This window comes from Muscardinus avellanarius, assembly GCF_963383645.1.
Source record: "Muscardinus avellanarius genome assembly, chromosome: 4".
In the NCBI taxonomy this organism is placed as follows: domain Eukaryota; kingdom Metazoa; phylum Chordata; class Mammalia; order Rodentia; family Gliridae; genus Muscardinus; species Muscardinus avellanarius.
The window spans coordinates 148,162,049-148,294,550 of NC_137789.1; the positions used below are offsets into that span (position 1 = coordinate 148,162,049).

General features: G+C 41.3%; 4 protein-coding genes across 4 annotated transcripts in view; all 4 read left to right on the plus strand.

Moving 5' to 3' along the window:
• Positions 1-13,405: 13,405 nt before the first annotated feature.
• LOC308262190 (pancreatic triacylglycerol lipase-like) lies at positions 13,406-31,307 on the plus strand (the record flags this gene model as incomplete). The annotated part of the gene is made up of 13 exons (XM_080694617.1): positions 13,406-13,429; positions 13,566-13,611; positions 14,742-14,896; positions 15,870-15,992; positions 19,188-19,322; positions 20,032-20,143; positions 21,380-21,499; positions 21,616-21,735; positions 25,035-25,153; positions 27,532-27,661; positions 28,731-28,839; positions 29,405-29,569; positions 31,244-31,307. Exons 2-13 carry the CDS (start codon positions 13,566-13,568, stop codon positions 31,305-31,307), a joined length of 1,398 nt encoding a protein of 465 aa, XP_080550743.1. The 5' UTR covers positions 13,406-13,429.
• Positions 31,308-53,246: 21,939 nt separating this feature from the next.
• On the plus strand, positions 53,247-78,807 carry LOC308262191 (pancreatic triacylglycerol lipase-like; the record flags this gene model as incomplete). The annotated part of the gene is made up of 13 exons (XM_080694618.1): positions 53,247-53,270; positions 53,410-53,455; positions 54,608-54,762; positions 58,177-58,296; positions 61,169-61,303; positions 67,467-67,578; positions 68,175-68,294; positions 68,415-68,534; positions 69,027-69,145; positions 74,644-74,773; positions 75,897-76,005; positions 76,576-76,740; positions 78,744-78,807. Exons 2-13 carry the CDS (start codon positions 53,410-53,412, stop codon positions 78,805-78,807), a joined length of 1,395 nt encoding a protein of 464 aa, XP_080550744.1. The 5' UTR covers positions 53,247-53,270.
• Positions 78,808-105,807: 27,000 nt separating this feature from the next.
• PNLIPRP1 (pancreatic lipase related protein 1) lies at positions 105,808-120,151 on the plus strand (the record flags this gene model as incomplete). The annotated part of the gene is made up of 12 exons (XM_080694872.1): positions 105,808-105,856; positions 106,378-106,532; positions 107,003-107,128; positions 108,720-108,854; positions 110,047-110,155; positions 111,501-111,620; positions 111,721-111,840; positions 112,692-112,810; positions 113,871-114,000; positions 115,925-116,033; positions 116,595-116,762; positions 120,070-120,151. The coding sequence occupies 12 exons, from the start codon at positions 105,808-105,810 to the stop codon at positions 120,149-120,151; spliced, it is 1,422 nt and encodes a 473-aa protein (XP_080550998.1).
• A 9,443-nt stretch (positions 120,152-129,594) lies between these two features.
• The window catches only part of LOC308262641 (pancreatic lipase-related protein 2-like), a gene marked incomplete at both ends in the record, with an annotated part of 16,492 nt that continues 13,584 nt past the window's right edge, over positions 129,595-132,502 (plus strand). The window contains 3 exons of the mRNA XM_080695217.1: positions 129,595-129,643; positions 130,546-130,700; positions 132,170-132,295. Coding sequence (XP_080551343.1) covers positions 129,595-129,643; positions 130,546-130,700; positions 132,170-132,295 — 330 coding nt within the window. The remainder of the gene's footprint in view (positions 129,644-130,545; positions 130,701-132,169; positions 132,296-132,502) is intronic.

Genomic DNA, 132,502 nt, shown 5'->3' on the forward strand with positions numbered 1-132,502 from the left:
AAAATTCCATTGTGTGCATATCCCACAGTTTTGTGATCCATTCACCTGTTGATGAACATCTTGGCTGGTTCCATAGTTTGGCTATGGTGAATTGTGTAGCTATGAACATAGATACACATGCATTAGTTTGGTAGTTTGGTTTCCTATCTTTTGGGTAGGTACCCAGAAGTAGTATTGCTGAATCAAATGGTAGATTTGTTCCCATTCTTCTGAGGATTCTCCATACTGTTTTCCAAAGTGGTTGCACTAATTTTCAATCCAACCAACAATATCTTACAGTTCCCACTTCTCCACATCCTCGCCAGCATCTGTTGTTGTTTGTGTTTTGAATGATTGCCATTCTAGTTGGAGTTAGGTGAAATCTCAGGGTAGTTTTGATTTGCATCTCTCTGATTGCCAGTGATGTTGAGCATTTTTTCATGCATTTATTGGCCATTTGAATTTCTTCTTTTGTGAAGTGTCTATTTAGTTTGTTTGCCCATTTTGTTATTGGATGCTTTGTTTTCTTAGTGTTTAATTTCTTGAGTTCTCTGTATATTCTAGATATCAGTCCTCTATCAGAGGGGTAGGTGGCAAAAATCTTCTCCCATTCTGTTGGCTCTCGATTGAGGTTCTTGATAGTTTCCTTTGCTGAACAGAAGCTCTTCAGTTTCATGCAACCCCATGTATTGATTCATCTTCTAATTTGTTGTGCCTTTGGGGTCTTCTTGAGAAAGTGTTTATCTGTGCCTGTGTGTTGCAGTGTTGGACCTATGCCCTCTTCAAGGAGCTTCAAGGTCTCTAGTTTGATTTCCAAGTCTTTGATCCATCTTGAATTGACTTTTGTACAGGGTGAGAAAGTGGGATTAATTTCCAATTTTCTGCATATGGTTAACCAGTTTTGCCAACACCATTTGTTGAACAGGCTATCTTTTCTCCAGTGTATGTTTTTGGTCCCTTTGTCAAAAATCAATTGGCTGAAAGTGTGTGGACTTGTTTCTGGGTCTTCTATTCTGCTCCATTGTTCTATATATCTGTTTTTTTTTTGCCAGTACCATGCTGTTTTTATTACAATGGCTTTGTAATATAGTTTTAAGTCAGGTGTTTTGATTCCTCCTGCATGTTTTTTGTTGCTTAGAACTACCTTGGCTATTCTGGGCTTTTTGTTATTCCAGATAAATTTAAGGACTGATTTTTCTATGTCTGTGAGGAATGATCTTGGTAGTTTAATGGGCATTGTGTTAAATCTGTAGATAACTTTAGGAAGGATGGACATTTTAATGATATTTATTCTGCCAATCTGGAAGATCCTTCCTTCTTCTAAGATCTTCTTAGATTTCTTTTTTCAGTGTTTTATAATTTTATTTGTAGAGATCTTTTACCTCCTTGGTCAAGTTTATTCCTAAGTATTTTATTTTTTTTTGGGGGGGGGATCCTGAGTGAAAGTGTTTTCTGAATTTCTTTTTCAGTGGATTTATGGTTGGTGTACAGGAAAGCTTCTGATTTTTTAAGATTGATTTTGTATCCAGATACTTTGCTGAATATGTTGATCAGTTCTATAAGCCTTTTGGAGCTGTACTCATTCTTGACCACATTTTAGATCTAGACTAACATACACTGGGATAACATAACCTTCTGAGTATTATCACAAATAAATTGAGACTAGTGGGAAGAATTTGTGTCTCTAGATTGAGCTCTGCTCAATCAGCTGTGTGTTCCCTGAAAGGTTGCTTAAATTCTCTGAGTTTCATTGTCTTTGTTAAACAAATAGCTAAATCTCACATAGGTTTAGGGGTAGATTAGATTTAAAAGTGTGAATTGCATAGAAACACATGAATTTTTTAGGTATAGTTGCTTTCCTTTTCCACCAATTAAATCACCATAACTGTGGGGTATGGGCTATCATTTATTTTCTGGGTTTGGGTGAGTTAGAAACCTTCACATTTGGTAGGCGGGTTGTCCTAGAAAGTGTGCAGCAGTAATTACACCCTGTGATACCAATATTTTTCTGGTCAGAGAAGTTTGTGATCTTCAGGCAAATATGTCCTCCTTCCCCAGAAGGCAGCAGCTGAGCTAGGTAGGAGGAAGACAGGACAGGTTTTCTGAAGGTTAAGTAAATGAGACCCAGTTTGTCTAAGGTGCCAGCTATCTGGCCACACAGGTGTTTCATATACTTTCTTTACCTCATCTGGAATTTGGTATCACAAATGTGATACCAAAGTATGGCCAAATGTGATACCACAGTGTGGCCAAAATCAAAGAATTACATGAGTAAATATTTGCTCTGCAAATATACACACGAGATAGGAACTTCCAAGTCTAGCCTTTAGTTTAAAGTATCCAAGGTTTCTGGGTCAAAGTTGAGCCTATGTTAAATAATGTACTCTCAGATCTAGAAGACATGGAGTCATTATCCAATGAAAGCTCCCCTTTAGCTTTTAATACTATGAAGTAGCTGAGGTGTCTGTTATCTCTTACAAGGCCAATCTTTGAATCTAGACTCACAATACAGAAGGAGTGAGCTCCAGAGGTGTCTGTTATCTCTTACAAGGCCAATCTTAGATCTAGATTCACAATACAGGGGGAGTGAGCTCCAGAAGTTGGTGGAAAGCAAGATTTGGGAGGTAGTTCCAGTCTCCTGCTGGCATTTAAAGGTCTCCTATGCATCCTGAACATTGAGCTGCTTCACCTTTGTGTCTATTTTGTATGTTTTATTAGTCCTTTATTAGCGGAATAGCTGACAAAGATATTCTCCCATTCTGTTGGTTCTCTTTAGACTCTTGATGTGTGTCCCCTGAACAGAAATTTCAGAAAGTTTTCCTTTGATGAACAAAAATATTTTAATTTAATGCCATCCTATTTATTAATTCTTTTTTATTTCCTGACCTTTAGGGATCTTATTCAGGAACTTTATACTTGTGTCTATATGTTGGAGTGTTGGACTTATGCTCTCCTCTAGTAATTCAGTCTCTGCTCTAATTTCCAGGTCTTTGATCCATCTTGAATTGACTTTTGTGCAAAGAAGTAGACATCTAATTCCATTTTTCCAACACCACTTGTTTAAAATGCTATCTTTTCTCTAACATATGTTTTTGACACCTTTGTCAAAATCAAGTAGTTAGAAGTGTGGACTTGTTTCTGTATCTTCTATTCTGTTTCATTAGATAGTCTGTTTTGTGCCATTGCCATGCTGCTTTTATTAATATGGCTCTGTAGTATAATTTGAAGTCAAGTGTTATGATGTTTCTTGTTTCTGAGAATTTCTTTGGCCATTCTGGTTCTTTTGTTTTTCCACATGAAATTTAGGAGTGATTTTTCTAAATCTGTGAAAATGACATTGGTATTTTGATAGGGATTGCTTTGACTCTATAGATCACTTTTGGTACAATGGCCATTTTGATAATATTTAACTATTCAAGAGCATGAAAGATCTTTTCACTTTCTAAGAACTGCTTAAATTTCTTTCTTTAGTTTTTATAATATTTATTGTACAGCTCTTTTATCTCCTTGGTTAGATTTATTCCAATGTATTTTATTAAACTTCTATTTTAAGCCAGTGAGATTCAAGGTTATAAAAATATTTCTTTAATAAATAGACATTTAAATTTTTTTTATCTTAAAACTCAAATCTTTTTCTGACTTCAATTAACTGTTCAGGTTCCAAATATCCAATCCCACCCTAATCTGTTTTACCATGAGATTTGGATGTTACTTATACATAACTGTAATATTTTAAAATACTTTTACTATCTCTTGACTTTTATTTATTTATTATTTTATTTTATTTTTTATTAATTTATTTTTTAAATTGGTGCATTGTAGTCATATATCAATCACATTGGAGTACAAGACTTGAGAGGATATACAAGCACACATCATCCAATTAGCCCTCCTCCAGCCCCCATCCCATTCCCTCCCCCTCCCTCCATCCCACGCTTCTTTGGTGATTTACTTTGATACATTTGTTTATGTACCTCCTGCGTTTTAAAGAGGCTCCGTCCTCCAGTATTACATACCCTCTGATTGGTCACATTAGTTGCTTCACTATAGGGCCCTTTCTATAGCTCAACCTCTTCCTGTTGCCCTTTTCCTCCTAGTTATTGCTGATTAAGAGAAGCGTCTGATTTATATTTTCTGCGATATTTCTCTGTGCATGCTGCGTTGCAAGTACCGATCCCACTCTTGATGGTCCCAGTAGTGGCCTGACTACTCAGTGGACTGATCCAGACCTCGCTGGCTCAAGCAGCGGCCTTGCCTCATGGGAGGCCCTAGTTCTAGTCTCGCTGGCCCCTGCACCGGTCTAACCCCTAAGCTGGCTTTGGTCCCAGCCTTGGAGGCCGCAGGAGTGAACTTGCCTCATGCCAGGCTCCGATGCTGGCCATTGGCCCCTGCACTGGCCTAACCCCTCGGCAGGATTCCAATCCTGGCCTCGGAGGCCCCAGCACCGGCCTAGCCTCACGGCAGGCTCCAATGCCGGCCTTGTTGGCCCCAGCACCGGCCTAACCCCTCAGCAGGTTCCGTTCCTGGGTTAGGAGGCCCCAGCACTGGCCATGTCTCACGGCAGGCTCCGATGCCGGCCTTGCTGTCCCCAGCACCGGTCTAGCCCTTCGGCAGGTTGTTATCCTGGCCTCAGAGGCCCCAGTACCGGCCTTGCCTCACAGCAGGCTCCGATGCCGGCCTCACTGGCCCCAGCACTGGCCTAACCCCTCGGCAGGCTCTTATCCTGACCTTGGAGGCCCCAGTACCACCCTTGCCTCAAGTCAGGCTCCAATCCCAGCCTTGGAGGCCTCAGCACCCGCCTTGCCTTATGGCAGGCTCCAATGCCAGCCTCACTGGCCCCAGCATCGGCCTAACCCTCGGCAGGCTCCAATCCCAGCCTTGGAGGCCCCAGTACCGGCCTTGCCTCATGGCAGGCTCCGGTGCCAGCCTTGCTGGCCCCAGCACCGGCCTAACCCCTTGGCCAGCTCCGATACTGGCCTCGGAGGTCCCAGCACCGGCCATGCCTCACGGCAGGCTGCAATGCCGGCCTCACTGGCTCCAACACCGGCCTAACCCCTCAGCAGGCTCTTATCCTGGCCTCAGAGGCCCCATTATCAGCCTTGCCTCACAGTAGGCTCCGATGCCGGCCTCACTGGCCCCAGCACCGGCCTAACCCCTCGGCAGGCTCCGATCCCGGCCTTGGAGGCCCCAGCACTGGTCATGCCTCAAGGCAGGCTCCGATGCCGGCCTCGCTGGCCCCAGCACTGGCCTAACCCCTCGGCAGGCTCTTATCCTGGCCTCGGAGGCCCTAGCACCAGCCTTGCCTCACGGCAGGCTCCAATGCCGGCCTCGCTGGCCCCAGCATCGGTCTAACCCCTCTGCAGGTTCCAATCCTGGCCATGGAGGCCTCAGTAGTGGCCTTGCCTCACAGCAAGCTCCGATGTCGGCCACTGGCCCTGGCGCCCGCCTAACCCCTCAGCAGGTTCCGATCACTGTCTCTGTGATTATTATTTAAAAGGTTCCAGGTGTAATGTATCAGATCTCTGCCTCCCCTGAGTAATGGCCACTGGCATTGCCACTGCCTCCACCATTTCAAATCCTTCCCAGGCTCTTTTTCCACTCTGAATGTTGTCCAGTGTTTCTAAGCATGCGTGATGGTAGCATTCGACATTTGGTGTAATTTCTCCAAAAAAATAAAGTTGGTAGCATCCGGTTTCTGCTTCTCCTGAATACAAGTCTCCACCACCATCGAGGAGAACTCTTTCAACACCGCATTTCTCCTTGGTCTCCGCTAAACTCTCTCCTTACAGGTGATGTCTGAGATTCTTAACAATATAGAGAAATAGCAGTCCTCTTTCACGGCGAATTTTTCCATAAGTTCCAGTGCATTTAGATAAGTTTTGTCTGCATCTCCAGTGTCCTGGCATCCATAACGGCTTTCTTACCTCCTCTTCGATATTTTTCTTTATCTTTTTCTGTTCTGGGCCTGGTTTCTCCAGGGGTCTGGCGTGCTACGCGCAGTTTGGCCTGGGGCCCAGAGTCTCATGACCCGGGCCCCAGCTGGCGTGCCCTGCGGGCGACCCCCGACCAGAACCCAGCATCTTACTGGGCCCAGTTTCTCCAGGGGTCTGGCGTGCTACGCGCAGTTCGGCCCGGGGCCCAGGGTCCCGGGACCCGGGCCCCGGTTAGTGTGCGCCGTGTGCGACCCCCGCCCAGAACCCAGCGTCTTACTGGGCCTGGTTTCTCCAGGGGTCTGGCGTGCTATGCGCAGTTCGGCCTGGGGCCCAGAGTCCCGCGACCCGGGCCCCATCTGGTGTGCCCCGCGCGTGACCCCCGCCCAGAACACAGCGTCTTACTGGGCCCGGTTTCTCCAGGGGTCTGGCGTGCTACGCGCAGTTCGGCCTGGGGCCCAGGGTCCCGTGACCTGGGCTCCGGCTGGTGTGCGCCGCACGCGACCCCGCCCAGAACCCAGCGTCTTACTGGGCCCGGTTTCTCCAGGGGTCTATCTCTTGACTTTTAAAATCCCCTTACCCGACACTTCCAAATTGTTAAGGCTCTATGTCTTCCTCAATTTTAGTAAAATTTCTATTTTAACTTCCTCGTTCATTACCCAATGGGCTCTATTCCTTCCTTCATGAGTTCTCTGAGGCACTATGATTCTCTAAGTGGTAGTGAACATTTATCCCAGTGTTCCTCAAACAAATACATGGAACCTTCTCCAAAATAAATTACTTCCTAGCCACAAAGTGGGCACTAGAGTATTCCAAAAATGTGACATACTCCCTGTGTCCTTTCAGACCACAATGGAATAAAATTATAAATTAACCATAAGAAGATCCAAAGTGACCACATAAACAGAAAGACTGAAGACTGAAAACTGTGAAGACTGAAAACCACATTGCTGAATGAGGAATGGGTCATAGAAGAACTAAGGAGTGAAATTAAGAAATTCCTAGAAACAAATGAAAATAGAGACATAACATAACAAAACCTCTGGGACACCTTGATAGCAGTATTAAGAGGAATTTTCATTACCCTGAGTGACCACATAAGAAGAACAGAAAAATCATCAAATAAATAACCTAATGATACACCTCAAAGCCTTTGAAAAGCAGAAACAGTCTAACTCCAAAGCCAGTAGAAGACAGGAAATCATTAAAATCAGAGCAGAAATCAATGAAGTAGAGAGTAAAACATAATACAGAAAATCAACAAAACCCAAATCCGGCTTCTTGAAAAAATAAAAAAGAGGCTACTGGAACAGCCCCGCTAACAACCAATCTCCATTACCACAAAGTCAGCGCCTTTCATAGCCAGAAAACACCATCACCAGAGAAAAAAAAATTACCAGGCTCCATAGAGGAGGGGGTCTCAGAACGGAGCTCAGAGCCACAGAGGAGATACACCGGCCTCATGGCCGAGGAAGCAGCAGCAGCGCCTTACTGCCAGTGGCAGCGGCGAATTCACCAGATGGCTACGGCTACAGACCAACGCACTCAACAGCCCACCAGGCTTCACAGAGAAGCGGCGGACAGCAAGCTGAGGGACTCAGAATGGAGCTCAAAACCAGAGAAGAAATACGCCAGCCTCATGGCCGAGGGTGTGGCAGCAGCGCCATATTGCCACCGGCGGCAGCAGCAGCGAATTCACCAAGTCCACTACAGCTCCATCTGCGTATTCAACAACAGTGAGTCAAATTGCGGGCCCCAGAGGAGAAATCCCAGTACTGCACTCCCAGGGACTTGACCCAGTGGGGGAGTGGCGGTGGCAGAGATATCACACCATAGGAAAACGCCCAACCTGGCACCCCCCCATAGTCTAAAGCAGCCTCTATCAACTCCCTGGGTCTGAGACTCTGTGATACAACCCAGTAAAGGAGTAGTGGGGTCTGAGATACCACAGACTCGAGATCCAGAGCACCTTAAGTGAAGTCATAGTGACCCAAGGGAAGAACCCAGAGAAGGCACAAACTTCCGAAATCATGGGAAAGAGGAATAACAATGGAGCAATGAATGCGCACAACCCCACAACATCAGAACCCAATAAAACAGAAATTCAGAGATTTCTAGAAGATCAAATCAGGAAAATAACTGTAGAAATAATAGAGGTGTTTCGCAAAGAATTCAGAGAGAGCCAAAAAGAGATAAAGAATGCAATTAATGAAGTAAAGGCCTCAATTCAAAGTACAAACAACCAATTAGACCACATGGAGAATAGAATCTCACTCTTAGAAGATGAACAATCCAAAAATGAACACATAGTCTCTAATCTAGAAAAAAATATCCGACAGCAAGAATCTGACATTGAAGAAATATGGGCCCATTTTAAGAGAGCTAACCTAAGAATAATTGGAATAGAGGAGAGAAAAGAAGGTGAAACCAAAGGGATTAACAATCTCTTCAAGGAAGTAATAGAGGAAAATTTTCCAAACATAGAGCAAGAGGTCGATACACAGATCCAGGAAACTTATAGAACTCCTTTAGACAGGATCAGAGAAGAGGTTCCCCATGCTACATAATTGTCAAAATGACCAATGTGGAAGCCAAGCAGAGAATCTTAAAGGCAACAAAAACAAAGGGCAAAGTGACATTTAGAGGCAAACCGATTAGAATCACTCCAGACTTCCCAAACCAAGTCATGAGAGCCAGAAGGGCTTGGAGTAACATATTCCAAACTCTGAAAGAAAACAAATTCTAGCCAAAAATTTCCTACCCAGCAAAACTTTCTATCAAATTAGATGGGTAAATAAGTAGCTTCCACGACAAACAGAATCTGAAGGAATTTATGCCTTCAAAACCAGCGCTAGAGAAAATACTCAAAGAGATGAACTACAAAGAAGAAATAGGCAACACACACCAGAACCAGAGAAACAAGATTTTCCATCCAACAGACAACTAAGATTGGTTATCTGTGGAGATTCATTATTTATGTTAGGCTTTTACCTATCTCTAAATTGTATTGTTTGCTTTTATTGTTGTTAGTTTTTAGGATGTCTAGTTGGAATATTAATATACCTTCAGATATAGCATTTGGAAATATTTTATCCCATTCTATTAGTAACTTTTAACTCTGTTTACATTGTCTTTCGATATACAATTTTTTTTTGTTTTTTAGGGAGTTTGTATACCCTTCTGTTGCCTGTGCCACTGAAATCATATCCAAGAAATCACTGCCAATTTAATTTCAATGTTGTGAGGTTTTATGACCCAGATTTTCTCCTAAAAGTTTATAGTCTTAAGATTTATATTTAGGTCTTTTATCTATTTTGAGTTAATATTTGTATATGGGATTAGGTAAGGGTCCAATTTTATTCTTTTTCATGTAATTATTATTTTTCAACAATATTTAGTTAAAAGATTATTATTTCCTCCACCAAATGTTCATGGAAACCTTATCAAAAATAACTTGACAATATATGGAAGAATTTATCTCTAGGCTTTTATTTAACTCCAATGGTTTATATATCTGCCTTTAGAACAGTACTACACTCTTTCAATTATTGTAGCTTTATATGGTTTGAAATCAGAAAATATATATCTTCTAGCTTTGTTCTTTTTCGAGATTGTTTTGGGTATCTGGAGTCCATATTCCATATTAGGATAGATTTTTTTCTGAAAAATAAATATATAAATATATGATAGTTTCACCTAAAAAAAAGAAAAGAAAAAAACATTCTCTGGTAAGAAAGAAAGCAAAAAGAAATATTGAAATGTTATCTTTAAGTCATCAAAAGCTTGGTATCAGACAAATGAAACTGTTATGTGAGATTATCATTTTTAATTTTTGATAAATTGCTATAATACTAGATGTCAACCACTAAGCCAAGCATGGGAAGGAGGGATGCAGAGGGAATGGAGTGGGGATCGGGTGGGGGCTGACTGGGCAATGCATGTATGTCTACAAAAGTTTTTTTTGTAGCCCACTATGATGTATGAATACAGTGCACCAATAAAAAATTAAAAAAAAGAAAAAAGAAAAAAGATAGATAAATGACTAGTCAACCTAACCAAAAGAGAATCAATCCAAATTATGTTTAAGAGATTAAAAAAAAGAAAAAAAAGAAAATATTTCCACCTACAGTGTGGAAATCCACAGGACTATCAGAAACTACTTTGAAAAACTATACCCCAACAAAATGGAAAATATGAAAGAAATTGACAAATTTCTAGATAAATACAATCTGCCTACACTGAGTCATGAAGATATAAAAACAAATCAATATCAAAGAGATTGAAGCAGCAATAAACAACCTACCATCAAACAAAAGCCAAGGACCAGATGATTTCCCACGTGAATTTATAAAACCTTTATCAAAGAGCTAATCCCAATACTCCACAATCTATTTCATGAAATAGAAAGAGATAGGACTCTTGAAAATACAATATACGAAGCCAACATCATATTAATACCAAAACCAAATAAAGACAGCTCAAGGAAAGAAAACTACGGGCTTATATTGTTGATGAACTTAGATACAAAACTGCTAAACAAAATACTAGCAATACACATTCAAAACCACATTAAGAAAACCATACATTGTGGCGCTTTGCATCCCTGGTTTAACATACAAAAAACAATATGTGATTCATCACATAAATGGAACCAAAGACAAAAATCTCATGATCATTTCAATAGATGCTGAAAAAAGTATTTGATAGATCCAACACTCATTTATGCTAAAAGCACTAAAGAGAATCAGAATAGAAGAAACATACCTCAACATCATAAACACAATATACAATAGGCACACAGCCAACATCATATTAAATGAGGAAAAACTGCAAGAATTACCCCTAAAAACAGGAACAAGACAAGAATGTCCATTATTACCACTTTTTAAAATGTAGTACTTAAAACTCTAGCCAGAGCAGTAAGACAGGAAAAGGAAATCAGAGAAATACAAATTGGAAAAAAACTAAAAATATCACTATTTGCAGATGACATACCATACTTAGAAGACCCAACAAACTCAATCAAAAAGCTTATAGAACTGATCAACAAATTCATCAAAGTGTCTGAATACAAAATCAATCTTAAAAAATTAGAAACTTTCCTGTATACCAACAATAAATCCACTGAATAAGAAATTCAGAAAACACTTCCATTTAGGATATCCCACACAAAAAGTAAAATACTTAGGAATAAATCTAACCAAGGAGGTGAAAGACATCTACAAAGAAAACTGTAAAACATTGAATAAAGAAATCAAAGAAGACCTTAAGAGATGGAAAGATCTTCCATGTTATTGAATAGGCAGAATAAATATCATCAAAATGACCATTATTCTAAAAGTGATCTACAGATTCAATGCAATACCCATTATATTACCAACATCATTCCTCAAAGACAGAAAAATCAGTTCTTAAGTTTATTTGGAAAAAAAAAAAACAGAATAGCCAAAGTAGTTCTTAGCAATAAGAACAATTCAACCTACCACACCAAGGGGTATCACAATATCAAACTATACTACAAAGCACAGTAATAAAAAAGCATGGTACTGGCATAAAAATAAACACATAGACCAATGGAGCAGAATAGAAGACTCAGAAAAAAACTAGCACACTTACAGACAATTTATTTTTGACAAAGGGGCCAAAAACATACACTGGAAAAAAAAGATAGCCTTTTCAACAAATGGTTTTGGAAAAACTTATTAACCATATGTAGAAAAATGGAAATAAACCCTCACCCTGCACAAAAGTCAATTCAAGATGTATCAAAGACTTGGAAATCAGGCCAGAGATCTTGGAGCTCTTTGAAGTGTGCATAGGCCCAACACTTCAACACATAAGCACAAGTAAAAACTTTCTCAACAAGACCCCCAAGGCACAAGAAATTAAAAGGAGGCTCAATAAGTGAAATTGCATTAAACTGAAAAGGTTCTGTGCAATCAAGGAAACTATATAGAATCTCAACAGAGGATGCATGTAGCAGAACTGGATTTAGGGGAAGTCATTTACACAGACCTGAGAAGACAGGCTTCTCATCGTGTCCCATTCCTTTATAGCATTTGTATATGTGGAAAGTCAAATCTTTTTGAAACATCCTGAAATTTGAACCTGCTTCAGTTTACAAAATGACTTTTTATAGTCTTTATTGTTTCTGTTTTTGGTTTTTACTAATTAAATAAAAGAGGATGGAAAGCCCTTCACTGCCAGATCATGTAGACATTTTAGGGTCCAGCAATTATGCAAAATAAATTGTTTTTTCTATTCCTTGTCTTTGTGTTAGTTCATTCATTCAACATGGAAGTTATAAGAGTCTGGTATGTGTGAAACACTGGCCTAGATGGGTGCTGAGTTAAGACAAGGAGACCCAGAGAATCCCAGCTCTTATGAGCATGGTGGCTTTCAAACAAGGTGGCCTTCCCAGAGCATCCAAGGGAAACAAGGGAATGAGGACTAGAGAGTAATCCCTAGGGGGGGCAAAGGCTGAGATGGAGAAAATTTGGTTGGAATTTCCAAAGCTCCTATTCATAGATTCTTTTCTTGAACTTCTGTACTTATTTTCATATTTCTCTTGCCAAATGTTCTTGAACTTTCTTGGTATGCAAAAAGTTTTACTGCTATTTTTTAAACATTAACCTATAAATTTTATTGGAAGATTAAATTATAATTTGACCAATTTTGTCCTACAAATGTGGTTATTTTTATGATTTAATCTACATCTGTAACACTCTCAGGTAAAAGGTTCTGGTGTCCCTGTGTAACTTTTTAACAGTGCAATTTAAACAATCTAGCAAACTAAAAACATCTTAGTTCTCTACCAAACACTTCTTTTTCAGAGAACTTTGCCAAGACCATTTGGAGCCACTGAGTTCTATTTTTTTCTTATTCATAGTTTCATCAGATGTTAGGGTCACTGATTGTACTGCTATGCTCTCAGCGGTACCCCAAATCCCTGTTATTGCTTTGTTTATTCTTTCCTATGTGATTTTGTTGAGAAACAAGCTACTACTGTGGACTACCAACAATAAACTCAGAACTGTTTTTCTAGAATAAAGGTCTCTCTGGAAGCATTGTTCCTAATTCGTTGTTTGAGGGGAAGACCAGATGACAGAGAAACTGCCCGGGCACGTGAGCCTTCAGAGGTGTTTCAGGATGACTATTATCAAATCTTTGAAACAGTTTTGCATCATGCTCATCCCTGGACTTGATCAAAGTGTGAACTAAAAGAGGAGGCCACCTAAAACTTTCGCCTGAATGCAATGATGGTGATTCTGAGCATTACATAAGCACACAGAAAGAACTCCTCTTATCTACCACTTTCTCATCTTCCCATGGGCTCCATGGAAAACTTTTTCAACTCTATTTATCTAGACTTATCTATGATTAAAATTAGAAATAGATCCTTGGAACCTGCTTTTTTCATGCCATTTTTCCCTGGCACTGCCCAAAAACGATAACACTCACTTATAAAAGGAGCTCTCAGCGGCAACTGGTTGTCCGTGGAACCTGACAGATCTGCCACGGTAAGTCAGGAGTAAATTTTCCAGGATAATTTATTGGAATTCTCCCATTTCCCCCAGAGATCTAAGACAACTTGGATTATAGCAGTATTTTCAAGCGTATTTAATCAGATTCAGTCATGTTTTCTCCTTTATGTAGATGCTGCCCTTCTGGACACTGGCACTGCTGCTGGGATCAGTAGCAGGTAACAAAAGATATGCATGTGTACTTTGGGGATTCTGACTCTGTGCAGTCATTTCCAGGGCTGTGAGGGCTGAATCTATGCCAAGATAAGGACAGGGAGTAGAGCCAGGAAGACACGGGATCTGGAGTACAAGGCATTGAAGTGTATTTGCTGGATAAAATCTTAAGCAATGCCCAATTTAATTAGAATTTGAGATAAAAAAGAAATAATTCAAATAGTGAACATATTACATATTTCTATAAAATATACTATTTATCTAAAGTTCAAATTTAACTTTTAATTTCATTTTCTGGGTCTAGCACCACTCCACTCAGAAATTCCTTCAGGGAGGGGGTTGAACCCAGGTTTAATCACCTACAACTCTATGACTGGCAGGATTCGGGGGCCCCCTGAGCTTTTGGATCTTTGTGAAATGGGGATAATGACCTCAGCCCCCTAATGGGATGACTGAGCGACTTAGGCATGATCAGTAAGTCATCTTGTCCAGCATCTGGCATGAGTAAGCTTTGGAGGAATACAGATCCCACAACAGCTGCAACTCTTACTCCTCTGTTGATCTGCACTTCTCCAGAGCCTTCCCTAGAGTTGTCCCTTTATACAGTAACATGCCAGCCCATAGTTGTGGCAAATCATGGATTTTTGTTGTTGTTGCTTGTTTGTGAAAACCTTCTTCATTGCAGGAATCCTTGATAATCCTCAAACATAGGTCAGATACCTACATGCTCAGACTGAGTGGAGAGACAGAATTTTGCATGAAACATATTTCTTCATCCAAAGTTCAGAGCCAGATGGTAGTTCCTGGGAGTTGAAAGTCTCTGCACCTGCTGCGCCCACCAAGGTCTGGGACACAGGCTGCCCCATTCTTGAGAACCTGTGGCCCAGAAACCATATATAGGTTGAGAGGCTGAAATGAGTCCCTGCCTAGGACTGAGCAGAGACAGAGGAGTGAGCCAGTCCCCGAGGCAGAAATGAGGAGCAGTATCAGGCGCTGTCTTTCAGAGCATGTAGGTAGGAGGGTGTTGAGAAATTAGAAGACTTGTCACTGAATGTGATTTTACTTGTCCTAGAGATCATAAAAAGGAGAATTCTGGTTAAACTAATGTGCTAAAAACACTTCTGGGTGATTTCAGGAAAAGAAGTCTGCTATGATAGACTCGGGTGCTTCAGCGATGATTCCCCTTGGGCAGGGATCGTGGAAAGACCTCTGAAAATATTGCCCTGGAGTCCAGAGGACATCAACACTCGCTTTCTCCTGTATACTAATGAGAACCAGGATAACTATCAAGTAAGAATACACATTGTTTTCATCACTTAGTTACACGTGTTTTGTGCAACTAGTATACTGAATATTCAAATCCTCACCTAACGAGAACAAATCAGAAATTTTTTGTAGCCTGTTATGGGCATGACCTTTAATATTATTTATGTAACTTATTTATAAAAGGTCAATTAACTTCATGTTAATTTTGTTCTATCTTCATGGTACTCTCAAAAGATCATAAATATAAGGTAATATGCATATAATACATTCCACAAAAATATAGAGTTCTCCAACATTTATGCAAGTAGTCCCCATGGAAGATGTCTCAACTTAATAGTTTTTTGTCCTTACAATGGTGGGAAAACAATATGCATCCAGTATCAATCATCCTTTGATTTTTGAATCTTAATCTTTTCTGGGCTAGTGATATTCTAAACAAAACTCTCTTACTAAGCAATAGCAGCACAGCTCAACTCATAGTGAGCCACTGGTCGTGAATGTAAACAATGATACGCTACCTACACTATAGTGTATTGCATTGATGTTATGGTGTTTGGTAGTTTCAGTGTTTTTTCAATGCATTTCAACTTACAGTACTTTTGACTTACTATGGGTCTATCAGGACACAAACCCATCATAACTGGAGGAATATCTATGTACAGATATAACTCACAATGTTGGATACGTAGGTAGATTAAGATATATATCAAATCACACATATACAAAGACTTCTACTGTGCAAAAATAGGATCTTAATGACAAATACGGCAGACATATCATCTTAAGATGAAAAACTGCAATATTTGTATGATGACTGGAAAGTAACAATTTGGGGATGATTATGAATAGCTTGGCTATTAAGGGAGAGTCCTTACCAGAGTCCCAAATACCAGTAATCTTCACCTATGACCTCCTTCCACATCTTCTAGAGAATAGTTCTAGAGAATATTGATATAATTAAGAAACTTAACCTGTAACACTTTTCTCCCCAAAACAGAGAGTCACTGCAGATTCATCAATTATCAGGAGCTCTAATTTCAGAACAGATAGAAAAACTCGCTTTATCATTCATGGATTCATCGACAAGGGAGACGAAAGCTGGCTGGCCAATATGTGCAAGGTGAGACCTGGTGAACTCTTAAGGGAAGATTGTCTCAGGAGTGATAATTAGGAGCCAGAACACATGGCCCCAAGCAGGAGGACACATTCTGGTCACCATGGTACTGCAGGATCCACTGGTCCTTGGCTTCCCAGGGGAGTTCCAGATGGTAGTGTGCAGAGGGGCCCTGGACTAAAGATGGCAGGTATTTGGTGGCTCCAGATATTTGGTGGCTCTGGTTTACTACCAGAGATGTTTCAAAATTTTAGCAACAGCAAGCTGCATGTGGTGGCACATACTTCTAATCCCAGCATTTGGGAGGCTGAGACAGTAGGATCACAGTTCACAGACATCCTCAGCTACTACTTAGGCCCTTTGCAACTCAGTGAGACCCTGTTTAAAAATAAAGAATCAGAGCCGGGCGTGGTGGCGCATGCTTGTAATCTCAGTGCTTGGGAGGCTGAGACAGTAAGATTACACAGTTTTGAAGCCAGCCTTAGCTAATGAGTGAGGCTCTCAGCAACTTAGTGAGACCCTGTTTCAAAATAAAGTATAAAATAGGTCTGGAGTATATCCAAGAGGTAGAAATTCCCTGGGTTCCACCCCCAGTGCCACAATAAAATAAAATAAAATAAAGAATAAAAACATAGGGCTGGGGGTGTAGCTTGAAGGTAGAATGTTCCTTGGTTCCATCCCCAGTACTGAAAAAAAAAATAGCAATAGCAGCTGGATACCAGCTAATATAGGCCCCTGTATGTTCATTAGTTCATTAGCTTTTAAATTCTTTTTTTTTTTTTTGTAGTAGTGTTAGGGATTAAACCCAGGAGCATTTTACCTCTAAGTTACAACCTCCAGCCCAGTTTTATTCCCTATTTTGAAACAAGGTTTTGCTAAGTTTCTGGGGCCCTCGCTTAATTTCTGAGGCTGGCCTAGAAGCCTCAGCTTCCCAAATACAGGGATGAGAGGTGTGTGTCACCACTTCCAAGTGGCTTTTAATTTCCATGCAAAGTGCTAACATCTTATTTGTCCAGACGATCACCTTCCCTTCCATTTTCCCAGGTTATCCTCCTCTATTCCAGTAGTGATGTCTAGGACATCATCATGGTTTTTTATTTCTGGTTTCTGTTTTCTCAGCAGAAGTGATCCTATTTTCTTTAATTGGCCTTTGGCTCTGTTCTCAGTGATAACACAGATTTAAAGGACAGAAAATTAAACGAAATATTTTTTCTAACAACTAATAATGCTTGAGGAACCATATTGTTGATTCATTTATTTGTGTTTATTCACATTTTCATCACATTTCTGTGGCTGTGGTGGCATAATGCTGTAGTCATTTCTTCAGTGGTGTCAAGAAAAAGACACAGAGCCCTTCCTAAAAGCATGGAATTTTTCACCTGTCTTGGACTCAAGCCATCCACAGAGCACAGGGTTGATACCGAAGACAGAGGAGCACACGAGAGTTCATTTGGTTCCTGTGTTCCGAGCAATTAGTAAAAGCACAGTTCACCTGCTACACACTACTTTCAATTTGGTTCTTTTTTTTTTTTTTTTTTTTTTGGTGGTACTGGGGTTCCTGGAAGCCCTTCTACCTCCGGGCTACACTCCCAGACCTACTTTTACATTTTTGTTTGGAAACAGGGTCTCCTAAGCCAGCGCACGCGGCTGGCTTCGAACCTGCGCGATCCTCCTGTCTCTGCCTCCCAAGCGCGGGGATTACAAGCGTGCGCCACCACGCCCGGCACAATTTGGTTCTTAATGTGGGAGGTTAATGATAGCTTTTTACTCAACAGTGAAGGAAAGAATTGTGCTTTTTAGCTCAAAGGAAATATACGTTTTATACAATTTATGCTTTTTTTTTTTTTTTTTGGTGGTTCTGGGGTTCCTGGAAGCCCTTCTACCTCCGGGCTACACTCCCAGACCTATATTTATAGTTTTTATTTGGAAACAGGATCTCTTAAGCCAGCGAGGCTGGCTCCGAACCTGCGCGATCCTCCTGTCTCCACCTCCTAAGCGCGGGGATTACAAGCGTGCGCCACCACGCCCAGCTCAATTTATGCATTTCTAAGATCCCCAAAGTATGATTTTACATGCATTTGATTTGCTTTGGCAACTCTTGTGTGATGATGGAAAGGAGCTAGGAAATCTCATTTGAACAAAGTAATACTTTTCCTTCCTTTTTCACTTGCCACTCTCATCCCTTCTGGTTGTGATGTCTAAGAAAACCATGACATTTTTCCATTCTGGTTGTTCACTGTTTCAGCAGAAGTGATTCTATTTTCTTTCCTTTGCCTTGGACTATGTTCCCAGTAAACGTGATTAAATCAGAAGACTGAAGAACTGGGATTCCAGCCCTGGCTCTGTTCTTAGCTAACACCCCATGCAGAGTTTTATGCTGCTATCTAAGAACAGCCAAACTGGATTCATGTTGTATTATTTAGAAAAACTGTTTTCATTCTTTGAATTTTTCCTCTGTGGGAGAATAGAAGTGGATATGTTTCCCAAGATTGCTTCATTATTCTTAATTTTTTTTAAAGTTGGGAATATGTGTAAACATCTACTTGAACACTTCCTACCAGAACCATTCTTCATAACACAATGTTTATACCCATCAACATAGTTTTCAGTAGATAACTGGTAGACTGTGCTGTTATGTGAGGTAATTTCAGTGATGTACAATAAGATATGTTCATCCAAAAACTCTGGTTATTCTTTTCATCATGAAAAGGCTTACTTCTTTACCTTCAATATATTTGATTTTAAGGGGTTCTAACAGTCTTCCATTCATTCAGTAAGTGTTTATTGAACACTTACTCTATGCCAGGACCAACATGTCCTGAGGCATACAGCACCAAGGATACAGTAGAGGAGACAGGCAATGTCCCCAGCTGTGTTCTAGTAGGGAATAGTGTAGCCCTATTGCATTTATGAAGCTCTAATAAAACAATCTGTTATATGACTTGTGATACAGTTCTCTCTGAATCAAATGTCTATGCATCCAATCCCAAGAAGGCAGTTCCAAAGATGGTCACACTCCATACTACACTACAGGAGGGATTTCATATCCATTAGAGACTAGCTGCTTTGGTCATAGCTTTGGGGTTGAAAGTGATTTGATGTAGTACTGGTCAAGAAGGAAATTTATCCTTGTCACAAAATGTATTAATTATCAGTTAAGATCCTGAATTACTTACCTACTTATTGCATCTCTCCCCTCAGACCATGTTCAAGGTGGAAAGCGTGAACTGCATCTGTGTCGACTGGAAAGGAGGCTCCCGAACTGGGTATACCCAGGCCTCACAGAACATCCGGGTTGTGGGGGCAGAAGTGGCCTATTTTGTTCAATTCCTTCAGGTAACTAACTCCAGGATACATAAAGTCCCATGCACATCTTTTTCTGGATTCTATTTCTAAAACAAAACCTGGTGGTATGTTAGTTGATAAAGACATTTCTCTCCTGAGATATGGCTTTCAGCTTGGTCAAAAAAATGTAGGAAAAAATCTGTTTGGGCATAATTAATAACCTATTTAATTCAATAACATAGTTTGTATTTAATTAAGTGAACTTATTCAAACAATGAAGTAGATGGTATCTACTGAATTCTAGCAGTTTTTGTTTTAATTTTATCAGTTATTACCAATTTGACATGGCAATATCAATCTCAAGGTTAATTTTTTTGTTTTTGTTTATGTTCTGGAAAAAAGCACAATGCTATAGTCTAACTTGAATGAGTGATTAAAACACACAAAATATTAAACTTGAATGTGCTTAAATAATTGTTCTCATTATGACCTTTAAATATTTGCTTCATCATCTCTGGGTAGCAATTCCATGAGCCCTTCCTTCAAGGGTTCTCTCTACATAGTAGAACAAAATAGAGGTCTATGTCCACTAGTTAAATGATTGGTATTTCTCATTATAATTATGACAAAAAACAGAAAAGCAAGTGCTTCAAAGAAGCTACATAAGAAATCTTAAAATCAAGGTTTTGGGGTCCCTCTGTGCTCATTTGGAATTTTGCAACGCTTGAAAACATTTTGAAGAGTTTCCCCTCCCCAACAGTCTGAATTCGAATACTCTCCTTCCAATGTCCATGTGATTGGTCACAGCCTGGGATCCCACGCTGCTGGGGAGGCCGGAAGAAGAACCAATGGGGCCATTGGAAGAATCACAGGTTGGTGGTCAAAACAGTGAAAGCTACAAAATGAGGCTACATGAAGCCTCTATGGAATCAAAAGGGAAGTACAAGAGGAAATTTTGGTGCCCCTGCTTTGCATAGTTAGAAATCAGAATGTTCTGTGGCCTGGCATACTTTATTATCATCAATCTTTGGTCTTCAGTATGCCATTTAACATATATATATATATATATATTACATATATATACAACATTTATATATATATTACATAAACTAGAATATCAACTAGGAACATCAAAAGACCTAATGTAGCTATTTCTCCTGGAAAAGATATTTGGAAAAGATAACTTTTATGAATAATTATTATAAACAATAAAATAAATAAAATGGATCCCACAGAGCTAAAGTGCATATAACTAATTGTATTCTGCCTCCATAATAATTGACTAATTATATTCTGCCTCAATAGCAATGGCTTCTGAACACCAACCTGTAATCCCAAAGGTGAACGGAAGAGGGGCAAATGGTTAGGCTCCCTTGGTATTACAGTTCTGGTACTGCTAATTCAATTAAAAATACTATCTCATAAACCTCAAACTGGTTGCTTTTGGCCAAGGATCACATTTTGGCTATCCAGATCTAAAAACAGCCCTGTAACCTTATGAAGAGGACATTGCTATCCTCGACCTGAAATGTGACTATTTCAATTAATGGCCACTTCCCTCTTCAATCTTCCAGCTTTCCATGTTGATCTGATGATCCACTGCTTAATTCTGTGTATAATTTGATGCATTTAAATTGATGAGAACATTGGGAATTTCTACATATTAATTGTCTGAAAAGAAATTTTTCTAGAACATTAACTCCCATAATTTGTCAATGTTTCCCACAGCCTACTCAGCCAGGAACCATGATCCTTTCCCTCCTGGGCAATTATAGTATAGCAGACTCTTTCAGCCTGGATAGTTTTTAGTCCAGTGTCTCTTTTCTGGTAAATGCTGCTAATGACTAGGGTTCTCCAATGGATGATATAGTCTTATGACATTTATGATACCATAAGCATTCCTAAGTAGAGGCAAATTCTATGTTTGGGAAATTTCACTTTCAAGCAAAGAACAAACTAAAAGATTTCTCTTTTAAAAAAGAGTAAGGTGAGGAAGAATTTGTTTATCTCTTCCTGTGTGGCTCATGATTGCAGTCAGGTGTATAACTAATGGAGAAAGGTGAACCACATGAACAATAACATTGTTAAGGACATCCTGTTTGCTTTAGGACTGGATCCAGCCGAACCTTGCTTTGAAGGTACACCTGAACTAGTGCGACTGGACCCCAGTGACGCTCAGTTTGTGGATGTAATTCACACAGATGGTGCCCCAATAGTCCCCAACCTGGGTGAGTTCCACAGCTCCTCTTTCTGTAGGATTTTGAGACTATGCATTCGAGTGTTTTAAAGTGTCCTGTATTTATAAAGTAACATAATCTTTCCCTAATTTTTAAAAATTCTTCAGGTTTTGGAATGAGCCAAACTGCAGGTCATCTAGATTTCTTTCCAAATGGAGGAATAGAAATGCCTGGATGTCAGAAGAATGTTCTCTCTCAAATTGTTGACATAGATGGAATCTGGGAAGGTAAATAATGATGTGTACAATAAGATTGATTTTCTTTTCTTTTTTTATATATAAATTAGAGTAATATTTTTTTATTGGTGCACTGTATTCATACATCATAGTGGGATACAAACTTTTGTAGACATACATGCACACATCGCCCTGTCACCCCCCACCCGATCCCCACCCCATTCTCTCCCCATCGCTCCCTCCAATGCTTGGCTTAGTGGTTGACATCTAGTATTATAGCAATTTATCCAGAATTAAAAATGATAATCTCACATAACAGTTTCATTTGTCTGATACCAAGCTTTTGATGACTTAAAGATAATATTACAATATTTCTTTTTACTTTCTTTCTTACCAGAGAATATTTTTTTCTATTTTTTTAGGTGAAACTATCATATATTTATATATTTATTTTTCAGAAAAAAATCTATCCTAATATGGAATATGGACTCTAGATACCCAAAACAATCTCGAAAAAGAACAAAGCTAGAAGATATATATTTTCTGATTTCAAACCATATAAAGCTACAATAATTGAAACAGTGTAGTACTATTCTAAAGGCAGATATATAAACCATTGGAGTTAAATAAAAGTCTAGAGCTAAATTCTTCCCTATATTGTCAAGTTATTTTTGATAAGGTTTCCACGAACATTTGGTGGTAGAAATAATAATCTTTTAACTAAATATTGTTAAAACATAATAATTACATGAAAAAGAATAAAGTTGGACCCTACCTAATCCCATATACAAATATTAACTCAAAATAGATAAAAGACCTAAATATAAATCTTAAGACTATAAACTTTTAGGAGAAAATCTGGGTCATAAAAACCTCACAACATTGAAATTGGCAGTGATTTCTTGGATATGATTTCAATGGCACAGGCAACAGAAGAGTATACAAACTCCCTAAAAAATAAAAAAAATATTGTATATCCAAAGACAATGTAAACAGAGTTAACAGTTACTAATAGAATGGGATAAAATATTTCCAAATGCTATATCTGAAGGTATATTAATATTCCAACTAGAAATCCTAAAAATTAACAACAATAAAGGCAAACAATACCAGTTAGAGATAGGTAAAAGACTAACATAAGTAATGAATCTCCACAGATAACCAATCTTAGTTGTCTGTTGGATGGAAACTCTTGTTTCTCTGGTTCTGGTGTGTGTTGCCTATTTCTTCTTTGTAGTTCATCTCTTTGAGTATTTTCTCTAGTGCTGGTTTTGAAGACATAAATTCCTTCAGTTTCTGTTTGTCATGGAAGCTTCTTCTTTCTCCATCTAATTTGATAGAAAGTTTTACTGGGTAGGAAATTTTTGGCTGGAAGTTGTTTTCTTTCAGAGTTTGGAATATGTTACTCCAAGCCCTTCTGGCTCTCATGACTTGGTTTGGGAAGTCTGGAGTGATTCTAATTGGTTTGCCTCTGAATGTCACTTGGCCCTTTGTTTTTGTTGCCTTTAAGATTCTCTGCTTGGCTTCCACATTGGTCATTTTGACAATTATGTGGCGTGGGGATCCTCTTCTCGGATCCTGTCTAAAGGGAGTTCTATAAGTTTCCTGGACCTGTGTATCGACCTCTTGCTCTATGTTTGGAAAATTTTCTGCTATTACTTCCTTGAAGAGATTGTTGATCCCTTTGGTTTCACTTTCTTTTCTCTCCTCTATTACAATTATTCTTAGGTTAGCTCTCTTAAAATGGGCCCATATTTCTTCAATATCAGATTCCTGCTGTCGGATATTTTTTTCTAGATTAGAAACTATGCGTTCATTTTTGGAATGATCATCTTCTAAGAGCGAGATTCTGTTCTCCATGTGGTCTAATCGGTTGTTTGTGCTTTGAATTGAGGCCTTTACTTCATTAATTGCATTCTTTATCTCTTTTTGGCTCTCTCTGAATTCTTTTTGAAGCACCTCTATTATTTCTACAGTTATTTTCCTGATTTGATATTCTAGAAATCTCTGATTTTCTGTTTTATTGGGTTCTGATGTTGTGGGGTTGTGGGCATTCATTGCTCCAGTATTATTCCTCTTTCCCATGATTTCGGAAGTTTGTGCCTTCTCTGGGTTCTTTCCTTGGGTCACTATGACTTCACTTAAGGTGTTCTGGATCTCGAGTCAGTAGTATCTCAGACCCCACTACTCCTTTACTGGGTTGTATCACAGAGTCTCTGACCCAGAGAGTCGATAGAGGCTGCTTTAGACTGTGGGGGGTGCCAGGTTGCACGTTCTCCTATTGTGTGATATCTCTGCCACCGCCACTCCCCCACTGAGTCAAGTCCCAGGGAGTACAGTACTGGGATTTCTCCTCTGTGGCCTGCAATTTGACTCACTGTTCTTGAGTACGCAGAGGTAGCTGTACTGGATTCGTTGAATTCTCTGCTGCTGCCGCCGGTGGCAATATGGCACCGCTGCTACGCCCTCGGCCGTGAGGCTGGTGTATTTCTTCTTGGTTTTGATTTCCACCCTAAATCCCTGCAGCGTGTGCTGAGCTCAGCCACTGGGAGCTTTAGATTTTACCTGCGGCGAGAAATCCCGCCTGGCAGTTCCGCAGCAGCTTACCTTGGCTTGCTGTAGCCATCTGGTGAATATGCCGCTGCCGCCGGCAGTATGGCGCTGCTGCCGCGTCCTCGGGCGTGAGGCCAGTGTATCTCCTCTGTGGCTCTGAGCTCTGTTCTCAGTCCGCTTTCTCTCTGGAGCCTGGTGATTTTTTTGTTTCTCTGGTGATGGTGTTTTCTGGCTATGAAAGGCGCTGATTTTGTGGTAATGGAGATTGGTGTTAGCGGGGCTCTTAAGCCCCGCTTTTCTCGGTCGCCATCTTCCCGGAAGTCCAAGATTGATTTTCATTGGGGTAAAGTTTGTGTTTTATTTTTCTTTATAATTTTATAGCCCTCATATTTTACAAGGTAAAAAGCTTTGACATTCATCCTTGAGACACAGGATTCCACTTGGGCATGTGGGCATGAGAAGCCTGTTAAAAAGAAACTGTATTTTCAATCAACTTTGTAAAAACCTAATTCAGGGAATATATTATTAAATTGCACTTACATCTATATGGATTCATCTGTTCCTTCTCAAGTTATTTCTCCATTTCATTTAACAATGACATTAATTATTATAATCTGTAAACATTACTTTATTTGATTGTATAACAAGTCATGAATACATTGCATACATATTTTTGTGATGTGATCTTTATGAGTTCATACTAATTAGAGAAATATAATCAGTAGCTATATCCTGGTAATGACATTAATTTAGAAAAATAATATCTCACTGATGTGTAATCATGTTTGATTTCACAGGAACTCGTGACTTTGCAGCCTGCAATCACTTAAGAAGCTACAAGTATTATACTGATAGTATTCTCAACCCTACTGGCTTTGCTGGATTCTCTTGTGACTCTTATAGTGTTTTTTCTGCAGTAAGTAGATTCCACCTCTCACTAAAATTTTACTTATTTTATTATATTATCTTTGTGTTATGTTGGGAATTCAATCTAGGGTTTTGCACATGCTAAACATGCTCTGTCCTACTGAGCTACATCCTCAACTCCTCCAGTTTAATTTTGTGACTGTCACTCCTCATGACTGGTGTGGTTTGCTAAACAGGACATCATTCAGTGAATGTTTATGTTTTTTATATTTAATATATTTAGCCATATTTTAATGTATTTTAGTAACAGTGAAGAATTAGAATGCTTTAGTGAAATGGGCTTTTAAACAAAATTATCCCACATCTAAATTGTTCTACATCACTTTTCTATATATCAACTAAGTGTTTAGACTCATTTTGTAAATATGTTAAACAAACAAATAAAACCTAGTTTATGTTTATAGGATATTCAATGAACATGGACACTTTCTCTTAAATGGTGACCTTTTAAGCTGTAGAATCATGGGCATAAGGAAATTTTGGTGTAATCATGATTTTTTTCTTGAGTTTTGATATTGTTTTGTATTTTCTTGATATCTACATTGAATTCTTATATGAAATTGAACTATATATATATATATATATATATATATATATATTGTATGTTATATTTTGTAAAATAGACTTCTTTTTTTTTTGCACTTGAACCCAGAGGTATTCTATATTTAAGTGAGGCCACCAGTCTGATTTTATTTCTTTCTTGGAAACAGGGTCTCACTAGGTTGCTATTAACTCACTAAGTTGCCAAGGCTGACTTTAAACCCACAATACTCCTGTCTCAGCATCCCAAGTACTGGGATTACAAATGTGTGTCACCATGTCTAGCCAAGACAGACTTTTTATTATAATTTTTTCAAATAAAAATTTTAATCTATGCTATTCCATAAAGAAGTTTTCAGGATAAAATCATAATTACCAAGGAGATATACCTTAGTTTCTAAAAGAGAAGACTTCAGTTGTGGTTTTAGGATTCTTTAAATAGCCAAATAACTTGGGCAAAATAGTTCACTTCTCTAAGACAGCTTCTTAATTTGCAAATGCAAATATTGATACTGGTGGCAGATTAAATGTACTTATTAAGAGAATTAATGTGATGCTATATGTTAATTGCTTAGACCAATGGGCTTTTCCCGCAAAAAAAAAAAAAACAAGTTAGTATGCCATGAGTTATAGCTATTATGGGGAAGGGGTTTGTATTTTAGTCATATTAATTGATTATATAGTCACAAAAATATGTTATTTATTTAGTATAACTTTAATTTTATATTCCTACAGCTAAATCTATTAACCTCAGATCTCATGCTGTTAAAACAGTCTGGTAAAAAAGTATAAACAGCCCTTGGGGTGATGCTCATCACTTTGTTAAGAAGATGTCTCTGTCTTGCAGGTTTCTCTGCCTTTGGCTCCCTTTCTAACTTCACAAAGCAGCTCTAGGGTCAGATGATCCTCGTGGTGGTCCATTCAGTGTGTTCTCCACAAGGAATGAAGTGGGGGTCCATTGGTTCAGGGTTTCTTGATTACTTTAGACTCTGGGTTATATTCATGACTGCCTTGTGGAAAGTCACACCTGTAACATTTAGAGATGAAGTCTGGGGTGTGTCTACTTTTCTGGTTTGGGTCATTTCCTTAGAAAGCTTTGGCTACTTCTTCCTGGCTGCCTCAGTTGCCCTTTAGCATAACAGATGTCATGGCCATCCCCTGGTTCATCAGTAAAGGAGCCCACCATCACCCTTTACAGTGAAGTGGCTCTCCTTTCCATGTAGGAATTTAGATTACTTGTCTTACCAACTCTCTTCTTCCCTCTCCATTTCTTTTATAACAGTCCATTTGATACAAAAGGGAAGGCATTATATTATGTAATTAACTGTCTTCTCTACATTCCAGCCTCATAGTTAAGGCTGAATGGTCAACTGAACTGTTTTTCTCCACATTGGGAGAATTCTAAGATCTGAATCCTTTAGTCTTGGCTCTGCAAAACGCAAACTAAGGAAATTGAGAAGCCTCAGTTTTGAGCCTATGGGCTTCCTAATGAATCCTGTTTTGCATATCAGAGGCTGTTCTTTATTATACAATATTTCCAAAATAAATTTCAATTGCCATGCAGGAAGGTGGCTGTCTTGGGGCAAAAGAGAAGAATACATATACTTAAATGTTTCCACTGTATGGTTTTTATAGTGTTTTGTTTCTAACAGTGAAATTGTAGGTTTATCTTTGTGAATCATAAAAATTGCTAACCTTTTCAGAGACACTATTAAAACCCCTTTTACTCAGAAAGGACCAGCTTTAGAATATTTGGATTATTGGGAAAGAAAATATGGAGCGCTATTAAATGAAAGAGCATCCTCAATCAACATTTGTTTTTACTAGGACAAGTGCTTCCCCTGTTCAAGCCAAGGATGCCCACAGATGGGTCACTATGCTGATAGATTTGTTGGGAGAACAAGTGGAGTGGGCCAGAAATTCTTTCTAAACACTGGTGATGCCAGTAATTTTGCTCGTAAGTTTCTATTTTATTTACATTGAATTCCTAAACCTTTCTGTTTTATCATGCCTACTAATAATGTGTGAAACTGCTTTTCCATTTGAAAGTTATAAACACCTCTCCCCAAAGTGGGAATATACTTAATGCTATGTGCAAGGTAACGATGGCTAACTGGGGCAGGAGAGTGTGGAGTCCAAATGATTAGTGGGAGAAGAATAAATTTCTTCACATGTGATTCTTGTGTTGAATGCAGAAGGCTTCCTCTTCGGGCTTCCTCGTTTTCAGTTGAAAGTTCAAGGAGCAGAATCCTAAGTTTTTATACAAGGAGAAAAAGTATTTTATTCAAAGTGATAGCAGGAATGGTTGGAATAAGAATTGGGGAGATATTTCAGATTTAATTCCATTTGGTATGGGAATTGTAGGGTGTGTGAAGGGGGAGGCATGAGAACAGGCTCCAGGTTTTTGTTGTTGCTGCTGCTGCTGTTGTTCTGGGTAATAGAAAAAGAAAACTACAGAGATGAGATACAGTGGGATTGAGAAAACTGTAAAATTTAAAGATAAATTTTATTTTATCCTCAATTTGGCCCAGGCTAGAGCTAAAGGGAACTAACTCTTAACTACCTAAATTGATACAGTTCCAAGAGCAATGGAAAGTTGAGAGTAGAATTTTAAAAGTAAATGTAAACTACTTTGACAAAAAGATGACAGTACTCTAAAATCCACTGATAAAGGAAACTAAAACAAACTGCTGAAAATGTCACGTCCTACTATTTTCCCACTACCTTCTCACATAAAATTCTTAGAACATTCAAGAACAAATTGAAAGGCTAAAAAATTTTAAGCCAAATATACTGCTGTGTCTTTTAACTTGAAAATACAGCCATTGACAATGGAAATTCATCATCCTCCAATACCTGTTTCTTGAACATTTAGAGAAAGTAATGACTGTGACCATGTTCTTTGAAAAATTACTAACATCATGTACAAGTTACACAAAATTCTGTAGTAGTGGGATAGGATACAATCAGTTTTCAGTGTTTCTTATCTCTAGACTAACACTTTGCAAATTTTACCTCCTCTGCAGGTTGGAGGTATAAGGTAACTGTCACACTGTCTGGACAGAAGGTTACAGGACACATCCTAGTTTCTTTGTTTGGAAATGGAGTAAACTCCAAGCAGTATGAAATTTTCAAGTGAGTAAAATATTGCTCTTAAACTGCTTAAATGTTAAATTCCGTGCATGCATAATATATATTACTGACAGAATAATTTGATTATTTTTAGCATATGAGAGTAGAGTACTGTTACATATAAAGAAAGAAAGATGGGCTTTTATACTTGCACTTCAATGTATTTCAGAATTTTAATATTTTCTCTGCTATTTTCTGGGAAACTCATAAATGTTTACTTTGATGCCTGATATCTGGTTTTATAATCAATAAATAGTTGTTCCCCACATATCAGTGGAGATTCATATGATTGGGCCATTAATTATACTGTGGGAACAAATTGTGACTAAAACATGTTGGAAGTTTTATTTTAAAGATGACTAAAGTGCTGTTAGTTATTGGTGCCAAAGCCTGTCAGTGAGTTAACTTATGTGTGTTAATTTATAAATACATAAGAATGAGAAATGTTCTGTTAATGTCAGCTAGAGAGGCATTATAAGACGTTTTCAAAAATATGTATATGTTGATATTTATAACTATTTTATGTGTATTTAATTCAAATATATTTGTTAATTTTTTAACTCCACAGGGGCACTCTCAAATCAGGCAATACGCATTCCAGTGAGATTGACTCGGATGTGGATGTTGGGGACTTGCAGAGGGTGAAGTTTATTTGGTATAACAATGTGATCAACCCAACCCTGCCCAGAGTGGGAGCAACCAGTATCCAAGTGGAAAGAAACGACGGAAGAGTGTAAGTAATGGAAATCAAGGGCATGGCGATGATTGAGTAGTGTTCACCATTCCCAAAAAAATTCTCCTTTACACTAAACTCCCCATAGGGATTCATCCATGCCCCAGCCACAACTTTTTCCTAATAATTTCTGTGTCCTTAGGAAGAAGCTTAGAATTTTAGTCTAGAAAAACAACTTTGATAGACCTGTAGGTAATTGTGATATTATCTGATATAAATTGTTAGAATGAGAATCTGGCTTCATGATCCCAAGGGAAAGAGAATGCCTTGTTGGGCAGATAAGCCTTTTGCTATTGGTGTAATTAATGTGTGGTTTATCCCTAAACTTTATGGATTAACCAAATTGTTTCTCAGATTGTCTGAAACTCATGTAACTTAAGAAGGGACAAAAATTGCTGTCCTATTCACTGGTCTTAGTGAAGAAGATGGTCCAAGCTGGATTAAGTGGCCCAATATTTGGGAGGCTGAGACAAGAGGATCCCATGTGTGAAGTCAGCTTCAACACCTTAGTGAAACCCTGTTTCAATTTTTGAAAAAAAGAGGGATAGGATATAGCTTGGAGATAGAGTATCCCTGGTTCAATCCCCAGTAACATAAAAGAAGAAGAATGACTAGGCAAAGAGAGCATAGAAAGATATAAAAATTAAGAACAAATAAGAGAGGGAGTAAATAGAAAACAAATAGACAATAACCTTATACCTAACCATGTTGATAACTGTATTAAATAAAAATGGTCTAAATACTACAATTAGAAGGCAAAGAATTTACACAGAATTTAAAAATAAATATCTAATTGTCTTATGTCTACATGAAATTTACTTTAAATATAAAAATACAATTTCAACAAAATTAAATGCCAGAAAAAGAAACACTGTCATTATGAAAATGCATACTAAAACCACAATGAGATATAACTATAAGCCTATTTATTTATTTATTTATTTATTTATTTTTGGTAGTACTGGGGTTCCCGGAAGCCCTTCTACCTCCGGGCTACACTCCCAGACCTATTTTTACATTTTTATTTGGAAACAGGGTCTCCTAAGCCAGCGCGCGCGGCTGGCTTCGAACCTGCGCGATCCTCCTGTCTCTGCCTCCCAAGCGCAGGGATTACAAGCGTGCGCCACCACGCCCGGCTAACTATAAGCCTATTTAAAGGGATAAAATTAAAAAGATTGACAATACTAAGCCCTGTTGAGGATAACAAGAGCCTTGAACTCTCATACACTGCCAGTGGGAATCGCAAACAATAAAACCACTTTGGTGGGTTTATGCCAGGTTAACAATTTATCTAAAAGGCAAAAATACACCTACCTATAATGCACCCATGCAAATCACAGTAGTTTCTCAATTGATAATTTTTCCTGTTGCTTGGTTTCAGTTACCCACAGTCAACCATGGGCTGTAAACAAGCAGAAACAGGGCCTCTCTAGTCTTTTATGTTGTTATTGTCAGCTGCCCTATATTTATACAACCGTTTTACAAGACTAGAAAGGAGAATCAGTCCTTTATAGTAGAACCCTCCTCCCTTCAGTCAATGTCATGTCTCTGGCTCAGATCGTGCCCCTCTCTCAGGCTGCAGTAGGGCAGGCAGCGAGAATCGCAGCTGTCTTCATGCTCAGCACTCCAACTAATGTCAGCAAGAGGTGACCTTTTGATGTTTTCTCTCCACAGATTCAACTTCTGCAGTGCAGAAACTGTGAGGGAGGAGGTCCTGCTCACCCTCACCCCATGTTAGGAAGTTGACATATAGTTGCTGAATCTTACTGCTAATAAAATCTAGCAGAGAAGCAATATATTCTGTCTTTTGTCATCTGTGTCCTTTTTGTCCAAGGAAACGTTTAGATATGGTGATTATCCAAAGCTGACAGTTGGTGAAAAGAACCACAGATAACTGTTGACTTTTGCTGTGTGTGGTGCAGCATTGCAACTTGGGAATATTACCTCACACTGGTCTTGTCCACTATTAACATGACTGATATCATTCTGATCACTTAAGGCAGATTTCCTGGCCCAAAGCACCAACCTTTGCCTCTGTTCCCTCAGCTTTAAGTTCTGTGTCTGCTCCACATCAGACATCACAGGAGTGATGGCACAAAAAAGATAAGGATGGGCCCCATCAAAAGCCTCCTAACTAGTGACCCTGCTCCCAGTGGGGGTCTCCCCTACCCCACACTTCTTACAGTCAGTTTGACCTTCCTAAGACACAATTACAGCCCATCAGTGATCTCTAGGACAGAATCTACATTCCTTAGTGAGTTAGTCAAGATCAGCCTTGGTCTGGCTTTTGCACAGTACTCCATTCTTGTCTCTCCACATGGTCCCTCAGAAGTGCACATTCTGGCCCTGTCCCCAAAGAGGGCTTTCAACTCAGATGCTATTGGACGCAGTACAAACTGTCTCTCTTCCTAGAATGTTCTTTCTTGTCCTTCCATCTCTTTTACTCACACTGGTTGTTCTTTCATTTCATTCAGGAAGCCGTTCTTCACCTCCATTACTCAAATCTCCTGGAATGAATTAAGATTTCCCTGTCTGTACTCCCACTGCACCCAGGACTCTCTCTTTGTGATACTTATGTTCTATACTGCAATTATAGATTTACTTCTCTGCATTCCCATTTGTCAACTCCTTTATAGGGTTACATTTGTTACATTTAAAAGCATTCCAATAATGGGATTTGACTACCTTCCCACTAATGAAAGAATAAATGAAACCACTAGGGTCATGTATTTAAATTTAGGCTAGGTCCAAAAATAATATCCTAAAAGAAGGGACATCTATGCTAAGTCTTATGAGATGGACAGGGGGGGTTGCAAAAATAATATGTTGGGAAGGCCACTCCAGAGAAAGGAAAAAATATAGGCACAGACATAAGGATACAAGAAATTGATAACCCTTTACATTCCATATTCCTCCAAAATACATTCAAACTGATCAAACATGAAGACTTGCTCTAAAGACAGTCAATCTGAATTTATTAGGATGCCTTCTCTTGCACAAAAGTCCCAACCCAAACTAGGAACTTCATTGGCTCATGTTACTGAAAAGTCCAGAGGTTGAGGAAGCTTCAATTTTGTTGATCCAACAGCTTGAAAACATAAAAGTAAACTTTTCAAATGCTAACAAGTAAAAAAAAAAAAAACAGATAACATATGACAGTCAATACATACTTGATGAATAGATGTATGTGTATAAATGAATGAAACACCAACTGTATACCTGAAAGACTGTAGTTACTGGCAAAATAGATTATACTGAATTCCTAAACAGCATTTATTATGACAAAATATGTATGGCAATCACAGATTCCAGGAATAAAAACCTACTGGTTTCTCTATCTGTAATTATTGCTTCCAGAAGTAATCAACTAAGCTTAAAGAAAATATCTTAAAAGTAAAGAAAGCTGGTTCTTTTCTTTTTCTTTCTTTTTTTCTTTCTGGTACTGGGGATGGAACCCAGGAGCATCCTACCTCTGATCTGCACCCCTAGCCTATTTTATTTTTATTTAGAAACAAGATCTCTCTATGTTGCTGAGGGCCTCCCTAAGTTGCTGAGGCTGACTTAGAACCCATGCTTCTCCTGTTTCAGCCTTCCAAGTACTGGGGTTACAAGCTGATTCTTTTCTATGTTCCTCCTTTCACAGACCTATTTCTATTACAATTATTGTCATGTTGTATTATAATTGATCATTTCCAGGGAGTGGGAAGGGAGCCAGGGGAAACCTCTCCAAGTGCTGTGTGGAAATGTGTCGCTATCACTGCAAACTACATTATGATATAAGATAAAAATGCACCAATTTATTGGCACATAAGGATCGACCAATGTTTGTGAAGTGAGTGAAATTTATTTATTTATTTTTTTGGTAGTACTGGGGTTCCTGGAAGCCCTTCTACCTCCGGGCTACACTCCCAGACCTATTTTATATTTTTGAAACAGGGTCTCTTATGCCAGCGTGGCTGGCTTCGAACCTGCGCGATCCTCCTGTCTCCGCCTCCCGAGCGCGGGGATTACAAGCGTGCGCCACCACGCCCGGCAAGTGAGTGAAATTTAAAAGTCTATAAAAGAAAAGTAAACAAACTAGGTAAATGCTAAATATCTGCAAAACACAAACTGTGTAAGGAAGAAAACATTTGCCCAACCTTTTCATCACAGTCTATGTATACTTCAAGCATCTTTTATTTGGATGAAATAGAGAAGAGAGATTCCACTCTCCTGAGTACAACATTTGTCTGTAGGGGTGAACTCAAAAGACATCTGTAAAATAAAGAACACATATGATGTTATAGGTGTGTGTTTGGGGGTGAGCTCAACTATGTATCTAGTGTTTCATTTATTTTTCACAGAGGAGATTGTTCTTTGTCCTGTAGCCTTAGGCCAACACCTCATGTATAATTGAATCATTACACACAACTGTCTGCCTTTCATTTCTCCCAGAGCACAAAACTTTGTCAACTCCCTTCCAGGCATCCTTCTCCTCCTGAGAGCCTACCTATTACAACCAGATTCCAAACCAGCCAGCATTACATTTTTCCTATGACTAATTGGGACAGCCCTTTCAAATTTGAAAATGCTATTAAATCTATAATCCTTTCAGAAAAAAAAAATTAGCAGTTCAGTGGAGAGCTGTAGGATGTGGAAATTGCCCGTGTTGTAGGCTACCATGTATGTGAGAAGCCAGAATCTTATCAAGTCTCTCAACCTAACTGCAAGTTACAGTGAATATATAAAAAAGAGAAATGTTAAATAAAAACAAAGGGAAAACCCACCAGCTGAAATTAAAAAATTTACAGGACATGTGGTCTGATTTATTTGACAATTGGTGTGGGAAGAAGAGTTAACTGATAAAATAGACTTAGTGGCATGGTAATTAAATGCCCTGTGTGGCTTTTACTTGAGTCCTCATTTAAACTAACTTCCAAAAGATTTTGTTGAGACAATCTGGGAAATTTAAATATGATCTGAATATAAGATCATATTAAGGAGTCCAGGGAGATGGCAACTGAGGGAAGCAGCACATACCAGTCCTGACACTCGATCTCCATTGCCATGAAAACAGCATTCTACAAAGCCAGAAAATACTACCAGTAGAGGAATAACATGATAGGTACAAGGCGGCAGGGAAAAAAACTTAAAAGACCAATCAGAGAGCAAAAAAGAAACCTGCCTGCCTTTTGGTAGCTGGCACCACAGTGGTGCCACCTTGTCGCACTCCCCCAACTCCAGAGACAAACAGAAAAACAACCAAGGATGTGAAGTGAGCAGCTGAAGATCATTGGAATTGTAAGCCATCATCAGTTCTTCCTGCACAAACACCAGCTACAACTTCCAAGGCAGACAAGCTCACCATGCCCTACAGGGATCCAGAGTGGCACACAACAACACCAGAAAAGAAACCCACTCACCTTCTGGCTGCAAATGTCACAGCATTGCCATCTCGCCTCACTACACCTGGCTCCAGAGACAAACAGGAAAAAAACAAAGGACTGGAATTAAGCAGCTGCATATCATTGAAATTATAAGTCATCAGTTCCTCCTGTGCAAACATCAGCTACAACTTGCAGCAGTGGCGGTTGAGCCCAACACACCCTCCAGAGATCCAGACCAGTACTCAACACAACTGTAAGTGAAGCCTCGGTCCCCATGGGAGAACACCCAGAAGCACCCCCAGGTATTTGCTGAGCCATGATAAACTCCTTGGGTCTAAGACTTTGCGGTTCAACCTGGAGAAAATGAGGATAGAGTCTGCTGTTGGACATAGCAGAGGCTCAGACAGACTCAAGTTCTGCATCAATGGAAAATGTGGGGGGAGAGACCTATGCTTAACACTAGACCCAACTAGTAGGATCTCTGGGATCACCACAGACTGCCCAATTGTGGTAAGTGGGGAGAGGTCAGACCAGACCATCCCTAGCTCTGGAAAAAAAGAGACTCTTACATTGAGTTTGGTTTCAGAGGCATCTGCCACTTATGGTGGCAAGGAAAGACCGAGACTCCACATTTGTGGAAAGTGTGTAGAGTGACCTTAACACTAGATCCAGCCCCAATGATACTGGCCATATGCATAGACTGAGAAAGACTCTGAATCAGGCCTACAACAGGAAAGGTGCCGATGGCACTCTGTGTCTGCAAAGAGAGAGAATGCAGAGGCCCAGTCTGCTAACTATTCATTTATTTGTAGAGTTGCATTAATTTGTTTTTGGTGTTGTTTTTGTTTTTTGTTCTTTGTGTGTGTGTGTGTGTTTATGCCTGTTTGTTGACTCTCTTCCCAAACCCTCTCCCAAGCTTCTTCCCTTGTACATACCTGCTCTCTTCTCTCTATCCCTTTTCTTTCTTTTTCTCTCTTCTCTCTTCTTTGTCTTGTATTAAATCCACTTCATATCACTATACTGGAAGCTCTTCATTTGTTACTAGAATACTACTACATATTCACTATCTCTAATTTAACTACGTACTGCCTTACCAAATGCATACTCTCATTCTATATGATCCTTTCTGAGGCTTTACCCTATTCTTGCATTTATGACTTTGCTTCTTTCCTCGTTCAACCTTCACTGTTGAATACAATACAACTTGCACTTGGATATTCCAGCTGACACCTAGAGACTGAGAGAAATCTCTTAAAAGCAACAGATACAAAATCTGAAATCAAGAGAAGGAGACTAACAAGGAAGCAGTGAGCTCCCACAGCCTCACAATAACAGAACCTGACAACACAGAATTACAGAGATCTCCAGAAGGTCAAATCAGAAATGTAATTGTAGAAGTAATACAGAACTTAAAAAAGACTATAGAATCTGAAGAAAATAAAGGATGCAATTATAAAAGTGAAGGCATCGATTCATACTATAAACAATCAATTAAACCACATGGAGAATAGAATCTTGCTCCTAGAAGATGATCACTCCAAAAAAAAAAAAAACCCACATAGTATATAGAAAAAAAAACACCTGACAGCATGAATTGGACATTGAAGGAATATGGGCCCATTTTAAAAGAGCTAACCTAAGAATAATTTACATTGAAGAAGAAAAAGAAGGTGAAACCAAAGGGATCACTAAGCCTAACAGGAGAAGGAGTTGGGGAGGGAATTGGGTGGGGACTGGGTGAGGGCTAATTGAGTGATGTGTGCATTTATGTCTCCACCATCTAGCATCCCATTAAGATGTATGAATACAATGCACCAATTAAAAAATGTAAAAAAGAACCTCCCTTTTAGTGTCTCCTAATCTTGAACCTGTAAAAACCTCAAGAACAATAGGTTTAAATTAACAGCATCTTCTAAAGACTTAACTGGAGGGAGGTTGGGGGCATGTGTGTCATATCTTATTCATTATGTTAATTTAAAGGTAGAAGTATTATTATAAGTGGATTCAATATAGCTTCTTTTTGTTAATCCTGAAGTATCACATTTTCCTCTGGGTATAATGTTCTTGGTGTTCAAGACCTAGCAGGCAGCCCTATGTTGGGCAAACATAAGTTTTGATAACATTATTTTGCTATTAGGGTCAGTGCTCTGGGTTATTCTTAGGGACTTTATGAGGCTTTTTATCTACCAGTTGTGCCATCTGGTGGTTGGTCATGGTCTTGCAAGCCATTTGGCTTCTCTTGAAGCACAGGGGACATTTCTGTCTTTGATAACCCTTTTGCAGGAATGTGCTAGTGACTCCTAGTTTCTGGGTTCTTCATGATCCCCCAATCAGGAGGTCAAATGCTTTACCAGAGTTAAAGGGCCATTATAAAAATTTCATCATCCTCTGGGCAAGGGCCAAAGTATTAGTTGTTCTTTCTTAGATTTTTTATTTTCTGAATGTTCTCTAAGTCTTAGTTTTTGAACACCCAGAAGGTCCGTTTTCCAGTCCCTTTTAAGCTGTCTCGCAGGTGATGGCTATCATCTTCAAACTATCTTCCATCTTTCCCAGACCATGCACGAGAACTAGGAAGTGTCTCCTCAAACTTGGTTCTTATCCAGTAGGTTTCAATGAATAATGAAGGATATACAAATATGAAAGTTCCTTTTTAAGCCAAGGGAAGATAGAAGACAAAACAGCTTCCCCATATGGGGGGAGGAATGTTCAAGAGAGTAACCCACAGCATTTCTTTGTTCATTCACCTATCAATAAATAACTCAGTTGACTCCATATCTTCTCTATTATGAATACTTAATCAATAAACAGAGTAGTGAAGATATCTATTTCATGTACTGATTATATTTTCTTTATAAATAATATATTATATATTATATATGCATATAAGATATTATATATTATATATGCATATAATATCATATATATCCAGTAGTTGGATAACTGGATTATATGATAGTTTTATATTTAAATTTTGAGAAAACTCCATACATTTTAATAATGAATATATTTAGTTATAGTCCCACCAGCTATATGTAAACATTTACCTTCTTTATTTTTTGGTGGTACTGGGAATGAAACCCAGGGGCATTCTACCTCTGAACTACACCCCCAGTCCTATTTTTTAGTCTTTTTTATTTTTTGCAACAGGAGCTCACTGAGTTGCAAAGGGCCTTGCTAAGTAGCTGAGGCTGTCTGGCAACTGTGATCCTCCAGTCTTCACCTCCCGAATGCTGGGATTACAAGTGTGTGCCACCATGCTTGTCTGACTTTCTTAATATATACCAACAAGCTGGATAATCTAGAGGGAATAATAAATTTTTGAACACACACAACTTACCAAGATTGAATAATTAAGAAACAACTGGGTTTGGTGGTGCATGCTTATAATGCTAGTACTTGGGAGGCTGAGGCATGAGGATCACAGGTTCCTGGCAAGCCTCAGCTATTTAGTGAAGCCTTCCTCAACTTAGTAATAGCCTGTGTCAAAATAAAAAAAAGGGCTGGGGATATATCTCAGAGGTAGAATTCCCATGGGTTCAATTCCCAATACTGAAAAAAACAGAAATAGAATATGTGAACACCTATGAATGAGAAAGTTGAATCACTAATAAAAAGGTGTGGAAAAAAACCTCAAGATCTCATAGTTGATTGTTGAATTCGACCAAACATTTAAAGAATATCTAACATCTAATATTAATTATTCTCAAACTGTTGAAGAAAATTTAATAATTCAACAGAAAAAAATACTTTTTAACTTTTTCTATGAGGTCAGCATTAGCCTGACAAGAAAAGCAAAGAGAGAAAGAAAGGAGAGAAAGAGAGAGAGAGAGAGAGAGAGAGAGAGAGAGAGAGAGAGAGAGAGAGAGAGAGAGAGAAAGAAAAGAAGAAGAAGAGGAGGAGGAGGAGGAGGAGGAGGAGGAGGAAATTATAGGCCAATATCCCTGATGAACATAAATTCAAAAATTCTCAAACAATAAAATTCAAAATTAGACACATTCAAAAATTTCTCAACACATTCTAAAATTTTCAACACAATACTAACAATATAAATTGTATAACACATTTAAAAGGTCATTCAGGCCAGGTTCAGTGGCACACCCCGATAGATTCAACTACTTGGGAAAATGAAGTGGGAGGATCACTTGAGCCCAGGTGGTCAAGATGATCCTGTGTAATAGAGAAAGACATCACCTCAAATTAAAAAAATAATTCAGTATGACCAAGTTGATTAATCCCAGGGATAAAAAGATGGTTCAAAAAATGGAATTGAATCAATGTGACATATCACATTAACAAAAAGAAAAAATATATATATGATCGCTTCTAGAAATGTAAAAAAATATTGACAAAATTCAACATCATATTAAAAATTCTCAATAAATTAAAAATAAAAGGTAAGTACTTGAGCTTGTACCTTTTCAGATAGATTTTGTTACTTGCCTTACAAAGTTGGTTGTGAAATGCACATGGTATGGCAGCCTCTGGTATGGTAAGCATCTTCTAGGTAAGGATTCTGAAATCTTTTTAATTTAATTTAATTTTTTGGTGTGGATAAATTAACCCAGGTGCATTCTACCTCTAAGCTTCATTGGCTTTGAAATTAGTCTGTTCCTGTTTTATGAGGAACTTGAGGTATATTATTAGGTTTTTTACTTGGTGAATTTTGTTTTTCTTATGTGGGTACTTAGTGCTATGAATTTTCCTCTTAAAACTACCTTCAAAGTGTCCCATAGATTTTGATATGTTGTGTCTCTATTTTCATTTAATTCTAGGATTAAAAAATTTATCTCCTTGTTTCTTCTATGAGCCAGTCCTCATTCTAAAGTGCATCACTCAATGTCCATATATTTAGGTAATTCTTTTTGTCTTCCTGTTGTTGATTTCTACTTTCATTCCATTATAATCTGGAAAGAGGCATGACATTTTATTGCATTTTTTGCATTTGCTAGTACTTGCTTTGTGTCCATGAGTATGGTCTGTTTAGGAAAAGCTTCCATGAGGTGCTGAGAAGAATGTGTATTTAGCTGTTGTTTGCCTATTTAGCTTATACTATTCTTTAGTTTTGTTTTGTTATACATATTTTTATTGAAAATAAATGGTATACATTTAAACTGTACTTGGTGCCCTCTCCCCCATCCCTATTTTCCCTCCCCCTTTTCCAACAATGATTGTCCAGGTTAACCATGCTATATTCACACTTTTATACATATTTGGATTTAGACCCTCATTAATCAGGTTCAGCCTTCTTCCTCTCCTATCTTTCCATTAAAACTTTGCTGAGATTTCCCTTCCATTATCTGGAGTCTCTATGGTATCCCCAATGCTCCATAGTTTGGGCATATTAGAGGAAAGATATGTCCATTCTCTTTCTGTGCTTAGCTGATCTCACTTACATAATGCTCTCCAGGACTTTCCATCATCTTGCAAATGACATGAGTTTGTTCTTTATAGCTGAATAGAATTCCATTGTGTGTATTTCCCATAATTTTGCAATCCATTCATCTGTTAATGGGAACCTGGGTTGGTTCCCTATTTTGGCTATTACAAATTGTGCTGCTATGAACATAGGTATGCACATGTTGCTGTAATTCTCTTATTTCAACCCCTTTGGAAAAATACCCAGGAGTGGTGGAGCTGGATCATATGGTGGATCTATTCCCAGTTTTCTAAGGAATCTCCACATAGATCTCCATCGTGGCTGAACTAGTTTGCACTCCCACCAACAGTGTAAAGGAGCTCCTCTTTCTCCACATCCTCCCCAGCATTTGTTGTTATTTGATTTCTTTATGCTTGCCACTCTGACTGTGGTTAGATGGAATTTCAGTGTAGTTTTGATTTGTATCTCCCTGATGGCTAATGATGTAGAACATCTTTTCACGTATCTATTGGCCATTTGAATTTCTTCTTTTGTAAAGTGTATATTCAGTTCAATTGCCCATTTCTTGATTGGGTTGTTTGTTTTGCTAGTGTAGAGTCTTTTGAACTCTCTGTATATTCTGGATATTATCCCTCTATCAAGAGTGGTGGCTGGTAAAGATCTTCTCCCATTCTGTAGGCTTCTTCTTTAGGTTATTGATGGATTCCTTTGATGAGAAGAATCTTTTTAGTTTGATGCCATCCCACTTGTTAATTCTTGCTTAATTTCCTGAGCTTGGGAGGTTTTGTTGAGAAAGTTACTGCCTGTGCCATTATATTGTAGTGTTGAGCCTATGCCCTCCTCTAATAACTTCACAGTCTTTGGTCTAATTTTTAAGTCTTTGATCCATCTCGAGTTGATTCCTGTGCATGGTGAAAGGTAAGTGCCGAAAGCCAGCTAGTCCAATGGGGCGCGAGTTTGCTCAAGGTCGAGGGTCTCAGTAAAGGTGGGGAAGGACAGAGTGATTTTCTACAGATTCTTATCTGTAGCGGTTCTTTCCTAGGAAAATAATCCTATGATCGGCGCTTTAAAAAGAACCTGACATGGATCGATGCTTCTTGTGCAATCGAACACTTTATTTTTGGACACAAGATTTTTTATATATTCCCCTCTCCCAGTGAATTTCTAGTAAAAGGAAGTGCAAAACACCTAAGGTACAAAAGAGAGATACACATGCAAATTACCAAACCTGAACAAGACAAAAGTAAAGACTGGGATATTCCAGGTCTTTGTGTTTGAAATCAGTCCCATTATCTCAGGTGGGCCTTGTGCTCGGGAGCCCAGCCCCCTTTGGCCTTGCAGCTGCAGAGGCTTCTATTTGGCTAAAAGTCACACCCAAGATCACTCGAAGAATCCAGTTTTTAAGAGTTTTCATTCCTAGGGCTTAATCCAATGTCCTCCTTTATATATAATGGGGGACGAAGTCCGAGATTCCAGCTTTCATATAGTTATCGTAAGGAAAATCCGTGTTCCTTTATGATGATTCAAGGAACTTCGATGAATGTCTCCTGGATTTTGTCTGCAATACTATCCACTGTCTGAAAACTTAAACAAACTCATAACACAATTTAAACACCAAGAAATGACATGAGGTCTTTAGATTTAGTTGTCAGATATATTTCTCTAGCAGCTGAGCATTTTTCCTCTTTTAATAATCCATATCCCTATCACTAACCCTCTGCAACTTTCTTTTCTTTTCTGATTACCCTAATTCTCTCTTTCCCATTCGGGCCAATCTCAGGATAAGCTCTTCTTCATACAAAATATTTTCTTATTCTCACCATATTTTCTTTCTTTCATCTTTACACATCTATTTTATCTGTCCTTTGTTTTGACATAGCTATTTTTAACCAGGTGGTGTCGCTGTATTGAAGGTCGAAGGTGGACTGGAATGCTGCTTCTAATTACCATTTGAACAAGGCTCATCTAATTACCATTTGAGCAAGGCTGAAAGTTTACTGGAAGGACATGGATTCAATTTTCACTCACAGTCCTGATCTTTTTTCCACCGGAGCAATTTCATGTGGAAAGTTAAAAGAATCATTACTAAAAGAATAGTAGTTATGAAAGAATATCTAGGAGTGGAGGAGTTTTTTGGCCGGAGACGATGCCCTCTCTCGGGGCTAATCGCCGATGACTACATGGATTCTCACACATGTAGATGCTGAGATGGAGTGGGCAGCAAAGTCTTGGCAGGTAAGGATTTAGTTCCATCTTTCTACAAATAGATAGCCAATTCTCCCAGCACCATTTGTTGAAAAGGCTGTCTTTTCTCCAGCATATGAGTTTGGCCCCTTTGTAAAAGATTAATTGACTGTAGGTGTGTGGATTTGTTTCTGTATCTTCTATTCTGTTCCACTGGTAGGTATACTTGTTATTGTGCAAGACAAGGATGCTCATTATCACCATTCCTTTTCAATATAGTCCTTGAGACTCTTGCCACAGCAATAAGACAAGAGAAGGAAATCAAAGGAATGCAAATAGGAATAGAGGAATTAAAAATATCCTTATTTGCAGATGACATGATCCTTTATCTGGAAGACCCAAAGAACTCAACCAAAAGACTTCTGGAGCAGATTAACAAATTCAGCAAAGTTACAGCATATAAAATCAACCTAAAGAAATCAGTGGCTTTTCTTTACACCAACAATGAATCCACAATGAAAGAAATAAAGAAAACAATTCCACTCACTATAACCTCAAAACCAATAAAATACCTAGGAATAAATCTAACCAAAAATGTAAAAGAAAAAACCTCTACAACAAAAACTATAAAACATTAAAGAAAGAAATTGAAGAAAACCTTGGAAGAGGGAAAGATCTCCCATGCTCATGGATAGGCAGAATAAATATCATCAAAATGACCATTCTGCCAAAAGTGATCTATAGATTCAATGCAATTTCCATTAAAATACCAACAACATTCTTCATAGACCTAGAAAAATCAATATGAACTTTATATGGAGAAAGAAAAGACCCAGAATAGTCAAAGCAATTCTCAGCAATAAGAATCATGCAGGAGGCATCACAATCCCAGACTTCAAATTATTCTTTAGTTTTAAAAGCCGGGCGTGGTGGTGCATGCTTGTAATCTCACACTTGGGAGGTAGAGACAGGAGGATCGCACTGGGTTGAAGCCATCCTTGCTGACTTAAGGGACCCTGTTTCCAAATAAAAATATAAAATACGTCTGGGAGTGTAGCTGGAGGTAGAAGGGTTTCCAGGAACCCCAGTACCACCAAAAAACATCTTTACTATTATTTGGTCTGAAATATTGATTTAGTGGTGAGAGAGGTGTGTTGAAGTATCTCAATATTATTAAATTGGGGTCTATCTGAATCTTAATATTCCAAAGAGCTTGTTTTATAAAAGTGAATGCAGACACATCTAGGGCATAATTGTTTACAGTCATTACATATTCTAATTGTATTGTTATTTTATCAGTAAGAAATGACCAGCTTTGTCTCTTTTGGTAATTTTTGGCTTAACAACTGCTTTGTCAGATATGAAAATTGCTACACCTGCTTGTTTTCAGCCTTCATTTACTTAGAATATCTTTTTTCAACCTTTCACCTTTATCCTGTGAATATCTTTGCCTGTAAACTGCATTTGTTGCAATAAGGATATAGTTATATTATGGTTTTTAATCCACATTGTTAGTCTATGCCTTTTTTCTTTTTGCAGTACTGGAGATGGAACCCAGGGGCACTGTACCTTGGAACTATACCCCCAGCCCTAGATTTAGTCTTTTTAATTAAATTAATTAATTAATTAATTAATTTGGTGGTACTGGGGTTCCTGGAAACCCTTCTACCTCTGGGTTACACTCCCAGACCTATTTTTATATTGTTTTATTTGGAAACAGGGTCTCTTAAGCCAGCGAGGCTGGCTTCGAACCAGCACAATCCTGCTGTCTCTGCCTCCCAAGCACGGGGATTACAAGCTTGAGCCACCACGCCAGGCTAGTCTTTTTTATTTTTGGAAAAGGGTCTCACTGAGTTGTAAAGAGCCTCACTAAGTAGCTGAAGCTGTCTGCAAACCAAAATCCTCCAGTCTCTACATCCTGAATGCTGGGATTACAAACATGTGCCACCATGCCTGATAGTCTATACCCTTTTTTTTTCTTTTTCTTTTTTGGTGGTACTGGGGTTCTTGGAGCCCTTCTACCTCCAGGCTACACTCCCAGACCTATTTTATACTTTTTATTTGGAAACAGGGTCTCTTAAGCCAGCGCGCTAACTTTGAACCTGCGCGATCCTCCTGTCTCCGCCTCCCAAGTGCGGGGATTACAAACGTGCGCCACCACACCCTGAAGTCCATGCCTTTTAATTGAGGTAGATTATATCTTTGTCATTCAAGGTTATTTTTGAGAGATGATTTTGTTTTCTCTCATTTTGAATTATATTTTCTGTTTGATATAGTGTTATTTCTTTTTTGCTTAGTTGCTCATCTCATGAAATTTATCCCATCTCTGGTCTGGTATCTATTTCTCTTCTTTGTTTTTACTTCTTTTAAGTATTTTCTTTAGTGCCAGCTTAATAGTAATGAATTCTTTTAGTTCCTGATTATCTTGGAATGTTTTTCTTTTGCCATAAATTTTGAATGATATCTTTGCTGGATATAGCAGTCTTGTTTGGAAATTGTATTGTTTTCAAAGTTTAGAGTATATCCTATCAGTCTCTCCTGCCTTCATGGTTCATCTTGAATAGTCAGGAGCAATTTTTATTGCTTTGCCCCTGAATACCACCCATCCTTTTGCTCTTGATATATTTAAGATTCTCTTTTTGACATCCATGTTTATCATTTCAATTATTATGAGGAATGGAGAAGTTCTTCTTTGATCTGCTAATTGGGGTTCTAAACATCTTAAGTGCTTGGAGATTCGTCTTGTCCATGTTTTGGAATTGTTTGTTATTATTTCTCTGAAGAGATTTCTTTTTTGTATTTATTTATTTATTTATTTATTTATTTATTTATTTATTTATTTTGGTGGTACTGGGGTTACTGGAAATACTTCTACCTCTGAACTACACTCCCAGACCCGTTTTTATATTTTTTATTTGGAAACAAGGTCTTTTAAGCCAGCGAGGCTGGCTTCAAACCTGTGTGGGATCCTCCTGTCTCCACCTCCCAAGCGCAGGGCTTACAATGGAGCGCCACCATGCCTGGCTGAAGAGATTTCTAATGCCCTTCGTTGGTGTTTCTATACCTTCCTCAATGCCTATTTACCATAAATTAGGTTATTTCATAGTATCCCATATTTCTTGATTATTTTGGTTGTTATACTATCTTTTCTATATTGAAACTGTGTAGTCAGCTTTAAATGAGCTTTCTTCTAAGACTGAAACTATTTTCTATGGTCTAATCTGAAAGAAAGAGTTTATTTTGTTTTGAAATCTTTATTTCTTTTGTTGTGTCCTTCATTTTTTCTCAGGACGTCTTTTTATTTCTTATTTGGGGCCTCAATTTTTTACTGATAGGTTCTTTCTTTCATATCCTGTGTAGTTTCTTTAATTTACAAAGTTTTTGATCATGTTGAAGATCAAAATTTTAACTTCTGGTGTTTTTTGCAGTTCTGTATTGGTGATTTCCATTGTTGTGGAGTTGTAGGAGTTTATTGTTTTCTCATTGGTATTTATTTTAATGTATTCAGTATTCTTAGGTTTGTATATCTGTTATCTTGGCATCCCCTTCCGCTTTGTGTGGGAATTCTATGTCTATTTTTTGTCTCTTCATAATAAGATCTATGCTGTGGGTATGTATTTGCATCAATAAATCTGTCTCATATAATTAGATGTTTGAGTTAATCCCCCAGAACCTCTATAACAGGATATTATTATTAGTTAGTGAAGGCAGGTGGCATTCTCTCTTTGGCTTCTATGTTTTCTGGGGCCAAACTCAGCAGAGCATAGACCATAATGTTCCAAGCCAGTGGCCCAGCTGGCTAAGACCTAATGTCCCAAGGATAGCACTTCTGCTCTGCTGGTTGTGATTATGTGAAATCCTGAAGACAATTGGCCTTTGCACTCTGTGATCACTGGGCATAAGCTCAGCAGGGCCAGCTTGCTCCAAGCTTGTAGCCCTGCTGCCTGAGACTTGATGCCTCAGGGACATCACCTCTATACTTCTGGTTGCATTCACATGGAATAATGTCAGCCATGGCACCCATTATCGCCAGGCCCAAATTCTTCTCACAGAGAGAATATAGCATTCCCAGCCTGCAGCATGGCTGAGTCAAATTGTTCCAGAGACACTGTTGTTCTGCTCTTCAAGCTGTGAGAACATGAAACCTTTCTGCTCTGGAGGCCCAAATTCCACCAGAGGATAGACTTCTATTCTAAGCATGGGATGTTGGTGGCTGTTATTTAGCCCCAGGGACACAAATTCTTCTCTGGGCGGTTGCAATTACATAAGACTTTGCTGGCTGCTGGTCTTGGTGCTTGTGAATTCATAAGACCCTGGGAAACAGTTTATATCATTCTGAGCAAGTGGCATTGTTGGCTGAGTTACTTCACCTCACAGATACCACTGTTGGCCGTCCTGCAGTGATGGCTATAGACTACGCAGGGGAGGAGCAAACTTCTGACTCTAGATCTCGTCTGAGTATCCCTAGGGACTGTCTGCTAATTCATGTTTCTGCCTTGTGCAACTGTATCCCTTCCTCCCACCTCTGATGGGAAAGTTTGAAAACTCAAAAACCCCACCATTTTGGTTGTTGGCAAGTGAGTCCCTGCCAGCATGGAGCCTCTCATGGGGCTGTTTGTAAACACATAGCCTTGATAAAATCTGTCGTAGCTGCTGGGTTCCTACAGGAAGGGTCTATAGTTCTTATGTCCTAATAAGCTCAGGTGCATAGAAGTTCCCTGGGAAATTTGGTTGAGCATTCTGGAGATTTACAGTGGTCTTGGGGAGGCCAGTTGTAGCCACTCAAGTCTCTGCAGGAAGGGTCTGTCATTTTTCCATCAGAGAAGAACTCCTCAGGAGTTTTCTGGACGCTCTGGCTGTGCATTCTGGAGATTCAGTCTTGAGGGGCTCAATCATTGGGAAAAGAATGTGATCACTTTTGCAAGTTGGTTCTCCACAATCACTGGGTCAAGAGTATTTATCGTCTCCTTTACTGGAATTTGTTTCTGAGAGCCGCTGAACCCTTGCAGCTGACAGCTCCAAAGCAGGTTCACCAAGATGGCACCTGCCTCCATCCTCAGCTCACCAGATGAGATACATGGAGCTCTTTTCAGTCCTCCACTCTCTATGCTGCCTCCAATTCAACCACATTTTGGCTTTCTTTCTTCTGTTGAGTTCTGACTTCTTTTCTTCTCTTGCTAAGAAGCAGTCTTCCAACTGGTTGAGTTCTAAGTCTTGGAGAAACTGAAATGCCCTACCTTCCTCTATTTTGCCAGCCCCTCCTCCTTTCCCTTTTCCCTTAATTTTTAAATTTTGAAATAGGGTCTTGATAAGTTGCTAAAGGTCTCAATAAGTTGCTGAGGCTGTCCTAACACCTATAATCCCCTTGTCTCGGCTTCCCAAGTACTGGGATTACAGGTGTGTGCCACCACACTCCGTTCGGAAATAATTTCTAATTGTGTGCTGCAAAAAGCATTTTTAAAATGAAATAAAAAAACAATGTCTTAGGCAAATGCTGACTTAGTCTATTTTTTCCTTTTCTCTTGTCTCTTTCCTTTTTCTTCTTTTCCTTTTTCATCACAGTTATCATTATTCATGCTAGGATCTCTGAATCTGGTGAGTTTTACATTTGCATTCTCTTTTTGCTCTATACACCCTGGAAACCTTCTTATTTGCTTAAGTACTCTGTAGTTGGCTCTCGTTCAAAACTCCTAAAAGTTTTTTGTTTTTTTTTTAATTGGATACTGACCCCAGGAGCATTCTACCTCCAAACAATACCCCCAGCTCTATTTTATTTTTTATTTTGGGACAGGGTCTTGCTGAGTTGCTGATGGTCTTGCTAAATTGCTGAGGGTTGCTTCAATGCTGTGGTCCTCCTAGATCAGCCTCTCAAGTACTGGGATTACAGAGGTGAGCCACCACACTACTCATATATGAGTTGAGAGTTCATATATTGAATGTCTTTTAATAACTAAAAAATGAGTCAAGTGTATATACAAGAAGTTATAAACCTGTTTTATAGAATCCAACTGGATCCCTAAAGCCTTATTGTGACAGTAAAAAGAGTAAATTAATCATGAATTGTGTTATTCAATACAGTAACCAAAGGTACAGGTCACCACTGCTTATTTGAAATTTGGCTGGTACCACATGTGAAATTATAGTATTTTGGATATATCAAATTGTAGAAGTTATTAAATTGATTTCATTGGTATCTTCCTCCTTTTATGGGGTGAGCCAGGTATGGTGGCACATGCTTGTAATCCCAGCATTTGGGAGGTTGAAACAGAAGGGTCATGATTCGAGGACAACCTCAGCTACTTAATGAGGCCTTTTGCAACTCAGTGAGACCCTATTTCAAAATAAAGAATAAAAAATCAGGCTGAGGGTATAGTGCAGAGGTAAAATGCTCCTGGGTTCCATTCCTAGTACCGCAAAGAAAAGAAAATGTGCATGTGTGTGTAAATTTGTTTGGAAAGCAGATACCTAATTTATACAGCCATACAGTTTTATTCCTTCTTGACCACTATTTAGATCAACTGTAGCTAAAATGCCCTAGAAAAATATGACATTCCATGTATTGTCACAAACAACTTATTTGAGGCTAGTGAAAAGAATGTTTGCCTCTAAACTAAGCTCTGATCTTTACCAGCTCTGTGTCCCTAGAAAGGTTACTTACACTGAGTTTCATTGTCTTTGTTAAATAGGTAGCTAAATCTTCCAAAGGTTTGGAGTATAGAAACCAAATAATGCCATGAATTTTAGGAGTGATTGTTTCTCTTTTCCATAAATTAAATCATGCGTTACTACAGAGGTCGCAGTTTAATTTATTTCCTGGGTATGGGTGAGCTAGACCTTCTCAAATTTGATAGGCTGGTTGTCCTAGAAAGTGTGAGGCAGTAAGATAACACTCGGTTATCTTAGTATTTATCTGTTCAGGGATGTCTTTGATCTTCAGACAAACATGTCCTCCTTCTCATGAATAGCCTTGGCAGTAGCTGAGCTGGATAAGGGAAGGACAGGACAGGTTGCCTGAAGGTTAAGTAAATGAGACCCTGCTTACCTAAGGTGCTGGATATCTGGCCACACAGGTGTTCCAGAGCCTTTTTTTCCCTGAATATAGAATTTGGTATCACCACAGTGTTGTCAGTATCAGAGAATTACATGATTAAATATCTCCTCTGCAAACATAGCTACTTGATTAGCAACTTTTAAGTCTAGTATTTAATTTTAAATGCCCAAGCTTTCTGGGTCAAAGTTGAACATATGCTAGACAGGTTCAACTTTGGGTTTGGGAGGTAGCACCAGCTGCCTGCTGGTATTTAAAGTTCTACAAATCCTTAGAATTGAGCTGCTTCACTCTCCTGTTGTAGCCTGAGGACCAGCTACCCTGGGACAAACATTCCTTAAACCTTAGAGTGTCATGTGGCCTCAAAGAGCCTATGAAGCAATAGTGCCCACCAGGTAATAAACTAGAAAATTACAATGTAAATTCTACCAAAATGTAAAAAAGGTGTTATGCAGATATATATTTTTATTACAAATTGAGAAGCGTCAGGTAAGGATACTTTTAAAAAATATTTCAAAATATTACACTAATGCATAAGTAACATCCAAATCTCGTGATGACACTGGGCGTGATGGCGCACGCTTGTAATCCCTGCGCTTGGGAGGCAGAGACAGGAGGATCACACAGGTTCAAAGCCAGCCTCGCTGGCTTAAGATACCCTGTTTCCAAATAAAAATGTATAAAAATGGGTCTGAGAGTGTAGCCCGGAGGTAGATGGGTTTCCAGGAACCCCAGTACACACACACACACACACACACACACACACACACACACACATCTTGTGATGAAATTGTTAAGGCATTGGATATTGGGAACTTCTTGGAAGTCAAAGAAAGACTCTGGTTTTAAGAACTACAATATTAAAATCTCTGTTCATTAAAGAAATGCTAACTTACAATCTTGAGTCTCAGTGGCTTAAAATAGTAGACACTTATTTCTTGTTGTAATAAAATTCAAAATTAATGTCTGTAATTATTGAGTGGTTCTCCTCTAAGCAAGGAATTCAGGCTTCTTCTATCTTGGGATTCTGCCAACTTCAACACATGGCCTTCAAGGCTGTTGTGCTTGTGTGCACCCAAGCTCGGACGTATAGGTGCATAGAAGAACACTGTGGGTTTTTAGGATCAGTTATGGAACTGGTAGGCATTGCTGCACTCACAGAATGTATTCAGGAGGAGGCATTGACCCCATCACCTTGAGATATGGGTTGGAGAACAGAGTCTACTTTTATTTACTGTAGGAAAATGTCGGCAATCTCTGCCTCATGCTATATAAGCAGTCACCTCCAGGTAGCACATAAGTAGTCTGAATAAAACTGTGTGTTTGATAAAAATTATAGAACTCAGCTAATAAGTTGAGTAGAATTTGATTTAGCAGAAGTCATACCTTAAGAGCAGAGAAGACAGGCTGTCAAATCTTTCTAAAACACCCTAAAATTTGAACCTGTTTCAGTTTACAAAATGATTCCCCATAGACTCTAGTCTCTATCTCACAGTTTGGTGAGTTTGGTCTTAAGTTTATAGCCCATATATAACCAAAGGTTAGCCTATATATGGCTCTTGGCATAATTTAAAATGACACTCCATAAATCTATGTGACTGAACAGTTCTCCAAAAATATAAAATGTTTTATAATAAATACAGAGTAAATATCAGCTCCCATGGGATATGCCTTGAGGATCCATATGGCAGCGCCACAAATAAAGACTATGAAGATGTCAGGCTTCAGTTATTAGATGCTTCTGGGTGGTTGTTTCTGTTTTGTTTTCTTGCTAATTTAATAAAAGAGGATGGAAATTCTTTTACTGTCAGATTATGTAGGTAGTTGGTAGTCTAGCAATTATGTGAAATAAATTGTTTTTCCTATTCATTCTCCTTATGTTTGTTGATTCATTCAACAAGGAAGCGATAAGAGTCTACTGTGTACCAAGCACTGGGCTAGATATATGCTAAGGTATGAGAATGAGGCCCAGAGAATTTCAGCAATATCTCTTTATGACCCACCACTCATGATGATGGTGGCTCTCAAGCGAGGGAAGTGCTAGGGAGGTCTTTCAGAGAAGCCATGGGAACCAAAGGAAGGAGGACTAGAGAAGAGTTCCTGAAGAGGGGCAAAGGCTGAGATAGGGAGGATTTGGTGGGAATTTTTCAGGCCCCCCCATTCATGGATTCCTTTCTTGCACTTCTGTGCTTATTTTAATATTTCCTTTGACAAATATTCTTGAACTTTCTTGGTATGCAACATTTTCATTACTTTTTTTTCTTTTGAAACATTAACCTATGAATGTTATTGAGAGATTAAATTATAATTTGACCAGTTTTGACCTAGGAATGTGGCAATTTCATATGACTCAATCTACATCTGTAACACTGTTAGGCTAAAGGTTTTGGTATCTTAAAGTCATGATATCCCCATGCACATTTTTATTTATAGCAACACAATTCACAATAGCCAATTTATGGAAATAACCTAGGTGTCCATCAACAGGTGAATGGATTACAAAATTATAACATATACACACAATGTAATTCTACTCAGCATTAAAGAAGAACAAAATTATGTCATTTGCAAGAAAATAGATGGACCTGGCCAGTCACAGAGAGTGAAGCTTTCTCTCACATGGAGAAGCTATTGAGTCATCAGGATACAAGGGGAACTTTAGATAATTCAGGAGAAACCCCAGTGGTGTGAGGGGAGTGGTAGAGGGAAGGGTGGTGGCTGGGGAAGGATAATTAATAAAGGAAACACTTCCATTGACAGTATGTATGTATGTGAGGATATCAGTGCTAATCTCAAAATCATATACAGGGAAGGGGAGGGAGCAGGAGATGGGATGAGGGGGATCTCATCAAGTGTTCTGTGCATGTATGTCACTACCACTCTGAACTACAGGATAATGTGAGACCACAATGCACCAGCAAAAGTACATTTTTAAACATCATGGTGTCTCATTGCCACCTTTTTAAAAACTACAATTTTAAACAATCTAGCACAAACTAAAAATACCCCAGTTCTTTTTTTCAAACACTTCTTTTTCAGAGAACTTTTCTCAGGCCATTTTTTTTCTAGATTGCATCCTATTTTTTTTTCTTTTATTCATAGTTTTTTTCAATGTTGTTGTCACTGATTATACCACCATGCTCTCGGTGGCATCCCCAATTCCTCTTGTTACCTGTTTATTCTTTCCTTTTTTGAGAATGAACCTAGTGCTATGGGCCATCAACATAAAGTATGGACTGCTTTTCTAGAAGAAATGTGTCTTCTGGTAGGATTGCTCCTCATTCGCTGGCTGAGGGGAAGATCAGATGACAGAGAAGCTGCAGGAGCCGGTGAACCACCAGAGATCACTTCAAGATGACTATTGTCAAATCTTTCAAAACAGTCTGGCCTCATTCTCACCCCTGGACCTGAACAAAGAAGTGTGAAATAAGAAAAGAGGCCACCTAGAAGCTTGACAATGCCATGGTGCTACTTCTGAACATTACACAAGCACACTGAAGGAACTTTTCATATCTACCACTTTCTCATCTTTCCATGGGCACTGTGGAAAATTTGGTCAGTTCTAGCAATCTGGGCTTATCTGCGATTAAAATTAGAAATATGTTCTTGGAACCTTCTCTCTGTCTGCCATTTTTCCCTGGCACTACCTAAAAATGATAAGGCTCACCTATAAAAGGAGCTCTCGGTGGCGCCTGGTTGTCCGTGGAACCTGACGGATCTGCCACGGTGAGTCAGAAATGATTTTTCCAGGCTAATTTATTGAAATTCACCCATTTTTCCTCAGGGATATGAACCGACTTGGATTGTGCCAATATTTTCAAGCATTATTTCATTGGACTCAATCATTATTTTCTCCTTTATGTAGATGCTGCCCCTCTGGACACTGGCATTGCTGCTGGGAGCAGTAGCAGGTAAGAAAGGATATGTGTGTGCACTTGGGAGAGTCTGGCTGTGGGGTCATTTCCAGAAGGACTGTGAGAGCTGAGTTCAAGCCGGGAGGAAGATGAGGAGTAGAGCTAGAAAGACACAGGATTTGGAGCACCAGGCATTTGTGTGGGTTTGCTGGATAAAAATCTACATTACTCAGTTAAATTTGAATTTGAACTAAACAAGAAATAATTCAAACCATTAACAGGTCACATATTAGTACACAAAATGTACCTGGAGTTAAAATTGAATTTGTAATTTTATTTTCTCAGTCTAGCATTCCTGGCTTAGAGTCAAGGGAAGAGATTAAACCGGAGTTTAATCACCTACAACTCTAGGACCCTGAGCAGGCTCCTCAGCCCCTGGGAGCTTTAGGCTCTTTGTGAAATGGTGGCAATGACCTCACTCCTCAAATGGGATAACTGAGAGATCAGTAAACATCCTGTCCAGAAGCTGACTGTAATAAGCTTTGGAGGAATACAGCCCCCATGACAGCTACTACTCTTACTCCTACTGTTTATCTGCTCTGCTCCTCCATAGCCTTTCCCTGGAATTGTTCCTTTGTGCGGTAAAATGCCAGCCCATAGTTGTGGCACATCATGGAATTTTTGTTTGATTGTTTGTTAGGACCTTCTTCGTACAGGAATTTGGAATAGTCCTCTAACACTGATAGGTCAGATATCAGATATCTATCTGCTCAGATAGGATGGAGATAGGAAGTTTTGGTGATTGTACGAAATTTCAGCTCCTCACCAAAAGTAGAGACAGATGGTGGCTCCTGGAAGTTGAGAGCCTCAGCACCTGCTGCCTCCACCAAGGCTTGGGACATAGGCTGCTCCATTCGTAGGCCCCAGGGGCCCAGGCACCATTTCTGAGTTGAGAAGCTGAAATGAGTCCTTTTGGACTGAGCAGAGACACAGGGGAGTAAGCCAGTCTCCAAGACAGATGTGAGGAGCAGTAGCAGAGGCATTGTCTTTCATAGCTACTTTTTGAGCATGTGGATAGGAGGATGATGGGAAACTAGAGGAAGAAAACATGTCACAGAATGTCACTTGATTTCTACTTTGATTGAGAGGACGTAAAAATGAGAATTATGGTTAAATTAATGTTCTCAAAACACTTCTGGGTGATTTCAGGAAGTGAAGTCTGCTATGATAGACTCGGCTGCTTCACTGATGATGCTCCATGGGGAGGAACTTTGATAAGACCTCTGAAAATGTTGCCCTGGTCTCCCAAAACCATCAACACCCGCTTCTTCCTGTACACTAACGAGAACCCAAAAGTGTATCAAGTAAGAATACTCATGTTTTCAGGACTTAGTTCTACTTTTTGTATGTTATAGGGGTAGATCCTAGATCACTCCCTGCTTCTATAGTAGGACAGATAAATGATGATGGTGTAAATTGTGTTGTTTATTTGGCTCACATTTCTAGAGACAGAGAAGTCTGAGATTGAGGGTGCAGACCTTGGATACATAAAACACGTGCTTTCTTGTTTCATCATACTATAGTGAAAGGCATTACTTGATGAGAGAGCCTGTAAGAGAGAAAGAAGGAAGAGTATGAAATAAACTTATCCTTTATTTTAAGGAGCCTCCTTCTATATTACCTATCCCACTCTTGCAAGAACCACATGAATCCGTTCATGAGAGCAGAGTCCACATGACCTCACCACTTTTTAAGAGTTTCATCTCTCAATATCACTATAATCATAACTAAACTTCAACATACCTTGAGAGGCTGTTCAAACCATACCATTCTATCCCTTGCTCCCCCCACCGCAAAAAAATTACATGTCCTTCTCTCATGTAAAATACATTCATTGTATTCAATTTTTCTAAATATCTTGTTTTTGCATCAACTCAGAAGTGCGAAATTCAGAGTCTCACCTAAATAAAATATGGGTGAGACTCAGGCATGATTCCTTGAGGCAAATTCCCTCAAGCTAAAAGCCTATGAAATGAAAACAGTTCATGTATTTTCAAAATACATTAGTGGGACAAGCTACAATAGACATTCCATTACAAGTGGAAGAAATAGACCAAAAAAAAAAAATGAGCGATAGGATACGAAGTCTAAAATCCAAAAGTGATAATAACATTCAGTAGTGAGACTCTGGAATAGTCGTTCACCCCATGCACCACCTCCTGGACACACTGGGTTGTGTGGTTGGGCCTCCAAGGCCCTCGGCAGCCCCACCCCTGGACTTTCCAGGCTCAGTCCACCAAGACATTCTCATATGTCAGTCTTCTGCCACAGCTCCCCGAGGCTGGTAGCTCTATACTTCTGAGGTCTCGGGGACTCCACTCCCACAGTCCCACTAGGCACGTTCCTAGCAGGGAGTCTCTATGGTGGTTCCACTTACTGTCATATTTCTGCCTAAGTCCCCAGGTTTTCCACAATGCCCTTGGAAGTCCAGGTGAAGGCACCTGTCCCCACAGCCCTTGCATTCTTTAAGTCTGAAGGCTTAACACCAAATGGATGCCACCAAGGTTTGCTGCTTGTACCCTCCAGGGTAGTGGCCTGCACATAAGTCACAGCTGTAAAGGTTGAGGAACAATGAACTAGGATGTGGGGTGGAGAGACCAGAGGCAGCTCTGGGCAGCAAGCACATGAGAGTACCCCAGCCCCATCACCCAAAACCATTTTACCCTTGTGTCATGCTAGGCCTATTATGGAGGAAGTGGCCTCAAAGATCTTTGAAATCTCATGGGGATCTTTGTCCCATCTCACAGTGAATAGTATCATGTTTCTTTAAATCTCTACTAATCTCCTTAGAAACTGATCACTTGTTCACATACTGACTTTGCTTTCCTAAAGACACCTTTTAACACTTTATGTGCCCAGTCTAAAAATTTTTCAAATCATTGTTTTCATTGTGAATCCCATCTTTCAGTCATTTCTTCCCAATTGATCTTCACTGTGTGCCATTAAAAGTAGTCATGTAGCAGCCTGAATGCTTTGCTTCCTAGCTATTTCATCCACTGAATACCTATTTTTATTCTAAATTTTTGCATTGCATGAAATCCTAGAGCATGGGCAGAATTCAGCCAAGTTTTTTTTTGCAACTGTGTAACAGAGATGGCTCATTCTCCAGTTTCAACCCCCTTTTTCTCATTTCCATCTAAGATCTCATAAAAATGGTCTTTACTGGCCAGATTTCAACCAACATTCTGGTCAAACCACTAGGGTCTCTAAGGTTTGTACTTCCTCCATAGCTCTTCTCGTTCTTCTTCTGAATGCTCATCAGTTCCAATTATTAATGCAATATTAATGCTAAACTCACGCCACGCAGACTCTTTCTAGCATAATTCCTCAAATTATTCCTGCCTCTACCCATTACTAAGTTCCAAACCAGAATCCACATTTTCAGGTATTTGTTAAAGCAACAACCTCACTCCTGGGTCCAATTTCCTATTTTAATTCAATACTACACACACACACACACACACACACACACACACACACACACACATATATAAGAGTGTGTGTCCTGGTATTATAACCAACTACAACAGACTATATAAATTACTCTTAAAAAACACAGAAATTTATTTGGCTTAAGATTCTCAGGAAATTCAAGATTGAAAATCTGCATCTGGTAAAAGTCTTCTTGTTCTATCATAATATAGAAGAAGACATCACATGGTGAGAGAACATGTGGGAGAGAGAGAGAGGGGGGAAAGAGAGAGGAAAGAGAGAGAATGGAAAGAGAGAGAGAGTAAAGATGCTATCTGAATTTATTTTTTAATCAGGAGCCCACTCCCACAATAACTAATCCCTCCCACAATAGTCATTTGTTAAAGGTGCTACCTGCTCTACCTGCTGATATCATCACAATGGAAATTACCAGTTTTAAAGAGGAGGTTAAAACCACAGCAGATATTGAGTATTCAAGTCTTCTAGAGAGAACTAATTAGGTGATAGGCTTTGCAGCTGTGTAGATTTTCAGGGAAAGGAGCATAAGTATTATTGTAGTTAACTTTTGCATAAATGACCCATTTAATTCATAATGTTTTGTGTGACTTCCATTTTTTTATAAATATTCTGGGAAGTACTATGGCTTTAGTGGCCCTGTCAAGTCATGTCAAAATGTGTTTGATTTGCCACTGTGATGGCATTAAGAGGAGGACCAATTAAGACGTGATTGGGCCGTGAGAGCTCTCTTGCCAATCAAATTCTAACAGGAAAGACAACACAAAAGGCCCATTACATGCCTTCGAACCTCCTACCTTACATACTGTGAGCCAAATGACCTACTCTTTATAAATTACGTAGTCTAGAGTATCCTGTCATAGCAGCAAGAAACGGACTATTCTATATTTATGTGTATATGTATATGTATGTGTGTATGTATTAAAATCTTTCAATATTGTACATATTATCCCATTATTGATATATCCCAATGGATATATAAAGATAAATTTTATATATTATATATATAATATGTTAATATGATTATGTATATGCATACATACACACACATGCACACACACAGACTTGTATTGTGTGGAGAGAAGATCCTTATCACCTATATTATAGCAAACATTTTATCCTAAATTGAACAACCACAAAAATTTGATGATGACTAGAATGAAGCAATGTAGGGTGACTGTGCATGGTGTGGATGTAATGGGAGAATCTGTACTCATAAGGATTCCAAATTCCAGAACCTTGATCTAAAACATTTTTCTTCCCCCCAACAGCAAATCTCTGCAGATGGAAGTATCAAGAGCTCTAATTTCAAAACAAGCAGAAAAACTCGCTTTGTCATTCATGGATTCACAGACAAGGGAGACGAAAACTGGCTGTCCGATATATGCCAGGTGAGACTTGGTAAACTCTTAAGGGAAGGTCATCTCAGAAATAATTAAGAACCCAATCAAGGAGGACAAATAGTAGTCATCAGCACATCAGAATCCTCCAGCCTCTTCTGAACCTGGGATTCCCAGAGGAGGTCTAGGAGGTCATGGTTGGTGGCCTGGTCTTTCCTAGCTGGGGCAGCAAGGTCAGTGGGCATTGGTGGTTTCAGGCAGTGGTTATTTAATGACCACTGTACAGAGGTGTTTCAGTGCTTTAGCAATAGAACCTAATATACAGATGTATCCCAGCTGACCCAGGCCTCTGTGTGTTCATTAGCTTTTAATATCCATGCGTAGAGCTAACTTGTCCAGATGAGCACTTTTCCTTTCGTTTTCATGGGTTATTCTCCTCTCCTCTCTGGAAGTGACGTCTAGGATACCCATGGTTGTTTTCATTTCCAACTGCTGTTGTTTCAGGAGAAGTGATTCTATTTTCTTTAATTTGCCTTTGGCTCTGTTCCCAGTGATAACAAAGATTTAAATGACAGAAAATCAAGTGAAACAATTTCCCTAGTAACTGCTAATGCTTGAGGAGAATTATTATTGAATAATTTACTTGTGTTTATTTATGTTTATTCATGTGTCTATTCATCAAATTTCTATGGCTATTGTGGCACAAAGTTGCAGTCATTTCTTCAGTGATGTCAAGAAAAAGATGCAAAGGCCCTCCTAAACCTTAGGAATTTCCCACCTGTCTTTGACTCAAGCCAAAGGCAGAACTGTTAATTACTGTTAATTAATCCCAGTACCTGCCCCAATTTGCTGAATCAAATAATTAGGAGAAGCCTTTGGGAAGAAGGTAAAATAAATGAATTGATTCGCTAGCAAATTGGGGAACCCAGTGAACTTAAACATTTAGGGCCCTGGATTGTCCCAGAACAAGGGAATCAAGTCTCTTTTAAGAGTTAGCTCTTTAGCATCACACTAGTGTCTTATCAGAAGAATTCATATTAAATCATCTTTGAGTCAGTTCATAATTAAGATCCAAAGGCCAGGGTCATGCTGGGGTGTTTATCAGAAGGGACACAATTCATATTTAAGTTTTCATTGAGTCAGTTCTTATGCTGACATAGACATAGACACCAGGTCCCCTTCTGTCAGAACACAGAAAAGAAAATGTTATTTGTTAACAGGGGGTGAGAAAAGGGAGAGCACAAGGGAAGGAAAATGTCAGCTTTGGAGTAGGGTATCCATTAGCTATCCATTAGCTATCAGAAACAGGACCTGTTAGATTTTACCCATTGTCAATATCTACCTTTTATATCTATGATGTTTTATCTAAGAAAAACTGTTATTGAATCCCAGTACCTGCCCCAATTTGCTGAAAATAATTGGTACAAGCCTTTGGAAGAAGGAAAAATAAATTTTTTGACATCTTAGGAAATCAGAGAAACCAGTGAACTTAAGTGTTCAGAAACAAGCCCTGGATTCTCCCCAAAGGAATTAAGTCCATTTTCAGAATTAGCTCTTCAGGGTCATGCTTATGGTGTCTTATCAGAAAGGTCACACTTTAAGTCTTCCTTGAGTTGACTTTTATTTAGATACATAGGTGCCAGGTCCCCATCAATCAATAAATGGATAAGAACATGTTATTTGTTAACAGAGAGTGAAGAAATGGGGAAGACAAAGGAGGAAAAATGTCAGCTTAGAAGTAGGCCATCTCTTAGGAAGCCGGCCTCCAGTATAGGACCAAGTCATCCACAGAACACAGGGCTGACCCTAGGGACAGATAAGCACAGGAGAGTCCATTCACTTCCCATATTTAGAATAATCAGCAAAACCACAGCTCCTCTTCTAAACCTCTTTAAATTTGATGATTAAGGGGGATAGGATAAAAATAGCTTTTTATACAACAATGAAGGGAAAATGTCATTCTTAGTTCACAGGAAATATAGGTTTCTTTAGATATGAGTATACAGTTTATTTCAAAGATTTTGAAAGCAATTTTTTCCATATGATTTGTTTTTGACAACATTGTTGTGTTTTGAAGGATAAATGAGTGGATTACACTAGATAGTTAAAAGTCTCAGATTCCAGTCCTAACTCTATCCTTCTATTTATGACATTTGTAAATTAGTTCTCTGCTTTGGAGTTTTCCTTTCGTAAAATGGAAGAGTTAGAGTATGACTTCTAAAATTGTTTCCTTATTCTCAAATTATTTCAAGAAATGTGGAAATATGTATAAATACCTTCTCAAACAATTTCTGCCAGAAGTATTTCTATGAAACCACACTTATACCCTATTGAACACAGTTTCTTGTAGACATCTGGTAGACTACATTGTTATGTGAGATAACTTCAGCGATGCACAATAAAGCATATATTCATCCAAAAACTAGTTTTTCTATTATGGAAAAAAGTAATGAATTGCTTTCAATGTATTTTCATACTTAAGGGATCCTTTCATTCATTCAGTAAATATTCACAGAGCTCCGTACACTGCCAAGAACTCGTATAAGCACTAAAATTACAAAGGGTAGGCAATGTCCTCAGGTACATTCTAATAAGGAACAATGTAGTCTCATAGTATTTATGACGCTCCAGTGAGACAGCCCATTGTAGCACATCTGATCCATTCTTCCCCTAGTAAAATATCTATGCATCTGTTGCAGTAGGAATCCCAAGAATTCAATTTCTACAATGGCCATGCCTCAGAGACTTTAGGAGGAATTCCATATCCATTACAGGCTTGGTGTTTTGTTCTTAGCTTTGGGATTAAAAGTGGCATGATGTAGTAAAGCTCACGGAGAGAATTTATCCTCCTCATCAAATGTGTTAATTCATAATTAGTAGATATCCTGAATTGTTTACCTATCAATTGCATCTCTCCTATCAGAACCTGTTCCAGGTGGAAAGTGTCAACTGCATCTGTGTAGACTGGAAAGGCGGCTCCCGAACTGGATACACCCAAGCCACCCAGAACGTCCAGGTGGTGGGAGCAGAAGTGGCATATCTTGTTAAATTCCTTCAGGTAACCACTTCTATGTTATTGAAAAATACATATACATCACTTTCTTGTAATCATAACTATGGGTACAGTGAATCCTCATTCAAATTTATTTTAAGTGATATGTAAAGATTATACTTATTTATAGATGCCATGTGATAATTTTGATACAGGTATACACTGTGTTGTGTTCAAATCAAGGTAAACATATCTTCTCAAATATTTCATACTTATGGTAGAATTTTTCAAAATGATCTCTTCAATCTTTTTGAAATGTATAGAACACTATTATCTGTATTCACCCTACTGTGCAATAGAATATAGGACTTCTTACACCCATCAATTACTTGGTACTCATTGGTTGACCTTTCTCTTCTCTCCCTCTCCTCTTCCCTCCCCAGCATCTAGTAACCATCATTCTCCTCTCAATTTCTATGAGATCAACTTCTTTATATCCCACATATGAGTCAGATTGTATGGCATTTCTCTTTCTGTGTCCAGCTTAGTTCACTTAACACAATGATCTCCAGTTCCATCCATGTATCACGAATGACAAGTTTTCATTTTTAAGTCTTAATAGTATTTCATTATTCATATATACCACATGTTCTTTATTTATAGTTAATGGACGTAGTTAATATAGTTAATGGTTGTTTCCATTTTCTAACATTGTGAATAGTATCCCACCAAACATGATAGTTCAGATGTCTCTTCATTATAGAAATTTCATTTCCTTTGGTTATATACTGAAGAGAAGGATTGTTAAATCATATAGTAGTTCTTTTTTTCCCCCCAGTATTAGGTATTGAATTCAGGGGTATTGTACCTCCAAGCTACTACACACCTAGCCCTATTTTTTAGTCTTTTTAGTTTTTGAAACAGGGTCTCACTGAGTTTTGAAGGGCCTCACTAAGTAACTGAGGTGGTCTGTGAACTGCGATCCTCCAGTCTCCACCTCCCAAATGCTGGGATTACAAGCGTGTACCACTACACCCGGCCATATAGTAGTTCTATGTTTAATTTTTTTCTTTTTTTCTTTTTTGCGGGTCTGGGGATGGAACCCAGGGGCATTTGACTTCCAAGATACACCTCCTGCCCTTTTTTTTTTTAATTCTTTATTTTGAAACCGGGTCTCACTGAGTTGGGGAGGGCCTCAGTAAATAGCTGAGGCTGTCTGCGAACTGCGATCCTCTGGTCTCAGCCTCCCAAATGCTGAGATTACAGGCGTTGGCTACCACGCCCGGCTTCTATGTTTAATTTTTAAGGAACTTCTCAGCTGTTTTCCATAATGTCTGTACTAATGTGTATTCCAACCAACAATGTGCAAGTGTTTTCTTTTCTCTACATCCTTGTCAGCATTTGCTATCTTTTGTCTTTTTCATACTATCCATTATTACTAGGGTGAGATAATATATCATTATGGTTTTGATTTGCATTTCTCTGATCATTATTGGTACTGAGCATTTTTCATATACCCATTGTCTTCTTTTGAGAAACATCTATATTTAGTCGTGTGTGTGTGTGTGTGTGTGTGTGTGTGTGTGTGTTTGTGTGTTTGTGTGTGTGTGTGTATGCATTCCTGGGAATTGAACTCAGAGGCATTTTACCTTTGCACTACACCCCAAGCCTATTTATTTATTTATTTATTTATTTATTTTGCTTGGTGACACTTTAGATCGAACCCAAGGGCAATCTAACTATGAGCTCTACTCCAGCACTATTTTATTTTTTTATTTTGAAGCAGGTTCTCACTAAGATATGGAGGACATCACTAAGTTGCTGAGGCTGGAGTGAACCTACAATCTTCCTGTCTCAGGCTTCCAGGGACTTAGATTATAAGCATATGCCACCATGCCTGGCTCCTTTTCTATTTTTTGTTGTTTGTGAAACAGGGTCTCTCTAGGTTTTTAAAAATATCACTAAATTGCTGAAGCTGGTCTTGAACCTGTGATCTTCTTATCTCAGCCTCCCAAGTGCTAGAATTACAAGCATGGGCCACCATGCCCAGCGACTACCCATTTTTTTAAACCAGATTTGTTGCTGTTGAGTTGTTTGCATTCTTTGTGTGTTCTGGATACTAACCCTTCTTCAGATTCTCCCAAACGACCTACCGGTCATTTCCTTACTTTGTTGATTATTTCCTTTGCTGTGTTTTTGGTTTGATATAATATCATTTGTCATTTTTACTTTTGTTTTTTGTGCTTCTGGGGTCTTGTCCAAAAAATTCCTTGCTCATTCCAAGGTCCTGAAGCAAGTATGATAATTGACAAGAACAGTTCTCTAGTGAGATATGACTTGTTCATGGGTGAAAATAAAAATGCAAAGAAATCTAGATTTTGGTTCATCAATAAACCTATTTAGATCTATAAACTAATTTTTGTTCTTACTGAAGTGAACTTCTTCAAATGAACTTTTTTCTACTTAATTCCACTAGTATTTGTTATAGTATCATCATTTATTATCAAGTATGTATAAAGATGTCAGCTTCGAGATTAAACTAATTTTTTAATTAAGAGAGGCACAATGAAAATAAGTTCATCTGATTGGGTAACCAAAAGCATAGAAAATGTTAAATTTGAATACTTGTCATCAACTGTTCTCATGATTTTCTAATTGAAAATTCTACTCTATCATCTCTGGGTAACAATTCATGTCTTTCAAGGTGCTTTTTTAGGAAGAAAAAGGATAAAAGAGAGGCCTATTTATACCAGTTTAAAAGTTTAAACTCATTTCTATTTTTCTGTATAGTTCTGGGAAAACCTGTTGCTTCAAAGGGCAGCATGTCTTCTTAAAACTCCAGTTTGGGGATTTGTGTCATCAGGACCTATCTTCAATTCTGCAATCTTGGCAAACATTCAGAAGAGATCTTCCTTTTGAGAGGAGGCTATAGATCACTCCTATATTTCTCAGCTCTTACTTACGGCCTTAGAGTAGAACTAGGAACCAAATCAATACAGAAAAGGTCAACAGGAGAAACGAATCTTACACCTTTTATTGATTTTGTATATGTGCCTGAGGACAGTCACAAGACAGTGACCAAAGAGAGGGGCAAAGGTGAAATTATTTTATTATGTTTGTAGACAGAGAGTGATTTGGGGGTGAAGAAATGGTAATATGGGGGCATGAGCTAGGAATAGTAAATTCCAGAGAAACTAGTCTGAAGGGGTGTAAAGCTACCAGAAACTAAAGGTTATTTTACTGCTGTTATTTATACCCAGCCTTTGCAGGACTGATTTGCAGGGAATGGTGACAGGCCTGTGTTCTGTGCTGGTGTGAGGAGGGCTTCTCTCCCACAGGACCTTTTATATCTTGGTCTAGGTAAGACAGGGAAATTCTAGTAGCTTTTTCTGCCACTGCAAAAGATGCATATTTTAGAGTGACATTCTGGTTTATTTTTGTTTTCCATTTGGAACTTTATTTTCAAAACAGTTTATATATTAAGAGCCAAGCTGGTAGCTTTCCAGAGACTTAGGTTAGAAATTGGGATATAACAGAGGACAAAAAAAGGGAAAAAGCATGGACCAGAGCAAGCAAAAAAGATCAAATTTAATAAGTACTACCTGACATTCCCTACCTGACAAGAACTTATTACACTTTTAAGGATAGTTTTCTTTTAACATCAATTCAAATACTAGAATTAGAGCCTGAATATCAGCTTTCAATTAAGCTGACTTCTGACTGCAAAGTTCTTTTACAAATATCATTTTCCTTTCATATATTGCCTATTAGAGGTCTAGAGTTATTGCTATTTAAATGTTACTTCCTTCTTAAGTGTAGGACAGCTCTGTTTCCAATTTCCTGGCTTTTTATAGTATCTGCAGGCATCCTAACATGAATATGAGGTTTGAGCATTGGTAAAACTAGGAGGACTTTACATTGCTCCTAGACACACATTCCTACTTTTATAAAGATAAATCCTACAAGACAGGAACAACTGTTTTTTAATTCCTCATGGAATTGTGTTGCAGCCTAAAGGGTCTCAAGAGGACGATTTGCACATCGAATTGTAATGTCTCCAATCTATTCCTTCGTTTGAGGGAGCAAATGTGCAACTAAAATAGAAATTTTAAAAAAAACGATTTGTTGCAGACTTAGAGTTATTTATCCTGGGAATGTTTTAATGAACAAATTTCTTTCCTTTTGAGTATGTAGTTATATTTTCGCTCAGGCAGGATGGCTTACACTTTTTAAAAATTCGTATCATGCTATGAATGTAAACCCAAATCCTAAACCAAGAGTACACTTTGTAAGTGACTACAAGGGAAAAGTAATAAGTCTTTTATGGCTATAACTAAGGCCGTCAAAGAAGGAACAAAAAGATGCAGCCCTTCTGAAATCCAGAGCCACTCCAAGAAGGCAGACCAAAGGAATGAGAGAAGTTGAACACATAACCAGTATGCTTTAGCTCCAAATGGGATACAGCTTGCATTTCCATCTGGCATATTCTTGGGGCTGCCCACCTTTTAGTTAATCATCTGTTCTCTAAGGCCTGATAATATATGTTTGCCCTATAGATGGAAAGTCATATTAAAGCAGAACAAATAGAAAAACACAGGCTCTGCACCGGAGGAAAAGCATCACTAGCAAGCAAGTGCCCCCAAACCAGAGTCTTGCTAATATAAATGCAAAACAAATACAACTAATTCAAAATAATTATGACAAATGTTTCTCTCCTGAGCTAACAAAATACACCGAGAGAAGGAATTTATTGTGGATTTAAAATTCTTTCCCTTTAAACTGACTTCTGCTTTTTAATTCTGCTAAGGGAATTTCTAAGGCTAGCCATGATACTCTTATGTTTACATTTTTAATTTCATTTTCCCACAGGTACCAATAAGACAAATGTTGAAGGATGACAACTTTGTACTTTTTCTTTTTAAATATAGCCAGTTTATTTTAAAAAAAAAAAAAAAAGCAATTTCAACCAATTCTTATCACATCTCCTTCCTGCAAACAAAACAAAAGCAAAAACAAAAACAGGGGACCCATTCAAGGATTAGTTCACATATGTTTTCACTCGTCAATCTGAATTTTGAAGGCAAGAACAATGGGAAAATTTACCACTCTCTTTTGGTCAGGGGCTACTAAATATACATGCCTTAGGCAGAACTGACTTTGGTAAAAAAATTCTTACATTTTTCTGCCAGCTTCTTCTGTTCCTCCCCCAGGATTCCATCTGCAGGCTCTGGAGACAGTAAAGTGTCCCAGATTCTCCTGGCTAGCTCACCACGAAGGGTCTGGGAGATCACCTATATCCATCTTAGTTCTTCTTTGGGATATTACCTAAGTCTAGGAGAAAAATCAACACAGGAAATATTAACAGGAAACAAAGAATACCATTTTTATTAATTTTTACCTGTTTGTGGTGACCCAAGAAAGTAAACACACACAACACACACACACACACACACACACACACACACACACACACGTGTACATATGAATTTTGTAAAAAATGAGACAAAGGGTGTGGGCTAGGGACAGCACATTTCAGGGGAGTCTCTAGGAGGTATATAAAACAGTGTAAAGCGAAAAGAAAGGTTATCATTGTAAATGTATTTATTTTATTTTATTTTACTTTTATGGTACCAGAGATTGAACCCAGGAGTATTCTACCTCCGAGCTAAATCCCCAGCCCTTTTATTTATTTATTTTTTCTCTTTATTCTACTATTTATAGTATCTATGCTATTCATAAGAATGATCTTTTGTGAATAATTGACCACAGGGCAATACAGATGAACAAGGTCTCTTGTTCATCAAGAGACCTTGGATGGAACCCAGGGGCATTCCACCTCCGAGCTACACCCCCCAGCCCTAGATTTTATTCTTCATTTTAAAATAGGGTCTCAGTGAGTTGCCAAGGACCTAAGTAGCTGAGGCTGTTCATGAACCTCAGTTCTCCTGTCTCAGCCTCCCAAATGATGGGGTTACAAGAGTGCGCCACCACGCCTGGCTGTAGGTGTATTTGCACACATCTTTTACAGTGCCAATTCTCAGCCACAAACAAGGGTTTGTCTTTCTGCGTCAGTACAGAGAATGAACCTCCCTCCTTGGAACTTTCTCTCATGGAAAACACAGTTTAGATAATCCTCTCTGAAACTATTTAAGTGGTTTCAGCTCAAAAATATTTATGTCAAGAGACAGATTTTGTGATGACACAGTCTCATTTCTTCACTTTCCCACAGTCTGAACTCGGATACTCACCTTCCAATGTCCACCTTATTGGCCACAGCCTGGGTTCCCACATTGCTGGTGAGGCTGGGAAGAGGACCAATGGGGCCATTGGACGGATCACAGGTTGGTCACAATGCTGGAAGCTTCAAATTGAAACTAAATGTGGTCTATCAGGGCCTAGAAGGAAGTTCAGAAGGGAAATTGGGAGCAGCCTGATTTTTACCTTGTCAGACTTTCTGAATTGACCCACATCATCAAAAACTAGGCTTTACGATTTGTTATCTATATTGACTCTTGGTCTACAGTGCCCACTTTAAAATGTAAAGGCATTTCATGTGCCTAAACTGAGATCCAGAGACCTTGTTAATCTGTATTGCCCTGTGGTCAATTATTCACAAACGATCATTCTTATGAATAGCATAGATACTATAAATAGTAGAATAAAGAGAAATAAAAGGCACAGAGCTCAAATGTGTATAATCAATTGTATTCTGCTTCGATGGCAGCAGCTAACTCAAGTTCTCTGCATTGGAAAAATTTACTGTTAAGCAAATAGCAAACCAGAAGCAGATTTTCCTTTATAAAACAGTATGGAAAGGAAGAATTTGTGTATCTCTTTCCCTACATGACTCATGATTGCACTCAGGCCGACAACTAATGGAGAAAAGTGAATGGTATGGACAGTGACATCATTAATAACACACTTTTATTTACCTTAGGGTTGGATCCAGCTGAACCTTACTTTCAGGACACACCTGAAATAGTCCGATTGGACCCCAGTGATGCTCAGTTTGTGGATGCAATTCACACAGATGCTTCCCCTATGGTCCCCTACCTAGGTGAGCTCCACAACTCATCCTCCTAAAGGATTTTGAGCCCTATATATTAGAGTGGTATAGATTGTCTTGAGTCGCTACAGCAATGCAAACTTTCCCTTATTTATTTTTATAATTCTTCAGGATTAGGAATGAGCCAAACTGTGGGTCACCTAGATTTCTTTCCCAATGGAGGAGAAGAAATGCCTGGATGTCAGAAGAATGCTCTCTCTCAGATTGTTGACATAGATGGTATCTGGCAAGGTAAAGCCATTATGTATACAATGTGTACTTTCAATGGGGAATGTTTGTGTTTTGTTTTACTTTGGAATTGTCCAGTTCTCATATTTTACCTGATAAAGAGCTTTGAATTTCATTCCTAAGATATAGGATCCTATTTGCACAAGTAGGCATGAGGAGACTGTGGGAACGAATTATATTTTCAATTGACTTTGCAAGTGCCTAATTCGGGGAATATATTACTAAGTTGCACTTCTAACTGTATGGATCCATCTTTTCCTTCCCAAATATTTCTCCATTTCATTTAACAATGGCATTAACTATTATACTTTTAAACAGTCCATCACTTCTGGTTGCAACACAAATCATAAATAGACCTCCTAAATGATATTGTACTGTGACCTTCATGAGTCCAAACAAATTAGTGACATCTACTCAATAATGATATTCTGATTATGGGTTTCACTTGGAAAAATACAATTTGTTGTTGATGTGTAATCATATCTGATTTCATAGGAACTCGTGACTTTGTGGCCTGTAATCACTTAAGAAGCTACAAGTATTATGCCGATAGTATTGTCAACCCCAGTGGCTTTGCTGGATTCTCATGTGCCTCTTACCAAGATTTCAGTGCAGTACGTAGCCACATTTTAATTAAAGAATTTTGTGACTCTTACTTTTCATGACTAGCATGGTTCACGGTTCTTTGACATCATTCAATGAATGTTTATAATTTCATATTATTTATAACTTTAATCACAGAAATATATTTAATACAGTAATTTCAGGATTTCAGAGAAATGGTAATATAAATGGAAATGTGCAGTGTCAATCTTGTCTACTCTTTCTTCTCTATAAATTTATGTATTTGGTAAATAGTAAAAAATGTTTTAGAAGTAAATCTAAGGAACAACAACAAAGGAACTAGTTTATGGACATCTAAGTTATAGTTATAGGATGCTACAGAACATGCTGGCTTTTTAAAATAGAGAAATTATATTTTTCTTAAATACTAACTTTTTTAAATAGTTAGAGATATTCATTATTTCTTGGAGTTTTCATCTTGTTCTATATCCTCTTTATATCTAGGTTAAATTTTCATATGTGTTTTTGAATATAACATATCTATTGTGTTTTTTATGAAGTTGGCTTTTCTTTTCACTATAAGTGTTTTTTTAATTTTTTTTGAAGTGTCAGTATTTTTTTATTTTTTGTTGGTGCACTGTATTCATACATCATAATGAGATAAAAACTTGTGTAGACATACATGCACACATCGCCCAGTTAGCCCCTATCCAATCCCCACCCCATTCCCTCCCCATTCCCCCTTCCCATTCTTGGCTTAGTGGTTGACATCTAATATTATAGCAGTTTATCAAAAATTAACAATGATAATCTCACATAACAGATTCATCTGTCTGATATCACTTAGAGATAACATTTCAGTATTTCTTTTTGCTTTCTTTCTTACCAGAGGATATTTTTTCTTTTTTATTTATTTATTTATTTTTTGTTTGTTTTTAAGGTAAAACTATCATACATTTATTTTTTTCAGAAAAAGTCTATCCTAACAAGAAATATAAACTCTAAATCCCTAAAACACTCTCGAAAAAGAATAAAGCTAGTAGATATACATTTTCTGATTTCAAACCTTAGAGAGCTACAATAATTGAAATAGTGTAGTACTGCTATAAAAGCAGATATATAAACCAGTGGAGTAAAATAAAAGACCTAGAAATAAATTCTTCCATATATGGTCAAGTTATTTTTTACAAAGTTTCCAAGAACATTTGGTGAAGGAAATAGTAATCTTTCACTAAATAGTTAAAAGATAATAATTACATGAAAAATAATAAAATTGGACCCTTACCTAACACCATATACAAATATTAACTCAAACTAGATAAAAGACCTAAATGTAAATCTTGAGACTATAAACTTTTAGAAGAAAACCTGGGTCATAACACTTCACAACATTGAAATTGGCAGTGATTTTTTGGATATGATTTCAAAGGCACAGGCAACAAAAGAATAAACAAACTTCCTAAAAAATAAAAAAATATTGTACAATGTAAACAGAGTTAAAAGTTACTGATAGAATGGGATAAAATATTTCCAAATGCTATATCTGAAGGTATATTAATATTCCAAATAGAAATCCTAAAAATTAGCAACAATAAAAGCAAACAATACAATTTAGAAATACAGTTTAGAAATAGGTAAAAGACTGAAATAAATAATGAATCTCCAAAGATTTTAACCAATAAACACATGAATATATTCCTCTTTGCTTAGTTGTCTGCTGGATGAAAAATCTTGTTTCTCTGGTTCTGGCTTGTATTACCTATTTCTTCTTTGTACTTAATCTCTTTGAGTATTTTCTCTAGCACTGGTTTTGAAGACATAAATTCCTTCAGTTTCTGTTTGTCATGGAAGCTTCTTATTTCCCCATCTAATTTGATAGAAAGTTTTGCTGGGTAGGAAATTTTTGGCTGGAAGTTGTATTCTTTCAGAGTTTGGCATATGTTACTCCAAGCCCCTCTGGCTCTCATGACTTGGTTTGGGAAGTCTGGAGTGATTCTAATTGGTTTGCCTCTGAATGTCACTTGGCCTTTTGTTTTTGTTGCCTTTAAGATTCTCTGCGTGGCTTCCACATTGGTCATTTTGACAGTTATGTGGCGTGGGGAACCTCTTCTCTGATCCTGTCTAAAGGGAGTTCTCTAAGTTTCCTGGACCTGTGTATTGACCTTTTGCTCTATGTTTGGAAAATTTTCTGCTATTATTTCTTTGAAAGATTATTGATCCCTTTGGGTTTACCTCTTTTCCCTCCTCTATTCCAATGTTTATTCTTAGGTTAGCTCTCTTAAAATGGGCCCATATTTCTTCAATGTCAGATTTCTGCTATCGGATTTTTTTTTCTAAGTTATAAATTATGCGTTAATTTTTGGAGTGATCATCTTCTAGGAGTGAGATTCTATTCTCCATGTGGTCTAATCGATTGTTTATACTTTAAATTGAAGCCTTTACTTCAATGATTGCATCCTTTATCTCTTTTTGACTCTCTCTGAATTATTTTTGAAAGTCCTCTATTATTTCTACAGTTATTTTCCTGATTTGATCTTCTAGAGATCTCTGAATTTCTGTGTTATCAGGTTCTGATGTTGTGGGGTTGTGGGCATTCATTGCTCTATTGTTGTTCCTCTTTCCCAAGATTTCAGAATTTTGTTCCTTCCCTGGGTCACTATGACTTCACTTAGGGTGCTCTGTATCTCGAGTCTGTTGTAATCTCAGCCGCCACTACTCCTTTACTGGGTTGTATCTCACAGTCTCATACCCAGGAAGTTAATTGAGGCTGTGCGAGACTGTGGGAATGCCGGGCTGGGTATTTTCCCACAGGGAGCTGCAGCTAGGGTGTGGTATCTCTGCCACTGCTACTCCTTCACTGGGTTGGACTGCAAAATATCTGACCCAATGAGATTATCAAAGCTACACAAGTCCCTGGGAGTGCAGTACAGGGATTTCTCCTTTAGGGGCCACAATTACACTCACAGTTATTGTGTGCGCAGATCTGGAGCTGTGGTGGGGTGTGGCGAACTCGCTGTAGCTGCTGGCAATATCTGTTTTTTCAAATCAATATCTCTAACCTATAGCATTTAATAAAGACAATTTCAAGTTAATGACTCCAAACAAAATACTTGATCTTTTTAAGGTAGATTCTTTATCTATAGATGTACATAATAGGAACAACATATTCTTAGGGAAAGTTAATAAGATGATTTATGTTGATTACTTAACTCAGAGCAAAAAATGTTAATAATTGTCATTCAACCTATATTGGCTGTTATGAGGACAGATTTGCATATGTTCTTCACAGTACACATATATTAAGAATATACAATAAGACAGGAAACTCTCCCTCTTCTATCTTTGGCTTAACTTCAACTTTTTTTTTTCTAAATACCTCAAGGGTAGAAAATAGAAAAAATAAACAAGGAGCTTTAGGTCTCATTCAATTAAAACAAAGTACACCTTAATAGGTGATGCATAACACCTTTATAAAAATAGTATCTCAGTCTTGTATATTTCTCTGCCTTTGGACCCCCCTCCTAAGCTTCTCTCCATGGGTTACTGGGGCCAGGTGGTTATCATGGTGGAGGTAGTGGTCTGTGTGTATTTCACAGAGAAGTGACTATGTGCATTGATATAGGGTCTCTCAGCTCCTTTTGGATTCTGAGCTGTATCCCTTCTGCCTTACTAATGGGCACACTCCTGGTATTGAGAGATGAAGTCTGGAGTTAATTGACTCTTCTGGCTTGGGCAATGACCTCAGAGAAATGTTATCCATGAGACTCAGATAGATCTGTTAAGCAAACAAACAAAAACAAGGCTATTGATTTGGGGTATTAAATTGCAATCTGAGCAACATACATTCCAGTGGAAACCAGATGTGTCCATTAGAGAGGGGCCTAAAAGGTCCTTTTAAGGGTAAAAAAAAAAAAAAAAAGGAAATTTAAGTGAATGACATGGGTTGTTTGTCAAGGATATGGTTAGAGGATAAATCTACTTCTTTAACTCATTGGTCCAACATGGATTGACTATTTTAGACCAAACCATAGTTCTAGGAAAAGAGTGATTGTTTCTTCAATCATCGAGATTTTCCTTCCCAGCAACCAACTTGCCTCTGGCATGTCAGCAAGTACATAAAGTGGTCACTACAGCAGAAGATAGAGAATGAGTGACAAAATGGGTCACTTGTTGAGTTTCTTTTACACAACTTTGGTCACTTCTTCCTGGTGGCTCACTGTCCTCTTAGCTTTGGCCGGATGCAGACCCTGAGACTGCCATTGTGTCATCTGGTTCACCACCCACTTAGGGTGGAGTCGCTTCCCTCTCCAGAATGGGAATTGGGATGCTCATCCTCCCACCTCTATTCTTCCCTCTCCATCCCTTGTGCCAATATTTGAGACAATATTTTCCTACAGTGTATCTGTATTTTCACACTCCAGCCTCCTGGTGAAGCCTTAATGGCCCAACTGGAGCATTTCCTCTCCACTTTGGGAGAATTCTGAGCTGTGAACACACAGTCCTTGATATGCTAAATAGATACTAAAATGATTGAGAACAAATTGACTTTTGAGCCTATTGTCCCCCTACTGGATTACATTTTGCACATCAAAAGCTGATTATCACCCTTCTGCTTTCTTATAAAATCTTTCTAAAATAAATTCTAGGGCTAGGGATGTAGTTCTTGTCCTGCAGGAGAGCACTTGCCTCCTATGTCTGGGGTTCTAAGCCCCAGGACCGCAATAAAAAAAAAAAGGCAAATTCTAATCACTCAACAGGCAGATGAATATCTTAATGCAAAGAGGGCAACTTAGAGAAGAAAAGAAAAAAGATAAATGCCTTTATTTAAATTCTCTCCCACTGCCATGATCCCAGCGGCTAGGGCGGTGGGAGGGGCAGCAGCTGCTACTCAGCATATGTAGTGTATATAATATAAAATTATGAATTGGTATGGCTGGATGTGGTGGCACACACTTGTAATCCCAGTACTTGAGAGGCTGAGACAGAAGGATTCGAAACTAGCCTCATCTACTTAGGCTTTCAGCATCTTAGGGAGACCCTGTTTTCAAATAAAATATACCACAGGTCTGGGAGTGTAGCCTGGAGATAGAGGACCCTGTGTTCCATTCCCAGTACCACAAAAAAAAAAGTGAATTGGTGACACTTAAGCCACAGCTTATCAGCATTTTAAGCTGAAAAGTCACTGGAGTAACTGAAAAATAATTACAGTATAAAGCTTTTTAGACTTCCGGCACATGAGTTAAATGTGTGTACAAAGTGAAGTGTCTGCAAACTGATCCTCGACAACCAAAAAAATTCAATACTGAAAGAATAAAGCAGATTTTCCCACCATGTGGTTTTTATAGTAGTGTATCTCGTGGAATTTCTGATTTATTTTCATTAATCACGGGATGCATTGTGAACCTTCGTTGGACATTATTGAAGTCCCTTTTACTGTCAGAACACAATTAGTCTTAGAATATTTGAATTGTAACATCTTATAGGGAAAAAAGGTGTTGTAGTTTAAAAAAATGAGCATTTTTCCTCATTATTTGTTTGTTTTCACTAGAACAAGTGCTTCCCCTGTGCAAGTGGAGGATGCCCACAGATGGGTCACTATGCTGATAGATATTCTGGAAGATCCAGTGGAGTAGGTCAGAAGTTTTATTTGAACACTGGTGATGCCAGTAATTTTGCTCGTAAGTTTCTGTTTTATTTATGTTCAGTTCTAAGTCCTATGTATTTTATCATGCTCACCAATAATGTGTGAAATTGCTTTTCCATACAGTGTGGAACTATGCTTAAAGCCATGCTTAAGGCAATGATGGCTCATTGAGGCATCAGGGTGGGGTCCAAATGGTTAATGCATGAATAATACATTTCTTCACATGTTTCTGGTGCTGAAGGTAGAAGGCTTCCTCTTCCAGCCATTTTGTTTTCAGTCGAAAGTTCACAGAACAGAATCCTGAGGTTTTGCCAAAGGAAGAAAATAAACCCAAAGAGAGAAGGCAGGAAAAGTTGAAATGACAGATTCAAGAGATATTTAGGAATTAGAGGGTATGGGAATGGTGAACTATGAGGACAGGCTCCAGGTTCCTTTTCTCGATAACAGAGGAAGGAAACGAAGAAAACTACTTGTACGGGAATCAATGGGGCTAAGAAAATTGTAAAAACTAAAGACAAAACAAACAAAAAAACTAAAGACAAATTTCATCCCATTCCAAATTTGATCCTGGGTAGAGCTAAAGTGCAGAAACTTGTAGTTCACTATTGATGAGTGACAAGGAAGCTAGTTGTCCTGAATTGATGCATCTTTTGATGTCCTGGATTGATACATTTCCCAGGCCGATGGAAATTTGAACTTAAGAATGTCTTTTTTAAAATGCATACTACTAAGACAAAAATATGACAGAACCCTAAAATTTAGCAATCAATGAAAATAAAACTGCTGAAAATGTCACACTATTATTTTTCTACCTTTTTAGCATAAAATTCTTAGAACATCTGAAAATAAATTGTTACATTATAAAAATTAAAATAAAATATATTGTTTAGTTCCTTGGCTTAATAAAACTATCTGCTAAACTTGGAAGTTTTGAACACCCTCCCCACCCTACACACACACACACACACACACACACACACACACTCCCCAGCACCTGTTCCTGAACACTTAAACAAATATCTATATCTTTTCCATTAAAAGAATTACCAGTGTCATATATAAATTATCCAAAATTCTGCAGTATTGGTATCAGAATTAACCTGTTTTTAGTGTCTTTTCTACAAGTTGATGTTTTGTAAAATATTTCTCCCATGAAGGCTGGAGGTACCAGGTATCTGTCACACTTTCTGGAAAGAGTGTAACTGGACACATTCTCGTTTCTTTGTTTGGAAGTGGAGGAAACTCTAAGCAGTATGAAATTTACAAGTGAGTAAAATATTACTCTAAGCTTTTTAAGTGTGTAAATATTGCCCATACATACTGTATGTTAACAAACAGGAGAGTTGTTTATTTTTTACCTATAAGAGTGAGAGTACTGTCACATATGATAAAAGAAAAAAAAAATCACACTTGAACCCTAATACATTTCAGAATTCTGTTTCTAAATGTTTTCTGTATTTCCTGAGAAAATTACTTTGATGTTTGACATATAACTTATAAGAAATAAATAATTATTCTCTCTATAAAAAGCTAGCAAAGATACAATGATGTCATCATTAAATTCTGAGAGGATAATGACTAAAATATATTTGCAGTTTTATTAGGAAAAAATGACTTTCAAGTTATGTGAGTCATTGATGGCAAACCTACCATTGAGTTAACATGTACATATGAATTTATTTTATGCATTAGGATGACATTCTATTTAGATCTTAGCTAGGAATACATTATAACCTGGTTTTATATATGTGTGTGTGTACATATGTATAGTATATTTATTTATGTACATATTTGAGTATGTTCAATTATATTTTTGTTAACTTCTTAACTCCTCAGGGGCTCTCTCAAATCAGGAAACACTCACACCAGTGATATTGACTCGGATGTGGATGTTGGGGACTTGCAGAAGGTTAAGTTTATTTGGTATAACAATGTGATCAACCCAAGTCTACCCAAAGTAGGAGCATCTACCATCACGGTGAAAAGAAATGATGGAAGAGTGTAAGTAATATAAATCAGAGGGATGAGAAGGGTCGAGTAGTTTTTACAGTTCCCACTAAAGTTCTCTTTCAGGCTAAACTTTCTACAGCATTTCACCCATACTGCAGCCACATCTGCTTCCTAATTAATGTCTGTGTCTTTAGTACAAAATGTAGAATGCTAGGGAAAAAATTTCAACCTAGAATTTATAACCACAAAATACATATACATACATATATATTATATAAGATATAGATAAGATATATTATATATGTATAAATATATATATCTGTCAAAGATGATGATTAAATAAAGACCTTTTGGATACCAGCAGATTACAACTTTATAAGAAATGTTAAAGATAGCCTTTAGGTATAGAAAAATTACTCCAGTGGGAAAATAATCTACAGAAAGGAATTATGTGTAGAAATTACTAATTTTATTGAAAATACATGAGATTGTAAAATGCTGTTAAGTCTTTCTGAAATAATTGACTATTAGCTGAGCAAAGTTTCACACACTTGTAGTCCCAGTATTTAGAAAGCTGAGACAGGAGGATCACAGGTTTGAGGCCAGCCTCAGCAAATTAATGAGACTCTTTCAAAATAAACAGTCTGGGGCTGTACCTCAGAGGTAGAATGCTCTTGCATTCAATCCTCATTCACACACACACACGCACACACACACACACACACACACACACACACACACACGACTATTTTTCAAAATTACATTATTTTTCAGACTTTGTAATAATAACAATGCCATAAAGAGTAGGAGAGGAAAAATGGAAATATTCTACTGGAAACTGTTATACCACATGTAAATTAACATAATATCACTACATTAGAAAATGAAAAGTTAAAAATATGTGCTATCAATTCTAAAGCAACCACTAAAATAATGAAACAAAGCCTATAGCAAGAAAATCAATGAAGGAGTGATATGAAATAAAAGTAATTCAAAATACAGTATAAAAGGAGGATAAACCAAACAAAGGATGTGAGGACAACTCGGAAACAGAAAAACAATAAACTTATACTGAATCCTATCAGATTTTAAATAATCAGCATTCAATTTCAATTTTAATATGCCTATATAAAATGCATAATATTAAATATTAAATAGATTTCAGAAATAAAATGACAGAAATCAGCTGGGCATAGTGGTGCACACTTGTAATCCCAGTACTTGGGAGGCTGAAACAGGAGGATTGCAGGTTCTCAGCCAGCCTCAGCTATTTAATGAGGCCCTCTGCAATTTGGTGAGACTTTGTTTCAAAATAAAGAATAAAACATAGGGCTGGAGGTATAGCTCACAGGTAGAATACCCCTGGGTTCCATCACTAGTACTGCAACTGCATGAGGCCTCTACAACCTAGTGGGACCCTGTTTCAAAGTAAAAATTAAAATAGAAATAGGGTTGGGAGTTTAGCTCAGAGGTAGAATGCCTTTGGATTCAATCTCTAGTACCTCACACACACAATAAAAGACAAGAAGGTATAGGAAAAGCATATATGTACATATAGGGTTCATTATTATGTGTAGTTTTAGGCTTCTACTGGTGGGTCTTGAAACTGCTGCATAAGAGAAAACCATTGCATTTATCCATTAGAAGAGAAAGCCTATGTTTACACAGAGATTTGTGAAGAATATTAAGAATATCCATAACAGCTCTCATTGTAATAGCCAAGAATGAGAAACAACCCAAATGTCCAGTAGGGGGATGGATAAACATACTGGTCTGTCCATACAACAGAACACTACTCCATAACCATGAGTAGTAACAGCATGCTTAATTACATTGCCTGAAAGAAGCTAGATAACGGTGTGCCTACACCTTTGATTCCATTCACATGGAGTTGTCGTGATTCAAACTATGCTAGGTTTCCTCAGTCAACATCTAGCCTCTGGCTTGGGGCATGCCGGTCAGTTAGACTGCAGGAAGAGAGTGGTGGTTGTCCTGGAACTCAGCACTCCAGCTCTGCCAGCAAGAGGTGACCTATTGATATTTTCTCTCCACAGGTTCAACTTCTGCAGCTCAGACACCGTGAGGGAGGATGTTCTGCTCACCCTCAGCTCATGTTAGCTGAATCTTACTGAATCTTACTGCTAATAAAACCTAATGGTGAAGCAATTTATTTTGTCTTTTGTCATTAATATCCATTATTTTCAGTGAAACTTTTGGATATGATGATTAAGATCTCCAAACCACAGTTGGTGGGAAGAATCACATGCAGCTCTTGAATTATGTTACATATTGTGTGGCCTTGCAACTTGGAGACATTGCTTATACGACTGTGTTCTTGTCCACAATTAATATGACTGATGTCAATTTTATCATGTAGGGAGAATTCCCAGCCCAAAGTGATTCTCTTGGTAGGCCGAGATGGAAAGTGCCATCCTTTGCCTCTTTCCCCATCCCTTTAAATTCTGTGTTTGCTTCTAATCTCAGGAGTGATGGCATAAAAAGAGATAAGAATGAGCCATATCCGAGGCTTCCTTAATGGTGTCCCTGCTCCCAGTGAGGTGAGCCCAGGCCCCTCACCTCTCTGCACTCTATTTTATCTTCCTAAAAAGGTGAAAGATGAAGAGAAATATAGGCAGCCTATTGGATCTTCTAAAACATTCTCCCAGCTATCCCTGGGAAGAACCTACATTCCTTAGTAAGTCTTACAGGGTTACTCCTAGCTTGGCTTTAACCTAGGACTCCAGTCTAATCTCCCTGGATGTTTCTTTAGAAATGTTCTGGCCCTGGCCCCAAGAGCTCCTTGATATAAGGTGATGATGAATGTTTGCACAAATACTTTCTCTTGCTAGAATGTTTTTTCCTGTAGTTCCATCTGTTTAACTCCTATTTGTTCTTTCTTCTCTCTTCTTCCTCCTCTTCCTCTTCCTCCTCCTCCTCATTCTTCTTCCTCTTGCTCCTCTTCTTTTTGTTTAAGTACCAGGATTTGAACCTAGGGGTGCTCTATCACTGAGTAACATCTCCAGCCCTTTTTATTTTTTATTTTGAGACAGGGTCTCACTAAGTTTCCCAACCTGGCCTAAAACTTGCGGTCCTCTTACCTCTGCCCCCTGAATATCTGGGATTAAAGGCATGAGCCAACAGGCCCAACTCTTAAACAGCTGTGTAGATATCATTTCAGCCAGAGAGGCTTTGCTCACCTCCATTGTCCACACTCCCTAAGACTGAAGTAGGGTCTCACTCTCTGCACTGCCACTACACTCAGAATTTCCCTCTTCTAAATGCATCTCCATATGGTAATTACAGGCCCGCCTCTCTGTATATCTCTGTTTCAGTCAGCATTCTTACTGCTATGACAAAAAAACTGATCACAAAATCTTAGAGGAAGAAGATTTCTTTGCTCGCAGTTCTGGAGATTTCAGGGATTCAGTCCATGTTGCATCAGGTGAAGTCTGTAGAGCTCAAGGTGTGGCATGAGGAGCAGAGAGAGAGTGCAAGAGCTATACTGTCACATCACTGGAAGGCCACTGGAAGAGAGAGAGAGCGAGAGAGAGAGAGAGAGAGAGAGAGAGAGAGAGAGAGAGAGAGAGAGAGAGATATTTTACTTACAGCAACTCCTCCTCAGCAACCAAGCCCCACTTCCAACTTCACTGCCTTGTCTCTCTGTGAGGTTTAGGGTGATATACTAAATTCAAACCATGACAATCACATCTGTAAATTCCATAAGTTTACATTGTATGTTCCTGGTAAATGCCTGGCATATAGTGGAAAAAGAAAATATATTTTAAAATATTCATCTTATTAATAGAAGCAATAAATCCACTTGGATACAGCCTTTAAAATTAAGCAATGTCTTAACAATAATACCCTATAAGAAAAAGAGATACCTAATGCTAAGTCTTACAAGATGGGTAGGAGTATGCCAAGAGGACATGGTGGGAAGGGTACTCCAAAGAGAAGGAAAAACCTAGACAGAGACACAGGGTAATGGGTAAGGGAAATATGAGAAACTAAAAATATCTCTCATTTCATGTTTCATCTAAACATATTCATAAAGATCAAACATTAAGACTTGTTCTAAGGACCATCAACCTGAATTATTATGAGTCTCATGCATGAACCCAAAATGCCAACCCAAACTAGCATCAATAGCAAAGAACCGCATTGTGTCCCATGACTGGAAAGTCCATAGGTCAGGGAGGCTTCTAGTTTGTTGATCCAACAGCTTGATTGATGTTCTCTTCCACAGCAACTCTCTTTCTGCCGTCATGCTCTGTTGTCTATGGTGATGCTTTTATATCAAAACCAAATGCCTTCTATTAGAGTTAGTTATAAAATGTCCCCTAAGGAGCTCATTTATTAGTATTCAGGGTTCATATAATTAATCCATGAAGGTTGTGATCTCTAAAGTAGATACATCCATTGTAATGGGTTTACCCGGGTGGTACCCAGTAGACCAGTAAGGTATGGCTGGAGGAGGTGATGCCTGGGATGCAGCCTTGGAGATTATATATGGCTCCTTCTCCCCCTGCTCACTCTGGCTTCCAGCTTCTGTGGTGAAAAGAGCATAGCCTGTGTGTTCTCCCTTTTGCTGCCGTGCTCTGAGATCCACAGTCTCCAGCCTCACATGGACTTAGCCTGAAACTGTAAGAAAATAAATCTTCTTTCCTTTAAGTTATGTGATCAGATATTTAAATTATGGTCACAAAAATGCTGAGAGATATACCCTCTCCGTTGAAAGACACTATATACCTTCTCTTTTACAGCCAGTAAGAAAGTACATCTCCCTTCCCATCCTCCCTGACAGAACTCCTGAGATTCCTCTGATTTGACTGTGGTAAGGAAAGTGGAATGCGTTGATTGGCTTAAGTCAGTTGGTGCCCACCCATTAACAAGGGCTGAGGCAGTAACTCCAGTGTGCATGAATCCTATAGAGGAGAGATGAATATCTAAATGAAAATGAGTCTTCTTCCTGAATCCTCCTTGCAACTGGAAGGATGAAGTTACCACTGACTGAAATAGGGAATACCTAAGAGAAAGGTAAGGAGGCAAACTTTAGTCATGTCACCCTCAAAGTTTTCATCAGACTTCCAATCGGCCATGTTGAGTTGGCAGATGGATATATAAACCTGGAGCTGAGGATGTAGGTCTGGGTTGGACATGATATCTTCAGTGTTTAGAGGGCATTTGTGTGAAGCCCTATATTTCTCTGCAAAGAGACTAGCATAATATTTAACACAGGTGAGTGCTTCAAAATTGTTTACAATTTAATTACTGTGAGCACCTCAAGTAAATGACCTATAGTATTAATTGTTATAATGATGAATACTGAATAAGGAAATCAATCAATAAAAGTGTTTCCTGCAAATTTACTCAAGTAATAAGGCAAAACAAAAAAGTTCAACCCATTTTATAAAATACCTCTCTTTTAAAACACAGACACACACACACACACACACACACACACACACACACACATATTGTTGTTGCCTTATAGCCTAACATCATAATAAAGATCATGTTGACAATGGCATATATTCACACAGTACTTGGTGCCCTTCCCCTCCCCCTTCCCCTCCCACTCCCCATTTCCCTCCCTCCCAATACTGAGTGTCCAGGTTAACAATGTTATATTCACATATATACATATAGACACAGGTAGCATTTCCATTAATGAACCTCAGCCTTCTTCCCTCTCTACCTTTCCTCCCTGGCTCCACTGAGGCGCTCCTCCATTATCTAGAGTCCCTCTGGTATCCCGAATTCTCCCTAGCTCGAGCATAATAGAGAAAACATATGTTCCCTCTCTTTCTGTTCTTGGCTAATCTCACTTAACATTATGTTCTTCAGGTCTTTCCATCTTCTTATAAATGACATAATTTTGTTCTTTACTACTGAGTAGAATTACATTGTGTGTGTTTCCCATAATTTTGTAATCTATTTCCCATAATTTTGTAATCTCTTCTCCATCTACTGGTGGAGACCTAGGTTGGTTCCATAGTTTGGCTGTTGTGAATTGTGCTGCTATGAACATAGGTATGTATATGTTACTGTAGTTCTCTGATTTCAACCCCTTTGGAAAGATACCCAGGAGTGGTATAGCCAGATAATATGGTGGATCCATTCCCAGTTTTCTAAGGAATTTCCACACTGATATCCATAGCAGCTGAACTAGTTTGCAATCCCACCAACTGTGTAGAAGAATTCCTATTTCCCCATATCTTTACCAACATTTACTGTTATTTGACTTCTTTATGCTTGGCATTCTTACTGGAGTTAGATGGAATCTCAGTGTAGTTTTGATTTGCATCTCCCTGATTGCTGATGATGTTGAACATTTTTTCATGTACCTATTGGCCATTTGTATCTCTTCTTTTGTGAAGTGTCTATTCAATTCAGTTACCCATTTCTTGATTGAGTTATTTATTTTGCTAGTGTAGAGTCTTTTGAGCTCTTTGTATATTCTGGATATTAGCCCTCTATCAGAGGGATAGCTGGTAAAGATTTTCTCCCATTCTATAGAGTGTCTTTATATTTTTGATGATTTCCTTTGATGAGTAGAAACATTTTAGTTTGATGTCATCCCACTTGTTAATTTTTGTTTTATTTTTCTGAGCTTTGGAGGTCATGTTGAGGAAGTTACTACCTGAGCCTATATGTTGGAGTGTTGAACTTATGCCCTCCTTTAATAGTTTCACAATCTCTGGTCTGATTTTCAGGTCTTTGATCCATTTATAGTTGATTCCTATGCAGGGTAAGAAGTTAGGATTTAGTTACTTTTTTTTAACAAATGGATAGCCAGTTCTCCCAGTATCATTTGTTGAAAAGGCTGTCTTTTCCCCAGCATATGAATTTGGCCTGTTTGTCAAAGATCAATTAACTATAAATGTATGGGTTTGTTTCTGTATCTTATATTCTCTTTCATTGCTCTGGGTGCCTGTTTTTGTGTCAATATCATGCTGCTTTAATTATTATATCTCTGTATTATAATTTGAAGTCAGAAATTACGATGCCTTCTGCATGGTTCTCATAGCTGAGAATTGCTTTGGCTAGTCTGGGTCTTTTTTTTCCAACCATATAAAATTCATGACTGATTTTTCTATGAAGAATGTTAATGGTATTTTGATAATGATTGCATTAATTCTGTAGATAACTTTTGGCAGAATGGCCATTCTGATGGTCTTTATTCTGCCTATTCATGAGCAAGGGAGATCTTTCCATCTTTCAAAGTCTTCTTCAATTTCTTTAATGTTTTTTTAAATTTTCATTGTAGAGGTCTTTTAAGTCTTTTGTTAGGTTTATTCCTAGGCATTTTATTAGTTTTGAGATTATAAAAATGGAACTGTTTTTGGTATTTCTTTATTTGTGGATTCATTGTTGGCATATAGAGAAGCTGCTCATTTCTTTAGGTTGATTTTGTATCCTTCTACTTTGCTTAATTGGTTAATCAGCTATGTTAGTCTTTTGGTTGAGTTTTTGGGTCTTCTAGATATAGGAGCATGTCATCTGCAAACACAGGTAATTTTAACTTTATTCCTATTTGAATTCTTTTGCTATTCTCTTGTCTTATTGCTCTGGCAAGAGTCTCAAAGACTATATTGAAAAGAAGTAGTAACAGTGGGCATCCTTGTCTTGTTACTAATTTTAGAGGAAATTATTGCAGTTTTTCCCCATTCAATATGATGTTGGCTGTTAGTTTATTGTATATTGCCTTAATAATATTGAAATAATATTTTCTGTTCCAATTTTCTGTAGTCTTTGTCCTCGTCCGCTGACCAGTTATGGGGGAAAGCCAGCCATCAAAGATCGACTCCCAGTCTGCACTAGGCCATGTGCTGGTTAATCTCCAGACTCTGGGTTTATCCGGGGAGCTGTGCCCTGAATGGCTCATTTTTTTCTGCACAAAGGTCTGGTGAGTTGGGTAATGGTTCCCAATGGATGGAATGGGGCACAATGGACCTTAGAATGTTGACTGATCTCAGTAACTTTTGCAAACGTTCGAGTAAATGGTCAGAGGTGCTTTACGTACAGGCTTTTCTGTGCATGCATTCCCGGCTTTCCCTTTCCACCCCTCCCAGTTTTACTGCCCAAGTCATGCTGGCTGGGGATTCCTGCCAACCACAGTTACCATCTTGGTCTCCACATGGCAACTCACAGGTGCCACCTGATGGTCATTCTGAGTCACAGGCCTGCAATTCTGCTGACTCACAGTCACCATTTTGTGGTGACACGTAGATGCCAGAGTCTGATCTGGCTGAGTTACAGGCCCCATTTTCTGATGAAGCTGAACTGCAAGATCTCTCCTTACCACAGTGGCCACCATCTTATTCTGGGCCAGCCTCCCACTCTAACCCATTCCTTTCTTCCCTGTCTTCCCCTCTTAAGGGATCAACCCTTACCTCCCCCTCACCTACCCCTCCTGTAGGTCGCCGTACCCATTCCAGAGACCCCCGCCTTCTCTTTTGGCCCCACTTTGTGAGGTGGCTGGTACAGAAGGTGTGGTCCATGTCCATGTTCCTTTTTTCCTCCCTGACCTTGCTCAACTTGAAAAGAAACTGGGTTCTTTTTCCACCAATCCCTCTGGTTTTATTAAAGAATTCCAACATATTGTAAAAGCATATGGTTTAACTTGGCAGAATCTTCATGTCATTTTAGCCTCTTCATTAACTTCAGACGAATGTGATCATATTCTGAAGGCTGCCAGGGAATGGACCGACCAGTCTCACCTAACCAATCCACAGCTCCCTACCGGAACAGCTGCAGTTCTCTCCGAGGACCCCCGCTGGGGTTATAATGATGGGGTGAGGGAATAACAGAGAAATCACATGATACTGTGCCTTCTTGATGGCATGCGAGATGCCTCCCACAAAGCAGTTAATTATGATAAGCTTAATGAAATTACTCAGGTTCCAAATGAAAACCCAGTAGATTTTCTTAATTGGTTGCAGGAGGCTTTTACCCTCTATTCCCTCTTAGATCCTTCTTCTGAGGCAGGCTCGGTAGTATTGACAACTCATGTTATTGGGCAATCAGCCCCTGATATTCAGAGAAAATCAAGAAAGGCTAGGACGGTCCTCAAACTCCTATCTGAGATTTGGTGAACATGGCATTTAAAGTTTTTAATTCCAGAGAAAAACAGGCAGAAGTGGAGCGTACACTCCAACTTTGCCAGATGGCAGATTTACAGGCCCAAGCCCTGGTAGCTGCCCTGTGGCCAGCAGAAGAGCATCAGCCCTCAGGGCAATGAGCACCACCTAGGGGAGGACGACAGCAACGGCAAACACCTCCAGGAGCCTGTTTTAAGTATGAACTTACTGGACACTGGGCACACGGTTGCCCCCAGCCACGTCCACCGACCAGACCGTGCCCAGCGTGTGGCCAGGAGGGATACTGAAAAAGTGAGTGCCCTTGGAGAAGAGGTAAGTCTCAGGTGCCTCAACACAGGGGGACCACCTTCCAGACCAGGCCCCGCTATTGGCCCTACTCTGTCTGGCTGAAGATTGACACTCCCTGGCCTCGGCCACCCATATTACTCAAGCTGAGCCCAAGGTAACTCTCCAGGTAAGCCAATCTCCTTCTTAATTGATATGGAAGCTACCTACTCTGTCCTCCCTTCCTTCTCAGGCCCTAGTTTCCCTTCCCAAAACTCAGTTCAGTGGATTGATGGCATGCCCTCTTGCCCACGTACTGCAGGCCCCCTTTTATGCCATTTGGAGACCATTATGGTTACCCATCCATTCCTGATTATCCCTTCATGTTCTAACCCCCTTTCACGTAGAGACTTTTTAACCAAAATTGGGGCTGAACTTTCATTTAATTTCCCCACGGCTTCCATTTCTCTGATATACTTTTAATGGCTGTAGCTACAGTTGATGACCAGGAAGCCAAACCTCCCCTTCCTATAGATTTGGTTGACCCCATAGTATGGGACACCAGCACCCCAGTTGTGGCAATGCACCACACCCCAATCAGGATTTTCCTATGTGACCACACTATTTTCCTTGCCCACTCCCAGTTTCCCATATCCCTCCTTCATCAACATGGGCTTAAACCCATTATTTCTCATCTTCTGGCCCAGGGACTGCTTATCCCTATTAATTCCCCTTATAATACCCCCATTCTCCCAGTTAAGGAGCCTAATGGGACTTAATATTTAGTCCAGGATCCCCATTTAATTAATGATGTGGTGGTCCCAATCTACCCAGTTGTCCCTAATCCCTATATCCTCTTATCTCAGATTCCCCCAATACCACCCACTTTTCAGTTCTCCACTTGAAGGATGTATTTTATACAATTTCTCTGCATCCTGAGTCTTACCCCCCTTTTTGCCTTTACTTTGGAGGACTCCAACACCCATGTTGCTCAACAACTAACCTAGACCGTCCTCCTCCAGGGTTTTTGAGATAGCCCACACCTCTTTGGACAGGCTCTAGCACAGGACCTCCTCCAGTGCCCCTTGGAGGCTAGTTCTCTGTTAAAATATGTAGATGACCTTTTACTTTTTAGTCCCTCCCTAGAAGTGTCCAAACGGCACACTGCCCTACTCCTTAATTTCCTTGGAAGCAGGGGTTATAGGGTGGCCCCACATAAAACCCAGTTATCAGTGCATGAGGTGGAGTATCTAGGCCTACATCTCACCCCATACACCTGAGGACTAACTATTGACCGGTTCAAGGCCTTATGAGACTTGCAGCCATCCACCTCAGCTGACCAAATCCCAATCTTTCTTTCTTGGGTTTTGTAGGATTTTTCCGGCATTGGATCCCCAACTTTGCAATTCTAGCTAAGCCACTATATGAGGCAAATAAGGAAACCCCGGTTGGCCCCCTCACTTCACCCTCAGTCATTCGCTAAGCCTTCCTGACTCTCCAGGAGGCCCTCCTTAAATCCCCTCCCTTGGCACTACCTACCCAATCCCACTAAAACCTTCTTGTTATATACTGATGAGAGGCAAGAGATAGCCACAGGAGTGCTCACTCAACCCCTGGTACCAACCCAGGCACCAGTGGCCTCTTTATCTAAACAGCTTGACCCTACCACTTGTGGGTGGCCACCCTGCCTCAGGGCTTTGGCGGCAGCAGCCATGCTCACAAAAGAAGCTCTTAAAATATGTCTCCAGAAGCCCTTGAAGGTTTTTTCCCCACATAGGCTCCAGGATTTGCTCTCTCCTCGAGCATTCCCTCTTCTGTCACCTTCTTGCATTCAGAAACTTTATTTGTTGTTCATGGAAAATCCAGATGTTAAACTGTCTCATTGCCCGGCCCTCAACCCAGCCACTCTTACCAGTGAGCCAGGGTTCAGGTCCTGATTTGTGTTCACCTCATGATGTTCATTCTTGTGTTGAAAGGATTGAAGCTTTAGCTAAACCTCGGGTGGACCTCCAAGATATCCCCCTACTTCTTCTTCTTCTTTTGTTTTTTTGGGGTCTGGTTATGGAACCCAGAGGCATTTGACCTCTGAGCTACACCCCTTGCCTAATTTTTTATTCTTTAATTTGGGCATGGTTTCACTGAGTTGTGGAGGGCCTCAATAAGTAGCTGAGGCTGTCTGTGAACCGTGATCCTCCTGTCTCAGCCTCCCGAATGCTGGGATTACAAGCGTGCACCACCACGCCTGGCAAACACACCCCTTGTTAATCCAAATATTACTTATTTTGTTGATGGCAGCTCTGTTCCTGACGCCAGAGTTAAAAAAAAGAGCAGCCTATGCAGTGGTCACCCTAACTCAAGTCATTGAGGCTGCCAGTTTACCAAATGGTACTACCTTTCAAAAGGCTGAACTGATTGCCCTAACTCAAGCTCTACACCTGGCAAAAAACAAGCAGGTGAACATATATACCAATTCTAAATATTCATTTTTAATAGCACATTGCCATACCTCAATTTGGAGAGAGAGGGGATTTCTCCTCCTTAATTAAGAAGCTCCTAGACACCCTCTCTTTACCATCTGAGCTGGCCATCATCCACTGTCGGGGCCACCAGGCAGAATCTTCCTTAGTAGCCAAAGGAAACAATAAAGCTGATTATACAGCAAGACAGCTGACACAACAAGCTCATCCAAGCCCACCGGCCTCTGTACTATTTTTAACCCTCCCCTCAATAGCACCTAATTACAGCCTGGCTGAACAAAAACACCTGATCAAATTGGGGCGTCCAGTACAAGGGACGGATGGCTCATGATACAGGATAAGATTGCTCTGCCTGAGGCTCAGGCTGAAAAGGTCATTAGCCTAATACACAATTCCCTTCAGTAGGACCTATGGTGCTGAAGCATTTCCTAAGCCCCTTGTTTTATTCTCCTCTCCTGAAGCAGCTGACTAGTAAAGTCACTGCATCCTGTTTCTCTTGCGCTGCTGTGTCTCCCCAAGGAGGCCTTCACCCCTCCTTTCCTACCCACCAAATGAGAGGACACTTGCCAGGACAGGACTGGCAAATTGACTTCACCCATATGCCACCTCACAAAAAACTTAAATATACCCTAACAGGTTGGGTAGAGGCTTTTCCCGCAAAGGATGAAACAGCCAACACGGTGGCCAATGTTCTATGCTCGGACATCATCCCTCAGTTTGGACTCCCTAATTTCTTACAGGCTGATAACGGACCAGCTTTTATTTTTAAGGTTACTCAGCAGGTGGCAAGCTCTTGGCATTTCGTGTAAGCTCCACATCCCATATCAACCACAGTCATCAGGAAAGGTAGAAAAAATGAATGGGATCCTTAAGAACCACCTAACAAAAATCTGTCTAGACCTGTGAGTATCATGGCCTGAACTCCTGCCGCTAGCTCTGGCCCGTGTGAGGGCCACCCCTCGAAGCCCCACCTTTATGAGCCCCTTCGAATTGCTGTACAGTCACCCTTTTTTGCTTAATCTCGCTCTCCCTTTGGAACCCCCTCCTTTGGCTTCCTATCTCCTTTACTTATTTTTTCTCAGCCACCTTATTGGGGAACATGCTGACCGATATCTTCCCCAACCTGGGACTGAAGCAGCAGTTCCACACCTGGCAGTCAAGCTCCTTACTCCAGGGGATCAAGTCCTCCTCAAGTCACTTCAACCAAAACACCTCCAACCACAGTGGACTGGGCCCTCTACAGTGATCCTCACCACACCTACTGCAGCCAAAATACCGGGGGACCCCAACTGGCTTCATTTTACCTGGCTAAAAAGGGCTCCGTTACAACAGCCTCATGACAAATTCTCTTGCATAGCGTTGGGGCCTACTAAGCTTCATTTTTCTCGGAATAATTCTCTTTGATGTTTTTATTTTAGCAGATCCACTTGTTTACATACTACAGTGCTCTCCCTTTTTGGACGCCAAACTGCTATAAGTATTAAACCTCTGAAATCTGTTACTGATACTCCTGACCCAATAGCATGTTTTCATTGGACCAGACGGACCCAAACCCACTCACTGCTGAAAAGAGTGGCGTGTGTCTCTCTCAGGAAAATGCTATTAATGATTCTGGTCTAATGAAAAAAACTGCTAAAAGGGCAATGTATATCTTCCTCAGGGAAAATGCTATCATATTAATAAATCTAGTGAAAATCTACCTCATATCTAAAAGGGCTCCTGCCCATCCTGGGACCTGCTCTCATGACTTGCCTTTTCTTTTAATAGCTTCTCAGCTGTTAAAGTCTCCTCGAATGCACATCACCAAGCTGTCTTTCCCCAGAGAAGGGGGAGATCTAGTCAGGTCAGAAGATGATTGGTTAAGTAATGATATGAGATAGATTCTTTATAAAAAGTGTTCTGTATCCAAAAACTTCAGTTACTTATTTTCAACTTACTCCGCTACATTTATTCCTTTAAGGCAGTGCTTTAACTCTGCCCCATCTTTCTGTCTTTGTAATAATAAAATTTCTTAAGCTTACAGCAAAAGAAAGTTCTTTTCTAAGATAGCTAAGAACAAGAACCCGTGGCTACATCTCACTCTTAAGTTTCGGAACCCAACAGGGGCACCATAACAGTTGTACCATAATACTTTACATAGACAAATTGCCCTGAGATTTAAAGACATTAAGAATAATAATAAGAACATTAGTTGATATCATTGACATCAGATTTTTGAAATTTAATATAAACTAACTTATATGCAAAGTGACTTAAAACATTTTGTCAGAAATTCTAGCTCAAAATTTCTCATTGATGGTAAATACGCAGCTCGTGTTTATAGAGCTTAGTCTCTCGTAAGCTCAGCACCACTCAGGTATTTAAGTCATTTTGGGGATTCACTTTCTCATCTCTAGCTGACTTTGGGCCTGAGACACAATTAAGTGGTCATGGGACCTAAAGAGGTTTAAGCTTCAAACTGCATAAAATAGACCCTGACAAACTCATGTTGAAGAAAAATACATCTTTAATATGGTGAATGTTACTTATTTGAATCTGAGTCAAAGTACATATAATAGTTCATAACAATTGATAAAACAATTTTACTGCAACAGGAGATTCCTATTAGGCAAAACTGCCATGCAATTTAATATTTTGCCAAACGCAGGGTCTTGCCAAGTTGCTGAGGCTAGCTTCAAACTTGCAATCCTTCTGCCTCAGTTTCCCAAGTAGCTTGGTTACAGATGTGCCCCAATCACCAGGCACTTGATTATACTCTTTGAGAATATGATGTAATGAATTTCTCAGGGTGCTGCTGGCTGCAGTGAGGAGCAGTGCCCAAAACCCTCTCCTTCAGCCCCTTCCTCTCCCTTCCCCTCCTTCCCTCCCCTCCATCCTCCTCCTCCCCATCTCCTCCCCTACTTGCCCTCCCCTTCCCCTCCTCTTCCTTCTCCTCCACCCCCTCCTCCGCCCTGTCTTCCTCCCCCTCCTCCTTCTTCCCCTCAGCACCCTTCCCCTCTTCTTCCTCCTTCCCTTCCTTTCCCTCCTCCTCCCAAACTGTCCCCCACCTCCTGTTCCCTGTTCTCGACCCCGCCCCCTCCTGCCCTTCCTTCTCCCCTCTCCATTCTTCCCCTCTTCCTCCCCACTCCTCCTCCTCCTCCCTGTCCCACTCCTCTTCCTCCCCCTCCCTTTTCCCACCATCAAGCCCACTGTGTACATGACCTGGTGCCCACATTCATGTGGCGAGGACGTGGCCATGGACACCACTCCTCAGCGTCACGCAGTGGTTTTTCCACCTCCACCAGGGCCCAGTGTCAGCGCACAGCTCCCCCACCCAGCGTCCGGCCAGGTCACCGGCAGCTCACCTGCAGTTGTTCCCCACCCCACCCTGCCCAGGGCCCCTCCTTTTGCACTCTTTCCTGCCATGGACTCCAGTCTTGGCCCCACTCTATTGGCCAGCACCCACCCCACCCTGCCCACAAGGCATGCACAAGGCTGAACACATGGACACCACCCCCAGTCCATGGTGGTCACTCTCCAGTCCCCAGTTGTGGCGGTGACAAGCAGAGCTCACACAAGCAGCGACACCTGAAAGCACCAGCAGGTTGAAGTAACATCTCACCCCATGCCACCCAAGCTATCAAGGCCCCTGTGTCCAGACCCCCACCCTCCAGGGGCAGCAGAGCACAAAAAGAGGGGCATGGGGCAGGGAAGCTGCCTGTTTTAGCCGGTTAGGGGTGACTGTGAACAGGGAATCATGTTAGGAGACAAGGTTAGAAGGTTAGAAGGTTAGAAGGTGGGGCCCACGTCCCTTCCAACCCAGCACATTCAGACCCCAGGTGTGGATGTCTGCCCTCACCACCAATTAAAGTTCAAAGGCAGAGACTGATCCCGGGATCCCACTCTGTCCAACAGTTCTCTTTTTGTGCTCTTTCCCACCAAGGAATCCAGTCTTTTCTTCACTATATAAGGCCCCAGCATCCAGACCTGCATGTTCCAGGGGTACTAGAGCACAAAAAGAGTGCATTGGGAGGCTCCCATTTACAGTCTGTTAGGAGTGACTGTGAATCAGGAGCCATGTTGGGGACAAGGGAAAGGTTTGGAGGTGGGGTGGGGTGGGGTGGGGTAGGGTGGGGTGGGGTGGAGTGGGGAACAACAAGATGCCGGGGACCTGGATTGGCGCTGGGTGGGGGAGCTGTGCGCTGACACTGGGCCCCGGTGAAGGTGGAAAAACCACCGCGTGACACTGAGGAGTGGTGTCCATGGCCACGTCCTCATCACGTGAATGTGGGCACCAGGTTATGGGCACAGCAGGGTTGATGGTGGGAGATGGGAGGGGGAGGAGAAGGGGGGAGGAGGGAGTGGAGGAGGGAAGAAGGAGGAGGAAGGGGAAAAGGGAGAGAGGGAAGAAGAGGAGGAGAGGGAAGATGGGGTAGAGAAGGGGGAAGGGGAGAGGGGGAGGAGGTAGGGGAGGAGGAATGGGAGGAGGAGTGGGGAGTGGAGTGGAGAAAGAGGAAGAGTAGGCTGAGGGGGTAGAGAAGGGGAGGAGGAGGAGGACAAGGAGGAGGCAGAGGGAGAGGAGTAGGAGGAGGGGGAGAAAGAAGGGTGGGGGATGTGGAGAGGGGAGGGTCTTTGAGCATTAGGAACTCGCTTCAGGGAAGGTTAGCCTTGCAGGGGGTAGAGCCAGCTCTTTCTGCAACCCTTAAAGTCAGAACCACTGCATCCTTTTGACCCTGCACATTTGGTCCCCGGGTATGGATGTCTGTCTCTCCAATGAAAGCAGCTTCAGAGGCAGGGACTGGTCCCCTTGGCCCCACAGCACTGGCAGCACAGGGCTTGCCTTGGGCATGGGCTGTCATCACTTGCAGGCCCTGTGTCTGGGGCCTGTCCATGGAGGATGGCTTCCTGCAGAAGGAGGTGATAGTGGCTTTCTCTGCATCTCCTTCTCTGACCCTCGGGAATTGAGACAGCTGGACAGGAAGTCTTTCGTCCTGGTGTTCCTGTTCTCCCTGAGGCCTCAGCTTCAGATTACCTTCAGCAGGGCTATGAGAGCTGGCAACAGCACAGTCCTGTGAGGAGAAATAGATGGATGACACCTGGCTAATCTCCCGTGGGAGGATTGCTGGATCTTGGGACACTGACTGCCCCTTGGAGGTCCAGCCTCCCAAGGATGGAGAGAACCCCTGTGTACCTTGGCCCCCTGAGGCCTAGATGCTGCTGGGGTCCCATTGCCAGGTGGCCCCTTTGGCCCATGGCCCAGACTGCCTGCCCTTTGCGGATTCTCCTCCCTGTCCTTCCTCCTGTCTTGAGCCTTACCCTCTGTGTCCTTGGGGCAAGGATGAGGGAGGTGACCAGATGGCACAGGGTGCAGAGCTGGGTCCTGTGTTGGTGATGATGGTGATGTGATGGGTCTGTGCCAGAAACGCTGGATCTTGACAGTCCTGTATTGTCTCAACATGCGTGAGTGGCCAGTGGACAGCGTGGGCATCATGTGTGGGGTCACCCAGGACACAAAGGAAAGCAGCCCCATGGGGTCCTTCGAGGTCTTGGGGAGCTGATTGTGGCCAGGAGGCCATGTGTTCTGGCCCACGACAGGGGTCCTTGTGGCAGAGCCTGCACCAATTGCAGGTGCTGGGACTGGAGCAGGGGCAGGGGCCACAGCGTATTCCTGCTCAGCAACAGGAAGGAGCATGGCAGGCCAGGGCACAGGGAGGTTGGTAGAAGTGAGGCCCACAAGGGCACCCACCTAGAAAGTTGCCCAATCAGAGCTCAGTAGAGCATGATCCCAGGAGTGGAGAAGCTCAAGAGACCAAGAGAGCTCTCCATCCCACTCCTTGCAGACTAAGTGAGCATAATGGACCTGGCCTTGTGATGTCATCCTCAGAACACATGATACGCACAGGGCGGGACTTCAGGATGCAAGTTCATGGTGTCATAAAAGTCCTCTGTGCGTGTGTGTGTGTGTGTGTGTGTGTGTGTGTGTAGAAAGAGCCAAAGGATGATAGGGAAGACCTGTATATAAAATAAAATAAAAGTTTTAAAAGTCCTACTTACTAGTGGAATTAAAGATGTGATGCTTTTTTTTGTTCATAAAAATGTAAATTCAAAGAAAGAATACCACCCTAATCCAGCCAGAATGCAACTAATTCAGTGACTGACATGTGGCACATAATGTCTTAGGGGAAATTTATTAAAATTTAAAGGTCTCAAATGAATACTTCTTTGACTCTGCAATTCTGCTTTAGGGTTTAGTCTTATCCACTAGATTGAAGAGACTATAGACATTCACAGGGAGATAACATTCAGCTAATATCCAGGGAATTATATTTCTTAATGTAGAAGATATTCATAGTATACAACTAAGGGTTATGGGAAATTATGACACCATCACTTTGAACTATCCTATGATATGAGACTATAATGCACAAACAAATGTATAAAACTAAAGGAAAGAAAAACAGTAGAAAAAGAAACTAAGTGTGCTTATGTATGTACAAGCATAAGTAAAAACAAATCTGAATAGATAACATTAAAGTAGCCTTGGCAACAATATCTTAGTGTGGGAATTACTGAAGAATAATTTCTCTGGATTCGATTATGTAGATTTTTTTAGTTTTGTAAAGTCAACATGCACTATTTTGGGTAATAAGGGTTAAGAAAAACAAAGCTTTTTGGTACTTCGGTTTGAATGCTGTGTCATTCTACCTGTGTCATAGATGTTTCAGTCCTATTTTATTTTTTTATTTGGAAACAGGGTCTCAGTAATTTTTCAGGGTATACTAAGTTCCTATGTCTGGCCTCAAATCTGTCATATTCCTGTCTCAGCCTCCAAGTATTACAGGTGGACACCACTATGCTGAGGAGAACAATGCTATCTCTCACGAGTGAAGGCCTCACTTGGCTCCACCTTCTTTCTCTTGTATTTATTTTTTTCTTCTGGGCAGAGCCTCACTGTGTTGTTCAGTATGGCTTCCAATTCCTGTGCTCACACATCCTCCTGCCAAAGGCAGGGACTACAAGCATGTGAGTCACCATGCCTAGTTCTGATGCTATTTCTTTTAACAAAGCAATATCCTGAGAGTTTAGAAACAAGGCAAAAGGAGGATAAAGGAGATGGTAGTATCTCACTGCCCAGTGTAATTTTAAATATTTCCATTTCACAATCATCTTAATACACATCATTAATAAAAATTATGATGTGTCAGGATAATATGCAAATGAAATGTCATTAATTAAACAAATCTACCAACAGTAATTGAAACAGATAAGCTATTTTGGTTAATTGCCCATTCACCAAGTTATACCCTATTTAAATTGTTTTTTCAGATTAAGAACTCCTTAACACTACCTCAAAAAGAAGTTAAAACTCACGCATGCTTGTAATCCCAGTACTTGGGAGTCTGAGACAGGAGGATCACACAGGTTCGAAGCCAGCCTCAGCTTCTTAGTGAGGCTCTCAGCAACTTAATGAGACCCTGTTTATAAATAAAATATAAAAATAGGTCTGGGAAAGTAGCCCAGAGGTAAAATGCCCCTGAGTTCTATCCCCAGTGCTGTAAAAAAAAAAAAAGTTAAAACTCAAAATGGTAGGAATTAAAAAAAAATCTCTCCATAATCACACTGACCATAAATGGCCTCAACTACTCAATAAAAAGACATAAGGTGGCAAAATGGATTAAAAACCAGAATACATGTAGAAGGCCCCTGGATTCTACCCCCAGTGCTATAAAAAATAAAAAGTTAAAACTCATAATGGTAGGAATTAAAAAACATCTCTCTATAATCACACTGAACATAAATGTCCTTAACTTCCCTATAAAAAGACATAAAGTGGCAAAATGAATTAAAAACCAGAATACATTTATCTGCTGCTTACAGGAAACATACCTTAAGAATAAAGATAGTAACAAACTGATGGTCAAGAGCTGGAGCAAGGTGGTCCATGCCAAGGGAACTTGAAGACAAGCAGGAGTAGCAACTATGATGTCAGACAAGTTAGACTTCAAGCCCAAGCTTATTAGAAGAGACAAAGCAGATCATTTTTTACTAATAAAAGGAACAATCCAGCAAGAAAAATAGTCAACATTTATGTCCCAAGCACAGGCATAAATACAAAGAAAGAATACAATCTTCTTCTTTTTTTTTTTTCTTTTGTGGTACTGGGGTTCCTGGAAGCCCTTCTACCTCCGGGCTACTCTCCCAGACCTATTTTATACTTTTTTTCATTTTTGGAAACAGGGTCTCCTAAGCCAGTGCATGCGGCTGGCTTCGAACCTGTGCAATCCTCCTGTCTCTGCCTCCCAAGAGCGGGGATTACAAGTGTGCGCCACCATGCCCGGCTAGAAGAATACAACCTTAAACCAGCCTCGATGTAACTAATTCAGTGACTGACATGTGGCACATACTGTCTTAGGGGAAATTTATTAATACGTTAAAGGCCTCAAATGAACACATCTTTGACTCTGCAATTCAGCTTTAGGGTTTAGTCTTATTATCCTCTAGATTGAAGAGACTATGCACATCCCCAAGGGAGATAACATTCAGTTATAAAATTCTGGGGAATTATAGTTCCTAATGTAGAAGATAGTCTTAGTATACAACTAAGGGCTATGAGAAAGTATGTCACCATCATTTTGAACTATTTGAGCTGGTGACAGAATAGTCCTGTGAGGAAAAATTGATGGATGACACCTGGCCCATCTCCCTTGGGAGAATTGCTAGGCTCTAGGGACACTGACTGCCCTTTGACGGCCCAGCCTCCCAAGTATGGAGGGAACCCCCATCTACCTTGGCCCCCTGAGGCTTGGATGCTGCTGAGGCCCCATTGCCAGGGGGCTTTCTTGGCCCATGGCTCAGACTGCCTGCCCCTTGCTGAATCTCCTCCCTGTTCTTCCTTCCCTGTTGAGACCTACCCTCTGTGTCCTTGGGACAAGGACAAAGGAGGTGACCAGATGGTACAGGGTGCAGAGCTGGGTCCTCCTGTGTTGATGATGGTGACGAGATGGGTCTGTGCTGGAAACGCTGGATCTTGACAATCCCCTACTGTCTCAACATGCATGAGTGGCCAGTGGACAGCATGGGCATTGTTTGCGGTGTCACCCAGGATGCAAAGGGCAGCAGCCCCACGGGGTCCTTCAATGTTTTCAGGAGTTGGAGTGGGACTCTGAGAAGGCCAAGTGGTGGAGGCCCACGGAAAGGGTCTTGGTGGCAGAGCCTGCACCAAGTGCGGGTGGCTGGAGTAGGTGTAGGGGCAGTGGCAGCAGAAAGGAGCGTGGCAGGCCAGGGCACAGGGAAGGTGGTAGAGACAGGGCCCACGAGAGCACCCACCTAGACAGTTTCCCACTCAGAGCTCAGTAGAGCCTGATCCTAGGAGTGGAGGAGCTCAAGACACCAAGAGAGAGCTCTCCTTCATTTCACTCCCCTGGCCTTTATGATGTTATCCTCAGGTCACATGATGGGCTCAGGGCGGGACTTCACAATATAAGTTCATGATGTCATAAATGTCTTATGTATGTGTGTGTGTGTGTGTGTTTGAAGAGAAAGAGCCAAATGATGATAGGGAATATCTGTACATAAAATAAAATCAAAGCTTTAAAAGTCCTACTTACTAGTAGAATTAAATATGTAATCTTTCTTTTGTTTTTTTTTCTCATAAAAATGTAAATACAAAGTAAGAATACCACCCAAAACCATCCAGGATGTAACTAATTCAGTGACTGATGTGTGGCACATACTCTCTTAGGGGATATGTATTAAAACTTTTAAAGCTTTAATCAATATTAAAGTTATTAAAACTTTTAAAGGCCTCAAATGAACACATCTTTGACTCTGCAATTCTGCTTTAGGGTTTATTCCTATGCCCTGGATTGAGGAGACTATGGGCATCCATAAGGGAGATAACATTCAGTTATCAAAGTCTGGGAAATTATATTTCCTAATGTAGAAGATATTCATGGTATACAACTAAGGGCTATGGGAAAGTATGTCACCATCACTTTGAAATATCCTATGATGTGAGACTATAATGCACAAACAAATGTATGAAACTAAAAGAAAAACTGTAGAAAAAGAAACTAAGTGTACTTGTGTATATACAAGTGTAAGTAAAACAAATCTGGGTAGATAACACTAAAGTATCCCTGGCAACAATCTCTTGGTGTGAGAATTATTGAAGACTAATTTTCTAGATTTGATTATCTAGATTTTTCTAGTTTCATAAAGTCAACATGCACTATTTTGGGTGATAAGGGATAAGAATAACAAAGCCTTTTTTTTTTTTTTTGGTACTGCAGTTTGAACCCTATGTCATTCTACCTGTGCTGTAGACAACCCAGCCCTATTTTATTTTTTATTTGGAAGCAGGGTCTTGGTAATTTTCAGGGTCTTCTAAGCTCCTATGTCTGGCCTCAAATTTGTAATCTTCCTGTCTCAGCCTCCATGTTTTACAAGTATACACCACCATGCTTAAGAAAACAATGCTATTTCTAAGGAGAAAAGTCCTCACTTGGCTCCACCTTTTTGACTGTGGGAAAGTATGTTACCATCACATTGATGTATGTGAGGTGGCGACAGCACAGTCCTGTGAGAAGAAACTGATGGATGACACCTGGCCCATCTCCCTTGGGAGGATTTTTGGGCTCTAGGGATACTGACTGCCCTTTGGAGGCCGAGCCTCCAAGGATGGAGGGAACTCCCATCTACCTTGGTCCCTTGAGGCCTGGATGCCGCTGAAGCCCCATTTCCATGGTTCCCCTTGTACCATGGCCCAGATTGCCTGCCCCTTGCTAACTGTCCTCTCTGTCCTTCATTCCCTCTTGAGCCTAACCCTTTGTGTCCTTGAGGCAAGGATGAGGGAGGTGACCAGATGGCACAGGGTGCAGAGCTGGGTCCTCCTGTGTTGATGATGATGGTGATGAGATGGTTCTTTGCTGGAAACACTGGATCCTGACAGTCTCATATTTTCTCAACATGTGTAAGTGGCCAGTGGACAGCGTGGGCATCGTGTACAGGGTCACCCAGGACACAGAGGGCAGACCCGCGGGGTCCTTCAAGGTCTTGGGGAGCTGGAGTGGGACTCTGAGGAGGTCAGATGGTGGAGGCTCATGGTAGGGGTCCTGGTGGTAGAGCCTCCACCGAGTGCAGGTGGCTGGGACTGGAGCAGGGGCAGGTGCAGGGTAAGCAGGGTGTTCCCACTCAGGAGCAGGAAGAAGCATGGAAGGCCAGGGTACAAGGAGGGCAGTAGAGGCGGGCTGGCAAGGGTGAACACCTAGAAAGTTGCCCATTCAGAGCTTAGTAGAGCCTAATCCCAGAAGTAGAGGAGCTCGATACACCAAGAGATCTCTCCTTCATCCCACTCCTTGCAGATCAAGTCAGCAGAGTGGACCTGGTCTTGTGATATCATCCTCAGAACACATGATGCGCACAGGGTGAGACAAGCATACAAGTTCACAGTGTCATAAAAGTTCTCTGTGTGTTTGTGTGTGTAGATAAAGAGCCAGGTGATAGAGAAGACTTGTACAAAAATAAAATCAAAGTTTTAAAAGTCCTACTTACTAGTGAATTTAAGATGTGATGCTTTTTTTCTTTGTTTCTTTTTTTTTTTTTAATTTGGAAACAGGGTCTCTTAAATCAGCGTGGCTGGCTTCGAACCTGTGCGATCCTCCTGTCTCCACCTCCCAAGCACGGGGATTACAAGTGTGTGCCACCACACCCGGCTTCTTTGTTTCTTTTTTGCTCATAAAAATGTAAATACAAAATAAGAATACCATCCCAAACCAGCCAGGATGCAACTAATTCTCTCGCCTTGAAGATTGATTCAGTGGTGTGAGTGGTGTGTTTAAATCTCCCAATATTAATGCACTGGGTCTATTTGAGACCTGATTTCCTATAAAGTTTGTTTTTAAAATGCAAGTGCACCCATATTTGGGGCATAAACATTTACTATCATTATATATTCCTGCTGGATTGTTCCTTTTATTAATGAAAAGTTTCCTGCTTTGTCTTTCAGCTTAAACTCTGTTTCATTAGTTATTAGCATTTCTACCACTGCTCCTTTTCAATCCCCATTGGCATGATATATCTTTTTCCATTCTTTCACTTTTAGCCTATGACTATCTTTGACTGTAAGGTCAGTTTCTTGCAAGCAGCATATATTTGGATTATGTTTTTAACCCACACTGGCAGTATATATCTTTTAATTAGTGAGTTAAGTCCTTTGACATTCAGTATTATAATTGAGATATAATTTTTGTTTCCTGTCATTTTCTGTTCTACATTCTGTTTGATGTAGTGTTCATTTTGCTTAATTGCCCCATTGAGTTAATTCATTGATTCTCTGGTTCTGAAATTTGTTTCTTTTTTCTTCTTTATAATTTGTTTCTTTACATATATTCTCTAGTGCTGGCTTAGTATTCATGAATTTTTTAAGATTCTGCTTATCTTAAAACATTTTTATTTCTCCATAAATTTTAATAACCCTAGTGAATATAGCAGCATTGGTTTGAAGTTGTTTTCTTCCAGCATCTGGATTATATCATTCCAGTATCTCCTGACATTCATTAAAGTTTGGAGTGATTTTTATTGTTTTACCACTGAATATCACCTATTCTTTAGTTCTCACTGCTTTTAAGATTTTTTCCTTAGCCTCTATGCTAGTCATTTTGATTATTTCATGGCAATGAGGAGGCTCTTCTTTGATTTTGTCTTAATCGTGGTCTTATATCTCCTGTACATGGATGTACAAGTCCTTTTCCATGCTTGGATAATTCTCTGAAATTATTTTTATGAATACTCTTGGTCTTCTGCCTTTATCTTTTCTTCAATGCCTTTTATTCATAAGTTAGAATATTTCATATTCTCCCATAATTGTCCCATAAATGTTTAGATTCTATTTTTGTAATGTCTTCTGTATATTGTTGACTGTGCTTTTGGTTTTGAATAAACTTTCTTCTAACAGTGATATTTTGTTTTCCATTTCATTTAATCCTCTGGAATTTCTTTCTATTGCTGTCTTCATTTTATTTATTGGCTCTTTCATTTAACCAGGCCTCTTTCTGATTCTTTCTTAAGGTTTCAACCTCCTCTTTCATTTCCTGTACACTTACTGTGAGGCCTTTCATCATATTGAAGATCAGGATTCAGAATTCTCCTTGCATTTCTTGTAGATCAGTACTGGTGATTTCGCTTGTTGAGTTGTGGGAATTCATTGTTTTCTCACTGTTTCTTATTCTCATATTTTCAGAGTTTATGTCTCTGTTGTCTTGGAATCTTTCTCTTTGTGAGTTGTTGATAGGTGCTGTTCCAGATCACTGTTGGAAGAGATGGTTCCAGCTGCCACTCACACTTTGATATTAACCCTGAAGACTGCATCTACTATCACCCCACTGTTGTTCTACTTGCAGATCATCAATACTAGTTTTGCTCTGGGGTTCCTTCTGCCTGCTGCTTTGGTAGTGTTGATGGGTTTCAGGTGTTAAGGTCAGGTGTGCCATCAGTAGCTACCTTTATAAAGAGTCAGCTCAGCGGTGTGGGCAGAATAGTTTGTGACCTATGTGGTTTTTAAACCTTGATGTGCAGGCTGTTGAGTGTTTCTTTTTATCGATTGTGGTTCATTTATCTTTAGTGTCTGGCTGTCCTTTCCTCTGTATCACCTCTCCAGAGACCTGTGAGCCTGGGTTTCTGGAGGGCACAGTGTGCTGCTGCAGGTACAGGATTCTGGTGAGCACATAGGCTTTTGGATCTTTTTTTTCCTCTGTCCCTGAATCATGGCACTGGTTGCTTAAGATGTTGTAGTTCTGTTTCCCTACATAATTATTTTATTTATTCTTCACAATCCTTTGAAATTAGCAGTACAATCCATACGAGTCAAATTATGTAACCAGCCTAAATGTTCATCAACAGATGAAGAGAACACAAAATTATGAGATATACACACAGTACAATTCTGCCCGGCAATAAAGAAGAACAAAATTATGTCATTTGCAGGAAAATGGGTAGATATGGAGAACACTGTGTTAAGTGAGATTAGCCAGTCACAGAAAGTGAAAGGCCAAATGCTTTTTTCTCATGTGTGGAAGCTAGAGATAAACTGGGGTACAAAAGGAACTCCAGACAAAGGACGAAAACCCTTAGTGGAGTGATGGAGGGGCCTAAGTAATGGGGGAGGGAGATTTGATGAAGGAAACAGTTCAATAGACACGATGTATATACACAAGAGTGTCGATGCCAATGTCAATCTCGTGCACAAGAAGGGAGGGTGTGCTGAGAGCCAGAGAGCAGCTCAGCAGGTGCTGTGCAAATTATGTCTCTATCACTCTGAAATTTATCATGATGTATGATTACAATGCACAAATTTAAAAAAAAGAAGCGATACATGTTTGAGGGGATTGATATCCCAGTTACCATGATCTGATCATTACACAGTATATACAAGTGTTAAAATATCACATTGTATTCCATAAATACATACAATTATTGTCATTTAAATTTTTCTTAGTACAAGGGATTAAACCCAGGGGCATTCTATCTCTAAGCTACACTCCCAGCCATTTATAATTTTTTTTGAAACAGGGTCTCGATAAGTTGCTGAGTGTCTTGTCAAGATGTTGAGGCTGGCCTCAAGGTGGCAATCCTCCTGCCTCAGCCTCTCAAGTTCTAGAATTACAGGTGTACATCACCACACACAGTTTGTCACTTAAAGGCTTTAAATATGTATTTTGAAAAAGTATCTCCTCAGCTGGCATGGTGGTGCACCCTTGTAATCCCAGCATTTGGGAGGTTGAGACAGGAGGATCATGGTTCACAGACAGCCTCAGCTACTTAGTGAGACCCTTTGCAACTCAGTGAGAAACTGTTTCAAAATAAAGAATAAAAAATAGGGCTGGGGATATAGCTCAGAGGTAGAAATCCCCTGGGTACCATCCCTACTACCACACACACACACACACACACACACACACACACACACACACACAGTATCTCCTCATGTTTCCCATTCCTGAGATTTACTCTAAGGATAAAAGAAAATGCCCATGAACTCTTCTTGTGTACATCCTCCCTTTAGATAATCTAGAACCATCAGGTTCTAGTAGCTGGAAGTACAACCATGCCCAGAACAGGGGAAGTCTCTGTCCTCTTGGCACTGTGCTCTAAATAGGAAAAACACTACTGAAAATTACTCTGCAGGTAATTAATCGAGTTCAGTGTAACAGTGTGGAGTGATCTGAAAGCAGCAGCAATGTTCTGGGAGTGGGGACTGGGGCCAGCAGGGGCTACCGTGCAAAGGCCTTAGCAGTGGTCAGTAAGGACCTTGCTGAAGAGGTGGGATTTAAGTGAATTTTTGAATGGTGAGAAGCTGCCAGCCCAGGGAAGTTCTAGGGTATGGAGTTTCCAGCCATGGGAATAGTAAGCGAAGACATCCTGTGGTGGGAAGGGACTTGGTCCATTTCTTAGAGGCGGGTTGGCCATGTGTAGATTGCAAAGTAGGGTAGGAAGCAGTAGAGCAGTGATCCGAGGAAATGAGCCATCAGACATCTCCTACCCGCCAGCCTACCTCGTTAGCCACCAGTAGATCATCCTAAGTCTCTTCCTGTGTCAAGCATTGCAGTATCAAAGAAAAATATAAATGCTTCGACCTCACCCTCATCTGTGCAAAAGGCTCCAGCAGCTTCTCAGACCATGTGAGCTGTCAATGCTTGAACACCTCATCACTAGACAGGTCAGCCAGATGGCTCGGGGCCGCCAAGTTCAGGGGAAATCTGTCTTCCACTGTGAGTTATTCTATGTAACTGTCTCCCTTAGTCTATGTGCTGGATGCTCAACAAATCCTGCTGATCACTTGCTTACCAACAAGTTGTTGAATAGTCAACAGGGCCTGACTTCGTTCTTTGAAGCCAGATCCAAATCCCACCTCTTCACCCGTGGGTGATGTGACTTTATAGGCAATGTGCTTTTCCCTTGTTGCCTCAGTTACCACATCTGTAAAGGGGGCCAATAATAGCACCTACCCCAGCATGGTTGCTGTCAGACCCAAATGAGGTAATGCACACAAAACACTTGGAACTTTGACGGTCCTTGGGAAGGCTCCGTGACTGCCACCTGCAATTCTTCATTACTCCAAGGGAGCCCTTTCCATTTTCTTACTGGGAGGGCCCCAAGGCCTGTCCCCAGTGTGTGGGTTATTCAGGAGTATAAAATTTGGTGCTGAGGCATATTTATCTTGGGTGTGAGGAGGGCACTGAGGGTGTTTGTCCTCTGAAGGCTTATCGGCCTCATGTGTGAACCGGCCAGGCGGCTCACAGATAGCAGATCTGTGAGTGAACCCTGCTGAGTCTTTCTTGCAGGTGTTCAGCCTCTGAAGATCTGGGAAAACCAAGCAGATGTGACATGGGTTGGCTATGTGTTCTTTTCGGGGCTCCTGAACCCCAACTATTCAAATTATAGTGAGATAGTATGATGATTGCTATTGTTTTAAGCCATGACCTTTCAGATCAGTTCATTGATTGCTATTGTTTTAAGCCATGACCTTTCAGATCAGTTCATTGCATTACAAAGCGACAGATAACTGCAGCAGCTAGTGATGAGGGCTGGGGCCGAGGCTTTATGAGGGCTGCAAGTCTGTCTCCAAAGCTCATGTGCCCAGGTGTTGCTGGTATGCCAGAGGGGAGGAAGAAGGGAAGGGCGCAGAGAGGAAAAGAGACAGAGAAGAGGTTCCTTACTAGGCACTTCCATTGCATTCAGCTATGTGGGCGTTCCCATGTGGTCTAAGTAAGAATGACAACCCGCCATCATTAGAGTCTGCTGCTCTGTCCTTACTGAGACTCGTAAACTACCTGGTGATGAAGTAGAAAGTGGAAAAGCAGGGTGCCCTTGGCGGGCAAGGCAGTGGGAGCCCAGTGGAGAGGCAAGTACTGACCCCCCCCCCCACCTCCGCCTCCTGTCGGCAAGTATTCTTTTATCTTTCCAGACTCCTGGGAAGGCTTGCCCACCCTTATAATCTTGCTTTGTGTATTTGTACAGATTAAGCTAGTAGGTGCACACAGCAGGTGTCAGCATCGCTTGCTGCTTTCTTGAAGCAGTGTCCAAGTGATAAGGCTGGAGTATAAAAGCAGGTCCTGGGGGACCCAGGGCAAAGGAGCACCTGGATCCTCAGACAGGGTAAGCCACCTGTGCCTGCCTTCCGCCCCTCCTACAGCTGGGAGGCAGAGGCCAGGCCGACTGCTTCCTGGAGCTCTGGAGTCCTGGCTCTTGGATCTGAGAACCTCCAGTGAGGCTGAGTGTGTCTGAATTTGTTGTAGATGCTGATCTTCTGGACACTCGCGCTTTTCCTGCTGGGAGCAGCCCACGGTAAAGACTGGGCCACACCTGGCCGATGGGAAGGGCGCCAGCCCAAGCTCTCAGCTCCAAAACACCGGCCAACGAAGCTCCAGCTATGGCTGGGCTTCCAGCAGCTCCAGGGAGAGGTGGGGAGGGGGGCTGACACAGACTGCATAGACGACCTGGGCACTTTGAGGGAGACCCGTTTCAGAGCATCCTTTTTCTTCACACCCAAGGTACTCGTGGCCAGAATTTTCTAGAGAAATCATTAAACAGGTGCCGGGGTTAATATATTGATTTATCAATGTGCGTTATCACTCTGGCCAAATAATACATCAAAAGAGCTGGGGAGGGACCGGGACTTTTAACGTTTCATGGCAGTCCTAAGCAAAGGCTCCACCGGCACCCATGTGGAAATCACTGGGGCTGGGCTAGTTAGTAAGCATCAGAGAGTTACAGGGGACACAGCCGTTATCTGTCCCTGAGCAGGAGAGGGACCAGGCCTGGGCAGCAGGGAGCTCACCCTTGAGCAGATCCATCTTTTTCTTTAGGAAGAGAAATTTGCTATGGTGACCTTGGGTGCTTTTATGACACCGAGCCCTGGGCTGGAACTGCAATCAGGCCCCTGAAAATCCTTCCCTGGAGCCCCGAGAAGATCAACACCCGCTTCCTGCTGTACACCAACGAAAACCCAGACAACTTTCAGGTGAGGCCTCCGTCCTTTTACCACTGCCCCAGCTGGATGAGGGGCCAGGCCACCTTCAGCCCGTGAGGTTTCTGAGCCTTTTCCTCACCCTGCCCTGACTCCCCTGTCCCTCTAATTGCTTGCAAGAATCACACAGCATAGGTCCCCTGTAAGTGATGGCTTGACTGAGTGAATGGTTCACAGTTACCAGAACCTCTAGCTGGTTCTGCGGTTCTGGGCTGGGCACAGGGTCCAACAAGACCCATCAGGAAGGAAAGCCTTCTAGCTACCACCCAGGCCCCACGGCAACAAAGAAAACTCACTTGGGGAGATGGGGCAGGTGCAGGGACATTGGGGTGGGCTTTGTGGAAGAGGTGGCTTTGTCCTATGCTGTGAACGGCTGAGGCTTTGGGACCGGCGGAGATGGGAAGGGATGGATGGGCTTTCAGGGCTGGGTGGCAAAGCCATGCAGCACCCTGCATTTGTCACAGATTCTCCAGCTCTCCGATCCATCGACAATTGAGGCATCGAATTTTCGAACAGACAGAAAGACCCGGTTCATCATTCACGGCTTCATAGACAAGGGAGACGAGAGCTGGGTGGGAGACATGTGCAAGGTAAGCGGACTCTGACCCTTCGGCTGCTCTGCCAGCCACAGTGATGCTGATAACAGGGAGTCTCTGTATATGCGGTCCCTCCGTGCAATCAAAATGCCACCCTTCACAAAGAAATGCCCCTTTCTGTGCTTCCAGACTACTTCTGAAACGGAAACATCACTTGCTGTGTGAACAAATACTCCCATATTATCATTTCTAGTTAAATTGAGACCCGGTGTTTTCTGTTGTCATTCTCAGTGAGGATACTTTGTATTTCTGCAGACAAGGTATTCTGTTCTTGTCCTTCAACTCTTTCCCACTTCTGCAAGAGTCAGAGATACACTGATCATATTTTTGAGATACGAAGACCAAAGCCTGACCCTCAGCAACTTAGCAAGACTATGCTTCAAAATAAATAAATAAATAAATAAATAAAATGCCCCTGGGCATGTGACTTGGAGGCAGAATGCTTCTGGTTTCAGTCCCCAGTTTAAAAAGAAAGAAAGAAAGAAAAAGGTATATGTGAAAAGGTTCTAAGTGGATTTTAAATGGATAGCACCATCCTGGTCATATGTAATGCCTGGAAGAACTAAGGATATAGCTTCTCCTTTAATATCCAGGAAGGAGTTTTTTCTTCCAGAAGTTTTCAATCTCTTTAAGTCAGTGTGATTATATTTTTTTGTTCTGTTTTGTTTTTGTTTTAGTGGTACTGAGATTCTTTGAAGCCCTTCTTGCCTCCGTGCTACACTCCCAGACCTATTTTATACTTTTGGAACAGGGTCTCTTAAGCCAGTGCGGCTGGCTTCCAACCTGCGCAATCCTCCTGTCTCTGCCTCCCAAGTTCGGGAATTACAAGCGTGCGCCACCACGCCCGGCCAGTGTGACTATATTTTTAAAGCATTTGCAATATGTGTTTTCCCCTTAAAATCTGGATCGTCCTGAGTATAAATGTAGTGAAGCTTCCTTCTGCCTTAAAGTTTAGAAAATGCCCCGCAGGCCTATAGGAGTACTCAGGGTCAAATCCACAAGGTCACTTAGACAGTAGCTGATAGAGATTGCACTTTAGGTTTTCCTTTTCAAAACAAGACTCTTAGCCGGGTGTGGTGGTTCATGCTTATAAGCCCAGCATTTGGGAGGCTTGAGGCAGGAGAATCTCTGTTCATGGCCAACCTCAGCTACTTAGTGAGGCCCTTTGCAATTCAGTGAGACCCTGTTTCAAAATAAAGAACAAAAAAATAGGTACTGGGTTCCATCCCCAGTAACACACACCACACACACACACACACACACACACACACACACACACACACACAAATAGGACTCTTCAAATGATGGGATTGTTCCCCCAACTGCCATCTGTTTAACCTAACCCAATTTGGTTGAAGAAACCAGAGGATGGCCAGCTTTTAATCTGCAAGCTAGAAAGGGAACCCTTGGGCCTTTTTGAAGCATCTACCATGAAGGATAACTCCAGCTGGACAACAGAGCATCCCTGACAGTCTAGTTCATCATGGGTCCCCAGCTAGAGGCAGAGAAAGTAGCCATTCTGAAGCCTTGGTGTGAAGGTGTTTCCTGGGCCCCCATGATAACCCCAGCATCTCTCCTATACCAGAACATGTTCATGGTGGAGGAGGTGAACTGCATCTGTGTGGACTGGAAGAAGGGCTCACAAACCACCTACACTCAGGCTGCCAACAACGTGCAGGTGGTAGGCGCACAGGTGGCCCAGATGCTCAACATCCTCTCGGTGAGTGGGCTGGTGCGGGGAGCAGGGCTGATGTTGGGCAGAGGTGCACCTGGGAGTTTCAGATAAAAGGAGAAATGCAAAGAGGTGGTATCACGCTTCAGATCTTACTTCTGGAACTCTGAACGCTGCCTTCATCACACTCCAGGAAAAGACAGAAATAACAGCTAACACTTAGTAGGCAGGAATTTTAATAGCATCTTCAAATTACAGACAAGAAAACCGAGGCTCAGAAAGATTGACTAGTTTTCCCAAATAATTATATAGGAGGTGAGTAAAAGAGTTGTCTTGGGGTACAAACCACCTAGCTCCAGTGGCAATCTGTCTCACTGGTGAGCTCCCTTGGAGGCTAACATGGCATCCCTGGGAAAACCAAATGGAACCAAAGGACCGGATGTGCTATCGTCACGTACCAACTTCATCACCCTGTGACTGTGGGTCCTAGTGATGAGGGGAAGTTTCTCCTGCCATAATCATTTCAGTTGTCTCTTCCTACCCTGGTCTTTCTTGTTAGCTAAAATTTTAAGCCTTTTATTCTTTAAATTAATGTAGTAATTTTTCATGGCTATTTTCTATACCTGATAGAGATTCCAGCCATTTCTTTCTTATAGCCAATGAGTCTACAAAGAAACAGTTGGTTCTAACTACTGTAAAAATCAAAATTCATGGTGTTTATACAAGAGGCTTAGAGACCAGTGACTGAGGTGTATTTAGATGAACATCTCTGAGATCAAAATGTATAAATGATCACTTTATTTCCTTTGTTTATTGACACTAATATTTTTGGAGCATGATTTCAGGAGCATTCAAAGGGAGTAATGAAGGTAGATGAGGTCCTAGGCCCTCAAGGAGCTTCCGGGGAAGAAGTGCAATAGAGTGTGGTGTATTAAAGGGTTCTGATGGGGAGAGTACAGGTGTCTTGGGAGTGTATGGGGACAGCAAATCCAGAGTGGTGTGGGTGAAGAGGACATATTTGAGAACCTGAAAACTCAATGAAGGGTTTGGCTGGAGAAGATTCCAGAAAAATTGCTGTTGAGTAGAGAAAGCTCCAAGGCTCTCATAATGAGTTGAATATCAATCCAGAGGGCAAGTGGATGTGTGGAAGGTTTCTGGCAGAAGAGCAACACCATCGGGTTGGCTTGTAAGGAAAACCAGAGCATAGAAAAGTCCTGAAAGTACAATCTCTTCCCTCCAGACAAACTACAACTACTCACCTTCCCAAGTCCACCTCATCGGCCATAGCCTGGGAGCCCATGTGGCTGGAGAGGCTGGGAAAAGGACCCCAGGCTTGGGCAGGATTACTGGTAAGGCCCTGGGTCAAGGCCCAATGATCTTCCCCTGCAACTTAGCCTAGAGCTGCCCTGGAGGAGGCTGTTTCCTTAGGCTGCAGCAGGGCTGAGTGCAGTCTTCACAGGGCGTTTTAGGAAATCCTCTAGAGGCTCAGGCACCACTGCTATGGCAAGGAAGGCTCTGTTCTCCTCGGCTTCTTCCACCTGCATCCCAGTCACTCCTCTCTAGAGCCACGTTTGCTAGGGACGGGGGTCACTCAGAAGCACTGGGCACCCAGTAAAATGCAGAGTAAGGCAAGTAGGAACATGAGCAAATAAAACTAAAAGGGGACCGCGCTGTTTGTCCTTTTTCCCTTTTTTCTTTGAAGTCCAGGAGAGAAGAACCTGAAAATTGTGCTTTCTGCTTTCTCTGCTAGTGAGAGTAACTGCCACCATTACTGCCAAAGCAGCCTTTGCACCCCAGCAAAACCTTTGAATTATAACACACTATAGCTATATAATAATATTGATGCTATTATAATTATGATGGTAAACATAGATTAAGTAGCAGGTCATTCCAAATACTGCACAAAGGGCTTTGTACTTTCTCATTTAATTCTCAGGACTGAAGAAAGAGGCTCTGAGAAACAAGTAACTTGCCCAAGGTCATACAACTGCTCAGATATCCTGATGTTTGACTCAAACAACTATCTACCTTTAATAGAAATCTCTCTGCATGATGAGTAGATGACTACATTTATATTCATACATTTCCAGTTACTCTGACCAAACCTTCAAAGAAGCTATTAAGAAATACAGGACCCCTGCCAAGAAGAAAATATGATTAAAAGGAAATAATAATTAATATTTGACTTAAAACACTCATGACTATGTACCAGGAACTCTGCTAAATGCATCACTTTAACCCATTTCATCTGTAACAACTCTATATCATCACTTTCATTTATAGAATGGGAAAACTGAGGAACAAGAAGGCTACGTGTTTTGCTTAAGGTCATGCAACGTACCAAAAATATAGCTGAGTACAGGTTTAGAGCCAGATGACCTAGTTCAAGAATCTATATGCTTAACTATAAGAGAAAGAAAAATGAGAATGCTGATGAAGAAAGATATATGCATAAATGAAAGAATCTGATGTGGAAAGAAATTCTCATTCAAACGAAATCTAAATTCTCTTGCTCATCTGTCCTCCTAGATCCATGCCTCTTATAATGAGCAACATTGAGACTTAATGTCCCCAAACTCAGCACTCAGAGTCATGGCTTTGAGTTGGGTAATGCAAAGCCTGGCAATGCACACCTCTGTCCTTCTGGCACCAACGGTCAGGCCTGTTACCCTACACTGCTGACCACCTTTGTAGGACTGGATCCCGTAGAAGCAAGTTTCGAAGGCACTCCCGAAGAGGTTCGACTCGATCCTTCTGATGCCAGCTTTGTTGATGTGATCCACACAGATGCTGCACCCTTGATCCCCTTCTTAGGTGAGTCCCACAGTCCCCCAGCTGCAGTCATGTGTGGTGGGCTTACTAACCACTAGAGCCCCATGTTACAAAACGCTCATTGCTATACCAAACATTTCAGGGTTTGGAACAAACCAAATGATGGGTCACCTTGACTTCTTCCCCAATGGAGGAGAGAACATGCCAGGATGCAAGAAGAATGCCCTATCACAGATTGTGGACCTAGATGGCATCTGGTCAGGTAAAGCCACCCTGGGGCCAGGCAGGGGCATGGTCAGGGGGTACACCCTTTCCCTGGGGTGGGAATTGCTCACCATTGCAAATCGTAGCAGTGAAAACACACCTTCCTTTAAAAATATACAATTCTCCTTTCTGGACCCTATTTCTAAAAAATATAGCTATATATTTGTTATATCTGAACCTTACTGATTTTCTGTTTTCTTAACACATTGTTGTAGATATCCTAGAGTCTATGAGCAGCAAAGAATCACAAAACCGTTGCTTAAAGCTGTAGCTCTACCTAAGAATCGACTGGTAGCTACCTAACACAGAAAGGAAATGTCATAAGAGCAACCACCCTGACTCTGCCTAAGTGAATTTCCTGCCAGCTCTCCCTTGGGAGTCAGTGATATGGTTCAAACTGGTGCTGGCTTTGTAATATCTAGGTGATACCATACCTGGCTGTGACTTTGGGTACTTCTGACCTCATCCTGGGTCACAGAAAGGCGTGAAGGTTAGAGGGATGGGCTCAAGCACTAGATGGGCTTGGGTTTCATTACAGTTCTCCCACTTCTGAGCTGAAATCTATCTGTAATTGATGGCTATTTCTGTAAAGAGGGATAATGTGGTGCTCCCTCCTAGAAAATGCGAGACTCACATGGACAGTGCATCTAAAGGGATCAGAAAACTGCCCGGCACATCCACAGTCCCTCTATATGCCCACTGTCATTATGTGACTGGCTTTTGAATTTAACACAGATTTCTGAGAATATGGTCTCACTTTGAAATCATCCCACTTGGCAAGAGCTGCAGGGAAGCCATCATAGCCCACACCTCAACTGTCTGTTGAGACTTCCTCCCTTGTCTCCCCAGGAACCCGTGACTTTGTGGCTTGCAATCACCTAAGAAGCTACAAGTATTACTCGGACAGCATCCTCAGTCCTGATGGGTTTGCTGCGTACCCCTGCACTTCCTACAAGGACTTCGAGTCTGTAAGCTCTTGTCCCACCATGAGCAAAGGGCACCATCAACTGTGGGTTTGTGGTTCTGCTGAGTTTGGGGTTTGCCATACCTTCTTACTGCAGGCTTTGCATTGCCCCACCATTTTCATGATTCTTTTGGGAAAAAAGGAAAAAAGAAATAAATTTGAGAAAGGAGATGGCAAAACTTCTAGAGCAGTGAAATTGTGTGGGAGAGGAAGTCTGGGAAGTCAGAGAGAAGAGAAAATCCAAGCCAGGTGAGGCAACACTCACCTTTAATCCCAGTACTTGGGAGACTGAGACAGAAAGATCACAGGTTCAAAGCCAGCCTCAGCAATTTAGTGAGACTCTCGGCAACTTAGCCTGACCCTGCTTCAGAACAAAAAATAAAAGGACTGGGGATGTATGTAGCTTGGAGGTAGAATGCCCCTGGGTTCAATCCCCAGTACAAGAATATGGAAGAGTCGGGGTAGTGGTGAGAAAGAAATCTATATCTACAAGATCTACAGAGGCTTCCAGCAGGAAGCCACTTTGGAATCTGGCTTGCAAGGTGACAGAGATTAGAAGGGAGAGAAGATGGGTTTCTGGAAAGGGCAGAGAATGTATCAAAGAATATGTGAGAGAAATATCTGTCTACCAGGGAGATGGAAAATGGGTATGGAGTCCTCTGTGCCAGACTGGCAGTGGTACACCGGAGCCTGCTTTCTGGCTTTCCAGAGCCAGTGTGAGCATCCCTTTCCCAACTCCACATCCAACAACATCATGCTGACAGCCTGAAATTGATGAAAATCAGAGTACTCACGCCACAGACAGCAGTAAACCCAACAACTGGGGTGTTTTGTCCCAGAGATCCTCTGCTAATCACTTAACAGCCCCCTAACAAAAGTACAATTGACTTACTCTGAACTCAAGGCACTGGTATGTCTTAAAGCTCCACAGATCATTTTAATGTGTTCCTCTGTTTCAACCCCCTTCCTGTTATGGATGAGGATGGTGGGGCTGTAGGGAACTGAGCATCAGCGGTCCCATGGAGATCAGCCCTAAGAAGACAGATTCTGTTTCCTCTCACTAGAACAAGTGCTTTCCCTGTCCAGACGAAGGGTGCCCGCAAATGGGTCACTATGCTGATAAATTTGCTGGCAGAACAAGTTCGGAGCAGCAGAAATTCTTCTTGAACACAGGAAATGCCAAGAGTTTTGCACGTAAGTTGCCCTTTGACCACTTGTCCAGTTTCTCTTACGTGACAGGGGTTCACCTCTAACCTGAAATATCTGTGGACATATTTTAGTCATCTTAGAAAAGGGTAGACCTGCCCAAACTAAGCAAGTTAAGACTCAGCTGAGGATTTTGAAAGAGCCTACATTTCTTCCATTCCATATCTATGGCATGAGATGAGAAGGAGAATAAAATAATGAATAGGACGGGGGGTGCAGTTGGCATGGCTTTGCGCACGATTCGCTGTTCTTTTTTTTTAAAGATTGTGTCAAACACACCTGTTTATTCAGTCAACAAACTCATTTGGTACCAGCTCTTTGCCAAGCTGGGCCTTCAAGGAATTCAACTCTACTCTCCCTGACTTCCTTCTCGGTCTGTGCACTTCACAAGCTCAGGGGCTTCCTCTATGGTAGAGTAGGGGTGGGAGCCAGCGGAAGGGGTGATTTATTTCAAAACATGCTGAGTGGACTAGAACATGGAATTGAATCGAGGTCTGTGGGGTAGAGATTGAGCAAGTTGGCACCACTTTGTGATAAGCAGCTGGATGACAGTTCCATGAGACAAAAAAACAGAGGCTGTGTACTTCTACAAATATATAAGAGTAACGTATGTCTTAGTTTTTAAAGTCAGGTGTATTGAGGTATAATTTATATATAGCAAAATACATCCTTTCTAGTATATGGTTCTATAAGTTTTGACAGATGAACAGATGGGTAGCTCCTTCTACTATCAACATTCAGAACAGTTCCATCACTATGAATATGTTATTTTTTGTAAAAAGATATAGGTTAATCAATCCTCCCACCAATGTAGTGATACATGAAATGCCCATATTTTAACAACAACAAAGTAAACATTCAAAAACCATGCGTTTCATTCCTCAACCAACATTTATTTATGGGCCACAGCTAAGAGCTTCAAGACACTGGGGACACAGGGATGAGTAAGACACTCCACTCGTGAAATTTATAATCAGCAGAGAAGATGGAAACTACACAAACACAAGTGTGTTGGGCTTGGCAGTTTGCTGCTGTGGCATTAAGGGACAGGATAGGGGACCTCGTCCTGACTGGAGGGAGGGACAGGGACAAAATCTCTGAGGACATGAAAAATGAGAAGAAGCTAGGCAAAGAGGTATGCACGTGTGTGTGTGTACATAAGTGTGTATGTACACATATATGTGTACATGTGTGGGTGTGTGGAGGAATGTGTACATGCATGACTTTGTGTATGTGTGTTTATATATGTGTGTGTATTGAGTGTGGGTATGCTTGTTTCTGTGTGTTTGCATTTATGTGTATGTGCATACATGGCAATATGTATGTGGTTTACGCGCGTGTGTGTGTGTTTGTGTGTGTGTGTGTGTAGGTGTGTGCATGTACACACAGGCACTGGGAGAGCACTCGAGATATAAACCTGGATGACAACGGCCCTGTCACTGCTCAGGGCTGCAGCTTCCTGGGGCCTTGGGGATGCAGTGCTGAGACACAGACCCCGGCCTGAGGTGCCATCAGTCTGCACTCCTGAGCCACCTTCCGACACATGGCTTGGAGCACTCATTGCTCCTCTCACCTTAGCCCACAGCAGGGCCACTGCAGGGCAGAGCTGTCCTGCAGGACTTTCCGCAGTGATGGGCATGGTCTTCTCTGTAATGCAGCTAGTGTCACTGAATAACTAAATTTTTAATTTCCCTTCCTTTGAATTTAAATGTTAAGCAGCCCTCTATGGCCAGCGGTCCCTTTGCTGGGCAGTGCAGGGCTAGAGGGGGCCCTGCTAGATTAACACTTTCCTAGAAGGCCTAGTTTGAGGTGTGGACTAATGGCCCCTATGTAAGAGATGGTGGCAGAAACCTGGGACTTGTGTCATCTATTTTGTGTATGTATGAACCAAACTCTTGTGTGCTCTATGCAGGCTGGAGATATGGGGTTTCTGTGACCCTGTCTGGAAAAACAGTCACTGGTCAGGTCAACATTGCTTTGTTTGGAAATAATGGAAACACTCACCAGTACAGTATCTTCAGGTAAGTCCTGATTTAACTGCTTATCTCTCTGAAGCATGACCTTCAAATCATGTGCTAAATGCTTATATCATCTCTTTAAATATCAGTGGGTTTTGAATTCATTTTTATGTGCTGACTTTAATTTCAGACTTCCGATAATAATTTTTCTTTTCCCTAACCTAAATCCACCCATTAAGTTCTCTCAATAGATCAGATTTTTTAAAATATATATTATCCTAGAGATCCTGTTCTCTGATTACCACAATAACATATGTGTTAAATTAAGTGGATAACTTGTTATTGTACAAATAAATGTTCCAGAAAAATGATATGAAGGAGTTTTATCACTTTCTATAGAAAACTTTTGAGGAGAAATTAGCCTCAGTTTAAAAAGAGAATCCTAGAATAATAATTTGAGACTGCCAGCATAAAGCAAGGTTTTCCATCTCCCCATCCTTTCCTTGAGGATTAATTTGGGAGAAGGCTGTTTATTCATGTAAGGTAGAACAGAACGGCCCTGTCTACTATGCTCATTAGAATGCAGTTCGATGAACAAGAACATTTCTACTTCTCCGTTTCCAGGGGGATTATGAAGACGGGATCTACCTACTCCAACGAGTTTGATGCTGAGCTTGATGTTGGAACAATCGAGAAAGTCAAGTTTCTTTGGAACAACCACGTGGTAAACCCCACTTTCCCCAGAGTGGGTGCAGCCAAGATCACCGTGCAAAAAGGAGAGGGAAAGACAGTGTAAGTATTTTGGCTGGCTTGTGTCTCAGGGCATCTGCAGAGATTCGTGTCTGTAAGAAAAATTCACCCCCAGAAAGTCAGCTATGGTCAGGCTAGAAAATCTGCCCAACTATGACACTTTCTCCCCAGGCAGATAGGCAGTTGGCAAAGTGCAGGAGGTATCTCTTTGAGGTACATTTGACAGGTGTGTTCAGCACTGTCTGTGGAGATGTGGAAACCATGCCCAGGGACACAGAGTGAGAGAGAGAGAGAGAGAGAGAGAGAGAGAGAGAGAGAGAGAGAGAGAGAGAGAGAGAGAAAAGAAGAAGAAGAAGAAGAAGAAGAAGGAGGAGGAGGAGGAGGAGGAGGAGGAGGAGGAGGAGGAGGAGGAGAGGAGGAGAGGGAGGAGAGGGAGGAGAGGGAGGAGGAGAGAGAGGAGAGGGAGGAGAGGGAGGAGAGGGAGGAGAGAGAGGAGAGAGAGGAGAGAGAGGAGAGAGAGGAGAGAGAGGAGAGAGAGGAGAGAGAGGAGAGAGAGAGGGGGGAGGAGGGAGGGAGGGAGAGAGAAGTGAGGAATCCATTTGTGAAGGTTATAGGTTTTAAGCATGGGCTGGAGAGCAGCCACAGTTGTGAAGAGACGAGGATGAGTGGCATTTCAAGGCAGATAAAGGAAAGAAGGGAATCAGGTTTAGGAAAAGAGAAGATCAGAAATAGGAGAGAGGAGCACTGAGCTGGCAGTATGCGTGAGGTCACATCTGACCTGTGTGCTCCCTGGCTTTGTTCTGAGTAGGCACCGAGCCTGGAGTAGAAAACTGAGGCCACCAGAGGCGAGGGTGGTAGTAATCACAGGTGGGCAGAGACAGCTCGACCCCAACTCCGGCCAGCAGAACTTTCCTGGTGTGGCTTTGAAGAGAGGGGATTGGGATTCTCAGGTACCGGGATCCAACAGAACCATGGAACTCAGAACCTGGGCAGGGTCCCCCCTTCATATGGGAAGGAGGGCTGATAGGGAGGCATGGGGTGACCCTCTGAGGTCCGCCCTATCCTGAGGAGACTAAAGGACAGTAAGGCTGGCCCAACCAGTGGTCAGAAGAACTGGGAGTCCTGGAGGAGGCCAGGCCCAGCAATAGAGGCCTGTGCAGCAGCAGGCACAGCCAGAGCCGCCCCTCCCGGCCCGCTGCAGGACAGGGCCTCTCAAGTCAACTCCCAGGCACTATCCCTAGCCTGTCGGGGAGTTTCCCACGACCTAGATTCTGGGACTGTGTGGCTAAAAGCAGGTCAGAAGAAGGTGATATCTTTGGAATCTTAAAAATAATAGGTGTTCCCAAGAAAGTTCTTGCAGGTAAGAAATACGAAACCAATGCAGCCAGGCAAAGATACCTTTCAGGTTTCTAAGGAAAGGCCCAACCCTTCAGAACTTTCTAGAAATGGAGCAGTTGTAGTTGAAGCCACCTCTGAGGCCCTAGGCTGAGGCCACCAGTGGCTGAGCGCCACCTCCCTCCCCTGTGACACCACAGAGAATTTTTAGAGGAGCTGGAAGTTGAGTGTCCAATTGTTAAAATATAGGAAAGTCAAAGCAAGCTTCAGATCTCATTAATTGGCTGGAGGAATAAAAAAGAAGCAATCAGTCAAATCGCTCAGATATTTGGTATTATTAAAGCAGTCAGTTGCCAGCTATGGTGGCATATGTCTATAATCTCAGTGCTTGGGAGGCTGAGACAGGAAGATTGCAAGTTCAAAATCAGCCTCAGCAACTTAAGACCCTGTTTCAAATTTTCAAAAAATTAAGGGTTGGGGTTTGTAGCTCAGAGATTGAATACTTCTGGGTTTAATCCCCAGTACAAAAAAAAAAAAAAAAGGCCAGTGACACTTTTTAAAAATAACACTAATAATTGCAAAGCTAAGGAAAATCAAGATTATAATTCATCCTCTTGGGTCCCCCTCAGATGTTGTAATCACCCTACTGGGGATTCTGGTGCTACCCAGGAACCTGGGGTCTAGAATTCCCTCTAGAGACAGGAGACCAAAAGGAAACATAGCTCTCCCCATCCATCCCCCCTGCCATTAACTACCCACTGTACATGTGCCTTTATAAATGGCTATAGTAAGTACCATCCTAGGCCTGGAGAGTACTAGAGGATGCAAAGACAGAGGCTACTGTCAGGAGCTTACAACTTTACTGAGAAAAAAAATCAGACTGGAGGTACACACAGAAGGTCACAGGACCGAGTAAAGAACTCACCGTGAGGGATGTCAAAAGACAGATGCCCAGGAGGAGAGGGTGTGGGCGAAGGACTCACAGGCTGCAGAGGTGTTTGGCGAAGAGGAAGGGTAGGAGCAGAAGCAGCAGGCATGGGCGCATGTGGGACAGGAAGAGGCCAGGCCACTGAGCCAGGGCTCAAGGTGCAGGGGTTGCCAAGTTAGAGCTTTTAGGAAAACAAATTCCAGAGAGAAGGTGGTAGGGAGGCTGATGGGAAGTGAGACACTTTAGACACAAAGGTGGTGAGGCTGGAGAGCGGCCCTCAGCCCTGGGCTCCTGAAGAAGCACAGTAATGACCACTTATGTCTGCATGGTTTTGTGTTCATTAAAAACCTTCTTTTGCTCATTGTCATGAATGTTGTGTTGTCATGGGGTTCTCATTAACCAGGAGAAGGAGCGAATAAAGACACAATCAGTGACAAGCTCTGTATCCCCAAGAGAAGATGGAAGGGGCATGGGGAACCCAGGGGAAAGTCAAGACTGGGACCCCAGATCTGGAAGACTAGGTCAAGGGAGGTTTAATATTGACCTTGCCATCAAAACTGTGGACTTGGTTCTTCCTCTTATTAGCTGAGAGCCCCCTGTGCCTCAGTTTCCCCTTTGGTGAAGCAGGACTAATGACAGGCCATCCTCAGATGGGTGGTGAGGGTGGAATTCACCCAAAAAAAAATCATTCAGCATCCTAGCCTGCAGCTACTAAGAGCTACTGAGCCACTGAGAGCTCAGGATATGGCAGCTGCCCTCCAGTTCAGTTAGGTCCCAAGAATGAAAGAATCATGAGTGTCCCCATATTAACCAGTCCACTGTGCTCACAGAGGTCTGCCATGTACCGACAAGGGTGAAGAAAGGGAGGCCCCTGCCCTGGGGGTCAGAGGCAAGTCACACCCAGGTCCCAGAGACCCAGGCCACTCCAGAGCAACAGCAGACCCTGACCAGGGTCCCAGCCTGGAAGCCAAATCCTCACCCTTTCCTGCCTTCTGAATCAGGAATCAGCATGAGCCTTTGCTCAAAACCTCAGGCCCTCATCCAATGACGCCCAGACACCTAACAGGCATTCATTTTTCTCCCCAGGTACAACTTCTGTAGCAAAGACACTGTGAGAGAAGATGTTCTGCTGACTCTCAAGCCCTGTGAAACTCCAGACGCAATATGAGCTCTTGTTAACACCAATAAAATTCACTGCTGCATCTATCCGCACATTTGTCCGTCTCAAATGTCAGCTGCTGCCACCTGTAGGGACATCTGGGAAATGCACATTTAGAAATGCCAGGTGCATACCTGGGTCTTTTGCCATTGCTTTTTATCACAGGCCACTTTTTCCCAGCTTCCTTGGTCCTGTGCTGTCGTCTCTTTCCCTGAAGGGTGAGAGTGATGAGGGGCCTTGGCAGAGCCATAGTCCTGGCCCCTTGTCTTACAGCAAGAAGCTAAGACTCAGAGCTTGGAGTTTAGTTGGCTATACAGACTCCCAGGGTATGGTACTGCCCCAGCAGGACTGAAGGTGGCGCTCTGATTTCACTCTCAGAGCCGTCCCCAAAAGGCCTTGGGCTGACCTGGCCTCTTGGCAAGTGAAAGCTTTGGCGGGACACCGAGGTTGGCCCGGTTCTTGGTGCATCTAGAGGCTGCGGTGGGCACATGTACACAGACCCCAGGCTTCCAGCTGCACCAGGCACTGAGGCTGCCCCAGGGCCCTCTCTCCATCTTCCAGGTAGAGGCTGATCGAGGACAAGCCAGGACCTTGATGAAGGGTCAGGCGGTGGGTTCTGAGGAGTGCTCAGTATACAGCACACAGTGCATAGCTGGGGCAGAATTTCTGTCCTCTAATTGGCTGGGACTACTGGGAACCCTCAGCCAATCAGGCATTGCTAAGGGCCCTACCCATACTGAACTTGAGCAGGTGACCCAGCCTGGGCTAAGATAGTCTGAGCAGGTCACTATATCCTGAGAGGGGGTACCCTCTTGGCCCCCAGGTCTCACAGTGACAATGACCCAGCTTCTGTTTCTTTTTTCTTTCGGTACTAAAGATTGAACCCAGGAACATTCTACCTCCAAGTTCCTCCACTCCTTTTCAGTTTGAAACAGACTCTTGCTAAGTTGCTGAGGCTGGCCTTGAACCTGTAATCCTCCTGTCTCAGTCTCCCAAGTACTGGGGTTACAGGCATATACCACTATGATTGGCTCCCGGTTTCTATTTTAAAAGGCATTACCAGTTCAAGCTATTGCGCAGCTATACACTTGAATGAAGCAGGCTCTGGCCAGTCTCTGGACAGCAGTACTGTGGTCAAGACGAAAGGAGCAGCAGCAGTAGAGGGCTTCACAGTGTAACCAAAGACAAACCAAAACAAGCCCTCGAGCTTCATGTGCTTTGAGTCACTTGCTTTTCAAAATCCCTAATTTTAGGTCGAGGCTAAAGTATCACAAGTTTGAGGCCAGTCTGGGCAACTTAGCAGAGATACTTTCTCAAAATAAAAAATGAAAAGGGCTGGGAATGTAGCTCAGTGGGAGAGCACCCCTGGGCTCAAGCCCCAGTACCATTTTTAAAACCACTAATTGTAGAGGTCACACAGCTAAGAAATGTTATTCATCTCCCACTGGCTTTGCTACAGATGACACCTCTGGTGTGGGGGGTGATGGGCGTGACAGGACGTAACAACCGCTCTTTTAAGGCACCAACTCTTCCTGTGAGCCTAGGAATGTCCAGTGGGTGGCTGAAGCAGAGTACAGAGGCCGGGGTCTCCGCCTCCACACTGTACCTGTCTCCTTTGCTGCCTTAACCATTGGGTCAGGCTGTTTCTGCTCATGGATGTAGATGTTTCAGCAATTTGAAGTGTTTGCCTGGAACTGGAAGTAAAAGTTTAGTTGATCTGAAACTTCCCTAATTCATCTCCTTTCCCTTCAAAGCTAGAGACACCGAGAAAAGAGTAACTAAGATATTTTCTTAGTTTACTGCGGCCTCCTGATCAACAGATTACCAACCAGTAGGTTTTGTCACATCCCGTTGCAGACCTCCAGAGAGGCACCCAGAAGTCTTTGGTCATCTCTTCTCTTCTAAGTCCCTTCTTCCCCCTTGCCTAAGGATGGAAGGAGCTTGAAACTAGCCTGAGTTAAGGTGGTTATTTCTGGACATTAGTCCAGTAATTTCTCACTTTGATGGCATTCCAAAGACATCCTTTTCAACAACTTGTCTTCGATTCATTGGACCCTTTTCAAGTGGTGAATAAACAGGTGAGTTTTGTAGCAATGGCACAGGGCACAGGCGGGGGCTCAATAAGTCATGTTGTAGAGGGGGATGAAGATGGTTGGCGGTGGCAGGGGATGCTCAGAACCCTGTAATTGGGAGCACCACGCAAGAGAACAGAGCTCAGGGCTGAGGCCAGAGCTAGGATACTGAGCAGCCCTTTGTTACAGCGTGGCCCAGCACTGGCCTGAACCGACATGCTGGGCAAGGCAGCACCATGTTGGCAACAAAGCTCAATCAATGCGATGTAGCTTCTGCAAACACTTGTCACATCCAGCTCTGCACCCACCACCGTGCCAGGCACTAGGGTCAGAGGAAAGCAGAAGCCATCAATCTCACCCTTGAAAATGCAAGTATCAGGAAGTACTGCACCCAAATAAATACCACCATGCTACATTCTACGTACACAAAGCAAGGACATTCTGGGCAACATGCCAGGGGGAGGGGAGAAGCATATGGGAAAGATGTCACAGACGTGGTAGTCCTAGGGCACAGGCTTGAAGAAGACATTCTCCAGAGACTACAGGCTGGGAGGACAGCTGGGAGGGAGAAGAAATAAAGACTAGATAAGGTGGGTGAATAGAAACCGGACGATATGACGGCTCCACTCCCTAGTCAAAGACAACCTGTCTTGCCTTGCTCACCAGGCCAACAAACATGGTGATAACTGGGGAAGCATGATTTTAAAATAGAAAGGAAGCTGAGAAGGATGTACAGGTGTAACAGAAAAGAAGCCAGTGGGGAGGCTCCTCCAAGATGCTGGCCATACCAGCTGTTACGTAACCTGAGCCTCAGGGTGACCTAGGCCCAAGCAAACACAGGTGCAGGAGCGACCATATGCTCAGGGAGGCAGCTGATGGGTCTCAAGTGGAAGAAGAGACAAGTCCTTACCCTCTCCAACCACTTTGTTTCCTGGAATGTGCCCTTATATCACACATGTATCGGAGAAGACTCTCAGAAAGAGCATTGAGCTCTGAGACTGTCCCGTGGGCCTCGACAACTGATCAGTGTAGTGGCTGGGCACCCACTTCCTGGCACCAAAAGGAAGTCCAAGCTCAGTCGCAGATCTACGCTCCATGGCCCAAACATGCTGGCCTAGGGAGATGGGGAGGCTGGGCCTCTCTGTGCTCACTCTGGGGTAGGTCTGCTGTGATAGTTAGGCTGGGGTCCTCTGTGGTTACACTAAGGTAGGCCTTACACAAATGGGATCAAGTCGCCAAATTTAAGGACTACTTGGAGCCAGTCTCATTAGGTTTTGTTTTTGTTCTGCTTTTAAATAACAACAGCAATGCATTGTTCAGAAAGTATGTGAATAAAATCTTTCAAGCAAGGAAAACTTGCCCTATTGTCATGGAGCTTCCAAGTGATTCCTAACATGTACATAGTTGCTAGGCGACCAATTCGTTTTGGAGTGGACTCCACCTCCCTTGTAGAACAGCACGTTATCAGAACCCATATGTCAGAACTTGGAGTAAGCTCCCCTTCCCCTCCCCTTGGGAATTTACTTCAAATATTATCAGACTTCCATATGTGAGTTATTGACTTCAGCCACTGGACTTCAAAATACATGCCCAAGTGTTTGATCAACCTTTTGAGAGCTTAGGGTATGGCGGGCAAGGCTCCCCCTGTGAGCTTTGGGGCCCTGCAGCCTCCCCACCCCCACCATGGGCACCGCCCTCTGGCGCCCTGTGGGGTGTTCCAGGACCTTTGCTGTGGTGCTCAAGCCAGCTTCTCCCAAGAACCACTCGCATAAAGTTGCTCCTCAAACTGTAACGACACTTTCCTTTCCATACAGACCTTCGTTCATTCTGATTGATTAGTTGGGCATTAATAATTTTGGAAATTGCTCACTATGTGGTTAATGTACCTGGTCTATCAAGTGTCTTCCCTGGGAGGTTTATTCATGTTATCCCTCCCTTTAACTGTTATGAAAAAATTCACTTTGTATGGCAATAAACTGTGGGATTTGTGTGAAGTCACACTTTGATATTCTCCCTATTTCTAACATATGCAGCACAGATTAATATTCAGCTTATTATCAAAAAGCTCAGATTTATTTTAGCTCTCAGCTTCAGAGCCTTCAAGTCCTTGGTTGCTTGGCACTGTTGCTTTGGGCCTATGGTGGCACAGCATTTTATGGCAGGACCACAGAACAGAGGAGGCCTATTCTCCTTGTGGTAGCCAGGAAGCAAAGATGGAAACAGGGAGAGATTAGGGTCTCAATATCTCCTTTAAGGCCATACCCCCAATAACCTAACTTTTTTCCATTGAATCTCACCCCCTAAAGGTTCCACAATCTTCCAATATGCCACAGGGTGGGAACCACGTCTTCAGCACAGGTACCTTTAGGGAACATTTGAGATCCAAGTTATAGCACCAGAAAAACATCCAGCAAATTGTAGCCACATGATAATGAATGTGAATGAACAAACCAATATGCGAAGCATCTATCTGAAGACAGCAAGGAACTACCCATTTTAGGAAGTGGTAGAAGCTTTCTGGAGGGGACTATGGGGGACCAAGAGAGATGATACCAGACATATAAGGGCAAGGATGAGAAGGATGGAGGGGAGAGGACAGATAGAGGAGAAATAAGATTCAAAGTCCTCAGATGCAAGAGAAGGAGGACCCAAGCCGCCTCAGCCCCTTGGATAGCTTCTGTGCCAACTGGCAGGCTTATGCAGGCCCTGACCCCACTTCCTGCCAACCATGTGCTTGGCAAATGAGTTTTCCCACAGGTGCTGCCCTTTTCTTCCTTCCCAAGGCAGAGAGCTGGCAGAAACTCAGTTTTTCTTGGTACCCCAGAGAGGGGCAGGCACCTGAGCTGGCCCTACCATAGGCAGGCAAGAAGGAACAAATACATGTCCCTGGGCTCAGCTGGCCTGCCTTGGGGCAGGAAGGCTCTGGGCCATTTAGGAACACCCAGAAGATCTTCCCCCAACCTCTGGTGATGGTGGCAGGGGCACTACCTACCTGTCCCTCTTCGAGGGGACTGATGCAGGAACAATGTTCCTATAACAGCCTAGATACTATCCATCTCACAGATCCACCAACAGACCTATGGTGTGAGAGACAAAAGCATCCTAGGACGTGGGACCCTAAGATCAAGGCTCCACTCTTCCATGCCCCTTGCACTAAGCCCCTTAACCTTTCTGTGCCTCTGTGGTCCCGGATGTAAAATGGGAATAAGCAAGGGTCTCTGTTTCTTCTTTGTCATATGACTCCAGAGTTTAGAGTTAATTGGTGCCATTTCTTTCTGAGGACACCTTTTGAACCATCCTCACCTAATTCCTTCCCCATACTCAGCTCTTTTTATAAACCCTGACACTCTTCTTGAGACTGTACTCTCCAGATGTGTCTGTTTGGCCCATTTTTTTTTTTTACCTCCTAGATAATTTCTTATTCTCTTTAAAATGAAGACTTAAGTGATGGACTCCTTCAGGATGACTTTTGCTTGATTAAAAAGGTGTCGGGGCCGGGCGTGGTGCCGTACGCTTGTAATCCCCGCGCTTGGGAGGCAGAGACAGGAGGATCGCGCAGGTCCGAAGCCAGCCGCACGCGCTGGCTTGGGAGACCCTGTTTCCAAATAAAAATGTAAAAATAGGTCTGGGAGTGTAGCCCGGAGGTAGAAGGGCTTCCAGGAACCCCAGTACCACCAAAAAAAAAAAAAAAAGGTGTCAGGACTTCTCTAGGTTTCAGCCTCCAAACTTTCTTACAGGATCCCAGATTTGAAGATGACCTTGGAAGTAGCCTACCCAAGTGAACATATACCTAAAGGTTAACTTCTGCCCCTCTACTCATGCCACAATTTCATTGAATTGAGGCAGGGAGCTCACTCTGCCCCAATAAAACTCTGTTCTATCTTCCAGTGAGTCCTATCTTAGGAAAGAGTTTTCTTATATGGATAGCTATACCTCAGTAAGACCCCTCAAGAGCAGGGTGACCATGACCTGCCCTTGTCTTTCAGAAAAGAGCTGGTGACCTAAAAATAATAAGACTCCCTTCTCATCTAGAGAAACTGCAACCTTCTTCTGCCTAGTGTTGGTCTCGGGGAAGGTCTTGGCCAGATGAAACATCACTTGTCCTGCAGGAGAAAAGCTGTCCCTGGATTTCTTGACTAAACTGTGGGTGGAACCAGATGAGCATGCATGATGGGCAACTCACAGACAATCTGATTTCAGCTAAACCTTTGCAAAAGCCACAATAGAGTCACAGAGTAGGTTGGCTGCTATGAGTAGGGGTGGCAAAACCAATATTCATACAACTACAGAAAGCAAATCCCTTCCTCGTGAAAACAAAAATTCTCATTGGAAATAGAGCCTGCAGTCAGGAAAGTAAGGTGCCCTAGATTTAGCTAAGCCTTGAAAATGGACCACAGAACTCTGAATGACAGCAATCATACTATTTCATGCTGGGGTACAGACTGCCAACTCAACAGAGTCATTGGAGAGGCTGTTTACAGAGCTGAAGATAGAGTTGAGGAAAGCAGCCAGCCATGAAGAAACAGACAGGAATCAGCACTGTCACAAGCTCTTTTTGTCTCATAGACTGAAGCAGAGGGAGAATCTGTGATAAGCCTGAGAAGAGCTGGGACAAAGGAGGCATTTGAGGAAGGGGGAGCGCAGCCCTTGGGGAAGAAGTAGAGATTCTGTCAATTCAGTACAGAAGGGCTGGGGCCTGGAATAAAGTACTCCAGCCTCTTCCTGCTCCCATCTTCTCACCTGCTGGTGCCGGCCATTGGCTAAACCCAACCAGAAAGACAGGATAAGTCACCCAGGGAGGCAGTCTCAGAGGCAGCCTAAGGCAGAGCGTGGGGAGGAAGTAGCAGGAGGCCAGATCTGAAGGCACAGCTGGGAGTTCTCCAGCTGTACCAACCCTAGGTGTCAGTAACTTTTAATCCTCCACTCCTATACCCAGCACATATGTATTAGTCATCAACTACATCCCCGGTGCTGTGATAGGTTCCAGCAACATGGCAATGACTACATAGACCTTGACCCTGCTATCGAGACAAGATTTAAAAATCAATGACTACAGAAATATAATTATCAGTTGGGATTTTAGGAAGAAGAGAAAGAATATGTAAAGAACCAAGACAGGCACTTTCAAGGAGTTTGGTGAGCAAGGGACAGGCACTGGTGAGGCCAGGAGGGAGGTAAAATCCAAGTAACATCGTACCCTTAGGCCACTTTGAGGAGCAGTGGGCCGTCACTGGCCCCATGCCATGGGTCTAGGTTTCTATTTTATCTGACTTGTCATTTCAGTCTCCTCCACGGAGACACTTATGAGAAAGCACATCAGGCCTTGGACTCGCCCTCTTCCCTTGCTGCAGAAGACGTCCAGGGCAGCAGGTGGCCACGTTAGGCCTCAGATTCACTTAGGCACGAGTGACCACATTTAGGGTTCCTGTCACTTTGCCAGTTTAAACCGTGGCTTTTCTCAAGTCCACTCAAGATGGGAAGTTCATATCTTGGCCTCCATCAACTGCACATTGCTCATATCCAGCTTTGTGGTTCTCCAAAGGAGTCTCACACACACAAGCAGCATGCATGCTTTCAAGCACACACATGGGAGCCACTTTTCTTCACTGAAAATCTCAGGAAACTGCTGGCAACCTCAGAACTTCTGGGATTGATCAAAGGGCAGCAGGGGAACATGGAACACCTGGAACGCACATTCAACTGCTGCTCGTTGGAGTTCACGCCATTTCAACCATCTTGGAAAACGACTCAGCAGTATCTTGTAAAGTCATGCCTCCATGCACACCAGGACCTTTGCAATTCTCCTGGGCACAAGCCCAAGAGACATGAGCACATGCATCTAGCAGAAGATCTATGTTAGACTAGAATGGCCCCCAACTGGAAAGAACCTACATATGCACAAATAGCAAAATGGACCAGCAAATTGCCACCTATTTCTCTGAAAAATGTATTTTACAGAAATATATCAGTTCTATGTAGCAGTAAAAAAAAAAAGAACCAACTACTAATATAAGTAATAACATAGGTGACTCTCCAAAATGCATAAAATAAAATATATTGGATTACAAATGAAATCACCCAAAATGTCTTGGGCGAACCAAGGCAAGACACTAGAGCACATAAACTATATCATTCCGTTTACCTGAAATTCTAGAGCAGACAGAAATAGAGATAGAAGTCAGAGTCTATGTAGTGACCAGAGTGGTGGTAGAATCATGACAGAAAATTCTGGCTGTTGGAAATCGTGATGCGGGGAGTATCCATAAATTTGTCAAAACTCATTAAACTGTACTTAAGTTTTAAACTAAGATCTATGTTCTTTGGTGTATCTAAATTACATGCCAGTTGTAAACATGGCAGGATAGCATCTGGCTATTCACCCAGGTTCTCTTCTTAACAGCGAAGAGAAGAAAACATTTCCACCTCTAATCTCCAGATCAAAGTACAGTTGGTACAGCACAGAAGTGCTTTTAAAATAGCCTATATTATTCTTAAACAAAGCTCTATGTGAGCAATGCTTGCTTTATCCATGTGAATGTCTCAGCCAGCAGGGCTGCCTTAGTTTCTAGCCTCTCTAGGTTCACTGGGGCCATCCACTTCATCCCTCAAGTAAGTGAGGTATGCATCCTTACAAATACACACTTCTCTTAAATGGGGAGTTCCAAGATCCCCAAGCTGAGCAATATGTCAAGAGCAACAGGACAGTGGGATGACTTTGAGGTACCTGTGTCCAAAGGGATTTTGATTGGGAGATGCTACAGCCTGGTGTCCCCCTATTATTACATTGGGAACACAATCTTTTGGCAACCAGATCTGAAAACTCAGATTAACAGAGCCCTGTGCTGTCCCCAGGGTTAATCTTCCTTTCCTCCGGCATCCTGGGTGTACCTGCTCTATGTGTTTATGATAACTGAGGTTCAAAGTACGCATGTGCAGCCCTATCTCTCCTGACCTGAATTTTCCTCAGAGGAGTCCAAAGGATAAAGGCTGGTTATAAAAGGCCATGGCCAACCTGCTGAGCCTGAGTGCAAGCCCCACTGCAGTACAGTAAGTCACGGCCCCACCTGGACAGGTTGCCTAGCAGGGCTGGGTCACTGCAGGCTGCTGGGAGATGGCATTCAGAAGCAGGGAGCCACCACAGGGATTAGACTCTGAGTCTGGGGTCCCAGGGAGGTGCTTCTGGGCTTCCTGAGCCTTGCGAGGCCTCGTCATCAATGTCTTTAGCCAGATAAAGAGCCCCTGAAGCCCAAGCCTCCAGGGCCCTGTTCCTTCACCTTCCCATATTTGCTCCAGAGCTTCTGCCCAGTCTGGGTTCTGCCCTACCAGCCTCACACCTGCGTCCCCGGGTGACAGTGTGTGTGTGTGTTTTCTTCCATGCAGATGCTGCTGTCCTGGACCATCGGCCTTCTCCTGTTGACCACTGTCAGAGGTGAGGATGCTGCCACCATCCCTATAGGGAGAAAGTGACAGCCTGTGTTAGGTATCATAGAAATATAGGGGCTAGGTATCATAGATCTACAGGTTCTAGGTATCATAGAAAGATAGGGACTAGAAATCATAGATATACAGGTGCTAGGTATCATGGAAATATAGGAACTAGATATCATAGATATGTAGGTGCTGGGTATCATAGAAGTACAGGGACTAGCCGGGTGTGGTGGCACATGCTTGTAATCCCAGCATTCGGGAGGCTGAGACCAGAAGATTGTGGTTCGCAGACAGCCTCAGCTACTTAGTGAGGCCCTCTGCAACTTAGTGAGACCCTGTTTCAACAAAAATAATACAAAATAGGGCAAGGAGTATAGATTGGAGGTTGAATGTCCCTGGGTTCCATCCCAGACCCACAAAAAAATAAATATAGGGACTAGGTATCATAGATATACAGGTATTAGGTATCATAGAAATATAGGCTGGGTATCATAGAAATACAACTGCCTCATAAGTGTTTGCTATTAGTTGATATTTGATATGTAAAGGCCCAAGTGAGGTTTTCCTACAGGAGTTGTCTTAAGGCAGTGGTTATAGATCAGACATTGCCCAACTTGTTTATAACAAGGGGTACTTATTAAACATGCTGTTTCCAAGGCACTCAGACCCTTTGAATTAGAGTCTCTCAGGGCAAGGCCTGGGCGTGTGTCTATGCAATGAAAATCTTCACCTTCAGGTGATTTTTAGCACCACCGAAGTTTGGAAAGGGCTGATGACAAAGATAAAGACTAGTCTCAGCCTCAGCCAGCCCTGGGCTCCTTCCCGAGGAGCCTCCCTGCAGAGATGACAGTGCGCCTTCCCAGAAACTCACTAGGGTTCCGGTTGTTGTTCTTCCTGCCCCAGGAAAAGAGATCTGCTATGAACCTTTTGGCTGCTTTTCCGATGCATCACCATGGGCAGGGACCCTCCAGCGGCCTATAAAGATACTTCCCTGGTCTCCCCAAGACATTAACACCCGATTTCTTCTGCACACAAATGAAAATCCAGACAACTACCAGGTAAGAGTGGCCATGAGATGGTGGAGGGAGGGGTCTGAACCCCACACGGGAGCTGTCACGTGGCTTTCTGAGGCATAATCCTTGGAATTCATTCATAATTCTTGGAAGTCATAATTCCAAGGCATAAAACTGCCTCGGAACTTTCCACGGATGCTGTCCCACTAATGATAAACCTAGAGCCATCTTGGCTCTAGAGATTATAATAATCCCTGAGTATCTGACAAAATCTACAGATGCCTAATCCACAAACATACACATTCACATACACTGGGGCACAGAGATCTCCAGGGGCTGCCCCGGCATTCAGCACCCTGTTCCCTGAGAGGACGAGAGGATGAGCAGCATTTATGGATAAGCCCAGGTGTGCCCCTAGCAAAGTCCTATTTCCTTTCTACATCGGGCAACAGAGGAAGAGAAGTCCCTCCGTATTGGGGTAAGAAGCTGTAAGTCCTTCCCCAGGAGCTAGAAGACAAGTGGATCGGGGAGGACAATTAACCATGAAAGATAAAAGATGAGCACCTTTGGTGCAACCTTCTGAGCCAGATGGAAGGCTTGCCAGATGGAAGCAGGCAGCCACTAGTGACAAGATGGTTTCAAGAATGATAATGCTAAGAATTCAGGCAGTTGGCAGCTCCAGTCCCTGACAGAGTTTAGAGGGCCAGCTATCTGTCCCTAGGTCCCTGAGGTCCCCCACTGTGGGACTCCACATGGCAAATATTTCACGGGATGCCCCCAGCCTGGAGTCTGGATGGACAAAGTTACTGTGTGATCCTTCTGATGTCTTGTCCTGGCAACTGGCAGGAGGAGGATGGAGAAACCCTGTGGCCCAGGAGTCTGTTCTAAAGTCTTGTGGCACCGCTGAGCTATATCTGCCCTCACCTACTGCTTCTGGCCAGGGGTTCTTCATGTCTCCTGCGCCAGAGGCCTCTGGTCACCAGGGGAAGCCTACGGACCCCTTCTCAGGACAACATTTTTAAAATGCATAAAATAAAACATATTGGATTACAAATGAAATCGCTTTATTAAAAACCAGTTAGCAGACCATTAAAAATATCTAAGTATGGAACATGGTATCATATGTGCTGCTGTACCATCTGACTGAATAGACTTAAGGGTTGATGTAACAATGACTATCATTTAAAATGGTCATAAAGGACACTTTGGGATGTCTGTAACAATTATAACGTGACACAAAAACATCAGCTGAGGACAGAGTCACAGGTGTTGCTAATTCCATTGTGTTTTGTTGCCTGGCTTTGTGATCAACAGAAATACTAGATTTTGGATACAGGTACAAGAAAATAGGAAGTGTTGAACTTGAATTCTAGCCACAATCCCAGGTCAGGAACACCTCAGAGTCCGACCTGGACACTGCGGGGGTTGGACCTGTGATCTCGGTCATACCGGGACTGGTGCTAGCAGGTGTGGAAAGGCCAACAATTCAACTTCATCTCTTCTGATTCAACCAGCTGATCAGTGCCTTCGACCCAGACACCATCGAGGCTTCAAACTTCCGGCTGGACCGCAAGACTCGCTTCATTATCCACGGCTTCATCGACCATGGGGAGGACGACTGGCTGTCGGACATGTGCAAGGTAGGGGTCCTCCTCCTCACCTGGCCACGCCCTGATGAGACCAGCACCCTGGACACAGGTTCAGATACTGCACCCCTGGCATCCCAGGATCAAGAAAGGAAATATTCCAGGGAGAGAGGATTCCTTCGCAAAGCCACCAGGGAAAGCCTGGTTCCCCCTGTACACCCTCTTTCAGCCCACTATCTCCTGTGAGGCTCGAGGTACCCA